The sequence below is a fragment of the Aedes albopictus genome, chromosome 3 (genome assembly GCF_035046485.1).
Source record: "Aedes albopictus strain Foshan chromosome 3, AalbF5, whole genome shotgun sequence".
Taxonomy (NCBI): Eukaryota; Metazoa; Arthropoda; class Insecta; order Diptera; family Culicidae; genus Aedes; species Aedes albopictus.
Window position 1 is genome coordinate 115,437,583 of NC_085138.1, and position 144,179 is coordinate 115,581,761.

A 144,179-nucleotide genomic window follows, 5' to 3' on the forward strand; every position below is an offset into this window, starting at 1 on the left:
AGTCAAAACCGCAGCACGAACGCCACGTTTAACCACATTTTCAACGTCTGTTAAGTGTGATGTTTTCAATTTCCTCCGGCTACTTCATTGCAATTATCTCATCAATTCCTGACTGACAGCTGGTTTCCGCATCCGCCGCTTGCCACTGAATGGCTGGCTGGCTGTGCTGCGGATTCTTATAGCGTGTAAATGTACAACATATAAAATAACTAATAATTTCAACTTGCACAAAAGATGCGGATCATCTCTCGAGTACCATCCATCCTAACGAACCTCGTTATCTTCTTTCTCTGACACATGCACGCACTCTCACATTCAAAATCGGACGTCGTCGTTTGGATCGAGCTGGGCACAGTGGTTCCGGAACAGGGCTGGGAAATGTCAAGAAATGTCATAATGAAAAAAATGTCATGACATTTTTCAATTTATATAATTTTCTATTCAAATTTTCATCCATGTTTCATGTAAGGCAGGTTAGTTATGGACAGTTATCGATCAACATTTTTTATTAGCGACATTGAAATTTGTAATAAGACTAATGACATTTTGCAGTTTCCATCCCTGTTCCGGAGACGTTATGTTTTCTTATTTTCAGGAAAAAAATGTCCTCTAATATACACCTCCAAAACCACTGTGGAATATCGTTCAATGGTTATGTAAACCTAATTTTTTGCTCAGTTCGGCTTGCATTTCGCATCAACCTTCGCTTACTCTACTCCGAGTCCGATCCGCGCGCGTATCCATCAACATCACGTGATCCCAAACTATCATATCATCGAGTTAAAAATGTTACTTCGCGCCGCGCGCGCTTATTCGGAAGTTGTTCGGCGGGCGTCTTCCTGGCCCAGCCTAGATGCCCATCGCTCGCACGCTCATCTTCCCGCGCTTGCATTTTTCATCGACTACTCGACATCGGAAAATAATTAAATTATCTAATTACTTAATAAGGCACATTATGTTTTCTTCGTACTCCTCGGTCTCGGAATGTTTTTTTTTTCTCTCTCATTTCTTATTTTTCCCCTAATTTTCTTTCGATTCAATTTGTCCTACTATTTAGGCGAATGCGTGGGTATCGCGCGCGCTTTCCCCATTACTGGTATTGAGTAAAAGTTTCTTTTCTTTAAAGGAAGTTGTAACTTCGGACGGATCAATGCTTGATTCAACTTTAAGCTAATTGGACAAGTATTAGTTTTTTTTTTCCGAATTTCTATCGAACAACCTGATCTACCTACCTAATGCATTTATGACTCCACCAATATAATATTTTTTTTTTTCTTCTGTGAGGAGTTAGAATTCGTTACACGTGTAAGGTTATATATTTCTTGGTGATCCATCATACACTACATACTGTTTTAAGGTTCTTAGACTACTACATTTTTCTTTCGTTTTTTTTTTAACAATAATGACAATTATAGCACACTTTGATCGATGTTTCTCGTTTCTTTTTCTTTAAAAACAGTAACAAAAATTATAATGCGTCGAAGGGTTTGATAGGGAAGTGGTTGGCTTCAGTAGTGGAATTGATGATTAATGATTCAAAAATTCAGAAAACGAAATCATATGGAACAAATCTTAAAAAACAAAAACAGGAACAGGCTGCTCTCGAACCAAGAGTCGTTTAGATAGCATACCTTGACCTCAATTACACGTCAGTATATGGGGCTTCACAGAACGTGATATCCTTGCAACAAATCCCGTATTTTTCATTATATTTTATGAAAATTTCAACAATATGGGGAATGTTTTTTTAAATTTAAAAAAGTGATATAACAAAAAAATTAATCTTATAAAAAGCAATGCCTTGGTGACGAAGAGCCATGCAGTCGATAGTTGAACATTTAAATCATACGTTTGTACAGAAATTTAAAAGGTGTTAAACATGTAAAAATTTAAAAAAAATGTAAAAATATGAAATAAAATATATATAAAAATGTAGTGAAACTGTTTTTGGAATACCTGGAAAGTAATACCAAGAATTCCATTGCAACTTGAGCCCGATCTTCTGTAAAAATCATTTCTTTTCAAAAGTAGGAATTCTTTTGTTTTTTTTTTTTTTTGAAAAGTAGTAATTTCTTCGAGCCATGCTTCGAGCTTTTATACAGCTTTTCAGTATTCCTTCAGACACGTTAGGATATATAGAAATATAACAAAAATTCTACATTGAAAATATATTCCATTAGCAGAAAATATATTTGTGATGATTGAAAGCTGAAAGAAGCACCTCAAAAAACTCTACAACTTTGTGTATTTGAGTATTTAATTAGAAAAAAATACGAAATATGAACATGGAAATCTCAGCGAATATCTTCTTAAAAATTTCAGTATAACTTTTTAAAAAGGTTCCATCAAAAATTTGAAAGCAATTCTGCAATCCGAATACGAAGTCGCACAGAGATTTTTCCAAGAATTCTCCAAAATTTATAAAGAAGAAGAGTAATGTGGGTTGACCTCAGATACCTCTTTCAAAAAAACTGGTGTAAAACCAATATTTTGTTGTTTTCATACTTTCAGGGATCGACTGAAATTCTTAACTTTGAACTTTTAGTGGCTACGCAGTCTTTATTCTTGAAACGAATTTATTATCTACCCAACGTTTCGGCACTTAGGCACCATCCCTAAGTGCCGAAACGTTGGGTAGATAATAAACCCGTTTCAAGAATAAAGACTGCGTAGCCACTAAAAGTTCAAAGTTGTTTTCATATTTTTATGAGAGAAAAACTCTTATTTGAAAAGGTTCCGAACAACCTTGACTTCCGCAAGAAACTATGGAGCTCTAAAACTTCAAAAAGTACTCTTGACCCACTTAAACTTTTGCCTTTTTCAGAAATTCCACTCAAATCATCCAGTGGAATTTCTCAAGGCAAAAAAAAAAAAGAAAAATATAAAAAACATAAAAATTCAAAAATGTTTAATTATCTATCTATATATTAAGACGAATTTCTGTCTGTCTGTCTGTCTGTCTGTCTGTCTGTCAGTCTGACTGACTCTGATGGGTACGGAAACTACTGGACCGATTGGCGCCATATATTGTATGCGTAAATTTTTGAGGCCGGGGAAGGTTCTTAGCATATTGTAAGACTTTTCCCATCTCTGGAAAGGGGAACACAATCGCAGTCAGACCAATCTAGAGTGCTGTGATGCAATGAGTTCATCAAATATCAATAATATGAAGCGGCAATACAATGTTTGCCAGGCCAGCTAGTAAAATATAAAAAAATTAAAAAATAATAATGTATAAATAAAACAAACTTAAAAATAAATATAACAACATAAAATATAAAAAAATAAACAAAAATAAAAAATACATGTAAAACTATAAAAGTATAAAAACAAAAAAAATGAAAACGTAAAAAAAACATGTCAAATATTCTTTTGAATTCTTCAGGAATTTTACCTCTATCTTGTACTTGCCGGAATTTTCATAAGGTACACCCAAACATGTAAGTAATAGGAATACGTATCACCAAAAATCTTTCATCGTAAACTTTCCAAGCAGTTCATTTTCTGGAAATACTTAAAAATTTCCGCAAACGAATTCGTCCAGGGATTCTTCTGGAAATCTCTTAGAATGCTATAAGAAACTAGCTGTACCCGGCGAACTTTGTCTTGCTTTACTGCGTTTTTTCACGTTTCAAGTTTCTAGCCAAGACCAAGCCCCCGGTCACAAAATGTATGGAAGATCGATTTTCAAAAACTCACAATTTTTCCATGTTTTTTTTCCTCATAAACCTTTTTCGCCTCATAAACCTTCCTTGGGTGAAAACTAAAAGAACAAAACTAAGACAATCAAAATCGGACCTTCCGTTCGCAAGTTATGCGTGGTCCCACGTATGCCGCTGCATTTATATATACATAGACTTTATCAAGAAGCGGTCTTTCAATTCTTCCGCGTCATCTGTGATGAATTTCTTTAGTTATTATTCAATCCCATTTGTTTTATTCACGAATATTTTATATTCTACCAGAAGTTCAAGCTGGTAATCCAGTAGAAAGAGAGGCAAGGAATTCTTCTTAAATTATTTATGATGATATCAATTATATATATGTTTTGTGCTATGCTCTAAAATCTCTTATTATGAAGCGTTTTTATAAAAAAAAAAATCAACTTTTTTATATTCTGCATAGAGAAGGGAGCACTATTTAGCAGCAGTATATTGCAGTAGTAGTAGCAGTAATTGCTCATGAGAAAATGTAGCAATGTCAGTAACTATGGCAACGGTAGGTAGGGAGCCGCTTAATTCTCGGATACCCAGCTCCACCTTTAGACGAGGTATGGTTCGAGCATTTTTTTTTAATTTTTTTTCTTTCCTGAGCAATCAAAACTTTCATATTTTTGACCAATATTTAGAACTGTCCCGTTTATTTCTTAATGGTTTTTGGTGTCTTTTGAAGCGATATTTTTTTTAATAACTGATAAGTCGAGATGGATCTACATAGGTCTTAGCCGAGTCGAAAGATACCAGCAAAGAAAAAAAATATCCGGTAAATTCATGTCTTGGTCACTTTTTGCTTTTTGATGTCACTTTTTTTCGTATTGAATCGTAAAAAACAATAGATATTATTAGTTATAAAGCTCAGGTGAGTTGAATACATAGTAAAAAAAACTCAGATGAGTTGAATACACTCTAAAATTATTTCAAATAGGCTTACTGGAAAAATATAAAAGTGAAAAAAAACAAAACTAAATTCACAAAACTTCCAATTGAACAGAATTACCTTCTGAAACGTCTTTGGATCGATTTTAGAAGACGAAAAATTATATTTAGATCCAAATAAAACAATGAGTGTTAGAGGATCAAGAGGGAGAGAAGAACTTCAGGGGCTCTACAGGGGGTTCTAAAGGGGTTTACATGGGATTTTCAGTGAAATCTAAGGAGGTTTCAGTAAGAGGCAGTTTTTTTTTGTATGTGAGGCTTCGCTAGTGCTGTCTTAAAGTTTTCTGAAGCATTCCGAGAGCGCTACTTTGGGTTAGGGGTGCTCCAGAGTATTTGGTAAGTTTTAGAAGCGTTACAGGAGATTGCATAAGGATTCCTTGGTGAAATAGTAAGTCTTTTGGAGCTCCAAGCCGGGGTTTTCGGAGGCATTTCAGGGGGTTTCAGAGGATTTTCAACGGGATCCTAAGGTGGTACCGGAGGTTTCATGGGCTAAGGCCCATGAGGGAATACATGAACATACCAAGAGGTCCAAGAACGTCCCTGATGCCGCCTTAAACCCTCTGCAAGGCCCCTGTAACCCACCAAAGCTTCCTGTTACGCTCCTGAAATCCGCTAAAAATCATCTGCGATACCGTGAAGTGCTTCTAGAAACCCATGAATCTCCTCTAGCTTCTCAGTGACAACCGTGAATCCGCTGAAACCGCCCAAAAGCCCCTGAAACCGCCTGTTACGTCACTGAAACCCGCTGAAAATCCTCCGAAACTCCCTGAAATACCTCCGGAAAACCCCTGACCCTCCTTGGACCACATGTTACGCACCTGCTCCAGAAACCCTCTGATCATTCTCGGACATCCCCTGAGATGCCTTCGAAAAACCTTTTTTAAACCACCCACAATGATAATGAAACCCTCCGAAGCATCCCTCAACGCTCCTGGGGCCCATATAGCCGAGGCGGTAAACGCACGGGTATTCAGCATGACCATGCTGAGGGTGACGGGTTCGATTCCCGGTCGGTCCAGGATCTTTTCGTAAAGGAAATTTCCTTGACTTCCTTGGGCATAGAGTATCTTCGTGCCTGCCACACGATATACACATGCAAAAATGGTCATTGGCAGAGGAAGCTCTCAGTTAATAACTGTGGAAGTGCTCATAGAACACTAAGCTGAGAAGCAGGCTTTGTCCCAGTGAGGACGTTACGCCAAGAAGAAGAAGAAGAAGAAGAACGCTCCTGAAAGGAGTCTGAAACCCACTAAAAATCTTTTGAGACTCTCTGAAATCTCTTTGAAAAACCCTTGAACGACTCGTTTTTACCCGCCTGCATATTTATTGGCATTCTGAATTACTCAGTCCTTCATCATCTCCTTACACCTTGAAGCATCTGTAATGTCCCTGAAACCTCCTGACACCCTCGGAATTTCACGAACCTTTCCAAAATCCCCAGGAATCATGAGAAACCTAGAGTTTTCAGGACTGTTTCAGAGGATTACATGAACTTTTCAGAGAAATTTACACTTTATCTCTACATCTTCCAGCAAACCTCCTTTGGTCTCACCTAAAACACCACAACCCAAGTAACATACTTGTCACCGAAGAGTCACGGGGCGCAGGTTTTCGTTGCGCAGAAGTCACTGTGACTTACTTTCAACAAGTAAGTATTTATTTGTTGGAAGTAAGTCACAGTAACTTCTGCGCAACAAAAACCTGCGCCGCCGTGACTGTTCGGTGACAAGTGTGGTTCTTGGGAAGTGTTTGAAGTAAATCTGTTCACGCTAACAAGGTTATTTGAAACTTAATTAATGCATGATCATAAAAAAATGTTTTCAGAAGATTCCTGTTTTAATTTCTCACTGCATAACATAATGTTGCCAAAGTTCAAGAAATTTATAATAATGAAAAAAAAAATCATAGAAAAAGTCGTATTCATATTTTTGTGGGTAGGCCCGTGCACAGAAAACACGACAAGGCTGGGGTTTTCCCCAATTTTGGCAAAGGGCGAAGGGGCGCCCAGTGTATGGGATATCGGAAATGGAAGCGTTTCAACCTCCAAAATCCAAACTTCAGCAGGACTTCTGGTGTGGTAGGCATTCCTACAAGAACTGATCAAAATGGCCGCCGCCAACGACATTTAAATTTGTATTTAAATATTTTGAATGCGTGATTGGATTTTGCGTTGATCCCTTATCATTTTCATTTAAACAATAATTCCACTTCTTCAGCCAAACCAAAACCCACCAAACACCACTCCACCAAAAAACCCTCCCCTAACCACCTCACTCAATCTAATTCACAAAATTCCGCGTAGACCTTCAACTTCCTCCACTTACCCGCAAAGGTCCCCAGAAACAATACGCAGACGTCCCGTCATCGTTCACTCACTCCTGGCACCCAACATCGATTTAAAACTGTACACCACCGGCAACAACGTCGACCGATCCACACCGCTCCGAACTTCATCTCCGAGGCTTCCCGAACGTTCCGGACGATCCGGCCATCACTTCGGATCGCCTCCGCTGCAGCGTCGATTCATCGGTCAGCTCCAGCCCGGCGACCATCTGGGCGATCTCCCGTTCCTTCTTCATGTCGGGCGGGTTGAACTGTAGACTAGCGAGCGAGCCGTGACTTCGGCTGCGGTGCTCCTGCCGGATCGAGTAGCTGAAGGCACGTTCGTTGAGGTGGCCCTTGCGGCGGTAGATCCCGGTGCCACCGGGGGACTCGGCACCGGAGTTGCCCGATTCGTCCAGACCGGCGGCTGCCGATTGGGCTAGCTTTCGGTTGCTCATCGAGAGCGGTCGGGGTTCCATCATCGAGCCGGGACCGGGCGGCGGCGGGTAGGCGAACATCGGCGGAACCACCGGAACGCCTATCGGAATACCGCCGTTCATTTTGTTCTTGTCTTTCTTCTTTTTACTGCTGCGTGGGTGTTGCAGGGTGGCGTACTGCGGGGGTACCATCATAGGCATTGGGGGCATTCCCGGGTGCATCGGGATCTGGTGAGGATGGTGCATCATCGGCGGCATGCCAGTTCCGTTGTGGCTCCGATGGCCGATGGTGTGGAACTGGCGGCCACCCAGAGGGGGAGGGGGCGGTGGTCCCATCGTGTACATCATCATGCCAGGATGACCTCCGGGGCCACCAGGGGGTGGTGGCCCGGGTCGACCTAGTGGATTCATGTGCATTGGACGGGGTCTTATAAGCGTACCGGATAGACTTTGACTTCCTACCTGTAGCTGATGTTTGGATTGCTTCTTCGCTTCTTTCTTCAGCTTTTTCAGCTCTTCCTTCGGTGGCGGTGGCACCGGCACCGGGGCGCTGATCTGCCGGGCCCGAGCCGGCCGGCCCAGGGTCGATCCGGTGCCGGAGTAAATGTCATAATGGCCACTGTCGCCGACGCCGATGCCGTCGAGCTGGTCGGTTGAACCGCTCCAGATTTTGTGATTCTCGTCACCGTTGTACAGCGAGCTACCGTCGCCGTCGTCCACCACCTCGAGGTCGGCACTGCTGGCGTACACTAGTGGGGAAAAATAAGAGAAAATAAAGACAATAAATTAGCTTAATGTGTATTTTCATAGCTTGTATTTTTGATTCAAGTGATCTAGAGTGAGGATTATAAAAACATTATCTTTCTGAAACCATACATGTCATGCGTATATAAATCATTTGAATAATTTGAGGATATACAGAGATGTTTACCGCTTCCAAATGATAAGCAAAAGGTGTACTAGGGTGCGGGCACCGGTATTGGCCAGTCTAAAGGAAAGAATTTTATAAAAAAAGCCAATAATCCTATGAAAACTACCAATGTTTCAAATGAAAGTTTTCAATCTACATTTTGTAGGAATAATGCAGAAATTAAGCTATTACAGGTCGGACTCGATTATCCGGAGTCAGGTTCCCATGCTTCTCAATCATATATATGGGGAACGGAACGCTCTATGTAGATGAAATTTTGAAGTTTTGTCAAATCATCTTTGATTAGTGATCAGTCAAAATTTCAGCTTCCCACAGCATTCCGTTTACGAAATATTGCAGGCTTTGCGGAGTGTGTGGCCCATTCAACCACGATTGAAGGGTCCGATCAAGAATCAATGCTGGAACATCGGAGATTACTGAGAACGTCATAATCCGCTACTCCATCATGTCGGAAGATGAACTCTGGCCGCTTCGAGAACCGTTTAGGCAAACTGCAACACTTATGGCCCAGTTACTAGATAGGTACTGTTTAACCCTTTGAAGCTGGAGGAGTCATATATGACCCCAACATAGGAACTGCTGTATACATTCACACATTCAATAAAACAAAATAATGCCTTCGGCAAAGTTGTTGCAAATTGAGTCCTCTAATAAGGAAAAAAGAGAATATTTGTATCTGAGAACTGACAACCTAGAACATTCTGAACATCATAAAGTTTAGAGAAACGAAATAATTGACATGCCAGTTATTCCAAAAGCTGAATTGTGATATGGGTTACGTTCCAATGCATTCATTTAAACTTTGTTAAGATTAAGAGTATCAGAATGTGTTTTATATTCTAGGATGTTCTAGGTGATTCAAACTGTCCTGTAGTAAAGTCCTTCAAATCGACAATAATAAATTTATGTGTATTCGCCATAAACAATAGCATTACATAATCTACTGAAATCCGTTCTTGAAATCTACAATGTCATTTATAGACACTATTGGGATATTCTAGGTCAGCCAAATTACCTTGGAGTTCAAAACTTCAGGTTTACACTCGTAGCAGAAGCCATATTTGTTATTCTGTGTATCGTTGCATAATCAACCGCAGTTACTGGACCAATCTGAAGTCTACTTCATATTATTATAAACCTTTGTCCAAACTTTCCTATATTAAAGTCCTTCAAATCTACAAGAATAACTTTATGTGTTTTTGCCATGAATAATGGCAATGCATAATCTGCTGGGTTCTGTGAAGCTCTTGAAATATGAAATGTGATTTAGAGATACTAAAAGTATATTCCAGGTTAATTAAACTATCTTGGGGTTCAGAACTTCAGGTCTACACTAGTAATAGTAGCCATATCTGACAAACTGAGTAACGATGCATAATCAATCACGGTTACTGGACCAACCTGAAGTCTACTTAACCCTAAAAGGGATACCTTCATGGCCTCAGTTTCGTCACCTCGCTGAGTGTGTTCCATCAAAGACGAGCTCTGAAAGACGCCTGGGGTCCAAATGGACCCCAGGTATCCCTTTTAGGGTTAATATTATTACTAAGCTTTGGTACATTACGGTTCGTCCATCTACCTGAAGTTTGACTCTTGAGAGTAACAATAGTTATTCTCACAGTAAACATCCAACTGTAATCTGTAATCCCCCTGGCATTACATGAGTCATTCCTAGATAGTTTTGAAATATTCCAGATCAACCAAACTACTTCGGAGACCATAGCTTCAGTTCTACACTTGTGATAATAGCTTTTGCCAGTACGTAAGTAAGTAAGTACACCAGTAAGTAGTGTTACATCCACTGTATTCACCAAAGTGATTAGAGGAACAATAAGCGTTTTTATATAGTTTTGGGATATTATGGGCCATCTTTACTGTTATGGAACTAAATTGATAAAAACAATCATGAGGAGATTTCAATTTAGATAGTAACATTACACAACCAAATAGGATCCAATAACAACTCTCAAGGGCCACTTCATGAAATAGGGTAATTTTCCAATTGTTGCACGGCTAAAAATTCATCAATTATTGCACACCTCATAAGAATAACATGGAGTGTGCACCAATAGGCGAGTTTTTAACCGTGCAGCAATTGGAAAATTACCCTGTGATAATATAGGTCATTCAATCTTTAATGAAGTACACAACTTTATATCTACACTTGCAATGCCTGTCTGCTACACTAAATAATGATACATAATGAACCATATTTACTAATATTCTTCACAGAATAGTTGGCATTGCTTTGTACCTTCGAAATATTTTTGCTACAAAAGATACGTTACCTAGTCTAACCCACCCAGATTCGTGAACTTCTGTAAAACTCAGAGCCATTCCAAAATAGCTTTAAGATATTTGGTTTAGGTTTACTAAACTTCCTTACAACCAAGAACTTCCAGGTAAGGTGAAACTATGACGAACCCGAGCAGAAGAGAATATCAACAGAATAATACAATATGTTATTATGACATAATAACTGTAAAATGGAATCATAGTTTTTATTAGTGAATTTCGACTGGAAATTGATTTATTCTTCGAACTGGCTTTCTCAGTCTAGAGAAATTCAAAATGTTAGTCGTTCGAAGTAGTAATTTTTATGTTATTAACATATCTTATTATGTAATAAACCGTTTTCGACGGCAAACTAACAAAAATCATAACAAAAAAATGTTCCTGGGAAAATTGATCTCCCAGGAACATTTTTTTTGTTATGAATAACACGTTTTGTTAGATTCAATAACAAATTAATAACAATAAATCTTGCACTGAATTAGAAAACTTGTTATTATTGTGGTATAGTTCACATACATTTTATATAGTACCCGAGCAGAGGAGAATAGCAAGTTTATAACTACGAAATCACATAACCTGTTTTTATATCTTGTTTTGTTATTATTAAATTATTAAGGCATAGCTTTTCCATAACAAATTTTGTTGGACAATCTCATTTTGTTATAATCAAGCTTTTGATATACATTAACTAAATTACATTTAAATAACATGATTTGTTGAAGTACATGTTTAGTTAGTGTTGTACTATTGATCAACTTATCAGCAATAGCACAACAGTAACAAGTTTTGAAATCACAGCAACAATTCGACAATTATGACCTGTCCCTTTGTGTTGTTCCATTTTTGTATTCATTTAAGAAGCAAATTTCTAAACGACTCCTCTTAAGAATTCCTTAAATAATTTTCGGATAAGCACTTGGAAGTTCTGGAGGAACCTTTCGATAAATCCCTGGAGAAGTCTTCAAGAGAACTACTGGCACAATTTTCTCAGAAATTTCGAATGTAATTCTTCTGAGCAATTATTAGAATTCTTGGCAAAATCTTTTGAAAAAATTCTGGAGAATCCTTCGGAAAATCTTCTGGTGAAATCATCAAAGAAATTTTCAGTGAGATCTTAAGATGAACTAATGATCACAGGAAATTCTGGAGAAACCCTTGATAGGATTCTATGCAGGATTCTGGAGGAGTCTTTGAAAATCCATGAAAGATTTCGTCAAAGAACTCTCGGTGAAATTTCTAGGAGATTTTTGGAGTCATTTATGGAAAAGTTTATGACTAAAACTGTCGACAAATTTCTGGAAGAATTTTAGAAAAAAAATATTGCCAAAATTTCTGGTGAAAGTCCTGTAGGAATCATCGGAGGAAGTTGAGAAGAAATTATAGCAATTTTTTTGGAGGAATCCTTGTAGAATCTAGGAGGAGTATTCGACATAATTTTTGAATCCAGGGAAAAATCGGAGGAATTAAAACAATCTTTCCAATATCCCAAAAATTTTCTGCAGAACTGTTGAGCATTCTAAAAAAATTGGTGTCTATGCTGAAAAAAAAAACAAAAATCACAAATTACTATCGACGATCAAACTTTTTCAAGTACACGTGCTGATTTCAAAACCGTGCTCCGAAAATTCGATTATCTTGCGACTTCAAATCTCTTAGAATGAATTAAAAGCTGAATACTGTATTTTTTGATCATTTGAAATGATTTCTCAAGTCAGAGTGATGAACCTCATGTTATTTTTGTGAGACAAAGCGAATAATTTTATATAATAAGTTTAATAACTTATTTAGTAACGAGTTTGATATCATAGCAAATTCTGCTCTCCGATTATTATCAATAACATATTAATATCAAAATTTGTTATCGAAATATTTTCCGCATTCACTGTTATTAAGTTGTTATTGACTCTAACAAAACAAGTTATTGAAATGGTTTTCCAGGAACATTTTTTTGTTATGGAATTTGTTATTTTGCCGCTTATGACAGACAAGTTCATAACACAATATGTTATGGTAATAACTTAAAAATAATCGATTTTATTATTCAGTTATTTTGTCAAAATAACACAGTTTCTTATGCTGTTGTTATGCCCTTCTGCTCGGGTACATTTTCAATAAAAGAATAATAACGAAACTTGGTCTACGACAAAGTATATTATTGAAATGTTATTTAGTGAATGAACCTTAATTACCTTAAACAAAAAAATTCAGATTGCCCAAAAACATATGTTATAAAAAGTAAAAGTATGATAAATTAATAATAACAAAATATGATATAAAAACAGGCTATGCGATTCTGTTGTTATGAATTTGATATTTTCCTCTGCTCGGGTAGACTTCTTGTTGCATGTTGTCTATATTGCTGGTTTTTTTTTCTTTTTTATTTAGGGATTTTCTACCGTAGGCAGGTTCATCCTGAGTCTCGATCAACAGGACGATCCAGAAGAGTTCGCCTGAAAAACTACACAAGTTCTTCCTAAAACTATTTCACAGAGTATCATTTACAGAGTATAACAAAAACAGTTCAAAAGTTACATAAGGATACAATCTAAGGACGTTTATACAACACTTGATCGGAGAAATCTTAAATCACAGAGCGAACGAAATCCGAAAATCTTACAAATAGATAATGCGACAAAAAGAGGAACGTTGCAATACGAGGAGAGAGCATATAACTACTTAAAAACGAGCAAATCTAAATCTTAAAATAGAGTCCAACGTCTTTCACGAAGCACAGAAGAGCCGCGAGTGCCGACGCATCGTCACCGAGGGCATCGCAAATACTTCCCGGAATCCCGTACAGCTGCCGTGGGCCCTCGTATGCTGGGCAGACACAGACGATGTGCTCAGCAGAGTTGTGAACTCCACAAATTTCACAGGTCCGGTGGAAAGGACCACCTCCGAAGTCATGGGACATCCTGGTGTGCCCCGTTCGCAGTCTAGATATGATGATCTGATCCTTCATGGATTTGAGGTCAGTTCACGGATCCACGCTTCTCTTTATTTTCTTCAAATACGCTCCGCTAGGTTGAGTCCATTCCCTCTGCCAAGCATCGTGTAATATTAAGCGAATCCAGTGTTAGGCGTCGATCGATGGTACTGTACGTGTGTAGCGACTGTCGGATGCACCTGTTCCTGCTAGGTGGTCTGCAGTTTCGTTTCCAGGAACACCGCAGTGCCCTGGGACCCAGAGAAATGTCACGCCAGGTGGGGCGCATTTAATTATTCGCTGAATCCATGGATGCCGAGGTCTTTCGAATTGTAAGGCTGAGATGCAGCTCGCTGAATCTGTTATGATGACGAGAATGGCCGCGGCCTCGGCAGAAAAAAACCGAGCATTGGTTAGGAAGGCTCCTGCTGATCGCTAAGTTTTCCCCAGCGACTCCCATTCCGACACCCTGTGAAGACAGCGAGCCATCGGTGTACCGCCGGTGATGGTTGTCGTACCTAGTACGGAGTAGTTCAGCTACGGATTGTCGTAGCTGGACAGAGTTGTCTCCGGCATTAAAATTGTTTTGCATCTTGCATTCAAATTTAAACTTAGACCCACGCCAATTGCGCTCTCCGGACCAGTGGGACTTGGCGATTGGTGGTAGTGCTGGGTGGTAGTGCTGGGCAGTATGTACGATTCCGAATATAAGAATATCCCGATGCAAGGTCAAAGTCTCTGATAGCTCCAGTAAGTATAATAGAAGTCTTCCAGAAGACTTACTGGACATGATAGATTACAAATCGTAGCTTTGTATAATGAAAGAAGATTATGGTTACACCCGTAGACTTCAGGATCTGAACTCAAGGACAGTTTGGATGACCTACGAAATCCCAACTGTTCTGATACTGTATTTTGAACTTCCAGAAAACTTACCGGACATAATAGATTACAAATCGTAGCTTTGTGTAATGAAATAAGTTACCGTAACATGCGTAGACTTGAGGATCTAAGCTCAAGAACAGTTTGGGTGACATAGGATGAATTTTCAGAAAACTTACTGGACATAATAAATCATAGCTTTGTATAATGAAAGAAGTTACCGTTACAATCGTAGACTTCAGGATCTGAACTCAAGAACAGTTTGGATGACCTAGAATATCCCAACTATTTTGATACCATTTTTTAAACTTCCAGAAGATTTGCTGGACATGATGGATTACAAATCGAAGCTTTTTATAACGAAAGAAGTTACCGCTACACCCGTAGACTTTAGGATCGAAACTCAATAACAATTTCAATGATCTAAGATATCCCGACTGATCTGATACTGTCTATTGAACTCTTAGAAGGTTTACTGGATATGATAGATTTCAAATCGTATTTTTGTATAATGAAAGAAGTTACCGTTACACGTGTTACACCGACTTGAAGATCTGAACTCAAGAACAGTTTGGATAACTTAGGATATCCAGAAAAATATTCTGCATCATATTCTACCTTTTCTAGGCTATTGAGCACCAAACCACAGAAATACGCAGAAAGAACTCTATAAAAACGCTTGGAAAAATTCCGGCTTCGAAGGGTTCTGGTGATCCCCGTAATATTTCACAACAAAGGCCGCCTATTCGCCTTCATGGATGGATGATCTTCCAAGTCGAGCTTGCAGATGAGACAGTACCGTTGAAGCAAATTTGAACCTCGAATGTTACGCGCATAGAGAAGACTTCGATGCCAGTAGATTTAATGATATCATTGCGAGGACAGAATAAACAGTCCAGACCCTAAGGAGTTCACACCGTGTGTGAGCTGAGTCTACCCATACAGAGCCTATCGGTGGAAGATTTAACTGAACGGTTAAATCATTTGCGAGACCTACCAGCGTTTCCGTATGGTTATACTGAACCGCTTGAAATTCGAGTAGGACGACCGGACGCTGTGCGAGGCGTACTCGGCTGGGCAATATATGGTCCATAGGGAATCGGCGACAATCTAACTCGTCGTGTTGGGGATAGATATGAAACCAAGCTTCTCTAGAGGACTGATGAATTCCATTTTCTAAACAGGTGAGGCCGATACAGCCCTTGCTAAGCTTAAAAGCAGACCATGACGTTACACCAAAAAGAAACAGTTTCCGTCAATCTAGCAAAATCACAAAATAAATCGTTTGACCTTCAATTTACCGCATCAACCAATCAGCTTCTGGATCGACCCAATTCGCTTTTCGCCTTCGCATTAATCAACCCGGAACGGGCCCGAGAGGTTCCGCATTCATTGCTTTTTACAGGTCCACAGCTGAAGTTATTGCAAACTCGTCATAACGGATCAAATCAAAAAACCTTATAACCACCCATATACAATTGGTGGTGCATTGTGTTGTTGTACATACAAACATTCGGCGTTCACATGGATGGTTCGCGCTCACGGTCAAAACCACCACCGACCGGCAGGCGCGCGGGCCGGCGATAGCAACTGTTGCAAAATTGACGAGCCGTTGAATTAAACAAAAGTAAGTTGATCAACAATCAAGGTCATATCAACTTCTTGTTTCGAGCCATCAACGCCAAGTTCGTGGAACACGTATACCTCTCGGGTCTCGGACTCGGATACACGGTTAATAAAAATCTTGATTAGTAGTCATGGCGGTGACGGCGGCAGCGAGGAAGAAAATCGGTACGCTACTACACTGCGATGCGGTAGATGACTTTACGCGGCTTGTTTGGCAGCTCAGCCAAACAACCTCGTTCACGTGCTTCTGTGGGGTTCATGCTGCTGTCGTCAAAACTGGCAATTAACGGAAATTATTGCACATTAGAGGGTTTGGCTGCGGCTTGTCAGGTGCCTAGTAGATAAAGGTTTATTAGTGGATGCAGGTTGATTGTGGTGCTACGAGGGGGGTGACGGTGTGAGGGAGGATCTAACAACTTCTCAATTACGGTAAGCTAAATGCTTAAAAATAATGATTAGAAGGTGTAGATTAGCAGGACTGAGTTTAAGTTGTGCCAGACAGTTGTTATGAACTAACTGCTTCGAAGCTCAAACAATGTACAACAGTATGTTTTTTAGAAATTAATGAATGGAACGACTAAGAATGGATTTCCAGCGATTGGTTCGCATCAATCGCCAATTCTGCTCACCAGATTCAAGGTGTCAATCAAGCAACACCTTTTCGACATTTTATTGCTGCTGGAAACAGGCCATAAAACCAAATTCAGGGGCATTCATCGATGCTTTACGGTTCGAGGAGTGGTTTACTCGCGCCGAAAGTGCCAAAGTCAACGCCTTCATGTTGTGTTACAAACCCGTAGAAATCTGGGCCAACAGCAGCAGCAGTAGCAGCAGACAGTACAGTAGTGGTCTCTAAATTGCCGCCGCATGTTTTCCGGCGTTTGCAACTTGTACTGGAGAAACGGATGGAGGCGTTTCCTTGCCCACACAATGTGTGATTATTCAAATGTTACGTCTGCTGCAGCAGTCTGCCCGATTGGCAGAAATCAGCGCCAATGGCCAATGTGCTTTGTTGATGATGATTAATCACTGGCTCTTGGATCCGGCGGCGGTGGTAGAGTCCATCCGTTGATGCGTTGTGGTGGTTATCCGTGGCCTTGTTCAAACCGATGTTTGTTTACGATTGGCTGCTGCTTCTTCGGTGAAACTCAAGTGTAGTGCTACAGATGTTTCATGGCGTTTCTTGAAGATGGCGATTCCTACTAATATGGAAGTTTCCCAAATTCGCAAGCATATATTGATATTGAGCTAACAGTCAGCTAACTCATCAGCCAATTCATTTCCAGCGATGGAAGTGCTTTAATAGCAGCCGGGCTATCTGAACAGAAGTATATTACTTTGCACATTATGTGCTGCTGAAGTGCTGATTACACTCCGCACATAAGAGCAAAAATTTCGGCCTTAAAAACGCTACAGTGTCTACCAAGTGAATAAGACTAATACAGCCTTAACTCACGAGAATAAACACCAGCACGTGCTCGACCTTCGAGAAGGGAGCCATCAGTGTAACATACAATGCCGTCTGAAATACTTCTTTCCAGATACAGTATTGTTCCGATTTTATCACGCCCCTTTTCAAAAATGCTTTAAAATATTCTACAAAATCTATGCGCGTTTTCAATATTTTTAACGTTTCAAAACGCGCCTTCGACATTCATCTTGTGGAAGAGGGGAAACACTTGCTCTCAAATGTAACAGCAAATAAATGAAAAATGAAGGACTAAAACGTGGAGGGCGTGATAAAATCGGAACATTACTGTATCCAGATGTCCACTCTACCCGGTGTTACCGAACGGTAACAATATAGCAATTGATTATTGGTGTGGAAGATTAGGGCATCATATTGTGAAGCTAGAATAACGTCTCACTTGAATCAAGCGAACACTCTTGGTAGCCAATCGTCGAACGCACATATCAATTTGGGTGGCGATAGCGGTGACTGCTATGAAGTGGGCTGCTATAGATGGGCGGAAAATGTGGATCGCAAAGAAATCGCAGGAGAAAGAAGGAATGGAAGGAAGGAATGAGAGGTGATTCGCGGTGTCGTGTGTGGTTTGTGGAAGAAGGCATGGGCATGTCCTGATTTGTGTCAAGAAGTGTCGGATCCTGTGAACCCCAAAGTGAAGATCCCCAAGTTTCGGATTACGGGTTCCCAGCCATCGTACATGGGCACTGCCCATTGAGAGAGTTAGAAGCCGACGTTTCATACGTAGTAAATCGCGCATGCCTGGAGTGCCACCGGCCAAGCAAACTCTTCGGCAGTAAGGCCTCTACAAATTCTTGGAGCACCGCCAAACCGTCGGCCGAATTCAAACGCAACCCCCCCCCCCCCCCTGGAAGAAGGGCGTTCTCCAACTAGTCATCGCTTGACACGATCCGGTCGACCCGTCATGTCGATGAAATCGAGGCAACCTCCGATCATCGCTTCATCGTGAAGGTTAGCCACGACGTACCGCACCATAATCACCATTCAACAACCCCCCCCCTTTATGGCCAAGAGAAGAGGCAGGGATCACGGGCGGCCACCGGACCTGTGACACTTCCATTGATCCCCGAACGCCGCAAGCAGCAACAGCGATCATCTGGCCTACAATCAACCCGTTCAGCGAGCGGCACCCGAGCCACCCACCACTAGATTAACCGTGTGCCGTTAGCTTATGATTCGTTTATATTATACACTTGAAAGGTAAATATTTAGTATAGGAATCTCCACCTTCCGAAAACTCCCCCTTGCTAAACGCCCTGGGACCCGGGAGTTAAAAGACGGCCTTGTGTGCCCACCCCGGAAGCGGCCGAGGCTCAGACCAGCTGCTTGGGGCTTAGGCCCGTCCCCCTCTGGGTCGGAGCGAGTGCTCCCGGGGTCATAAGATGTTTCACCGGGAAGGGAATTTCGTGGAAAATGTCCTATATGGAAAATTACAAGCAATTGTAAGATCACTTGGAGCAAGGACAATTTTGTCCCAATTCACCAAAAGTGGAAACAACGAGGTGAGTGTTGATGTGCGGTTCACAGGAGTTTCCTCTCGTATACCGTGTACCCGTAGACGGTAAGTGCAAGAAAGTGCTTCATGTTTGAGATGAATGTGTAGTGGAGCAACGTCAAACTTCTAGCGCTGCCGTGGGAGATGAAAAGAACGCTCCAGACATCGCCATTAAGCACATCCTTTAAAGATGGCCTAATTTTGATTGGACCGTTCTCACTTCGCCCTTTTGCCATCACATAAGACATCCATAGGCCAATGTTGGACGAACAACAGTTGTGTAAATCCATTTGTTATACTTGGATTTTAGACACCAAATTGTACCAAAGGTTCGCCGGCATTACCCGAAGGCCATACAAGCTTCTTTGATTCTGAACTCAATGTGAGGTGTCCAGGAAGGCTTGAAATCAAGAATAACTCTAATGTACTTTACCTGATCAGTCACATCGATTTCCGGATCTTAGAAACGCATTGGACGTTCGCCATTACGGTTTCGCCTTTCCGTACAAAGAACAAAAGATGTTTTACTCGGATTAACCGAAAGGCCATATTGGTGACACCAACCTTCAACTACCTGAAGGGCGCTTTGCATCAGGTCGAAAAGGTTGGTGATACACATACCAACTAACAATGTTAGGAAGTCGTCGGTAGGAAAACTACTAAAGCATTGTCCAGTTAGAATCCGGACGCAAAGGATAATTTATTGTGACGCTCTCAATGATCATAATCATATTTTTTTTACAGCAGTCTGATCATAAACAAGTCCTCCATTGATGGTGAAAATTTCATCGATTTTCTTGCTACGAGTGAAAAGTTATTTCAGATGGAAGATAAGTGAAGGAAAAAAATCTTGCACAAACACGCTGAAAATTAAGCGTGGTCAGGTACGACAGTCGCGAAAAATGGTAATGTCTCCATAACCATTATGTGTGATGTGCACAGATGTTGTTAACCATGCCATGAGGAAGTGCCCAAGGAAGATTGAAGTTTATGTTCATGGATAAATCTGCTTGGAATTCCAAGATTTGCCAGGAAGTTCGAGCTCTGGACATCGTTTTCTCACATCACGATTTTGACACCAAATGTGTACAAAGATGATAACCTCAGGAATCGCGTGCTGTTTTTCAAAAATGCACACAAGGGGTCTGTAGAGGTTTGAGCTAATTTGGTGAGCTATCACGACAGCCTGTCATCACTGTTGGATAGTGTTTATTAACGAAAGAACACTCTAATTTCGCTTCTTTGGAATTCACTGAATAGCCCTTAATTTCGCAAGAAGAGAAATATTTGGCAAAGTTTCTTTGGAATCCTGATCAGATTGGTAGAGGGTCTCAGGACACTACAGAGATGACCTGATTGTTAAACAAATCTGCCGAAGGGGTTGATGTTAAAATTTACTACCATTGTGCAGATTTTTAAGGAAGTAATCAATGAAAAATTGAGAAAATGTATTAAAAATTAAATTAAATAATTTTAATGATATTTTTCCATGAAACTACAGTAAATTATCTTTGTTTTGAGGGCTTCACCTTTTCTGTTTGTTATTCCACCTCTGAGATATAAGTGATTATCTGCGTCCGGATTCTAACTGGACAATGCTTTATTATTGAGTTGCCCCAATAGCGTATCTGCAACGAGATTCCACAAAAGCGGTGACAAGACTCCCCTTTGGGGGCATCCACAAACACTCAATTTCCTAATCCCTGCTAGACGCAATGTCGTATCGGTTTTTGAGCATTTGATGAATCCAATTGGAAATCATGGGAGATATACCATGACTCCGTGCGGCTTCCAATATGGCATCGAAAGGCACATTGTCAAAGGCACCCTCGATATCTAAGAAAACACCCAAACAAGGTTGCTTTTGAGCGAATGCTTTCTCGATATCGTAAACAACCTTGTGTAAAAGAGTCACAGTGGACTTACCAGATTGGTAGCCATGTTGGTTCACATGAAGAGGCACGTTGGCCAGATGAACATCACGAATGTGATGACCCACAATGCGTGCTAAGCAGAAGAAAAGAGGTCAAATTGATAGATCTGAAACTCTGCTTGATATGACGCACGACCCAGTTCAGGAATGAACTTTACAGTAATATTCCGTTGAGATATGGTTGTATACCCTGCATCTAAACTGCAAACCAGCAATTTTTTTACAAAACATGTTGGAAATAATCGAATTTCTTCTGAAGCAAAATAGAATAAATCCCATCTGCCCCAGAAGATTTGAAAGGAGCAAAGCTATTAAGTGCCCACTCAATCGATTCTATAGTTGCAATACTCCGAGTCGAAGTCAGGGAATCATAACTACAAGGAAAGAAATCAGGTGCATCCGAAGATGTAATATCCACTCATCCAAAGAAGTGTATGCTGAATAAGCATTCCAGAACATCTTCATCAGAGGAAGTCAGATCGCCATTTGGCAAACGAAGTTCGTTCACTCGGAAATCTTTCGATTTCGCAAGGATTTTGTTTAACCGACTGACTTCACTGAAAACATTTGTACAAAGAGACGAACCAGCCAAGGGCTGAAAGTCTCTATAATATAGCTTAATCACATTTGTACATAGGTTTTTCCAGCCGGATTGTTCAGGACAAAAGAGCTTTCTGGTAGGTCTTGCGAGCCGACCTGAAAGCCTCCGATCCAGCCGAGCGTCGTCTGTTCCAACTCTTTTTACATTGTTTCCTGATCTTCGCCATATCAGAGTTCCACCAAGGGGTTCCTCTTGTGATCTTCACAGATCGTAGAGGGAACGCTTCTTCAAATGCTTCCATGATGAAGTTGTAGTATCAACGGCATCATTTTAATCAGTTGGAGTGTCAATGGATGGTGAGTATCCATGAAATGTAGCCGCAACCAAATCAGTAAAAAGATCCCAGTTGGTTGACCGGGGATTCCAGAAACGCAATGTTTGCGAAGTAACATTTAAATGTTCAAAATATATGTAGCGATGGTCAGATAAAGATTCTTCATCTGACTCATGACGACTCTTTGGCGAGCGTTCGTGTGAGACAGTCGCAACTTTTCGTTCGTCCGGTTTGTCTCCAGATATTCCCAGTTCGGTAGCTAATTTCCAAAGCGCTAATTTTCCGAGTGATCAAGTGTTTAAGTGGTTATCCCTAGTGGGACGAGTGCGGTTGGCTAGGCCACTATTTTTGCCGCAAAAGTTCAGTTAGTTTGAGAAAATTTCACGTTTTTATTGTATCACGTGGCGGATTGACCGATTATCGAGCACAGCAGTGCAGCACCCCCCGCATACCACGCCGCTCGCGCGGCCGTGATCGGGTTCTTCCAGTGAGTACCCAAGCTCATCGTCGTCGACAGCAGCAGCCCACCGAGAGAAGAGCAGAGAGCGTGACGGGCGCTCAGCAGCAGCTCGCCTCTTCCCAGTGCGGGCGATCCGATCGCTGTCGTCGTCGAGCCTGTGGCTATACAGAGTGCACAAAGATAAGTACATAAAGTTACCCTTCGTTGTTCCCCCTCTCCACTGACTCTTTGATTAGATTTAATTTGGTATATAAGCATTTTTTTTCTCACTTTTCCTGTAGCGTTATTTTTGTCCCTTGTTTTTCGATTATTCCTCGTCCCCGTGATAGTGTTAATTTTTGAGTGCCCCGTGGTGGTAGTTAGCTACCACAATGGGCGATGATGAAGATGGCGGGGGTACGTCGTACCGCATTAACGAAGCTACATTTGGCATCGGATTGCTCGAGCCAACATGGCGATGTAAATGCTAATCCCTTTGTCTCCCTTCACCCTGACGCTTCTGCAATGGACACCAACAGTAAATCTGTTTCGACGTCCCCCCGCCTCAAGGCCTACCCTCCCGACTTTGGCGGGCCATATGTTGTTTTCTTCCGACCCAAAGGCAAACGTTTGAACACCGTTCAGATTAGCAAGGACTTGACAAAGCGGTTTTCTTCTGTTATCGCCATTGACATGGTTGGTACAGGAAAGCTTCGGGTTTCGGTTGGTGACCGAAAGCAGGCTAATGAGATTGTGGCCTATGAGCTCTTCACACTTGAATATTTCGTTTACATTCCAAGCCATCAGGTCGAGATCTCGGGGAAGGTCGCCGAAGGATCTTTGACCTGCGAAACGATCATGCAAGGCTGTGGTCGCTTCAAGAACCCTTCTCTTCCTCCTGTCCAGATACTGGACTGCCGGCAACTGCATTCGGTCTGCCAGGAGGGCGAGAAAAAGGTTTACACACCATCGGATGAGTTTTGTGTGGCCTTCTCCGGATCAGCATTACCAGACCTGCTGGTGATTGGCAAACTTCGGCTACCTGTGCGGCTGTATGTACCAAAGGTTATGAACTGCACCAATTGCAAGCAGCTGGGCCACACTGCCCAGTACTGCGGCAACAAACCTCGCTGTGCAACATGCGGGGAGAGACATGTGGACGGTGCGTGTAAAACGCCGCCCAAGTGTGTTTATTGTGGCAGTGACCGTCCACATGATCTCAATGTCTGCCCGAAGTACATACAGCAAAAACAACATCAAAAACGGTCGTTGCAGCAGCGTTCAAGGCGAAGCTACGCCGAGATGCTGAAGAAAGCTGCTCCGGTCGTTGAATCACGCAACATCTACTCGCCTTTGTCTCTCGATGATCAGGGCTCTGACTCTGAGGTTGGAGACGGGGTTCCCTTTGTTTTCAAGGGTGAAACGAGGAAACGGATGAGGCTCCAGAGACCAACCAAAAAACCTCGGAATCTGCCTAGCAGTGACCCCCAACCCACCGTGACAAATTCTAGGAGTGTTAAGAAAGGCACCAAACGTTCACCTCCTGGATTCAAAATCCAAGATGAACGGGACTTTCCTTCGCTCCCAGGAACATCAAAAATCCCAGATGTTCCAATTTTTTCGACTTCTCAGCCAGAGAGACAGCATTCAGAGAACCAGGAACAACCCCTTGGTGCTCCGATGTTTACGCTGTCTGGCATCGTAGACATCATTCTGAACTTCTTCAATGCTCCCGACTCAGTGAAGAACATTATTAAAGGACTTCTTCCTTGTGTGTCCCCTCTTTTGAAGCAGTTGGCTTCTAAAATGCCCCTCCTTGCGACATTCGTACCTTTCGATGGCTAATTTAATCACCGAGGTCGAAGATATGATTTCTGTGCTACACTGGAACTGTCGTAGTATCGTACCAAAATTAGACGCTTTCAAATTTTTAATTAACAATTTACAATGCGATGTTTTTGCGCTCTCCGAAACACGGCTGACACCTGATGTGACCCTACCTTTTACCGATTTCAATATCATCCGCCTTGATCGATCCGACTCGTATGGAGGGGTGCTTTTAGGGATCAAAAAGCAGCACTCATTTTATAGAGTCGATTTACACCCGATGACAGGCATTGAAGCCGTCGCATGTGCAGTGACTATCCGGGGGAGAAGCCTAAGTTTCGCCTCCATTTATCTTCCACCGAGAACTGCGATATCTCGCAGAGATCTCGCTCACATCTGCTCGGTTATGCCTGAGTCACGGCTGCTGATGGGAGATTTTAACTCCCATGGTACAGGCTGGGGGGAACTGTACGATGATAGCCGTTCATCTTTGATATATGACCTCTGCGACGACTTCAACATGACAATTTTGAACACTGGGGAAGTTACGCGAGTGGCACCTCCAGCTAAAGATGGCAGTCCTAGAGACAGCCGATTAGACCTCTCAATCTGTTCGAGCTCACTATCGCTGGAGTGCACATGGAGGGTTATCCAGGATCCCCATGGTAGTGATCATCTGCCGATCGTTGTTTCTATTTCCAATGGCCCACAGCAGCCTCCATCTATTGACATCACCTATGACCTCACGAAACACATTGCCTGGGGGAAGTACGCGGAAGCAATCATCGACGGTGTGCAATCTGTAGAAGTCCTTCCACCGCGGGAAGAGTATCAGTTTCTCTCAGAACTGATCATCGGTAGCGCGCTTCAGGCACAACGTCGGCCAGTACCAGGTCCGTCGGTTCGTAGGAAACCTCCCAATCCATGGTGGGACAGTGAGTGTACAGAAATCTATCGCGAGAAATCCGCGGCGTTTAAAGAGTTTCGTAAACGCGGTACGGTCGAAAACTTTGAGCGGTACGCTTCTCTTGGACGCAAGTTTAAGAACTTGATCAAGGCGAAGAAAAGCGGTTATTGGCGTCGCTTCGTCGAGGGCTTGTCGCGCGAGACTTCGATGAAAACTCTTTGGAACGTCGGGAGAAGAATGCGTAACGCGTCGTCGGTTAACGAGGATAGGGAAAGCTCTCCCCGGTGGATTCTCAAGTTCGCAAAAAAAGTTTGTCCAGATTCCGTACCCGTGGAGCGAATAATTCGTAACGTTTCCGAAGATAGGGATGACATGGATAGACCGTTTTCGATGGTGGAATTCTCACTTGCTCTCCTTTCGTGTAACAATTCTGCTCCAGGGATGGATCGCATCAAGTTCAACTTGCTTAAAAACCTCCCCGACGTCGCTAAGAGGCGCTTGTTGAACTTGTTCAATCAGTTCCTGGATAACAACATCGTTCCGGATGATTGAAGGCAAGTGAGAGTGATAGCTATTCAAAAACCAGGGAAGCCCGCGTCGGATCATAACTCGTACCGTCCAATCGCGATGTTGTCTTGCCTACGGAAGTTGTTGGAGAAGATGATTCTCTTTCGACTGGACAAATGGGTTGAATCGAAGGGCATGTTGTCAGATACACAATTTGGTTTCCGCAGAGGCAAAGGAACGAACGACTGTCTTGCGTTACTTTCTTCAGAAATTCAGCTTGCCTTTGCTCAAAAACAGCAAATGGGCTCAGTGTTTTTGGATATTAAGGGGGCTTTTGATTCAGTTTGTGTCGATGTTCTTTCCGACAAACTCCACGAAAGTGGCCTTTCACCAATTTTAAACAACTTTTTGTATAATTTGCTGTTTGAGAAGCAGATGAGATTTGCTCATGGTGACTTGACAGTTTCACGAATTAGTTACATGGGTCTCCCCCAGGGTTCATGTCTAAGCCCCCTTCTTTACAATTTTTATGTCAGAGACATAGATGATTGTCTCATGGAAAATTGCACGTTAAGACAGCTTGCGGATGACTGTGTTGTTTCTGTGACGGGATCAATAGCAGTTGATCTGCAAGGACCATTACAGGATACTTTGGACAATTTGTCCACTTGGGCTCTCAAGCTGGGTATCGAGTTCTCTCCGGAGAAAACTGAGATGGTTGTCTTTTCTAAAAAACACAAACCGGCTAAGTTTCCGCTCGTTCTGATGGGTAAGACAATCACTCATAGCATGTCTTCTCAATAGCTTGGTCTCTGGTTCGACTCTAAATGCACCTGGGGGAAGCACATTGTGTATCTGATACAAAAATGCCAAAAGCGAATCAATTTTATGCGAACTATTACCGGAACATGGTGGGGAGCACACCCGGAAGATCTGATCAGGCTGTACCAATCAACCATTCTGTCGGTTTTAGAATACGGTAGCTTCTGTTTTCAATCCGCGGCGAAAACACACTTACTGAAGATTCAACGGGTTCAGTACCGTTGCCTTCGGATCGCGTTAGGTTGCATGAACTCAACTTACACTATGAGCTTAGAGGTACTTGCTGGTGTACAGCCTCTGACAGACCGCTTTGCGGAGTTATCGTTCCGGTTCCTCATCCGATGCGAGGTTGTGAATCCATTGGTCATTGAAAACTTCGAAAAGCTGCTTGCACAGAACCCTCAAACTCGTTTTATGAGTGTATACTACTGGTACATGACGTTGGAGGTAAGCCCATCTCCGGTTAACACCAATCGTGATAACTTCTCAGACTTCGACAGTTCCTCTGTGGATTTTGATCTGTCCATGAAGGATGAGATCACCGGAATACCAGAATCTTTTCGTTCCGTGTGTATTCCACAAATTTTTGCAAGTAAGTTCGGGCATGTTAGCGGGGACAGACAGTTCTTCACAGATGGTTCGAAAACCGATGATTCGACTGGTTTCGGTGTCTACAACGAATTTCATAGCGCCACCTTCATGCTTCAAAAGCCATGCTCGGTATACATTGCTGAGCTAGCGGCTATATACTACACCTTAGAGTACATTCGCACTCTCCCACCTGAGCACTACTTCATTTTTACCGACAGTCTAAGTTCTCTGGAGGCTGTTCGGTCAATGAAACTGATGAAGCACTCAGCGTACTTCCTGAATGAAATTCGCCAAGTCTTGAGTGCTTTGTCCAAACGCTCATACACCATCACCATAGCTTGGGTCCCTTCACATTGCTCAATTCCGGGTAATGAGAAAGCGGACTCTCTGGCTAAGGTGGGCGCTAGCGAAGGCGATATTTACGAGCGTCAAATTGCCTTCGACGAATTTTTTGCATTAGCCCGTCAGGAGACCTTGATCAGCTGGCAACACAAATGGAGAGATGGAGAGATGGGTAGATGGTTGCACTCCATCATTCCGCAGGTATCGAAGAAGCCATGGTTCAAAGGGTTGGATTTAGGCCGCGATTTCATTCGTGTAATGTGTCGGCTGATGTCCAACCACTATTTGTTAAACGCACATACCTTCCGTATTGGGCTCTCGGAAAGCAATCTCTGTGTCTGCGGCGTGGCTTACCAGGATATCGAACATGTCGTGTGGGGATGCGATGAGCATCGTGAAGTCAGATCTGAGCTGTATGAAACTCTCCGGGTCCGAGGAAAACAACAGAAACCCGTTAGAGAAGTGTTGGCAAGCCTTGATTTGGAGTACATGGATCTTATTTACCAGTTTTTGAAACGTGTTGATGTCAGAATTTGATCTCGTACGTTCCTTGTTTTCGTTGCCCGAAATTTGGTTTTGTTGTTCGCTCCCTGTCTTTCGTTGCCCCCCTTTCCGTTTGTCCTCTTCTTGTCGTTGTCTTCCGATAAAGCCCTTTCTGTTTAGTCCCGTTACAGATCAGGACAGTCGGTCCCATCAAGGTTTTTAGTATAAGATAGCAAGTAATTTAGTATAAGTCCCTTAATTCCCTCCTTTCCAACTTTATATATTTGTTATCCCTAACCTCGAAACAGCCGCGAGTACTTCGGCTCCCAAAACTAACCTAGTATTAAGTCAGTATAAATTTAAAAAACAACATGTAAAATCAACATAAAAAAATGTAAAGATGATTTCGGCTCTGTTATGCCCAAGTGGCGCCCGAGCCTTCCAAATAAACGAATAAGTAAAAAAAAAATCTGACTCATGTCAATTGGTCAGCTCGTGACTAATTCTACTAGAGCAAAACCTTATATCTAACACTTCCTCTCTAGCAGATACCATATAAAGGTTGGGTGGTTGCCTATGTTAAGTAATGCAAGATCTGTACTACTTAAGTGCTCCATCAAACTGGAGCCTCTCAAGTTAATGTCTTAGCTGCCCCAGATGATATTGTGAGCATTAGCATCACTGCCAGCAATTAGCGAAAGGCCTTTTGAAGTGCAGTATGCGATGACTTGTTTGAAAGCATCCGTAGGGGATTGTTCATCTTGTGGTAAATACACCTAACAATAGACGTATTTCTTGTTGAGGTTTTCAACAGATACATCAATTGTGATTGAACATAGATCTCTGGTGATTAGTTCAGAGATGAGTGAATCAACTATTGCGTTGTTGACAAGCATACAGGCTCGAGGCATGACACGCGAAATTGCCATTTCATGTTTACTGAAGTGGACCAAGGCTACTTGGGCTGTACCATTTTGCATAAGTCTGCAAAGATTGATCGTTACTGTTCTTTTATGCTGAGGATTGATCTGAGCTATTCTAACCGTAGCCACTACCCAAACTAGGTAAGATTAAACTCTTCGCAATAACAGCACAACAATGAACAAAAGCAATAAAATCAGGTCGGTATCGATTGGAAAACGCCAAAGGCGAGGATACACAGAATACACTGTGTAAATCGCATAATGCGAAGCCATATAGGTGAAAATTTAAATTAATTAACAACATCTTTATAATCCGGCCCCTATTTAGCCTCAAGTGAGACTAAAGATGGGCAGCTGAAACACAAGGTCCTTCTCCTGTTTAGAAAAACATCCCCCTCAAAACAAAGTCGTTTTCTCATTAAAATTTGTCCATTCTGCTTTCGGCTACTGAATCCTCAATTTTATCCGGTTTTGTCAAAGATCACTGTTTACCATCCTGAATTCCATCACGCCCGTCGAACTTGGCCCTACGCGCCGTCGCCTGGTCCAAAACTTTAGTCGTAGTTCATCGCCCTCCGGACTTCAATTTTCACCCACGTTCAACTTTCGATTTCCACCAGAAGCACCAGCGCCAATGAATACCTCGAGAAACCCAACCGAAGTTGCTCCATTCATGGCCCTAGAAAACCCTTCCCCCATATTTTCAGCTAATTTTTGCTACCACATGGCTAGACCTCCACGTCGCGCCGATCGGATTGACCACGCCACCTTCTTGGTAGAGCCAGACCGAAACACTGGACCGCACTCAATGTGATTAATTTTCCATTGTGTCGTTGCTGCAACTTCGTCGATTTTATGGTTTTCTTCGTCAGGTAAAACTTTACACGCTCGATTGCTTCACGTCACCCCAACCAGCAAGCAGCAGCAGTAGATCAAGGAGGTGAGGTGACGCGACCAAGCCATTTGGGCGCTAGTAAGTAGAGTCAATTGTAATGCCATTATGGGTTTCCAATTTGCTTTCGCTGCTTGCTTGGTCGTTCAGAGTTGAGGGACACGTGCCTTTTGTTTGTAATGCCTATGCCACTGCTGCGTAGCGTTGTTGTTGCATTGTTGTTTGGTGGTATGTTTACAAATTTGAATTTCCTTTCAGCAGTGTAGCAAGCAGCACACGAAGTGCCAATCTGAATGCACAGCGACCACCAATGACCAATAATGACACCTGCCTGCTTGTGGTCAAAGTGTGTTGGGTAATTAGAGCAGTTGGAAACGGTTGTGATCGGGTAGGTAGTTAGCGATTCAGGAAGGTGACGATTTCACAAGAGAATGGGTGTAATTCGGTGTCGCACACGGATGCGGTACCGGAGGTACCGAATGCTGAATTAGAAGACGAATCGGTGTAACCAGTGGAATACAATATTTAACCCTTTGGAACCGGAGAGGCAATATATGACCCCAACATAGAATCGGCTGTATAAATTCACATATTCGACAAAACAGAATACTGTCTCCGGCAAAGTTGTTGCAAATTGAGTACTTTATTGCCAAAATAGAACACCATGAAGTTTGGAGAAATGAAATAATTGACATACCAGTTGCTCTAAAAGCTGATTATGGATATAGGTTTCGTTCATATGTATTCAGTTAACCTTCGTGAAGAATATCAAAAGGCGTTTTATATTCTTGGATGTTCTAGGTGTTCCAAGCTGTCCTATAGTGAAGTCTTTCAAATCTACAGGAATAATTTTACGCTTGATTTTTTGGCGTAAATAATAACATTTCATAATCTACTGGAATCCATGGAGCTCATAAAATCTACAATGTCATTGATAGACACTATGGGTATTTTTCAGGTCAGCCAAACTACCTTGGAGTTCAGAACTTCAGGTCTATACTCATAACAGTAGCCATATCTGTTCTACTGAGTAACATAATCAGCCGCGGTTACTGGATCATTGTGATGTGTACGTATTTTAAACCTTTGGGACATTCAGGGACGTCAAAACTGTCCTACAATGAAGTCTGTTAAATCTACAAGAACACTTCTATGTGTTTTTGCTATGAACAACAACATTGCATAATCTGCTGGTATACGTAAAGCTCTTAAAATCTACAATGTCACTTAGAGACACTATATGCATATTCCAGATTAGCCAAACTACCTTGGAGTTCACAACTTCAGGTCTACACTTGTAAAAGTAGCTATATATCTTATACTGAGTAACGTTGCATAAAAAGTCAGCCGCAGTTCCTAAACCAATCTGAAGTCTACTAGATAATATTTTAGACCTTTGGGACAAGCAGGGTCGTCCAAACTGTCTAAAAATGAAGCCTTTAAAATTTATAAGAATAACTTTGTCTTTTCGCCATAAATATAACCTGCTGGAATTTGTAAAGCTCTTGATATCTCAAATGTCATTTATAGACACTAGAGGGATATTAGGACTGCCAAGTTACCTAGGAGTTCAGAGCTTTAGATCTGCACTCGTGACAGTAGTCATATCTGCTATACTAAGAAACGTGGTTACTAGACCAACCTGAAGTCTACTAGAAATTATTATAAACTCGTCTGAACTGTCCCATGATGAAGTCCTTCAAATCTATAAGATCAATTCTACGTATTCTCGCCATAAATAACTGCAGTGCATTATCTGCTGGGATACGTAAAGCTCTTGAAATCTCAAATGTCATTAAGAGGTTCTATAGGAATATTTCAGGTCAGCCAAACTATCTCGATTGATTGATTGATTTGTCTTTATTTAAGAGACTTTCAGCCCTTGGCCCCAAACTATCTTGGAGTTTGGGGCTTCAGGTCGATACTCGTAACAACAGCCATATCCGCTATACTAAGTAACGTTGCATAATCAACCGCGGTAACTGGACCAACCTGAAGTCTACTAGATAGTATTTCAACCCTTTGGGAGATTTAGGGTGGTCCAAACTGTCATATGATTCATTTTTTAAAGGATTTTTTCAAGGGATTTCTTCAGTACATTCTTCTGAATTTGTTTTTCAAAAAATCCTCCTAGGATTCCTTTAGTAATTCCTGTAGAAATTCTTCCAGGGATTTCTTTTAAAATTCCTTCAGGAATTGCTCTAAGGATAACTCAAAAAATCCCTTCGGGAATTTCTCAAGATATTCCTTCCTCGAGTCCTCCAGGAATTCTTTCAGAGATTTTTCCAGGAATTCTTACAGGAATGTCTCCAGACATTTCTCAGGAGCTGCTTCCAAGAAATCTTCCAAAGATTTCTCCAGGAATTCTTCTACGGATTCCTCCAGGGCATTCTTCAGCGATGCCTATAGGAGCTCCCAAAGGAATACGTCCCAGAATTAATTAAATAATGCCACGAACTCCTCCAGGGATTCCACCAGAGATTGCTCCATAAATTTATTTATGGATTCCTCTAGAAATTCCTGCACGTATTCCTACAGGAATTCCTCCAGGCTTTCCTCCAGGACTTCCTTTAGGGATTCTTCCAGGAGTTCCTTTAAGGATTCTTCCAGAAAGAATTCCTCAAAGCGTTTCTCCAAGACTTTATCCACGGATTTCCCTTAAGACTCCTCCAGAAACTACATTACGAATCCCTTCAAAAAATCCTACAGCAATCCCTTACGCAATTTCTTCAGGAACTCTTTCAGGAACACCTTCAGGCATTCCTCCAGGATTTCTTCTAGGAATGCATCCAGGGACTCCTCCAAGAATTCCTCCAAGAACTCCTCCAGAAATTCCTACAAGAATTCCTTCAGGAATTCCTCCAGGCATACCTTATTGAATTTCTAGAGAAATTCATACAGCGATTTCTCCAGGAAATCCTCCGGGCATGCCTTCAGAAATTTATTCAGGAATTCCTCCAGGAGTTCCTCAACGAACTCTTCTTAGGATTCCTTCAGGAATTGTCCAAGAATTGCTTCTGCGATTTCTTCAGTACTTCCTCCAAGGATTCCTCCAGAAAATCCTGCATTCTCCAGAGATTCCTCCGGGACCTCCAGAGATTAATTTAGGAATCACTGTAGGGAATTCTCTAGGAATTTACCCATAAATTTCTCCAGGAATTCCTGCAGGGATTCCTCCAGGAATTCTTTCAGGGAATCCTCGAAGGATTCCTCCACAGATTTCCATTGAAACTCCTCCAGTGCTTTCGCCAATAATTTGTCCAGAAATGTCTCCAAAGATTCCTCCAGGCATTCCCTTAGGCATTCGTCCCGGGATTCCTTCAGGGCTTTCTCTAGTGATTCCTTCAGGAATTCCCCCAAGAATACGGCCCAGAATTTATTAGGGCTCAAATAATCATCATTCAATCATCAGCAATCATCAATCAAAATTGGTTTTTCACACAATTTCAAAAAGCTACTAATGAAAACTAGTTCACTGTTATCTAGATGGTAAATAGTGCAGGGATAGATTTTTATTACCATCGATTGAAAATTGAACGAAAAAACTGCCTTAGACTTTTTCAATACGGATGATGGTTTGTATCCTCTTAAATGATTCCTCCAGGCATTCCTCCAGAAATACTTATGCGTTTTTCTACGGCAATTCCCCTATTCCTCCAGGAGCTTCGCTAGGGATTCCTCCAGTAATTCCTCAAGAGATTTCTCTGGGGATCCGTCGAGGGATTCTTCCAAGAATTCCTCTAGGGATTTCTTCAACAAGGACTCCACCAGAAAATTCTCAAGGCTTTCCTTCAGGATTTTATCGAAAGACTCCATCGGGGGCATCTCCTGGAATTACTCCAAAAAATCCTCTAGGAATGTTAAATTTGAAATGGAGAACTTCTCTTCCAGGGATTCCTCTGGAGATTCCTTCAATGGTATCAGCAAATTCAGTAAATCCTCCAGGAATTCCTCTAGCGACTCTTCCAGAAATTTCTTCAGGACTCCTCCCAGGAATTCCCCCAAGTGATCCTCCAGGGATTCCTCTACGGATTCTTCCAGCATTTCCTCCAGGGTTTTTCCAGGAATTCCTTCAGGAATCCCTTCTAGTATTCCTCCAAGAACTCCTCCTAGGATTATTTCAGGAATTCCTCCAAGGATTGCTCCAACAATTCCTGCTGTGATTTCTTTAGAAGTTCTTCACGAAATCTCTACAAAAATTCATTCAGGTATTCGCTCAGATTTTTCAGTAATCCTTCTATCATCTTTTACAGGGAAGCATCCAAGAATGATATAGGAATATACCTGAAGACTTTTTTAAATAACTTCAAGGATTTGTAGAGGATTTGCTCCAGCAATTTGTATTGTAATTCTTCAAGATGATTCCATTCAGGATTTCATTCATTGGGATTATTTCACAATTTTCTCCGGGAATCCTTTAGGAGTTCATCCACAGATTTGCTCAAGAATCCATCTAAGGTTTCCTTCAAGAATGCCCCCTGCAGCTCCTGCAAAGGAATTCCTTCAGAAATTAGTCCTGCGATTCTGTCAGGAATATATCCTGAGATTCCTTTTGCTATCCAAGAGCTTTCATGTAGTTATTCATGGATTTTTTTTCAAGAAATCCTCCAGAGATTCTTCTAAAAGTCTTTTCAGGGATGTTTTGAGAATGTTCATTTTGAAAGCTCTCCAGGATTTCTTCCGAAAATTTGTCAATTGATGCCTTTACAAATTTCCACTGGAATGTCCAGCGATTGCTTTAGGACTTGTCCTAGGATTCCAGCGATTCTTTCGGGAATCCCTCCAGCAGTTTCCTCAGGAGTTTACTCAGGGATTCCATCTGAAATTCTTGCAATACCTCATCTAGGAGTTTTTTAGATATTTCTCCAGGGATTCCTTCAGGAATTCATCCAGGAAAGACTGTAGTGGAATTCTCCCAGGATTCTCTCCCAGAATTTATTTTGGGCATGTACCAGGAACTCCTCCAGGAATATCTTCCTAAATTCATCTGGACATTTCTTCTTTAATATATTCCAGCAAATCCTTCAGGTGAACTCAACGATTTTTTTTCAAGCTTTCCATTATTTGAAAGTTCTCCGGAAATACCTCCAGGAAATTCTTCAAGAATTACTCCTGCGATTCCCTTAGAGTTCTTAGAGACATACCTTGAGGATTTTGTCCAGTGATAGTTTCAAAGATTTTCCGGGAATACTTTCAAGAATTCATCCAAGGATCCTTCTATAGCTACACACATAGCTACAAAACAGTCACGACAGCGCAAGTAAGGGTTGCTCAGAAGTCATTGTGACTTACTGCGCAACCATTACGTGCGCTGCCGTGACTGTTTTGTGACCATGTGTGTTGCTTGGGTTCCAGGAATACGTCAAATAACATTTCTATAAGATTATTCTCTGAGATGAGTAAATGCAGCATATGCGAATATAAAAGTATCTTTGGGGAAATTACGGGTAGGATGCACTAGGAACAATACCATTGAAGGGTCCTTAATAGCTTAATAGAGGAATACAGATTCAGGACATTCCAAGATTATTGAAAAACATGGATAAACTGGATGAGAGAACATTATGAACACGTTTTCAAAAAAAAATCGGGTTTCCATTATGTAGGAGAAAATGTTGCAGGAAATGATGAGGTTAATCCTTGGTAAGTTCTAAAAAGAGTTCATTATTTCCAAAAAAGATCAGGTAACTACGGCAACTACGATGCCGTGTCATTAATTGGCTCGGTAGCTAAGTTGGTAAAGCACTTGTCTAGCGAATAAGGATCATGAGTTCAAATCTCACCTGAGCTGTTTTTTTTTTCAATTTAACCAATTATTAACCCATCTGTACATATTGACGTTGAGTTATTTGAAAATCAAAATTGACCACACGGATTGGTAAAAAAAGGAAAAATCCTTGATTTCCACGCTGAGTGATGTAGAACAGGTGAGCTTTTTTCAACGTATCGTACAAAATACAACAGCGTGACTGCTGAAGGGTCGCATAAATGCTTCTAAAATATAATGTCAGTATATTCATTTTCATCGTGTTGCGTTTAGTTATAAAAGCTGGTAGGTATAAATTTGCTAAGGGTGCTCGAACTATCCCCCCCCCCCTGATCAAAAAGCTGGCTACGCCCTTGTCCCGCAATGAACTGTAACATACACATCCAAATGTAACCTGCAACCCTCTGGCTAGAACTTCGTATTGATCGGGTCCTTGTTAACGGCAGAAAATAACGTTAGCCGTAAAATACGAAGGCGTATCATCAGTGGAAGTCGGGCTCCACAAGAACCTGCAGTCGAACAAGATTCACTCTCACACCAAATGCAATGAAAGAAGTTACCGTTACACCCGTAGACATTAGGATCTAAACTCAAGAACAGTATGGATGACCTAGGATATTCAGAACAAATATTCTGCATCATATTCTATCCTTTTATGCTGTTGAGCACAGAAATATGTAGATAAATTTCTATAATAATGCTTGGAAAAAATCCGGCTTCAAAGGGTTAATCGAGGGTTGGCTAAAAAGTGGCTAGTATAACTTGGCTCAATTGGCATTTGATCAATCGATCACGATCAAATCTGACTATACATGTCAATGGTTGCTCCTCCGTGATTGATCTGAGCTGGTACCAATTGCACTGAGATCCAAATGAATAAAGGGCTGGTACACTCCACTTATTCTCAAAGTGTAATTTTAGCAGCTCATATATTTTGGATCAATAACGGCGCCGACCACGTCCTTATAGTCAGTTGGGAAGGGAAAGGAATGTTAGTGTGCTGGTTGTTGCTACTAAAGACCGAGATCACCTCTGCATCCCCACAACCAGCACGGACTGGGGTATTTGTTAGACGGAAAGGATGAGAGATTTGGGAGTCACCGTTGGGTCGGTGATGCGATCCATGGATAGGGGGTTATTTATAGTGTTCGTAAGGTGATAGATTGTGTGGTGAATAAGGTGAATACGCTCAAGCGGCACAGCACGCTTTGGTTGCATAACTTATAGGCGTTATATACACTGTGCTGTGAGTGGAAGTTGGAAGGGAGGGAAACGACTTTTATTTCAATTCGTTCCTGGTTCTAGCGATGGCTATGAATATACATGCCCAAGTAACACACTTGTCACCGAAGAGTCACGGCGGCGCAGGTTTATGTTGCGCAAAAGTCACTGTGACTTACTTCTAGCAAGTGAGTGTTTATTTGTTAGAAGTAAGTCACAGTGACTTCTGCGCAACAAATACCTGCGCCGCCGTGACTCTTCGGTGACAAGTGTGTTACTTGGGTGAGTTGTATATGTAGAGAAAAGAGAGAGGGAGAGAGAGAGAAAGTGGATAGAAAGGTACAAAGTAGGATGAAAGGGACGGGCCAGGGATTGAACCCATGACCTTCTGCATACGAATCAGAAGCGGTAGCCACTAGACCATCAAGCCCGTGTATAATTTGGCTCCATTGGCATTCCACCACAAAAAGGTTTTAAAATTTACTTATAAACTAACTTATTAAAAAACAGCCCTTCTGTTTTTTAGCCGATTGAAAACAGCTAAAGATCGTGTATAATCCCGACCCACATAACCGTGGAAGTTATTTCATCGAAGTCCGTTCAACAGTCTATTTTGACACTAACTGGTGGTGATCATGGTGGTTCAGATCATAAACCGGAGTAGTTCCCACACCATCTTCTCCACCATCAATTCAACTGACTACTACTTCAGGCTGCCAGACTAGCGATCAAGGTCTTACATCTTTGGTATTTTGTAGTGATGCTGCGCCACGTCGCAGCCTAAACCATTGAAAAAAAAAAACACCTGCATCTCTTCCTCCCCAACCAGACGGTGCGGCGGTGGGTCATGTGTTGTAAAACATGATGATTAATTTCTCCAGTCGAGATGCTCCTCTGGAGAGTGATCTCCAAACGAAGTCACCTCTTGTGTTCACGATGTGCCCTAAAAACCAGCCCAGATGAGAGAAAGATGTTCAACGAACAACCTGCCAGCCATCCAGCTGCAGTGCCAGATCGTCGTAAAAAAGGCGTGCAAGGTGAGAAAAGCAGCGCCACATCAAGTGGCATTCATTCATCCCATTCTTCTCCCCATTCAAAGTGGAAGTGGAAAGTGTACCGTGAGAGTTCGACTGGCGGCGTGGCATTTGGAACCGCTAGCTCACGATTGCATACCTAGATGACTAGACCTAACGAGAAAGGGTTCAGCAGGTGAAGATGCGTTCGGTTACTCTCCAACCGATCCGCCCCCCGTTCCTATCAAGTCGGGCGAATTTATTTATGCAAAAGGGGAAAATTGCAACAAAAGAAAGACACCGTTTCTCCCTCATTTAGGGAATTGATAGTTAGAGAAGTTTGTAATTGCACTTCCTGTGTGCGCGGTGCATACTTTGAAACAGAAATCAACTCGTCCGTATTGCACCTCATGCAAAGCAGCGAAGATGACAGAGTCAAGGCAGTTGATGTGATTGGCATTGGTAATTGCAATTTGGCTGATTGGAAGTTTTACTCGCAGGGTTATGACGTGGATGAATAGGAAGTTGGTTATTTGCTTTCATGGTGGATAATTATTTGCGCCAATGTTGCGATAAAGTTAGTGGCCATCTCGTGCCGGATTGGTTTGAGCTTGATCAACAAATAGTACCATATACCACAAAAAGTTTTACTGATACTTTCATTTTTGCATAACAAGTCATTGACGTCCTATAAGCAGTGTTGGTAAAAACTCAAATTCTCAAATCTCATGCTTGAGTTGTTTCACGCGCGATTCTTGACTCGCCAAACTCACCGCCGCAAAAATCATGCATGAGTTGACTCGTGATTTCACTCATTGCGTTATTTCTTGGTGTCCTTATTATTTACATCGAAGTTTTTAGGATTATATGATAAAACAAAAGCAAACCTATCGTACAACAACATTGGATTTCGTTCAAATTGATTTGGATTCGTTTTACAAGCGAACGAGATTTCGGCGCTTGACTCGTGAGAGCGAGATTTTGCATGAAAATCTCGCGCGTGAGAAAATGATTCAGAATCGCGCGCGAGTTTGCTCACGCAGGAGCGGTTTATGAGTGTGCTTTGAGTGTGATTTTACCAACACTGCCTATAAGTACATGGAGAAAATTTTAACCTTTAACCCTAAAAGGGATACCTTCATGGCCTCAGTTTCGTCACCTCGCTGAGTGTGTTCCATCAAAGACGAGCTCTGAAAGGCGCCTGCGGTCCAATGGACCCCAGGTATCCCTTTTAGGGTTAACCTAGATTCGAATGAGTGTAATCAGTTTCGTACCTTTTAATTCCGCCCTATGTTGCTTATCCTTTGACAGATACGCGTATTTCGACTACCACTTGTAATCTTCCTCAGTGTCAGTTATCCAATTTTCAGTTATGGATAACTGACACTGAGGAATATTACAAGTGGTAGTCGAAATACGCGTATCTGTCAAAGGATAAGCAACATAGGGCGGAATTAAAAGGTACGAAACTGATTACACTCATTCGAAGAGGGTATTCTGCTTAGAGGGTTAGAAAAGTCGGTACAAGACTTTAACCTAGAGGTAGTTTTTTAGATTAGTTTAGAAGAGGATTGTTAGGGAGAAGTGGTCGAAGAAAGTCTGTGAATCTTGAAGGTATGTTTTAGGTTTTTTGGAAAAGTTTATTCGCATGAGAAGGCATTTTAGGGGATAGCAGATGGTTTTACGGCGTTTAAGGAAGGTATGGAAGTGGTTTCAAGAAGCTTTCAAGGAGATTTCTTATACCATCTGAAACACTCTGAAACACCTTGAAAATCCTTGGAACACTTCCGAAAGTGCTTGGTACCCTTTGGAACGTCTTTGAACTTTCTTAAACCAAGGAACATCTCCGAAATATCTTGAAAATCACTGTACCGCACCTGATATCCACAAAAACACCCCTGGAAACTTCTAGAAAACTCCTTAAACGTTCTTAAAATCCTCCGGAACAACCTTCAAATCACTTCAAAACCGCTGGAACACTCCTGAAACCCTTTGAAAATGGCCTGTTCATAAACAACGTAGACTCTTAGGGGGAAGGAGTGGGGGAGGGGGGGGTTCGTATGAGGTCTATGGAGTCTATGCTCCATACAAATCTCGAAAATTGTGTGTGGATAACAGTCTACGAGGGGCAAGTGGGGAGGAGTCTAAGGTGGCCAAACATGAGTCTACGTAGTTAATAGACAGCGCCAGTGCTTGAAATCGAGTGAATATGAATCGTACGATCAGTCATCAGCGCCAACCATCACTACGAACGAACACGCACAGGGAGCAAAGAGAAACCGAACCAACCGCGACCACTATTCCTCATCGGTCGGTTGGCTGGTGAAGCATATTGATTGGTAACGATTATTTCTCACTTGCTGTGGTGAGGCTGAAGATGCCTAAATGATGCAGTGGATTTATTTTTTGCTTAAAACTTGTAAAAACAATCAATTTGTCTATAAGAGAATGATGGACGTGGCTATTATAATCGATTTAATTCGAGTTTATGTCATTTGCACTATAATAACGAGATAAAAATCAAGTATATTCATTGCCGTATACACCGGCGAAGAGAGAGATTCAGAGAGCAGCACGGCGCTGAATCGTCGTTCCTCACTCTCACTCATATTTTTTATTGTTCCCGCTCCCACTTGCTTCAGAAGCATGTTAGCCAATGAAGGCATATCGCTACCGCTTTGAGTTGAAAAGTGCCGGTCAAAGAAGAGCAAATTTTGATTCGTCTGAGGTAAAACGCTTCAATTTTCAAGCGCTGGACAGCGCCGAATCGTTAAAACACCCCTTAAAACCCCTTAAAAGTCCTAGAATGCCTCAAGAACTACACGGAAAGATCGATGTACACAGGGCAAGGAGTAACTTTCACGCAGCGATCGAAAAGACAAAAGATTTCATGCAAACTTGTGTGAAAATTCACGCGAATTTGTGTAACACCGGATCAGCACATTTTTTGTGCTGATCCAGTCGTACGCAAATATGAGTGAAAAATTCTTTGTCTTTTCGCAAGTTACTCATTCGCTGTGTACTTTCGTTTTAGGGTGTACCTAGAGCGCCCATGAAAGCCCTTTAAACACTCCTGAAACGCTCTTAAAACCTGTGGAACGCCACTCAAACCGCTGGAACGCCCTTGAAACACCATGAACAATCCGGAAACCCTCTGAAACGCCCTGAAACCACTTCAACGCCCCTGAAACTTCCTGGAAACCCCTGGAACACCCCAGAAACCTTCTGATTGAAAATCCTTGGAACGCCCATGAAACCTCCTGGAACGTCCCTGAAGCCAATTGAAAACCACCTTAATATCCCTTAGAATCACTTGAAAAGCCCTTGAATGTTGCGGAAATTACCTAGAATGACCCTGAAAGTCTTTGAAACACCCTGGAACGCCCCTGAAATATCTAGAAAACCTCTGGAACGTTCCTGAAACTCCCTGGGATACCTTTGAAACTCCTAGTATACCATTGAAACCTCCCTAACACTTCAGAATCCCCTTGAAACCCCTAGAGTGCCTTGAATCTCCTGGAACACTACTGAAATCCATTTTAACATCCCCGAAACCCCCTGGAAATCCCAGGACCGCCACTGAAACCTCATAATACCCCTTGAAAATCCATAAACACCCCTGAAATCCGCTGGACCGCCACTGAAACCCCTTGAAAACCCCTGGAATGCTTCTGAAACCACTAAAACCTTCTTCAACCCTCTGGCACGCTCCTGAAGCTCCTTGAAGTTTCCTGGAACGTCCAAAGAAACCCTTTTTATTTCTTCTAAACCATAGGGGGGATAATCTGCTCAACAGACACCATAACAGGAAGGTTAGGGTAGTGTGGGGCTGAGGCCGTCTTCTACAACAAAAGTAAAAAAGCCAGGACTACTCTCTCCTCGTACCCACTAAACCATTCCTATGGTCACCAAACCCTATGTGTACATGCTGGCGCTTAGCCAGTTTCCCGAGTGGTCCTCGCCACTCCCTTTGTCCTCGGAAGGCGGGCATGGTCAACCCCACCCGCGCCCAACTGCTTTGCAGACATCAAGAACTGATGCCCACGTGCAACCCGATCTGACCTGCTGAAGGCAAGGGTATCACTACCCTCCAGGCCCTATAAGCTGCACCAGAAGGTTGCTGACAGCAGGGTCTCCACCTGCCCCGACCCTTGCCGGGGACCCCTTTCCAACCGCGGGCTCGGATCCAACCCAGTAGACCGATGTCACGACAGCACCGCTACCGGGACTTCCTCTCCGCGGCCACTTAATCGCTGTAAGGGTCGATCTCGACCGCAGGGCACCGGTATGACCTACGAAGCCGACTCCGAACTCCTGGACCACCTCTTGTACTGCATCTGGACTAGCCATTCTCCGAGTCGACGCGCCACCTCCTCTGTAGCTCCCAGACGATATGGGTAATAGCCGTTGAAACGGCGTTCCAGCCAAACTCATCCCTACACATCCTCTGGACCAAATTGTCCGGAGTTGTGTCCTCCCCGCATGTGGCAAGCATGCGGTCACGCATTGTGCGAAAACGCGGACACACGAACAAAACCATTGCACACTGGGCATTTGGGAGAATCCGCATGCCCGAAACGGTGTAGATACTGTCGGAAGCAACCATGACCTGTAAGGACCTGTGTCTGGTGGAACGTAACTTCCCCATGGCGCCTATTAATCCAACTATCTACCCTCGGTAACCAAAGAAACCCTTAGTAACAGCTGACAGCCACGTTATCTAGATGACCATAAATGAACACTTTATGAACCATGTTATGTTGTCTTGAATTCGCATAATTTAGAAATTATTTGTTTAATTAAGTTCCCATGTATGAGAAAACATAAAAATAAGGATTCAAAATTATTTTTAAATGCACACTCAGATGAGAGGTATCCCTGAGAAAGGTATAGTCTCCTGGAAGATGTAGAGAATAAGGGATCACAAAGAATTTCTAAAGCAAATTCAGAAGGAGTTACTGAAATAAATTCAATTTCAATTTTTATCTATATTTCAGTATCTGTATTCTGAGAACATGTGCACAAATCAATGTTTCGTACATAGTGGAAAGTTAGCTTTAAAACTGGCTCACTGTAGATAGTACAAACGTTACTGAAAACATTACATATGGCCTCGGTTATGTGGTTGAGTTCTCGAGAGATTTTTTTTTCAATATTGCGCAGTGTTATTTATTGATGGATTTCTTAAGAAACTGCAGAATAAATTCAAAGAGAAATCCCACTTAATCTTGAGAGTATTTTTTTGAAGAGCTTCGGGGAAAAAATCTGGAAAACATCGGCCATAGCTTATGCCGAGATTGTCATTGAAAAGTTTTCAGAATCTTCACCGAAAATACGATCTAAAATGAAGCCAGAAATTTCATAGAATTCCCACCACTGTGCATTGACCGCCAAAAGTTATCTTAGGTTTTCTGTAGGATACAAGGATTGTTCTCAGAACTTCTCCTGAGAATCCTCTTGAGATTCATTCCAGAAAATTCTGGGAATTCTTCCCGAAACTCTGCTCAGGTTTCATCGTGGCAGCCTTTTTAGTATTCTACTACCGGGATTATTTCAAAGATTCCTCTCAAAGGGATTCCTCCTGGAATAGCTTCTGAATACTTACCGAAAGCTCTTCGGGGTTTCGTTCAAAGATTTCCCACGAGATTATCCCTGAAATTCTTTTCGGGATCTCCAGAGATTCTTTCATTAGTTAATCGCTGGATTTCTCCCGGGTTTTGAACTTGAGCTTGAGCTTGATTGACCACCCGTAGATGCTACTCCAGTATCACCAGACCAGCTACACTCACACAAGGAACCAATGAGATTATCTGCCGGGGACTAGTAGGCATCTTCAGTGTGTGAGCGATGGTGATTTTCTATTTTTAGGCGACAATGACGCCTGCTACGTCAGGATGCAGGTCAATGTGGGAAAAGGGAGTAATCGTTTGTATCCACATCAGACCGAATATATATCTGCGTCTGCACAAACTCATGCAGGTGTCGGAGTGTTGGTGGGATATGGTTGGTAGAGGGCTCACACATTGATGCGTGGCTGCCAGGCGTAAAGTGATAGGTTAGTGCGATTATTACTATGAAGCTAAAGCGGCACAGTTCGCTTGATTGCATAACTTGCAGGCGTTGTCTGATAGATTGACACTGTGCTGTGAAAGTTTGAAGGAAGGGGCATGGCTTTTCAGCCGTTTCTGGTTCTAGCTATGGCTATGAATATATGAATATACATGAGTTGTACATATGGCGAGGAGCATATAGAGAAAGTGGGTAAAAAGATACAAAGTGGAAGGAAAGTGACGGGCCAGGGATTTAACCCAGGAACCTCTGCATATGAAACAGAAGCGGTAGCCAATAGACCACCAAGCCCGTTTACATTCCCGCTTAGGGATTTCTCCCGGGTTTTGTTTATAAATTCAAGGGGTTGATTAACAGATTCCTTCCGGGATTACGTCTTTGATGCCCCCGTGATTCTTTTTGAGATTTCTTTCAGGATCTTTCTGAGATTCCTTCAGAGATTCTTCCCGAGAGCCTTTAAGATTTTTTTCTGAAATTCCTCCTGGGAATCCTTAATTGGTTCTACTTTGGTGTCTATTAGGAATTTCTCCTGGGATTCTTTCTGGCATTCCTCCTGAATCCGTTTTGGGATTTCACCCCGGATTTCTAAATGGATGCCTCCTGGGATTTCTAAAGAAATTTCTCATGGGATTGTTTCAGGATACTTTCCGAAGCTCTTCCAAGGATTCTTATCGAGATTCTTATGGGGATTCAGTTTTTTTTTTGTTCTGAGATTTCTACAGAGATTACTATGTGGAGCGGACCTTGTGTGATGGTTAGAACACTTGACTATCACTCCGAGGACCTGGGATCGAATGCCACTCCCGACAAACTCGCAAAATGTAAGTTCTTCCTTCGGAAGGGAAGTGAAGCGTGGGTCCCGAGATGAACTAGCCTAGGGCTAAACATCTCGTTAATACAGATAAAAAAAAGAGATTACTATATCACCTTGAAGGGATATGTTCCAAGATTTGCCACCGTGTTTCTCCCGGAATTCCCTCATTCATACCGCTTGAGAATCCTCCTGGTATTTCTTTGATCGATGTGCACGAGATTCTTCCGAGATTTCTTCTCGGCATTCCTTCAAGGATTTTCCTGTGATTGTGCCAGGAATTTTTCAGTGATTTCTCCTAAAATTGATCCATTAACTTTTCTCGGGAATCCTCTTGGTATTCTCTCTGATTCGTCTCAGAGATATCTCCAGAACTCTTTCCGGAACACTTTCAGGGATTTCTTCCTAGATACCTCCAGGATTGTTTAAGGGATTACTTTCAGGATTCTTTTATTGATTCCTCATGAGATTTCTCATGAGTGCATATATCAGTGTACCCTAGCTTGTGTCTCATCGGCGCAGTTGGTCGTCCAGCGTACGACCGCGCCGAGCCCTCGACGCATACTAAATTAGACACCAGCAAACAGACTGCTTGATGGCTAGGTATGCGGATTGCGAGAATAAGTCTCGGCTTCACATAAAAACAATTCGCTCTCACTTGTGGCTATTAGGCACAAACGTGGGTGTGTTGTGGATTGGGATCTAAGCCAAAAGAGAGATGGTTTGCGAAAAAAGAATGTTCATGGTGTGGGCTCGGGTTCAGTTTTGCTTTCTATTATTCCGTTCTGTGGATTAGTTGGTTAATGCGCCGGTCTAACGAATCCGGAGTCGTGGGTTCGAATCCCACCAGAACGCGTTTTTTTTTCACAAATTAATTTCTCAATTTGTCAATTAGCAACATTCTGTGCCTCTAACTATAAGTTTTTCTGTATGTCCATGGCATACCAGCAAATCTGGTAAATGCCAGTAAATAACAACATATATCAGTGGTTATTGATAGTCTACATCTTTTTGCATCCATCGTAATAGCAATTTGCAATATATGGCGCAATTAATGCATATGACGAAGTAGATTTCCACCCTAGATAAACGACAGTGTTCATACTGCGAGGAGGAAATGTGAAAGGAAACGGTTTCATCACCCCTTCCCATTTGTAGCGATGGCTATGACCATCTACGATGTCTATGAAGAAATCAAGCGGCGGATATTGAACCATCAAGCCAGAATCACACATTGGTTTGTCTTAGTCACAAAAGATTTTCAGTGTAAACAATTTTGCTACTTGAATTTGTAGCTCATTCGATTTCTCTTCGGACATCGAATATATCTCTATTATAAGAGAAGGAATGTTCCTCTTATCTCAAAGAACAGGTCTTCCCAGTGTTGCCCACCGCTCAAAACTGGGACATCATTTCAATCCTGATAACCCAAATCCATCGCCCATAAGAACCATCTCAATCTCGATTCTGAACCTCGTCGTTTCAGTCCACTTCTCGCAAGCAACAAGTTTCGCTCCAACCAGTTCTGTAGTCCAGTCCAGTTCGACCAGTCGCTATCTTGTAGGTAGATAGGTAGGTAGGCAGATACGAATTAGCTTGTATCTACCTAACGAGCAACACACGCATTTATCGCATCAACTTAAACCCACCGACCGACCGACTAACGGCCCCAACATGATGGGATGGGGATGGAATCGAGTGCAAGTAGCTTGGTACCTACATTTAAATCCATCCAACATCGTGGGTAGCGTGGTGGTCAGCGTAGCGGCTGTGGTGCTGACTCCATTAACTGTTGGTTGATTCTGCTCGCGCACTGACTCTAAAGTCTAAGGTTCCGTCGAAACCGTGTCATAATTGCGATTTCGTTTAACCAGAGCATTCGCTAAACTTTTCGCCACGTTTTCATTGCGCCTCTGAGTCGATCGCAGCCCCAGGTCTCCCCACCGGGACCGGTTGGAGCGCGGGGAGTTCACACCGAAAAGGGGAACAGTTAATTAAATTAGCCTCTATTCTTCGAGGCGATGATGATGATGCGATGGGATGGACGACACGGCAGATTGAAGACGACTCGGTCGGTGTGGTCTCTCGCTCGCGTGAAGCCGATGGGTACGGTTAATCTGATCCGGTGGAAATGGGTTGGGATGGTTGTTGGATGTTTTGGTTGATTTGTTTAATTTTCATGACTTTCAACCGTTGACTGGTTCTGTCAAATTTAAATGGAAACGGAACGACAATTCTTGAAACTGGTTAGGAAGTAGGAAAACTTGCGATTAGTGTTATCAACATAGAGTAAAGTGGAATGAGAACCAGGTCACGTTTCCATTATGGGGTTAGTTTAGGGGCTCTATTATTCGTAGCCGACTAGAAACCAAAAATAGATATATACACAAAGCAATGTGAGAAAAGCTGATTACTGTTTATTCAGGGTGCAGTAGAACGCTAGCAACAAAGTAACATTTTTATACCTGAACAAGGTGAGGGTACGGTATACAAGCGCAAAGTGTAATAAAACATGACGAGGGCTATAAATACTGAGAAGAATGGCTTTGGAAAGAATTTGAGCTTTCATTGATGATACGGAACGCTGGTGTATAGCACAGAGGAAATGCGAATTGGTTATTATTGACACAAAGAGTGCGGTTTTGTGTTCAGGGTTTAAGTAGCTTTCTTTGGAATTACATAGTTCATCCAATTGTTCTAATATTAACCCTTCCGTTACCAACCCTCCCTAACGAGAGTGTGAAAAAACGCTCTTCTAGTAATAACTGTTTTGTTTTTCAATATTTTTCAACCAAATTTTGACACAAGAAGTACATCTCATTCTAATTTAGGGTTCCTAACCTGATTCCGAAGTTATTTTGGAATCAAAATCGGTCATTGGAATTGGCCATTTTGGGAAAAGTGAGTTTTCGATATGAGAACCAAATTTAGTTTTCAGACCTAAGTGAACTGGAATGAGAGAAAAATAAGTCTGAAAGTCCATCCCGGTCACTGACTGCCTTGGAACTAGTTTTACGGATGTTTTGGGGTCAATTTTTGAATAAGTTGTTTTATGATTTTGAAAGTTATAGCATATTATCACGTTGATTAATCACTTAGAATGCATTTGGACATTTTGGAATTAGTTTACCGATTTCCCGAAATCCAGTTCCGAAGCCAAGTTTTGGAAATAGTTCAATCTTGTCATACGGCATTTCAAAAATCGCGGTTTTCGAAATGCATCATTCTATGCTAGTTTTATGTTGTCTGAAATACTTTTGGCCATTTGCATGGAATCCGGTATACGAATTTCCCGGGAAACCGATTCCGGTGGTTCAGCAAGAATTCCAGGTAGATAATCCCAGTAAGAAAGCCAGTATAAAGGTCTAGAAGAGTCCCTAGCAGTATTTTTATAGTACTGCAGTTTGAATATCTTAAAAGACACGACACCGTCTTCAACCAGAGGTTGCACAGACTGAACATTCACTAACATTAGGCAACGGCCAACACGGAACACCCAGTAGACCAGTGGAGGATTTTTCGTTTGACGAAAAGTTTCCTCCGGCTGGAGCGGGAATCGAACACTCACTCCGTGGCACTCACAATACGCCTAAACGACTGACGCCGCTAACCGCACGGCCACGAAGCTCACAATCTAGAGGAGTTTTAGCAAGAATAGATGGAAGAACCGCAGGACGAATTGCTTGAGGAATCTCAGCCGAAATTTCTGGAGGAAGGCCACGAGGAGCTCCTGGAGGAATCCCATGAGACATTGCTGGTGGAATCCCTAGAGGAATCATCGGAGGGATAACTTGAGAAATCCATAGAAGAATTCATAGAGCTATTCCTAGAGGGATTCTTGGAGGAGTCCCAGAATGACCCACAGGACAAATATTTCGGACAACTCAAAAACGGCTCAGAATGATGTATCTTGAAAAAAAAAAAATACGAAATTTAAGGTGTCGCTTGACGGTATCTGTTTACTTTCGAAAAAAAAAATGATCCGGGAACCACCAGAACCGGTTTCCCGGGGAATCTATATATCTATTTAGTTGTTCACTATCTTCGTCATGGACGCACAGATTGTTTGATTAATCGAGTCCCAAATGGCCAAAAGTATTTCAGACAAACCGCAATGTTTGAAATGCTGCATGACAATATTGAGCTATTTTCAAAACTTGACTCCGGAACTGGATTTAGGGAAATCGGTAAAATAATTCCAAAATGTCCAAATGTATTCTAAGTGAACAATCAACGTGATGGTATGCTATAACTTTCAAAATCATGAAGTTTGATATGTCGCATGATGGTGTTTGTTCATCTTCGAAAAATGAGCCCCGAAACCACCGGAACCGATTCCCGTGAAATGCGCATATCGGTTCCAAAATTGCCGAAAGTATTTCAGATAACACAAAAACACCTCAGAATGAAATAGGTATCTTAAAAAATCATGAAGTTCAAGGTGTCGCATGATGGTATTGAAACATATATTCAAAAATTGACCCCGGAACATCCGTAAAACTAGTTCCAAGGCACTTAGTGACCGGGATGGACTTGCAGACATATTTTTCTATCATTTCTGTTCAATTAGGTATGAAAACTTAAATATCGGAAACTCACTTTTCCCAAAACGGCCAATTCCAAAGACCCATTTTGATTCCGGAATAACTCCGGAATCAGATGCCTATTACAAAAATCCCCAAAGAATCTCTAAATTAGAATAAGATGTGCTTCTTGTGTCAAAATTTGGTTGGAAAATATTGAAAAACAAAACAGTTATAACGAGAAGAGCGTTTTTCGCACTCTCGTTAGGGAGGGTTGGTAACGGAAGGGTTAGTATTAGAACAATTGGATAAACCATGTAATTCCAAAGAAAGCTACTACTAAATCCTGAACACAAAACCATTTTTTTCTGAGATTTTAAGAAGGAATACCTGAAAAATGGAATCCCGAATGAAACTTCATAGAGAAATTCATAGAGAAATTCTTCATAGAAATTCCTTAAGAGATTGTTGTAGTAATCGTTCAACGAACTCATGTAGAAAGTTCAAGGAGTTCCTTCTTAAATAGTTCTATAAGGAGTGCCACAAAAAAAATCCTGGAGGATTATCATCTCAAGAAAATTTGAGAGAATTCCAGAATCCTTAAGGAATTCCAGAAGGGATTTTTGAACAAAATCCACAGAAGAATTCATAATAAAGCCTGTATCCGCAATAATCGGGACACAGAAACATGGCTGAAACTCTGCAATAGATACATTGAAATTGCTTAAATGCTGCCTGATAATATCTTAAGTAGTGTTCATTTCACCTGCAAAATTTCATGTGAATCGGTCAAGTACCTTTTGTTGTAGCAATGAAACAGTAGAACGCGAGCAATTGAATTTTGTACAGCCCCTGGTTTAGCTTGTCAGCGCTGTAACTTTTGAATTTGATAAACGAATTAGCTGAAATTTTGAACACAAACCTCTCAATCTACTGTACTTGCATAGGCAAAATTAAAAAAAAAAATCGATGCACTACCAACAATTTTATAGTCGAAACATACATTGGGGCTCACCGTGATTTTAGCCCTTCAGACAACAATTAGTGAGCACCCCTTACTGCTTCGATTGTATTGTTGAAAGTACTGCACCAATAATCATCAAATTTTGCTGGCATATGTACAAACTAGCTTCTGTGAAAATTTCATGAAAATTGGTCGAGACATTCAAAAGTTATGAATAGGCAAACATCGCACATAAAAAACATGAAATATTTTCACTAACACTATCCTCCATCAACATCAGTAACTTTCAATCCAATTGATAAAAGTTTGCAAGAAAGCATCTTTAAAAGTATCATAACTGCTCACGAAGTTTCATAATTATCCTCACAGAACTTTGAATTATAGCGGAAAAGAACCATCTAGTATGGGAATGAAAATTGGTGATAATTGAACAAAATCTTAAAAAACCACGTATGTTTGTATCTCATTCACAGTTAAAAGTAATGCATCGATTTTTATGAAATTTTGCATAAATAATAAACATACGTCAAAGAGTTCTCAGTTAACTTTTGGTCAATTTTTATTGATTCAGTACAGAGTTACTGCCGTACTTCTGTGTCCCGATTATTGCGGATACAGGCTCTAGAATACTGAATAAAGTTTCTGAAAAAATCCGGGAGCCGTTCCTGAAATAATCCCGCAAAGAGTTCCCGAAGGAGTCCCAGAATGAATTCCCGAGAGAATCCCGTAAGAAGTTCCAGGAGGTTTTTCGGAAGATGATCTTGGAGGATTTCTGCAGGGAGCTCTGAAAGGATTCTTGGAAGGAGATCCCGAAAGAGTCCTGAAAGAAGCTCCTAGAAGAAGTTTCTGGAAGAAATTCCTGGAGGAATTCCGGAAGAGGTTGTTGGTGGAATCTTGGAGTATCTTGGAAGAATTTCAGAACGAATTCCCAAAAAAAAATAAGGAGCTCTTGAAGCGATTCAGGAAGTTGTTCCTGAAAGAATCCTGGAAGAAGTTCCTGGAGGGATCCCAGAACATGTTATTGAAAAAATACCGATAGAAGCTTTTCAGGATTCCCGGAATTTCGGAAGAAGTTTTCAAAGGAATCCCAGAAGGAATGCCTAAAGGAATCCAGGAGGGAGTTCATGAATAAGGAGGAAGCCAGGAAGCAGATCCTGAAATAATCCCGGAAGAAATTTCTGATGGAGTCCCAGAAGGAGTCTCTGAACAAATCCGGGAAGTAGATCGTGTAAGATGTTCCTGGAAAAAGCTCGGAAGAGGTTCTTAGAGGACTTTCGGAAGTAGTTCGTGGAGCAATCCCAGAAGGAATCCAGGAACGAATTCCTAAAGCAGTCGTGGAAATTGTTCCAAAAAGACTCCAGGAAGAAGTTGCTGGAGCAATCCCGGAAAATGTTTTTAGAACAAACCGAGAGAAGTTTTTCTGGATTCTCGGAAAAAGTTCCTAAAGAAATCCCAGAAGAAGTACCTGAAGAAATCCAGGAGGGAGTTCATGAATAAGGAGGAGCCCAAGAAGCAGATCCTGGAATAATTCCGGAAGAAGTTTCTGAAAGAATCCCGTAAAATGGTTCAGGAGGAATCCTGGAAGAATTTCTTGATGGATTCTGGGAAGGAGTACCGAAAAAATAGTATTCTGTCGTTATTCTGCAAAAAAACAATTTCAGTACATTTCGGGTTATTATTAATCAAAATCTTGATCGTTTGCTTTGTTTTTTTTTTTTTTCATACATGTTAGATTACCAGTATATCTTGCATCCTTATAAAGCAAACATACTGTAATGTTATTATTTCACCAGATATACGAAAAGACGTCGAAATTTGGAATGGCACTTACGTCACTTTGGAGATGAACGAAAGTATTGAACCATATTATTATTTGAATAAATAAAATGTCCATTCTTTGTCTAGCTCCCTGTTGTTAATCCTCAGAAATCATACTTTTTTTTTAATTGCCCTTAGCCTAGGCCTCAGTTGCACTACTCTGTCATGTTGTGGGTTCAGAAAAGAACCACTAGGAGAAAGTGTATTGTCTGCATGAAAACCTTTCGGAGCTCAACAAATCCACACACTACCGTAATTCTGCAAAGTGACGTAAGCGCCATTCAAAATGTCGATATTTTTTGGTATATTATATATAATATCTGGTGTAAAAATAACACTGTGGTATGCCTGCTGTATTATAATGCAAGATCTAGTCGTAATCTATCATCTATGGAAAGAAACTTAGAGGATGAGCAAGAGTTTCATGCATAATAACCAAAAAATGGGCCAAAACTATCAATGTCGCTTACGTCACTTTGCAGAATTTCGGCAGCACAGCACTAATGATCATCGATCATCGTCAACTTCACCAGGATGCACGCTTGCGGTCCAGAACTCTCAGCATCAGGAGGGGATACTTTTGGTCTGCTATGGCTCTGCCTTACGATGAACCCCCTCAGCAGAGCCCTCAACCAATGCAACTATGGCTACCAACTGAAAAGTGGGGGAAGGAGCACAAGAATAACCCACACCTTCCTTATGCATGACCTGAAGCTGTTTGCGGATCAGTACAGAGGTTGCGTCAACTGTTGCAGCGTGTGTCGGTGCTCAGCAACGACATCCGGATGGAGTTTCAAATTGACAAATGTCCGTCAATTCATTTTCGCCAAGGTCAAGTAGTGGACGCCAGCAGTTTCCGCGATTCGGAATATGGTTGACGGCGAAGCGTTCAAATACCTCGGCTTCCTGTAACTTAGAGGTATTCGCCACTCAGCGATCAAGAAGGAACTGCAGGACAAGCTCTTGTATCTTGACAATTGTATTCTGAGGAGCTTTCTGACAGCCAGCCGGCAACAAGGGGAAGGCGATCAACACGTTTACTCTGCCCCTGTTGATCTACAGCTTTGAGGTGGTAAAGTGGACCAAGCCTGACCTCGAGGCGTTAGAACGAGCAGTACGAGTGGCGTTCATTGAGCACCGCATGCGCCATCCAAGGTCGTCCAGCGGCAAAATCACCTTACCACAGGCAGTAGGAGGAAGAAGCGTCACCAATATCCAGGTTGCTGGCGCAGGAGGATTACCAGCTGAACTGAGACATCAAGACCGTTGACGAGGTGATCGAAGCGTGGAAGCAGAAGGAGTTGCATAGGACGCACCCCCATCCGCTGGAGCTCGAGCACATCGATAAGGCGGCGTCGAACGAATAATTCATGGCAGCCATCCAGGACCAGGTAATTGCGATGAAGTACTATCGGCGTCGGTACTTATTGCACGAAGACTTGGAGGACCGCTGTAGGAATTGCAATCCAGTAGGGAAATGATCGAGCAAGTCGTTGCAGGCTATGTTCAGTGTTAGCTGGTTCTGCCTACCTCGATCGACACAACGAAGTTGCCAAGATTGTGCACCAACAGCTTGCTTCAAAGTACCTACAACTTGGTCGACAGATTTGTACCCTATTGCAAGTACTAGCCGGACCCGGTTCTGGAAAATAGTTGTAAAAGGCTGTACTAGGATTGCGATCATTCGTGCCAACCAGCTCGGCATTATGGTTTACGACAAAAGAATGAAGCGGGTAACACTCCGATGTACCGTTAGACCATAATGTCCAATCAACGTTTTCCGGCAAGATAACCAAGTACCACGACCTAGCGGAAGAGTTGAAGCAGATGTAGCACCTGGAGGACGTCCGTATAGTTCCGGTTGTCCTCTCGGCAATAGCTACTTTTTACATGTAGAAATGCAAATATCAAAATCAGAATATTCCCAAGTAACCACAAGCATTATATTGCATTGCACGAATTAGACTGAATATCAACCTTTGCAATGTGATCGTTAAATATCACTATGTGACAAAATTGATGCACTTGTATACGGCCTCGTGGTTACTCGGGGTATGCGAACTTTACGAAGGGCTACAGGAGGATTCTTACATATTCGTCAGCCATACAAAAAAAAATCCAAAACGTTTCCCGATAGAACTGTCGATGGTCGTCATAGATCTCTCATAAAACTAAAATAAATCCGGTAAGATCTTGAAATATCATTCTTTCTGATGAAAGTCATTAAAACATTCATCAAGAAACCTCGACCACTTCAGTGCTTTAACATGTTTCCAAATCTCTGCTAAATCAAGCAGTAAATCATTCTCAGTCCCGACTAATTAACGACCGAAAATTTCACTCTCCACCATTCAGCAACCCAACGTTCGTTAACGATAGTGTGTCGCAAATCAACCCCTTGCTCCAACCACATCCGTTGATCCCCCATCGCCACCGTTTCAAAAGATTAGCTCCCGGCCCCGGTATGACGACGCGCGCAGGTTCAACAAACTTTAAAGCACGGCCAAAAATTTTAAACGCCTCAGCTCAATTCAATTGATAGGTATGTGGTAAGCAAATCTTAAGCCCCTGCGCGCTATTCGCGAGCGACGACGACAATGTCGATGACGACTTCGGACCTTAAGAGATCCGCGTCTTTTTTTTTTTTTGGCAGAGCCAAACTTTTTTCTCTTCTTCACGTTCGTTGCCAGTTTCCTGCTTTGCGCGAAATGCTTTCTCTTTCGTCGTTCGTCGTCGTTGGGTTGGGGATTAATTGATCTTCACCGGGTGGCCCGGGCGTTTGTCGAGGGGCGCTTACATACCTAGGGTCTCTCTGTCTGTGCATACATGGCATCACGACGCGACGGCATCATTGTTTCGGGGGGATTTTGGCTTTGCCTTTTGCTCTCGGCGGCGGGTCCCTCTTCACACGCCTCGTCGCGTTGTTGTCGATGGGTTCGTGAAACCAACAACGTACCCTTCAACAGTCAACTGCAAATTCCACCATGAGGTGGTGGGTTTTTGTCTAGCGCCAACCCAGTAGTGTGGGTAAACTTTCATCTTCTGATTCGAGGTGCAAATCCATTCAGATGAATGAGATGGTACATAGAGAGGTTGGTCTTTTGACTGACTCTGTTCCAAGGGTGCCATTCGTGTGAATCTTTGAGGAAGAAAGGTTCAAAGTGTATCGAATGACGCTACGTGAGCGCATGTTGAACTTTGGAAGATGACATTTTTATAACGAAGTGGCATCTCGAATGATGATACCTTTCTTCGTTTTAGTGCACATGTTCATCTCATTTTGTCATTTGTAGATTACTACAGAGATGTGAGTCTATTGTTGTCTACCAGCGATCATGTAAGTACTTCGTCTTACTGGTGTTGGTTGTAAAACCAGTTCTTCCTGTCTTTTTTCAAAAGGTACGAATGCCTTTTCTACGGCTCACGGCTCGATGGTTATTCCCAATGATATCAATAGCATCCGCAAAACCTGGAAGCATGTGAGACGATGGTACCACCCCTTTGCATGCCATGGCCCTACAAGAGCAATATTGAACAATAAACTGGAAAGCGCATCTCCCTGCGTCAAATCATCTAAGGTTACCAAGGCAACGAAATCTTTTCAAATGTTGCTCTTCGGGGCTGTTCATAAGCCACGAGGACATTTTTTTTCAGAACTTTAGAATAATCTCTAGAGTAATAAACAGACTAATACTTAACCTTACGCTTGGCATCCAGGCACCAATGTGTGAACCCTCTGCCAACCATATCCCACGAACACTCCGACATCCGCATGAATTTGTGCAGACGCAGAGGTATATTCGGTCTGCTGTGGTTACAAACGATTGCAATCATCACTTCCTTCCCCATCTCCACATTGATCTGCAATCTGACGTGGCAGGCGCCATATAGCCTAAAAATAGAAAATCATCAACACCCATACACTGAAGATGCCTGCTAGTCGCCGGCAGATATCCCATTGGTTTCTTGTTTGAGCGTTGCTGGTTCGGTGTTACTGGAGCAACATGTGCAGCAGCATGAACAATCATGCTCAATTTCACCAAAGATTCCTCCAGGAATTTCTTCGAATAATATATTAGTTTCCATGTATCTCTTAAAAAAAAACTCGCCACCTGCAAGGTGGAATGGTCCTGGATTTTGTCATCAGAAATTATTCGTACGATCTCAGTAAGAAATACTCCACATAGGGTCTGGGCCCATTTGGACTGGGAGCACCTATTTTGCGCACTTGCTGCTATAACCTATGCAGTTTTGAACCGATTGACTTGTTTTTCAAAACACGATCAGATACTCACTGTATCTATCCATGTGCAAAAAAATCAAAGCAATCGGTTTGAAATTGACTGAGTTAAAGCAGCAAGTGCCCAAATGGTCTCAGACCCTACCTCTTAAAAAATCTACACGGATTTTCGAGCGATTATTTCAGTAGTTTCTTTTGGGATGTCATGTGGAGTTTTCCAAAAAAAATCTCAAAAGATTCACCTTGGAACTAGTTCATGGGTTTATTCAGGGATAGCTTCAAGAATTCCTTCAGAGATATATGTGCAGTATTTGAAAAAAAAAAACGGGAAGTTATTCCTGGAAATATTTCTGATGGATTCACCGAAGAATTTTGAAAATAAAACCCTTGTAGACAGTCTGTATGCATTTCTGAAGGAATGGTTTGAAGACTTTCCGTAGAAATATTAAGTTATTTTTTAACCAAAAAATTATAGAAAAGTCTCTGATAAAATGATGGTAGCTCTTCTGAAGAAATCCCTTGCTGAAATTTCTAAATTAATCCTTCAAATTCTGAAGGATTCTTTGGAAATATTTCTTAAGGAATCCCAGAAAAAAAACTTTCAGAAGAAAACCATAAAGAAATGTTTAAAACACTTTCTGAAGGATTTTTTGAAAAAAATCTCCAGTTTTTTTTTTTTGTTAAAATACCTATCGATACACTTCAAAAAATCTTGGAAAATATCTCAAAGATTTCCAAAAAATCTGGAATAAGAGGACATTATTGAATAGAAACTCCTATTGGGAAACCATTGGTGGAGTTCATAGAAAAAAAATATTGAGACATTTTGGAAATATTCCTGGATTCCGATCGATAAAATTCCTAGAGCAATTTCTAAAAGTAATACTGGAGGAATCCAGAGGAACTCCAGAAGTAAAATCCGAGGAAACACTTAAACACCTGAATTATGGGAATTTTCTTTAGTTCCAGTAGTGGAAATATTTCTGTACAATTTTTGAATGGAACTCTTAAGGCAAAACTGGAAGCATTTCCTCATTTTTTTTTGGTTTTTGAAAAAGTTTCCGGAATAATGTTTGGAATAATCCCTGGCGAAGAAATTATTCTAATGGATTTGTTGAAGACATTTTTTAGGAAATTTTCAAGTGAATAGCTAAAGGAAGTATTGAGTAAATTTCTTAAAGAATTCTTGAAAGTTTTTTTAAGAAACCGTTCGTGGAATTTCTGAAAGAATCCTTGGTAGAAATAGTTAACTGATTTCTGTGGTATTTTTTGAAGAAATCCATGGGGCAATTTTAAAGAAATCGCCTTAATATTTTCTAAAGGATTCCTAGAAGACATTTATGGAGGAACCAAAGAATTTCCGAATGAATATTCGTACAAATTTATAAAATAATCCCTGGAAGAACTCCTGAAGGAAACATTGGAGTTGAAGGTAACCTGGGCGTGTTAGTGGAAACCTGTAAGTAAAAAAAATTGACTGTCGAGTCAAGTACAAGACACTGATGACGACCTTACAGTTAAGGTCAAAATTCGTATCTGTCAAAGGATGCAAATTCTTAGTGGAATCAAAAGGAACAGTGCTTAATCCGATTTTCTTTTTACTCACATTAGAGCTAGTTTTTATGAATCTCTGAAGCATCATTTTGAGAAATACCTGATTGAAACTTTGGAGGTATTTCTGAAGGAATCTTTAAATTACTTTCAAAAGAAATCATCGAAAAAAAAAATTGAAGCATGATTTATTTTTTTTTTTTAAAGCCATACGAGTGATAAACATTCTCTAAGAAATCCATGTAGGAACTTCTGAAGAATCTCATGTATGGTTAAGAGAAATATCTAGGACTACCTGAAAGCTCTGGACGAATTTCTTAAGCAATTCTTGCAAGAACTTCTAGAGCGATCAATCAAAGATTTTTTAAAAGAATATATCGAAACCCTTCGAAATGAATTAGTGGAAGATTACTGAAAATCTTCCCTAGATGATTGTCTGAAGGAAAATTTCGAAAGAATCCTTGGAAAATATGATAAATGAATTTATGAAAATATTCCTTCAGTAATCTCCGGTAAACTTTGGATAAATTTTTGAAGAAACCAATTTGTGAAATTTGTGAGGCAATTTTTGGAAAAAGTAATGAAAAACCAATTAAACAATTAAACAAATCAATATATACATACAATTTGGTATTTTCCATGCTTATTGTAAGGAACGACCTTCCAACCTAGAGAATGAACGTTTTACTTAAGATTTCTTCTTTTATTCAGTGTTCCCATTTTCACTGGCAATATTACCACAACAATCACAGAGATGTTTACACGCAAGAAGGAACACGTAACGAAAAACAAAAACTCTCAAAAGTATCTTTGTATTGTTCACAAACATATCGTAATATTCGTAAAGGCGGTGTTTTATTGTATTTGGAAGATATTTCCATTAGGTTTTGTTTGGCCTGAAGAGCTAGTTACTTCGTTTTTGCCGGGAGACGGAAACGTATGAGTGAGACCTTTCGTAAATGTGCGAGAGACAAATCGCAGCACTAGCTCTTTTTTTTAACAACGCCAGAGACAGCTTGACATTGTGCTTGTCACAGTTCATTTGTTTGGTGCTTTCAACATACAGAGAGAAAAACCTAATAAATTTGTTATAATATTCTACCTTGTATTCAAAACCCTTGTTTTTCTTTACCAGTCCATTATGCTCATATGTCATTGATACCATGATACACAATAATAAACTGGCATTCATTTGTTGTCGTTGCTGTGATCAACACGCGTTCTTACTCTGTGCGACTATCCGAAAATACAACAGTTGGCGAGCGAGTTCGGGATCAGCGCTACTGACAGGTTCGGAAGGGTCTCGAGATTCTGTTGGATCAACCAGTACCTCAGATGTACATTCTTGTGGCGGTGGCAAAGGAATGGACGGCCGAACAACACTCCTAACAACAGGAAGTTCTGACTGAGACTGTTGACTCACTGGACCTGGTCTGATTTGGTCAATATGACGTTTCCACAACCTACCATCATCAAGTTCGATCATATAATGCAACTTCCCAACCTTTTCCGAAACAATACCAAACCTCCATCTATCCGAATGCGAAAGAAAGTCTCTGGCAGCTACTCTGTCATTTATCTCAAACGAACGAACTGTCACCTCTTCTCCCCTGGAACCGAAATGCTTGTCGTCACGGTCGCTTTTGGGCACTAGTAGGTCTATACGAGATCTCATCTGCCTCCCGAAAACCATCATCGAAGGACTCTTCCCAGTAGCGGGGTGGATGGTTCTTCTGTAGGCCATGACTATATTGAGCAGTTCCTTCTGAACTTCTGATCGTGGACACTGTAGAGCCTTTATTTTGTCCTTAAACGTTTGAACATATCGTTCAGCTTGGCCGTTTGTGGCTGGATGATAAGGCGCTCCCATTTTGTGGATGATTCCATTTTTCTTCAAAAAATCTTGAAATTGTGCAGATGTGAACTGCGTACCTCGGTCCGTGACCAACACCGTTGGCAAACCAAACGTGGCGAAAAACTCGCGCATTCGCTCAATTGTAGTATCGGTTGACATGTCAGGGATAACCTTAACCTCAGGCCATTTACTATAAGCATCCACAATTATAAGGAAGTAGAGCCCCATAAACGGCCCCGCGAAGTCCGCATGTATACGCTGGAATGGTTCCACTGGCCTCTCCCAACAGTGTGTTTGTACCTTTGGAGGATCATTCCTGGTTCTTGCACAGCTGACGCAATCACGTGAAAGTTCGGTTATATCGCGGTCAATAGATTCCCACCAGCAGTATGATCTCGCTAGAGATTTCATCCGAGAGATCCCGAAATGTCCTGCATGCAGTTCTTCAAGAACTCTTAGACGCAAAGGTTCCGGGATATACACTCTAATGCCTTTCATCAGACATCCGCTTTGCAGACTGAACTCGCTTTGGTCAACTCCGAATCGATCACGGCCTTCTACTGATCGCCCTGTCTTCAAACCTTGGATTAAGTTGCGAACGGAAGCATCTTGCTTTGTATTCTCTTCGAGTTCCTCCACGGATACGGGCAGCGTACGGATCTGATCCAACTCGATGACGTCAACTTCTTCGATGCGTTTCTTGTAGGCTCTATCTGAAACAGGTAAACGGGACATTCCGTCTGCATTGGCGTGGTCTTTTGAGGGTCGATATCGGACATCAAATTGGAAAGACTCTAAAAAGACAGCGTAGTGTTGCATACGCAGAGCAGAAAGCGTGGGCAGACCTTTTTCCGGCGAGAAAATTTGCGCCACAGGTTTGTTGTCTGTGACAAGAACGAATTTCCTGCCAAACAGATACTGATGAAACCTCTTGACACCATAGACAATAGCATACGCTTCTTTGTCGACTTGGCTGTAATTTTGCTGAGTTGTGTTCAGAGTTTGCGATGCGTATTGGATCGGGCGTTCGCTTCCGTCCGGGTATACGTGACTCAACACCGCCCCAACACCATACGGTGAGGCATCCACGGCAAGAACCAGCGGTAAACTCGAATCATAATGGACTAATACGCGATCGGACTGTATCTCAGATTTCAACCATTCAAACGCCCTTTCACAATCGTTGTTCCATTCAAAAGGAGTATGGTCTTTCAAGAGATTGTTGATTGGATAGATTTTCGTGCTGAGATCAGGCATGAATCTTCCATAGTAATTAACAAGCCCAAGGAACGCCCTGACCTGCTCACGGTTCTCTGGTCTAGGCATTTTCTGTATAGCGAAAATTTTTTCTTCCATCTTGTGGATACCTTCGGAATCAATGACATAACCACAGTACTCAATAGAGTCCGCGAAAAATTCGCATTTAGCTACATTCACTCTCATACCATGCTCTGCAAATCTCCTCAAAACTTCTTGTAGTCGCTTCAAGTGTGTCTCGTAATCCGGCCCTGTAACTTTGACATCATCTAAGAAGACAGATACCCCAGGAATGTCACGAAGAATCTGCGAAATCTCTCTCTGGAATATGGCGGGCGCAGAGGCAACACCATACATCAGTCTTGTCGGTTGAAATAATCCCAAATGAGTGTTCAATGTGAGCATTCCCTGATCTTCTGGTCGCACACTCATCTGCAAGTACGCCTGTGCCAAATCCAGTTTTGAAAACTTCTGCCCACCTGCCATATTCGCAAAAAGCTCATCAACCGTTGGTAATGGGTGCTCATCAACCAACAAATGCTTGTTCACCGTTAACTTGTAATCTCCGCACAACCGGACCTTATTAGCGGACTTCATCACCGGTACGACAGGAGTACCCCATTCGCTATTATTGACCTTCACCAGAATCCCATTGTCAACCATTTCGTTGATTTCTCGTTCAACAGTATCACGGATAGCGAAAGGTAAAGTACGAGATTTTAGAAACACTGGTCTGGCGTTCGGTTTGAGAGTAAGACTAGCCTGTATTTTAGTCATCTTGCCGACGGAATTATCGAACACGGAAGGAAATTGATCAATGAGAGACTTTACGGAATCTGACAATGGTGGACGAATAGTGATTTTATCGACAGAAGTAACCGAGGCTGCCATAATTTCATTCCAATTGAGTTGCAATGCACGCATCCATTCTCTTCCCAGAAGGGGATGCCGGTTCGAATCCACCACAAACAGGCGTAAGGTTTCCACTTTGCCTTTGTATACCACATCAGCATCGACGGTACCATGAACTTTTATTTGACCACCACAATAACTACGCAATTTTGTATTTGTCTGAACAAGCGGAAGGTTTGTGAGATATTTCGCCTGTCAGTAGCACTTACCAGCGACACAGGTGACCCACTATCCACCTCAAACCTCATCAGTGATTGATTTACCTTAAGCTGTATGTAGATTTTCGACAACGGTTTATTCTCATGACTTACATTGCAATTACAAACATCAATGACACAGATCTCATCGATCGTTTCGTCCCCAGAATCGCTATCATTTTCACCCCCCTCCTCGACCAGATGAGTTTTCAATTTCTTATTATCATCTTTCTTGAATTTACTGTCCGGTGGCGTACTGAGACAAACACGTTGCAAATGTCCCTTCTTTCGGCAAAATCCACAAACAGTATCTTTGTGTCGGCAGACGTTTGCAAGGTGCGTCTCACTACCACATCGGTAACACGTTTTGTTAGTATTGTTAGTTACCTTGCTCGTCGACGATCGTTGGTGGTGAGCGGAATTGTCAATCAGATTCAGCTCATGCAACTTCCGGTTGAGAACTTCAGCACCTTCACCGGACGCCTCCATCGCAAGTGAAATGTCCTTCGCCTTGTCGAACGTCAACGCCTTTTCCTCGATTAGACGCGACCGGATACGCTGGTTGCGAAGCCCGAACACCAGCTGATTTCGCAGCGCATTCTGCAGATAGTCGCCGAATTTGCAGTATTTCGCTTCACGTTGCAGCGCCGTGATGAACTCCGCAATCGATTCCCCTTCCATTTGTGTCCGGGATCTGAACTTCCACAGTTCTACCATCTCGAGAGGTTCCGGATCGTAATAGTTCCCAAGCACGTCCACGATTTGTTGATATGTCTGGTTCTCCGGCTCGTCGGGAGACACATTATCCGCAAGGATGTTGTATGTCTCCGAGCCCATGTAGTGCAGTAGTACACTTTGCATGACGTTGTTGTTCACACCAAACAGTCGCATTGCACCTTCCAGCCGTTTCACCCAACGGCCCCACTTTGTTTTCGTTCTATCGAAGGGTTCGAAATTAAACGTCGGTGGAATCCCCGCTCCGGCGGCATTTCCGGCAGCAGCAGCAGCAACATTCGTCGGATTAGCCATCACTCACATCAAGCGCAATCATCAGTAGCAGCAATAGAACAGGGTCCAACCTGGCAGCATCAAAACACTCAACAGCGCAGCAGCAGAACGGCAATGTACAGCCCGCGTCGTAGCAGAAAGCAATTAGCAGCAACCAACACCTCAGCAAACACGTAACCTCAACTTCGTATGTCCAAATTCTTTTCCGGCGATCGGCCCCGCTACGTAGCACCAGCCAAACGGCTGCAATCGGCCGAATCTTCGTAGGTTCTTCTTCTTCTTTCGTCGCCAGTGACAGTTCGTTCGTTTGGTATTGTTTCGGAAAAGGTTGGGAAGTTGCATTATATGATCGAACTTGATGATGGTAGGTTGTGGAAACGTCATATTGACCAAATCAGACCAGGTCCAGTGAGTCAACAGTCTCAGTCAGAACTTCCTGTTGTTAGGAGTGTTGTTCGGCCGTCCATTCCTTTGCCACCGCCACAAGAATGTACATCTGAGGTACTGGTTGATCCAACAGAATCTCGAGACCCTTCCGAACCTGTCAGTAGCGCTGATCCCGAACTCGCTCGCAATCATTATCCAAGTCAAAGTCAAAGAGCGACGCAAGCACACTGTATTCAACCAACGAAAGCCTCGGGGACTGGAGATACGGACCTCAGAAGGTCTAACAGAGTTAGGAAAGCACCGAATAGACTCGATCTCTGAATTTGTGTTTACTAACAATACTAACTCTCAATGTATCAAGCAATCATCGTTAGGGAGAAAGAAATGTTATAATATTCTACCTTGTATTCAAAACCCTTGTTTTTCTTTACCAGTCCATTATGCTCATATGTCATTGATACCATGATACACAATAATAAACTGGCATTCATTTGTTGTCGTTGCTGTGATCAACACGCGTTCTTACTCTGTGCGACTATCCGAAAATACAACAAAATTAAATAGAGAGTTCATGTTTTCGGCAAAGTTGTCAAGCTTGACAAGAACTTACAAAAGATGAATCGTTTGATTCGAAATTTCACCAATCTTACCAAATCAAGCACAGTGCCAAGCACAGTGTCAAGCAAAGTGCCAAGCACAGTGACAAGCGCCGAGAGAGTGCATACGACAGAGCGCGAGAGACAGGAGACCTCCAGCGTTCTGCAAAGTAAGCGTACAACACACAACCGATTGCACGTACTCGCCTCCTTCTAATTTGTTGTACTGTTTCGTAGCAGCGTGTGCAAAGAGTTTTGAGTCACACCCTATCCCTGATGACACCACTGACACGATCGTATCGTTTTTAGCGATGGGTCGACGGGGGCTCGAGTGAATGATTGATGATCGGTGAGCTTGTTCCTTGTTTTTCTTTGAAAAACGTAGTAAACGTATCAATTAGTTTATAATCTTCCTTCAAATATTTACTCAACAAGAACTGATAAGTTCGTCACCGTCGAGCTAACATTCCTTCCCTTCCACGGTTAACCATAAAAAGGTGCTTGCGTGCGCAGCCTTTTCTTTTTTCTCGCTCGTTCTTTTTGTTGAACGCAAGAAAGAGCGAGATAAAAGAGGGGGCAAAATGCCCCCTCTATTATCTGTTTCTTTCGCATGTTTGTTTACGAGAGTGAGTGAGAAAAAAGAAAAAGCTGCGCACGCTAGAGCCGTAAGGATGTGGTCAGCGCCGTTATTGAGCAAAGCAAAGCAAAGCAAAGCAAAGATAACCGTACACATGGTAGTTGCTACTCCGTGATTGACCAGAACAATCGAAGTTGCACAGAGAGCCAATGAATGTGAAAGCTTGGGACTAGCTAACCATTCTCATGTGCACAACTCGAGAGTTCAGCTATTTAAAGTCAATAACGGCGCTGGCCACGTCCTTACGGTCATCAGGAAAGGGAAGGAATATTAGTTCGACAACCGTTGCTACTAGAAACCGTGGAATCCACAGCATCCCCACAGTTGTCACGGGAAGGAATGGTGGTTAGTAGGGTAGGGTAAGGTGTGGATCTAGGAGCCACCTCTGTTAGGTGATATGATCCACTAGTTATATGGAAATACACGTCGCGGTCTTCATCACGATTATGATTTATTTGATCACGATGACCACTGATCCCGGATTTCGTGCTCGCGTTTCCATCGCCCTACCGTGGAAACCGACTGATCTACGGTTATTGTAGCGCGATTCTGATCCCGGATTTTTCACTTGCACTTCCATCGCCCTACCGTGGAAACCGACTCGATGTGGTCAGCGCCGTTATTGACCCAATAAAGTTTGAGCTCTCGAAAGTGTACATTGAGGATGGTGGCAAATCCCAAGCCCCAAGCCTATTGGTTCTCTGTGCGATTTCGCTAGTCCAGGTCAATCACGGAGTTGCAACTACATACGAAGCTACGAAGTGTATGGTCACCAATGCTCACGCTCGTGCTATCCCTGATGGCACCACTGAACCTCACTATTATACACGATGGTCTACAAACTCTCGAACTCTGGTAGCATTTTTCATCTAGGTAGGGTGACCATGGGGAATATCGGCAGGTTTGTTCTATTCGTCGTGGGGGGTTTTTGTCGGCCAAATTTCCTGAAACTTGGTCGTACAATTCAGCTTGATTGGGAAAGATTTGAGGTCAACTTTGAGTTCAACAGGTTTTAAAAAAAATCCCCATGACGAAGAGAATAAAACAGCCGAAAATAGACAATTTCCCCTAAATGGTCGGCAACGATGAAAAAAAAATGCTACCTGGATACACGTAATGCCAACAAATCGATCGATCTCATCCGAGTTGAATGGAAATATGCGGCGGTAAGGACGGGAACCTCTTGACAGACAAACGTGAAGTGATCGAAAAGTGGAAGCAGAACGTCGACGAACAACTGAATAGGAACGCGAGCTTTGAGGAATAGCATAAGAAGTTTTCTGTATGAACAAAGCCTTTCATAATATTTACCAATAAATCAGTTTTTTGTAGTTACAAATGTGTAGCTTTGGCTGCGAGTATTGTAGCTAAATCGATCAATGGGCCCTTAAAAGCTCGAATACCTTTAGATCTCCAGGGTTTCTACTGTTTTGCTACAGAGGTATTTGAGATTTTCAAACATGTTTTAAATAACTACTCTTTTGTAGTTTTAGTACTGTGTGTTTCCCAGATCCTGACGGGAAATTAATCTACAGTGTATCCATGATGCTTGTTCTTTTTTGGATTACCCTAATGAGAAAAGCGAATTCTCAAAACAGGCAATTACATTTTTGCAACAGCTTGTAATTATTTTTTTTATTCAATACAATGAAGAAAAAAGACAAAGTTGTACATCAATTATTGTTCTTTTACGCAATTTCTACTATCTACTCACATTTAATAGTTTTCTTAAATTATCCTGCTTTTCCTACAGGCTCACACTCTGGTCAAATGGGCTCTCGTGTAGTTTCAACTGTTTAAACGGAACACTATTAATTGCAAATCTTTAGTTTATCTACATTGCCCTTACCTGAATATGTGTTTCCAACCACGAAGGCACTATTTTAGTTCGCAAGAAAAAAAGCCGGAACCGCCAAACTACCCAAAATTGAGTTCTTGTGACGCAATTCCATAGTTCGGCCCAATAAGCCAAAATTTGAGTAAATCGATTAAATTCACGCTAGGTAGATTGCATTTACCCCCAGCTAATGTATACTTAAGAGTAGATAAATTCAACCTAAACCCCCCCCCCCCCTCATTCAACTCAGTTTTGAGTAAACCGAAAGTTACCCAAAGTTGGCTTATTGGGGTCAAGGACCCCGCTTGGGTCTCCAGTTAGCCTAGTGGTTAAGGCTATGGATCGCCAATCCGGAGACGGCTGGTTCGATTCCCGTTCCGGTCGGGAAAATTTTCTCGACTCCCTGCACATAGTGTATCATTGTACTTGCCTCACAATATACATATTCATGCAATGGCAGGCAAAGAAACCCTTTCAATTAATAACTGTGGAAGTGCTCATAGAACACTAAGTTGAAGCGAGGCAGGCCAAGTCCCAGTGGGGACGTGGAGCCATTTAGAAGAAGAAGAACCCCGCTTGGGTAGATGCATCTCTGTTTTTGACAACATCGGTTAGGCAGAGAGGGAAAACAACCTAATTTTGGGTAAGGAGTTTATTCGATATACTCAATTTTGAGTAAAATCGACCCAAATATTAGGTAGTTTGGATTTTCTGTGCACCCTGTATGCGCTGCCGAAGAGTGGTACAGAGCTGTGTTAACAATGCTCATCTGGTTAACTTGTTTACCAATTTGGGATATCCACAGTGAATTTCACACAACATTGGTGTACGTTTTTAATAAGCCACTCGCTCAAGCGTAGTTCATATCAAATAGGTGGTGTCTTGGATTTTAAGAATTCACACGACAACATGCTCTTCAATCTCACTGTAAGTTGAACGCCATCACGAGCCACCTCCAATATGCTCTATATGCTCCCTTTACGCTTCTGCGTGAACATTTTGTGGTTTCGACTGACAGCAATAGTAATCCCTTTATGGCTAATTTCCACTTCGTACGTACTGCGCAAAAAGATAGGACAAGTAATGATCTAGTAATGATTCCGCTTCAAAATTACTTGAACGGTTCGCAGATGCCAAGTAAGGAAAAAAGTGTAACGCCAGTAACGCTTGCCATGTAAATCAAATGAAGCTGTCACTTTTCCGCGCGGAGAAATAGTCCGTGTTATTATTCCGTACATGGAGAGACGAAACTACCCAAAAGTGAGTTCTTTCCACCCAACTTCGGGGTTGCGTGCGTCAAGCCAATTTTGAGTTGTTGGAATCGATGTTTTTGTTGGGTTGTTCCCGCTTGCTTCCATGTGAAAAAAATACCTAATTTCAAGTTTTTCACCCAACTGAATTTTTGACTATAGGTTGTATTCACTCAAGTTTGAGTACTGTGCTAGAAACTCAGTGTTGCGTTGACGCACTCAACTGCAAAAGTTGAGTTGCTTCTCTCTTTACTCTCTGACAACAATAGAAAGAGCGTATGAAAAGGGAGATGAACAATAACTCAAAATTGAGTTTAAAAGTAATTAATTTCGAGTTTTTCAGTTTCTCCGTGTAAGGAAAAGTGATATTTCTCCCCATATAGATTAGTTGTCAAAATTACTTGTGGAAAAAGTAGGAATTTTACTTGAATGCTCTACGTGGGATCTGGAAACTTAGCTTTACATGGCAATGGCACAAATTATAAGCAACACACCTCGTTTCAAAAGGATTGCACAGAAGTGACTGTGATTTACTGCGCAACCCTTATGAAGGAAAACGTGCCTCTAGAGCCGACCTGCTGATCCTAAATTCTAGAAGCCCTGCCCATCGTATCCTCCTGGATAGAGCGTACCGAGCTCTAGTGTGTTGGACGTTCGCGAAGTTGGAGAAGAAATAGCGAACCGAAATACTCGGTATAGAATTTTTGACTCAGTCTTAAGTTAGTAAAGATTCCATAACTGCATAAACTAATCAATGGGATACACATTGAATCAGCGACAAACGACTAAACAATTTCCGAGACGGCTGTTCAACCAACCTCCTAACCCCTTTAGGGGTAACATCTAAATTTATGGGTCTAGACACATGCACCGTGCTTCCTCCGTAACTACAACTTCATCTGCACCGCTTCCAGCTGTAACCGCGGAGTACACTCCGATTTGCATACGCGGTTGCTCCACCTCGACGCCACACGAAGTTCACCTTAATACCCAAAACCAGTTTCCTCGCAGTGCACCTCCTGCATGCTCGACACCCATATACACCTTCCAAGTTTTTGATCTCAAACCACATGAGGTTTTAACTTAATATTGGTCGGCTCGGTAGCTGCCCTGGCATGCAACGAGATGACATTGAAAAAGTGCAACCTGGTGCGCAACAGCGCAGCAAACGGTGGAACGAGTTGTTATCCTTCGATTTATCTTCGTGCATCGTTCATTCGTAGCACGTCCCAAAAGGTGGTAATTTTCAAGCGCGGAGGTTCTGACAAGTTGGTTGGAATTTCGCAGTTTTTGCCAAAAATTGATCGCCTCGACAGGGGCTTTGCTTCGTGCATGCTGGTTGGTGAGATCGCTGCAAGCAGCTTACTGCACTGCAGAGGATTAGGAATGCACGGTTGTCGGTCGGAGATTTAAGAGGATTTATGAGTGGTGCCCGGTCGGAGACCGGTCGACAGGATGGTTTGCTGAATTCAAGGTTAAATGGCAAGCGTGATTTCGGCGAGTTTTTTTTTGTGTCGAGCCGGGTGTCATCAGTGCAGAATAAATGGATTTGTTTTTGTCGTAAACATGTTATTTCGAACGAAATCGATTTTGCTTTGCAATTAAGAAGTCATTGTTCATCCGGCTGAGTGGAATTAAAATTAGTGAGCTTTTAGTGAAGGTTGCCTAATGGAAGGTGCTAATCTTCTCAATGGCGAACACATTTTCTGTGGGGAACAAATTGCTACAACAACACTAACGATCATCACGTACTTTGTCGTCTATCTGATGAGCTGGTGACGATGTGATAATTAATGTAAGTTACAGACGTGACTACCGTCGTTGGGGGTGACAATGGGTCAGAGAGACGAGATTGGGTCAAAACATTATCTGAAATATCGGAAATATCTCATCAAATATTACGAATATCGAATCAAAAATGTTATGGTATCATCCTCGTAGATGCCAGCAGTCCTGTCAAAAAAAAAAATAGGTTTCTAGAGCAATTAATTAATTTTTGATAAATCATCGAAAAAAGTTTGAAAATAAGGTTTCATCGATACTTTATATAATCTCAAACTCATATACATCATATAATATATTATTGGTAAGTAGTATCAACCTTGAACAGAACTTTATTAACTTGCTTTGTTGTCAATGCAGAACAAATTCGGTTCCCTTGACCCATTCTCACCCGCTCGAAGTATTTCATTCGTGCAGGGCTCCGACATGTTCGTACGAAAAAATAATTGGGAAAATCGACCGGGAACGCACCGAAAACGAGAAAATTTGAAATTCCATTTTGCGAACCTTACTTTCGTAAGGGGAATTTCTATCTAGGAAACCTTGTGAATCCGGTGTTTGCTACTTTCGGTAAAAATGAAATGGCAAACTCACGTGCCATACCTCGAGCCTGTGTGCTTGTCAACAACGCAATCGTTGCTACACTCATTTCTGAACTAACTACTAGAGATGTATGTGCTATCACAATCGATGTATCCATTGGAAACCTCAACAGGAAATTCGTTTATTGTTCGGTTTATTTACCGCATAATGAATTATCCCCTACGGATGCTTTTAAGCAAGTCATTGCATACTGCACTTCAAAAGGCCTTCCGCTAATTATTGGCAGTGATGCTAATGCTCACCATATAATCTGGGGCAGCTCAGACATCAATTTGAGAGGCTCCAGTTAATGGAATACATAAGTAGTACAGATTTTGGATTACTTAACATAGGCAACCGCCCAACCTTCATATATAACGCTTTTCTCTAGCAGAATTAGTCACGAGCTGACCAATTGGCTTGTGTCAGATGAAGAATCTTTATCTGACCATCGCTACATCTTATTTAAACATGTGAATGTTACTTCGCAAACTTTGCGTTTAGGAACCCCCGGTCAATCAACCGGGATCTCTTTACCGATTGGCTGCAGCCAAATTTCATGGATATTCACCATCCATTGACAATCCAAGTGATGTAGATGATGCCGTTGATACTACAACGGCCTTCATCATGGAAGCTTTTGAAGAAGCTTGCCGGTCCGTGAGGACCACAAGAGGAACTTCTTGGCGGAACTCTGATCTGGCGAAGCTCAGGAAACAATGTAGAAAGAGTTGGAACAGACGACGTTCTGCTGGATCGGAGGATTTCAGGTCGGCTCGCAAGGCCTACCAGAAAGCTCTTCGGTCTGCTGAACGATCCGGCTGGAAAAACCTTTGTACAAATGTTTCCAGTCTGATTGAAGCCAGTCGGTTGAACAAAATCCTTGCAAAATCTAAGGATTTTCAAGTGAACGAACTTCGTTTGCCAAATGGTGATTTCACTTACTCTGATGAATTTGGAATGTTTATTCAGTACACACTTCCCCGGATGTGTGGATATTACATCTTCGGATGAACCTGATGTCATTTCTTGTAGTTATGATTCTTTAGCTTCGGCTCGGAGTATCATAACTTTAGAATCGATTGAATGGGCACTTAATAGCTTTGCTCCTTTCAAATTTCCTGGGGCAGATGGGATTTATCCTATTTTGCTTCAGAAGGGATTTGATCATTTCAAACATGTTTTGAAACAACTACTTGTTTGCAGTTTTGCTACAGGGTATATTCCCAAATCCTGATGGGATATTACTGTAAACGTGCCGGGGTCATGGTATATCTCCAATGATTTCCAATAGGACAGATCGGTGAAGTACTAGATTTGTAGTAATGAGCTGAATTTTAGTATGGTGAGAAGGTCAATTCTCCGTTTCTGCAGTGAAATGGTACAAAAAGCGTGGATATTGTGATTCCTTGCCTAGTGTGATGCTGTTTAAGCACAACTTTGTTGTTTTCTCCATTTTTTGCAAAATAAACAACATAGTTATGCAAAGTTTTGGTCAAACAGCATTAAATTAGGCAAGGAATCATAATACCCACGCTATTTGTACCGAACGTACCCCATTGTATTCACCAAATGCTCAAAAACCGATATCTCTTCGTGACATTGCGTCAAGCGGCGTTTAGGAAATTGAGTGTTTGTGGATGCCTCCAAGGGGGAGTCTTATCACCACTTTTGTGGAATCTCGTAGCAGACACGCTATTGAGGCAACTCAATAATAGTGGTTTTCCTACTTATACTTTTGCCGACGACTACCTAACATTGTTAGTCGGTATGAGCATCAGCACCCTTTTCGACCAGATGCAAAACGCTCTTCAGGTAGTAGAGGGTTGGTGTCGCTAATATGGCCTTTCGGTAAATCCGAGTAAAACATCTATTGTTATTTTTACGGAAAGGCGAAACCGCAATGGTGTTCGACCTTTGCGTCTCTTTGATTCTGAAATCAATGTGACTGAACAGGTAAAGTACGTTGGAGTCATTCTTGATTCCACGCTTTCCTGGACACCTCATGCTGAGTTCAGAAACAAAAAAGCTTGTATGGCCTTCGGGCAATGCCGGCGAACCTTTGGTACAATTTGGGCTCTAAAACTCAAGTATGTCAGACGGATTTACACAATTGTTGTTCGTCCAATATTGGCCGATGGATGTCTCGGGTGGTGGCAGTGGGCGGAGTGAGAACGGTCCAATTAAAGTTAGGTCATCTTCAAAGGATGTGCTTAATGGCGATGTCTGGAGCGTTCTCTTCAACTCCTACGGCAGCTCTCGAAGTTCTCTTTGACGTTGCCCCACTACACATTCTTCTCAAACAAGAAGCACTTTCTTGCACTTACCGCCTATGGGTACTCGGTTTACTAGAGGAAACTCCTGTGAACCGCACATCAACACACACCTCGTTGTTTTCACTTTTGGTGAATTGTGACAAAGTTGTCCTTGCTCCAAGTGATCTTACAATTGCTTGTAATTTTCCATATAGGACATTTTCCACAAAATTCCCTTCCCGGGAAGAGTGGACATCTGGTTATCTGGAGAGAAGTATTTCAGACGGCATCGTATGTTACACTAATGGCTCCCTTCTCGAAGGTCGAGCAGGTGCTGGTGTTTGCTCTCGTGAGCTGAGGCTGCGCTTACGGTGCTTTACGGTTTGTAAGATCTGTCATATCGAATTTTGATCTAGCTATTTATCAGCGTTACATGAGCTTTTCAGGACTTTAAATTTTCAAATATAAGAACATGGTTGATTTTCAATATTTTATTTTAATTGAAGATGTTTTGTTTTGCATTATTTTTATAAATTCACGATGAAAATATCTGTTTCTCGTTTGCGAATGCGGTTTATTATGGGTTTGTATTATTTGTAGTTATACACTCCTAGTAGATCCTGATTTTTTACTGGCAGATCCTGGTAATAATACAGGTGAAAACCATAGATTTTGTTCAAAAAATGGAAGAAATATTAATAGTCAAAAATTAACTCCCATACATATTTTTGTGTCAGGATACTTCTAATGTGGCCACTCCCGTAAAAATACACGCGATTCGCCAATTTTTATTTTTATATTCATGAATTTTAACTTTGAGCTAATTCTTCACACATTGGCTACAATTGTTGAGAATATGGCCAAAATTGGCGCCGTATATCAATGTTGGCCAGTGCTTCTTTACATCTAAAAAATAAGTATTCGCACATTTACTTATTTTTTTCCAGAATATAAGGATTGCAAACTGTAATTTGAAGTATTGCTAACTCACATAAGCTAGCTGATATTGCTTGCAAAAAGAATTCCCTTTAGTCTGGCCAAAACCGGTACTCGTATCCTACTAAATTTGTGTTCTTCAGTTTCGTTCCGAGTATACATTCTTCAATTTTATCATATTTTTTTTTTAAGTAATTACGGCGGTAGCAACACTGTGCTTATGTTCTACACCGCACCCTTTCCCTACATTTGCTTCTAGGAGCCTCTATTTTTGTTTCAACACACAGAAGTATGTAGGCGTGTGTGGCCCAAGTCGACATTGTTTTGGCCTGCGTTGAACAAAAATAGTTTCAATAAAAGTTTTTTTTTCTTTTTGTCAATTGGTTTTTTGTAGTATGGTCCATGCATTTAGTTAGGTTCTTGTCAATTTGTCAGTTATTCGAAGTAGATCTCTAAGGTAATATTCAATTCAGTCATTCTGATCTGTTCTATCATGGCAGCTTTAGTTTTTGCTTTATTGAAGTGTAGTTTTATTGGAAATATGCTGAATTTCGTAATTAAAAAGAGACGTCTGGAACTGTGTCCTGCTAGCTGTCCCGTCATGCACATTAGAGCCAGTCTAGTTAGAGTCTGGCGGACTGTCACCTTCGATCGGAGCCAATCGAGCATGACATCACTGTGTAGCATTTATCGGTGAGGACACTATGACGTCATGCTCGATTGGCTCCGGTCGAAAGTGACAGTCCGCCGTTCAAGTCAAGTAAGAGCTATATTTTTTGAGAATTTTTAGTTTTGAAACACCTTGATTTTTTGGATCACTCTATTTGAGAATTCGTCAATATGTCAATTTTCTATGGAATGGCTGTTAAGGTTTTGACGTAGGACTACGTCTCTCTTTTCTATACCGGGTGTCATTCTAAATTTTCAGAAATCAGCCGCGTTACGTTTAAAGTGGAGATTTTGAGCGTTAATAGCTCAGCCATTTCTTGTTGAATTTTCAAAATTTTGGCACCAATCGATTGCAAATCTTTACACCAATTATGTCCAATAATAATATTTGCTGTTTTTCAATAACAAACTATTGAAAAATTGGGAAAAGTGAACCCATGTTTATTCCAGCCAATCACGATCGAGCACATTTTGGAGCACATTTTGGATGCTCCCGTCGAATATAAAAGCTACTGCTTCTTCGCATCTTCCCTCATTTGCCTTTGTCGTCTCGAGGTGAACGCATCGAACGAGAGCTGCGTGCCCACTTTCTTCGTTTGCGTTTTCGCTCATTATTCTTTGACGGCCGTGTTGGCTCGGCGTCGGTGGTTGTCGGCAAGGGTGCTGTTGCACATTCGCCTTCTAACCGTCTAACGCGGCAGACGAAGGAAAGAATACGTTTCATCGATTGCTCGGCGGTGGTGGCAGAGGCAGCAAAATCCACAGAAAGATCAGCGACATACGAATTTGCGAGTTGCGTCGCTGTCCTCGGGGCTCGGTCCTTTCGCCGATTGATTGGCGGTGGCGCATTGATGATAGCATCAGGAACATCCAGGGCAACAAGCGGCGGGCCAATTTTCGACGGCGTTCAGCATTCAGCACGGAGGAATCCAACACGCATTGCGTGGCATGATAAATTCATGTCATTTTTTGTCTAAAATCTTTCAATATTCAATCGGTTCTTTTCAGGACCATAGAAAATTATTCATCAAGAGTTGTGAATCAGATAATTATTTCATTCCATCATGGATCGGTAAAAGTGTGGTGCAACCGAAAAGTGAAAGATTGAATGCTTGGTGGCCCCGCAAGAATGATGATGCCGGCCACTAATGGTTCCATCCGGAATTTATCAACCCTATCCGAACCATTTTTCGTGAAACATCGATAAATTATAACGTTGTTCGAGTTAAAATGATCTTAACCTTACAATATTTTGATTACTTTATTCGTTAAATGGAAATTTTCTTATTTCTCGGTTGATTAACCGTTTCAAGCGTCTGGTGCATGCGGGGCGGGTCATGCAAATAAAATATACTGAAAAGCCAGCCGAATGGGAGGAGCTTCATCTGCTAATCTAGGGCATAAAAGCTGCTCCCTCTGATTTCTTTCGTCATTTTCGTTGGATCAGTCAAGCAGGGTGGATGTCACCTCCACACCTGAGCACTACCCATCGGCGACTCTCGGCTATCGTGCTGATAGCGTCATGAATCTTATCCACGGCAGAAAGCGGCCTACCAATTTTCGGTGGCATCCTGCAGGATTAGCACGGAGAAAACCAACACGCATTGCGTGGCAAGGCGGTTTCATGCCATTTTCTTCCTGAAATCGTTACTTTATCAAACGTTCCTTATCAGGATCACCAAAAAATGATTCTTCAAGAGTTGTAAATCAGATAATTTTACTCCATCAATCGAGAAAAGTGTGGTTCACCCGAAAAATGAATGATTGAATTCCGGCCACTAATGGTTCCACCCAGAATTCAGCAACGCATTACCCTATCAGAACTATTTTCCGTAAAACATTGTTTAACTCTAACAATTTTCGAATTAAAATGATCTAAATCATCCAATATTTTGTTTACTTTAACGCTTAATGAATTTTTTTTCCATTTCTGGGTTGATTAATCGTTTGAAGCGTCTGAAGCAGGCGGGGCGGGCCATGCAAATGAAATATTCTGGAAAGCCAGCCGAATGGGAGGAGCTGCATCTGCTAATCTAGGGGCATAAAAGCTGTTCCCTCTGATTTCTTTCTGGATTCCGCCAGACTGAAAAAATGTCGAATGTCGGGTTAAAGTCGGGTCAATTTTTATCGAATGTTGGGCCACTGTTGGACCAACATCGATCAACTATTGGGTCTATGTTAGGTTTGGTGGCTAAAATCAAAATAGGTGAATGATAGGTTGATGTCGGGTTTGACGTCATCAACTATGGTAAAAGCTTTAAACCTACAACACCACAAATTTATGCTTCCTAGCTGGGGCTCAATTGAATGATGTACCTTGACTGAGGCTGGAGCTGAAAATTAGTAAAAGCTCGAGATCAGTCTTACCCAACCAATCACAATCAAGCATAGTTCTGTGAGGCGACACGACGAAACTTATATAAGTGGTGCACACACTCATTTCGATCATTTCATCGGCACACACAGCAGCGGACGGACAGCACCGAGCGGCAGCAAGATCCCAAAAAAGATCCGCTTCAACGGATGAGCAAGCGGGTGGCACCGCCCTCTGTCCAATGAAGCCTCGATTCTTTTCGGATCCATCGGCAGTGGAGGCAGCAGCGGAAGCAACATCCAAAGAAAAATCCGCCTCGGCAAACGAAAATTCGATTGGCGTCACTTTTTGTTTGCCGGGGCCCCGATTCTTTCATGGATTGTCGGTGGCAGCAGCAGCAAGATCCCAAAAAAGATCCGCTTCAACGGATGAGCAAGCGGGTGGCACCGCCCTCTGTCCAATGAAGCCTCGATTCTTTTCGGATCCATCGGCAGTGGAGGCAGTAGCGGAAGCAACATCCAAAGAAAAATCCGCCTCGGCAAACGAAAATTCGATTGGCGTCACTTTTTGTTTGCCGGGGCCCCGATTCTTTCATGGATTGTCGGTGGCAGCAGCAGCAAAATCCCAAAAAAGATCCGCTTCAACGGATGAGCAAGCGGGTGGCACCGCCCTCTGTCCAATGAAGCCTCGATTCTTTTCGGATCCATCGGCAGTGGAGGCAGCAGCGGAAGCAACATCCAAAGAAAAATCCGCCTCGGCAAACGAAAATTCGATTGGCGTCACTTTTCGTTTGCCGGGGCCCCGATTCTTTCATGGATTGCCGGCGGCAGCAGCAGCGAGATCCCAAAAAAGATCCGCTTCAACGGATGAGCAAGCGGGTGGCACCGCCCTCTGTCCAATGAAGCCTCGATTCTTTTCGGATCCATCGGCAGTGGAGGCAGCAGCGGAAGCAACATCCAAAGAAAAATCCGCCTCGGCAAACGAAAATTCGATTGGCGTCACTTTTTGTTTGCCGGGGCCCCGATTCTTTCATGGATTGTCGGTGGCAGCAGCAGCAAGATCCCAAAAAAAGATCCGCTTCAACGGATGAGCAAGCGGGTGGCACCGCCCTCTGTCCAATGAAGCCTCGATTCTTTTCGGATCCATCGGCAGTGGAGGCAGTAGCGGAAGCAACATCCAAAGAAAAATCCGCCTCGGCAAACGAAAATTCGATTGGCGTCACTTTTTGTTTGCCGGGGCCCCGATTCTTTCATGGATTGTCGGTGGCAGCAGCAGCAAGATCCCAAAAAAGATCCGCTTCAACGGATGAGCAAGCGGGTGGCACCGCCCTCTGTCCAATGGAGCCTCGATTCTTTTCGGATCCATCGGCAGTGGAGGCAGCAGCGGAAGCAACATCCAAAGAAAAATCCGCCTCGGCAAACGAAAATTCGATTGGCGTCACTTTTTGTTTGCCGGGGCCCCGATTCTTTCATGGATTGTCGGTGGCAGCAGCAGCAAGATCCCAAAAAAGATCCGCTTCAACGGATGAGCAAGCGGGTGGCACCGCCCTCTGTCCAATGAAGCCTCGATTCTTTTCGGATCCATCGGCAGTGGAGGCAGCAGCGGAAGCAACATCCAAAGAAAAATCCGCCTCGGCAAACGAAAATTCGATTGGCGTCACTTTTTGTTTGCCGGGGCCCCGATTCTTTCATGGATTGTCGGTGGCAGCAGCAGCAAGATCCCAAAAAAGATCCGCTTCAACGGATGAGCAAGCGGGTGGCACCGCCCTCTGTCCAATGAAGCCTCGATTCTTTTCGGATCCATCGGCAGTGGAGGCAGCAGCGGAAGCAACATCCAAAGAAAAATCCGCCTCGGCAAACGAAAATTCGATTGACGTCACTTTTTGTTTGCCGGGGCCCCGATTCTTTCATGGATTGTCGGTGGCAGCAGCAGCAAGATCCCAAAAAAGATCCGCTTCAACGGATGAGCAAGCGGGTGGCACCGCCCTCTGTCCAATGAAGCCTCGATTCTTTTCGGATCCATCGGCAGTGGAGGCAGCAGCGGAAGCAACATCCAAAGAAAAATCCGCCTCGGCAAACGAAAATTCGATTGGCGTCACTTTTTGTTTGCCGGGGCCCCGATTCTTTCATGGATTGTCGGTGGCAGCAGCAGCAAGATCCCAAAAAAGATCCGCTTCAACGGATGAGCAAGCGGGTGGCACCGCCCTCTGTCCAATGAAGCCTCGATTCTTTTCGGATCCATCGGCAGTGGAGGCAGCAGCGGAAGCAACATCCAAAGAAAAATCCGCCTCGGCAAACGAAAATTCGATTGACGTCACTTTTCGTTTGCCGGGGCCCCGATTCTTTCATGGATTGTAAGCGACAGCAGCAGCAAGATCCCAAAAAAGATCCGCTTCAACGGATGAGCAAGCGGGTGGCACCGCCCTCTGTCCAATGAAGCCTCGATTCTTTTCGGATCAATCGGTGGTGGCGGCATGGGTGGCAATGAATTATACCAAAATGGTTCTTTTAAGGGCCCCAAAGCTTCCGAAAGAGTTATTTGGAGCATTATTCAATTATTTCTAAAAATTCAACTAATTCTAATTTTTATAGTTTAGTTTATCGATAAAGTTTAATTTTTATACTAAATATACACCGCTGTATATTTGGTATTTGAAATTCCAAATTTACTGTCAATGTCATTCCAATCGAGTAGGATACCTGTCAAATGCGCTTTAAGGTTGAAGGATTCGTCATTGACATAATCGTCATCATTGAAAGTTCGAAAGCAGTTTTCTCATTCTAAACTGAAATTTCTGCAGTGAAAATAAGTTCACTGTACTCCAATCTTCAGCCGCAATACAGTGAATACATTTTCACTGCGGAAATTTCAGCTTTGTACGAGAAAACTGCTTTCGAATTTTCAATGATGACGATTATTTCAATGACGAATCCTTCAACTTTAAAGGCATTGCTCGGCAGCATCATCGTCATGATACGGGAATCATCATTACCAGCAACAATCGCCAGATTTCGAGTCTTTAGCATATAGCGATTTTACTCTGGCCGTTATTTTTGCTGAATAGATACACGTTTACTTCATCTGTGAGCCCCAAATTCTTTATTATGCGTTAAAAATTAGTCCTACGTCAACATTGCGGTTATGTCTCAGACATTACACACTCCTAGTTTTTTTTAACATTTTACATGCATGAAACACCAAAACTTGCATGGTATATCATAACGATCATAACCATCTTGATGGAGGTGGGCTTCATTCTCGGCCGGTACAGGATCTTTTAGTTATGGGAAGTCCTCGATTTCCCAGAACATAGATAATTCTCGTGCCTGCCACACGATATACACAAGCAAAACGGCCATTGGCAGAGGAAGCTCTTACTTAACCCTAAAAGGGATACCTTCATGGCCTTAGTTTCGTCACCTCACTGAGTGTGTTCCATCAAAGACGAGCTCTGAAAGGCGCCTGGGGTCCAATGGACCCCAGGTATCCCTTTTAGGGTTAATAACTGCGGAAGCAGCTTTGTCTTAATTCGTTCATAAACTACGTTGATTTTTTTTATAATGACTACGAGGAGATCTGAGATTTTCGTGGCATAAATGCATATTTCTTTATTTAGAAGGCGATCAATGACAGCAAACCGTTGGATATATGCATTGGCTTTTACATCCACGCAAATCTAAAACATGTAATCAACTATTTGCAATTTGACCTTTTCCCCGAAATGGCTCGCATTCCATTACCATAAATTAAATTCGTTGACAAGCCTTGCGCTAGCGGATGGCGATGCCATTTGCCATTCCTTACAAAAACCAACTGCAATCACTGTGAGTTGTTGCAATCCCTCACAATCCAACAAACTCGTCACCCCATTCTCGGAACGTGACCGACCAAATTCGCTACCGACTTCGAGCTCTGTTTCGATAGACTGAAGACGTGCTCCATCGAAAATGTCATAACATTTGATTTGTCCAATGTCCACGTCCCAGCATGGCGAACTGTTGTCATTGCTTTGCGTGGCGTGCTAGAAAAGTAGGTTGCTTTCTTAGCCGACAGGGGGGAAGCAAAATTGCGGCTAATTTACTGGTTCCGCTGATCCCCACTGCAGAAAACTGTATGCTAATGTCACACCGCACCGCCGCAGCACGGCAACCGGATAATTGCTTCGCTGCGAGGGGCTTCTTCGCGGACGACAAGGCGGAAACCCGTCATCAGTCCATTAGCACCGTTCTAATTTGTCCCTCACTCGCTCGTTTTAATTAGATTCGATCCCCTGCCGATACGCCCCACTGGGATCGATCGAACTTCCTAGATCACACGGGTTTGAAAATACGCAGAATACTTACGATTTTTCACTGTGTACGCTTCGCCAACGCCGTTAATTGCCTGTCGACTGTTGACGCCAACGCTGTTCAACGTGGTCGTACTACCGGCACGTGATCGCCAAGCGCCTTCAGCCGTTCCGTTGGATTTACCGCCGATCGTTCCGTAGACGCTGTTGGAGCTGCCGCTACCGGATCCTTCCAGCTGACGAGCGTAGGAATTATCCGCGTAGGCATGGAAGCAACAGCGTACCAACGCATTGGCCGCTGCTTCCCGTTTGCAGATGAAGGTGTGACACTCGAGGACTTTGATACCGGTGGTACGTCGAAGGATCGCCGCGAAGATCGGTGGATGCTGGGCACGGGGAGTGCGTGCGAAGGGCGAGTCCAGAGGTAGGAACTTGGGTTCCGGATTGTTGTTACCCCGCTCCGGGATCAAAACCTGCCGAACCGCTGCACAGTAGTGCAGGGAGTCGATCGGGAAGAACCGAGTCACCTGTTTACGGTTCTCATCTACGTTCTCCAGTAGAATCCCATTGGACCACACGCTAAGCCAGGAGTCAATCCCTTTGGCACCGATGGCACCCTCTGAGGGGTAAAGGCTTCGGAGAGGCTCCTGAATACCTTGAAGCCCATCCTTGCTTTGTCGGGGTACGGCACTTCCGAGATAAAGTACCCGACAGCGACAGATTGGCGTCGAATCGCCCATTTTTCGTTCTTTCATATGAGCGGCCAAGGTTCTTCTTCGAGCAGACACACTACACTCTTCTTCTACGGGGGCAGCCTAATAAAAAACTCGTTCTACTTTTTTTCGGGACAGAACGTGTTTGTCCAGGTTACAGAAAAGGGAAAATATCCGAAAAAGAATCCACTCCAAGAACGTTCGGGAACACCAAGAGGAAGAAATCACATCATCACGACTCCGGCGAAGGGTTCAGGTCACACATTCGTCGTAATCCATGCACTTTGAGCAGCACAACACCAACACTAGCGCATATCCGCTTCGTGGACATAAACACACTCACTTGGTCATGGCAAGCCTCAAAGGCACCACATTCCGATCGCGGTATCTTTCGCGCTCTTTCGCACCTCCGGTCGACCCACTGGGAAACCAACACTGGAAACCTCTTGCGAGAGAAAGACACAACTCAGGCGAAAAAGTTAAGCAACTTAAATATGGCTGAACGACTTTTTCCTCGGTCTTGGAATCTCTTTTCTCACACTTTTATGACTTTTTTCGCCTTTTGATTCACCAATGATTGATTCAGATCCCACATTCAGACAATCGCCCACTTCACACGGTTATCTCTGTTATCTTTCTTTTCTTCACACGACACTCGATCACACGTCGAATAACTCGATCCGACCTGGCACTTGAGTGTTTTCCCTTCACTTCACCGCAACGGAACTGGTCAGATTTGGCACTTGATTTCCTTTCCTCACACTACGGCGGAGCGATCACCTCACGATCAACGTCGCACACCGAAATATTCTTGAGCCGTATCGACACGTCGACAGTTTTCTCACTCGCCAGAATCCTCTTGCATTCAAATTCCTACGATCACCCTCAAAATCCGGTTCCAATCTCGGAAACAATCAACATTGCATTGATCGATCCTCTGCCTATACCGCTCACTTCCTCCTCTTCCCTGTCGTTTCTTCCTCTGTTATCCGTCACTGTTCAAAGCGCAGCAACAACCCGATACGCGCGATCGCGACTTCAAGGCGTCTAACCACGGTGCAAGTTCACTCTGGAATGACTGGCGGCTGCCGACGTGTATTTTTTCCTCAGCGGAATTCCTTTGCCAACATACCCCAAACACACACATCAAGACGTTTTCTCACCTGCGCGGAGAGCGAGAGAAACTCTGAAAGACGACGACGACAACGAATGAGGTGTAGAAGAGCAAACCGCCGCCGCCGCACCGCAAGGCACCTGTGTTGTGCTGTACGGGAAGCCAAGTGGCATGTGATGTGGTGACGATCGTGTAACTATAGCCAGCTACGGCTACCGGCATGGGAACACGGGACCGGTGCGATCAACTGTGGTACATATTTCTTGGAATTGATCGTCGTCTCAGAGGTAGTTGGTCGTCTGACACATTTGAGGTGGTAGTGATCGTGCTCTCCGCTCGGGGAGTAGTTGATCTTCTCTCTGTTGCGGTTTGCTTGTAGTAAGACGATATTGGTGCGGTTGGGCAGGTGAACCAGGTGAATATTTGCGGCGAGTTGATTTGTGTGATGGTGCTAGATCTAAAGATTTGTGCGGCGGTAAGCGATGAACCTTTTGCTGAAGATGTACCGTCAAGGCACCATTCACCGTGGATTTAAGAGGATTCGGGGCAAATAAGGGCTGTCATTTGACACCAGTCTTATAAACATTGTTGGTGCCGCTTTTAATTGCCTTCATTATAGGTTAAAATTAAAGCAATATCCACAGAAGTAGAAAATTTTTCATAAAATTTGGTGATATAGTACAATTAGTAAAGGGTAGTAGGGTCGCCTAATTCCGTGGTAGGTCACCATTCACCGTGGTAGTAGGGACCCATTCACCGTGTATGAGAAATTTTATTCTACTTTGTTTAAAAATGATCAAAACAACCCAGCCAAGGGAATTTTCTTCGTTTAAATTCATTTCAAGTAATAACTTGCAAGATTTTATTTGAAAAACGAATGTTCAAATTTTCGATTTTTTCTAGATATATGGGACAATATGGGGCACGGTGAATGGGGACCATTGATTTTTAGGGTACCCATTTACCGTGCTTTTTTGTTTCAATTAAAAAGTACGAGTAATCGTACTTTCTTGTTCAACTCACTTCGGTAATGCAAAATACATACCTGATATGTGAATTTAATTGCTTCTTGGTGAAATAAAAACGTTACTACATTTAGTTTATCGCTTAAATCACCTTAGCGCAGTTTTCGTTTTTTCATTATGAATGCAGTGAACGAGCAGAAACCCGCTTCATGTAAACACACTTTAGTGTCAAAATGATACTTTTAAATGTTTCTAATGAGCGTTTTGACATGGTAACAATGCATTAGTGTTGTATTGGTGAAATTGAATGGATATTGTCATATAATTCAATCATAATATGGAAATAATGAAAAAATATTCGAAGGCACACGGTGAATGGAGCCCCCACGGTGAATGGCGCCTTGACGGTACTTTCTTGCACAAGCTTACTTGAAAAGGCCTTTATATTAGAAGCTTTGGATCTTTTAGTCGAAGCATGAATATAAAGCTTTAAATAAAAGAAAAGCGTAGATCAGCTCAAGTTAAAGTGGTGCTGGTGAGAATTTGTATTAAATACGATGAGATAAGCTGGTGCCTAAATTTTATGCAACGGAGTTCTTCCAGGAAGCTGCATTAAGTTTGATTATTTTTTTTTCCATAGGGTACTGGTTCCCTTATTAAGCATGTGGCTCCCATTTTCATCCTACGAAAAACAAAGGATTGAAGCGTTGTTTGTTTTGTTTCTTATTTTTGTATTTTTTGTCAGGAGTGAGCACGCACGAAAACAAAAAGAACGGAATCAATCGATGCCGTAATCGCTTGTTTTCGAATAGGATTAAAATGGGAGCGTGAGATTACTGATGGAACACATACCCTATGAGATAACAATGTAATATGTTATCGGAACAATGTTTAAAGATTGCTGAAATCAATAATACAATGAAATTATCTCAATAATGAATTGGATTAAAGATAAGATATACACTTTAAACCCTTTCGTAACACTGCGCAATCATCATTTTTGAGTTGACATTTGAAATTTATGGAATAAGAAATTTAGATTCTAATAGAGAAAACATGGACTGGATGTATGATACCTTTCAAATAGAATTGGTCTAGGCGAGACAGCACTGTGTAGTCGTAATCCTTATCTCGGCATTTATGTAACCACTAACGGAACAACCTCTTGAGAAGGCGCTTTTTCAGCCTTTTCACAGTTGTTAAATAATAGTTATACGGCATCCCCAAATTAATCGATTAAATATAATTAGGTTATGGATACTGTGACGCAATACTTGTAAAACTGGAATTAATGCTTTTAAAATTTAATGTTTAAAGTACTTGCCGCTACTTGGAATCGAACTCCCGATCTCCGTATCCACTGGTTCCGATGATGTCCTCGTTGCCACACTGCTATATATAAATAGCATAGAAAATAGCCCGTTTAGTTTTACTCCAGACAAGGCTTCACAATTGTGCCTCAAGAAAGCTTACCCAACTTCATCTTGTTGCAAAAGCTTGTGAAACGTCAAAAGCAATGTTTACATTGAAGAAGCTGTGTGGTTGCGCCAACAGGTTTTCTGTCACCGCTTCTAGCTGAAAGAGTGTTCTTTAAACGACTACTAAGCGCTGCTGTTTTGTGTATTTGGCAACATTACAAAATGTACTGTATAAAAGCAGCTGTTTTGTTGGCTGGGACTCTTACTCGATTCGTTCAAGTTCTCACAGCTTCTGGGAAATCTCCCGGAGTTGGAATAGAGTGCAGTAAAGGCAGCCCCAGTGACAAAAGAGTGATATCCGAAAACCGAGTTTGGTAGTAGTATGATGCTTTTAGCAGCCGCGTATTAGCTTATGGTTTATATTTGACTACCTTTCCTTTTATTCAGCGTTGACTGCTTCAATCCGATTGTTACACAACAGAAAGCAAATGACTGAGCTTATAGCGCTGAAAATGTTAGTTGGGTTGTTTCCATCGTTGTGGTAATGGCAATTGAGCACTTTTTCGACTGAAATGTTATCAAAAGGTATTTTTAATAGATGTATGTAAATTATGTAAATTATGAGATTGCACCATTTGTTTGCTTAAGATTTGCCCAAAAACCTATTTGAAAAAAAAAAAATATTTTCCTTAATGTGTTTGCTGCAGTGTTTCTATTATTGTGGTAGTGTTTCTAATGTTGCGGTATCCCATATGATTTCAATGGGATACCGCAACAATAAGAACAAATACCGCAACAATAGGAACACATTGTTCTTTCAGATAAAATCGAATAAAATACTCATAACAACATCAAAGTGGCAATATTTCGTTATTTTCCCGTAGGTTAAGGATTGATTTTATTATTTTCAACTCCATCCATGAAAAAAGTTTGCTTTTAGGCGATACAGTTATGGTTTAAACATGAATCCAGTGCTTGACTCCTCCATGATCGGATCAATTACCCTATTAATTCGTTCGATGTAATCCTTGTTAGAACATTTCTAAAAAAAAAATTCTTCGGAATAATTACGAGAGGATTTTTTAAAGAATTACTGAAGAAATCCTTGCAAAAACATTTCGGAGAAATTCTGGAAAAAATCTTAGAGCACTTCGCAACGGGATCCAAGGAGAAATTTCTCAGTGAGTCTTTGGATAAATTCCCAGATCAATGGAAAATTCCTGAAGAAATCCTTCGAGTAATTCTTGACCGAACTTTTAAAAAAAGAAGAAGAGAAAATTTAAAGGAAATTGTTTAGGAATTTCTTAGTAAAACATTGAAGAATTTTCTAGATGAATCCATATCAAAAACCTTGAAAGGACCGAATGTCAATTTCTTGATATTGCTTTGGCTGACCAAGTCATGTGGGAAATTACGCTGTTAAAAATGCTTTCACATCCATGACACAACAGAAACATGTGCTCGATGAACAAATTGAGATTTGAATTATGAAAAGAAATCCACGTACTCCGATGAGACTCGAACTCACGACTCCCAATTCGCTAGACGGGCACTTCTATTCCTTCAAGCTACGGAGTCATTCGACTATCTCCGTCGCCAGTAGGCATAGAACTGAACTCGGTTCCACAGTCGCGCATGGTTATCTGCTTTTCACAATCCAAACCTCCTTGGGATGGGATTAGATGAACATCTAACACATACACTGTCCCTCTCAGCGGCAGCCTCCCTCATCGTTACACCTGGGAATCACCACAGCAGACGGAATCTATAATCCACCACGTTCTGTTTGACGGACGGCACTTCTCCGACATTATCGACGTCAGGACCTATCGTGGCGCCAACATCGACTCTGATCACTATCTGGTGATGGTCAAACTGCGCCCAAAACTCTCCGTCATCAATAATGTACGGCACCGGCGTCCGCCACGTTAAAACCTAGAGCATCAGTACACGAGCAGAATCTCGAGGCCGCGTTGCCAGACGAGGGCGAGCTCGATGTGGCCCCTCTAGAGGACTGCAGGAGTACTGTGAAAGCAGCCATCAACGACGCAGCCGAGAGCACCATCGGGTACGTGGAACGGAATCGACGGAACGAATGGTTTGACGAAGAGTGCAGAACGGTTTTGGAGGAGAAGAACGCAGCGAGAGCGGTAATGCTGCAGCAAGGGACCCGACAGAACGTGGAACTTAACAAACAGAAGCGGACCCGCCTCTTTCGGGAGAGAAAGCGCCACCTGGAAGAAGCGCAGTGCGCGGAAATGGAACTGCTGTGCCGTTCCCAAGAAACACGGCAGTTCTATCAGATGCTCAACGCATCCCGCAATGGCGTCGTGCAACGAGCCGAAATATGCAGGGATAAAGACGAAGGAATCTTGATGGACGAACGTGAGGTGATCGAAATGTGGAAGCAGCACTTCGATCAGCACCTGAATGGCGTGGAGAACGTAGGCACGGGAGACCACGGCAACGGAAATGCTGCCTACAAAATGCTATCCCAGATCCTCTTCCGTCACCTGTCACCTAAAACGAATGAATTTGTGGTAAGTTATCAAGCCGACTTCAGCGACGGCCGGTCGACAACGGACCAGATCTTCACCGTACGGCAAATCCTCCAGAAATGCCGTGAATACCAGGTTCCCACGCATCACCTGTTCATTGACTTCAAAGTGGCATACAACAGTATCGACCGCGCAGAGCTATGGAGAATTATGGACGAAAACGGCTTTCCCTTGAAACCTGACTAGTCCGATTAAAGCAACGATGGACGGTGTGCAAAACTGCGTATGGGGATTCGGATGAACTATTCAGTTCATTCAAATCTCGCCGGGGACTGCGACAAGGTGACGGACTTTCATGCCTACTCTTCAACATCGCTTTGGAAGGTGTGATGCGACGAGCCGGAGCTCAACAGCCGGGGAACGATTTTCACAAAATCCGGTCAATTTGTGTGCTGCTTTGCGGACGACATGAACATTATTGCCAGAATATTTGGAACGATGGCAGAGCTGTACACCCGCCTGAAACGCGAAGCTGCAAAGGTCGGAGTGGTGGTGAATGCCTCAAAAACAACGTACATGCTGGACACGACTGGATCCGTCTGGGTAGTAATGTTACGATAGACGGGGATACTTTCGAGGTGGTGAAGGAATTCGTCTACCTCGGATCCTTACTGACGGCTGACAACAACGTGAGTCGTGAAATTCGGAGGCGCATCATCAGCGGAAGTCGTGGCTACTACTACTACTAACACACCCAGTTGATGCTCTTTCAGTTTATACATTTGTTCTTACCAGTATATAACTCTTTCCTAAAAAGCTCTTGATGACATTTCTAGAGGATCGGTCAGAGGAATTTCTGTTCGAGAGATTCCCGAAAGAAACTCTAGAGGGGTAGAGCTATAACGTCCGGGCCGTACAGTGACCCCACACCGATAAATCACCTTAATTTTGTACACTATTTATGAATCGCCATATTGATCAAATGAGTGATTCATAAACTGTGGTCATTTTCGACGATTTATAAATTGTGGGGTCACTGCAATGCCCCTGTTCGTATACAAAATAACACCCAAAAGCGTGGATGTGTCATCAAATCCTTAGTGCCTTTCCTTTAACTTTGTGACACATCCGCATGTTTCGATGCCATGAGAAAATACATTATAACGACCTGTAAAATTATGGCCTCGGACATTCTGTATATTGCGCCCGGACTTCCCGATGAAACTTTGAGCTTCTACTAGAGGAATCCTCGATGAAATGATTGGGAACATCTGCGGGAATTTGCGGCGGAACCTTAACTCTAGAGAAATTTCCGGTGGCAATCCTAGGGGAACTCTCGGTAGAACTTTAAAATAAATTCTCAGAGAAACATCTACAGAAATTGCGTTTGAAATATCTACGTCTATAACTGGAGGAACTCATGTGAAAATTTGTAATGGAGCTCTCACTGGAATTCATAGTAAATCTCCTGCGGGAATTTACGGTGGAGCTCTGGGAGGAATTTCTGGTAGAACTTCTGCAGAATTCCTTTTGGGACTCATAAAGAAATTTTTGGTGGTACATCTACGGGATTCCTGGTCGAACATTTGCGCAAGTTCTCGGTAGAGTTCCTACGAGTTTTCCTAGTTGCACTCCCAGAGAATTTTCATAGAGGAGATCTCGGGGAAACTCTTGTGGTAATTCTTGGTGAATCTTCTAGAGAAGTTACCGATGGAAATTCTATAAAAATGTCCAAATAAACTTCTGAAGGAATTTTCGCGGCTTCTTTTGTCTCTCTTCTTTTATCATCTTCCTTCGTCTGTCACTTAAAACTAATGAGTTTGTGGGAAGTTATGCCGGCTTCATCGACGGCCGGTCGAAAATGGATCAGATATTCACCGTACGCTAAATTCTCCCAACGCATCACCTGTTCATGGGCTTCAAAGCGGCTTACACACTTAAAACTGATTCTTGAGCTCGGCAGAAATATTTGCTGGTTCATAACGGCAATTCATAATTTTGCTGACATTTCGGCAAACAAAATATTTTTGCCGAGATTGTTCAAAATATTTTACCGAAATAACAGCAAACTGCTTGAAAAATTGCAAAAGTGACAGCATTTTTGGCTGATTCTGGCAGTGATCACGGATTTTGCCGAAATCAGTAAACGAGATTACCGAGATATCAGCAATCAAGTCATCCTTTGCTGAGTTTCAGTAATACAACTGTCATTTTTGCAGCCGCCATGTTTTGGCAAAAAAATAATCAGCGGTGATGTGTGGTGCTGGAGGCATATTTATAATGTGCATTTTTTTAACGGAGTCCAAATGTGTAAGAATTAAAGACACTCTGTAAGTAAACTATTGCTAATTTGCTTCATATTCAATGTATTCTAGATTCGCAGTAACGCCTATGTGTAGCTGTTTGTCAAGGAGCCGTCTTCGAGGAGTATTTCAACATATGAACCAATCTCGAAATGAAGAGAGGCACCCGGATAGGAATGAATACTTGCGGCAACAAATTCTAAATTTTTCTTAATTTTATGGACCAATGTAAAAATAAATGTTTGAGAATACAATTTCTTTATTGTGGTTTCATATGGAATAAGACTTGGGCTCAAAACTCTGAATTTTATTTTTTATTTTTTTATATATGCCGAGATTTAGCAAATCCATTTATGCTAGCAAATGATTTTGCCGAGCTTCAGCAAATGTATTTGCTGAGAATCTCGGTAAAATATCACTAGCTGTCAATTTTGTGATTGCCGAAGTCCCGGCAAATCCAATTTTTGCCGAGCTGTTTGCCGAGCAGTCGGCGGTGCCAATCTCGGCAATTAGTTTGCCGAGTACTCGGCGAAAAAAACTTAGTGTGTACGACATTATCGACTGCACAGAGCTATAGAAAATCTCTGACGAGAACGGCTTACCTGGCAAGCTGATTAGACTGATTAGCAACACGGCAAAACCGATCAGCACTACAAAGTGTAAGATTTACTCATAAGTGCATAATTTCCAGATCAGACATATAGCCCATATACTGATCGGGATTGATCACCGTGGAATTTTACTAATTTATGTGGGTTGGCTCTTTTCGGTGACATAAGAAAAAGCAGCATAATTCGCGTTACGCGTTTCGGCTTACTACTCTTCAGCCCTCTTCAGACGCCTAAAACATTTATTGAGACATTACAATTTTCTTAATTAACACATACAAAAAGTTTATACAATACACTTACAACATGCTGAATGTGACCATTTTCTTATATCACCGAAAAGAGCCAACCCACATAAATTAGTAATATAGCCCATATAGCCGAGGCGGTAAACGCACGGGTATTCAGCATGACCATGCTGAGGGTGACGGGTTCGATTCCCGGTCGGTCCAGGATCTTTTCGTAAAGGAAATTTCCTTGACTTCCTTGGGCATAGAGTATCTTCGTGCCTGCCACACGATATACACATGCACAATGGTCATTGGCAGAGGAAGCTCTTAGTTAATAACTGTGGAAGTGCTCATAGAACACTAAGCTGAGAAGCAGGATTTGTCCCAATGAGGACGTTACGCCAAGAAGAGAGAGAGAGAGAGAGAGAGAGAGAGAGAGAGAGAGACAAGAAACATGCAATAGTAACACATTCACAAATCAGGCCGAACACTCTCCTGTCCTGATGCAAAATGTTTACATTTCTGGTTCACCAATGTCGCTTGTAAACCTAGCTAGCTAGCTAGCTATAAAAGCATGTGCTATGTGGACACAGGAGTTAATTTTTAAAATGTGTAACTGTTACACATTTTTTGAATGGTCTGAATTCATGCACTTATGAGTAAGTCTTACATATTTTATTGCTGGGAGGTTTTAGCGTGAACGTTTAATGATGAGCAAAACTGCTTTAAGGTTCAGGTAAACTATCCAGATTATTTGAATCTTGACGGGAACTGGTCCAAGGTGATGGACTCTCACCATGCGCATAGCTAGAGTGTATTTGACACCCCCTAGTCCAATGCCATGCGCGCTTGTTATGCTCTACAACATTTACAAGAATGTTTCGATATGCTCAGCTCAAAATCGACAAAATGGTCACTTACACCGCTTTGTACCCCTCAATTCTTCTTGCATTACCAATAGAAATTTCTTGATGAGACTCCTCCAGTAATTCCTGCTGTAATTTATTCATGGATTTCTCCAGAAATAAGTAATTCCTACTGGGAATCCTTTTGAGAATATATTATGAACTACTGCTGGAATTGCACCAGGATTGCTACTGTTTTTTTTTCTATTTCAAGCAGGTATCATCCTGATTTTTTTCTGGGATTCCCATGCAATATCTACAGAGAATCCACCAGTAATTCCTGCAGGACTTTTAAGAGCAATATTTATATTTATTGGAGATATTCCATGCAAATCTCAGCAAGAATTCCCTAAGAAATTCCAGAAGGTATTTTTGGAATCCCTGTTTTTTTACTGGATGTATTGCAAGAGGAATTCCTAGAGGAACCCTTGGAGAATAATTGCAGGGAGAAATCCCGGAGGGATCTTTGAAAGGAACCCCAGCAGTAGACCTGTTCACTTTTTTTGACCTACCCGTGTCACACCAAATTATCAAACCACATGCTAAAACAAGGCTTCAGTCTAAAATTGAGCCAAATTGATAAAGGTTTAGAGGTGTATCAAATCGATTTTGTGTTTTTTCGAACATTTTCACGAAAATATACTTCAATATCCAGAAAATTGCACCAAAAAGGTACCGAAAATACCGTTAAAATATAGTTAGAACAATACTCTACAACTTTGCCGAAAACACTACGGTGTTTAAATTGCGTATTTCAAAGTTATTCAACAATTTTCGTTAAAAAATCATCAAAAAATACAATATTTTTACGATTTTACATGTAAAAGTAATGTAATTTTACATTGTTTTAGGTGACTAATTTCATGAGCTATTGCTCCTATGTGTTACGAACATTTCGTCCATACATCATTTTAGTGTAGAAATTCGTTTTCATTGACTAATTATCAAAAGTTTGTCACGTTGATACTAAAAATTGTACAGAGTTGCCAGCATAAAATATAACAAAGTTACCCATGATTTAAACGTCATTACACTTCTTTGTCTCATCTGCATCAGTTTAAATTTGGCGCAGTTGGTTAAGCATGAGATTGTGGATTCGAAGATTCAAGGTTCGAGTCCTGGAATAGCATTTTTTTGCGTCTCGATCCTGCTATAAGTTGATGAAACTACGCACTGCATCTCATTGCAATTTGGCATCATAGAATTGTTTCGGAACCGTAGAGTGCATAGTAAGAATGAAGTTTCCCTTCATCGCGTAGTTGTGCTGATTTGTGGGTAGATAGATAACAAGTAAGCTACACCCACAGTTGTCTGTAAAATGTTGCATCCAGAAGCAGTTCCATCATCGTATTTAGCTAAATTGATCATTATCAAACAGATGCTCAATATTTCGCCCAGCTGATATCGTCGACACGATTTATTGTCAACAAGTATAAACTAAATATCTAGCTAGTCCTGGAATGGGCTTAATTGGCAGGTCCCGATCATTATTCTATGGTAGATCACGTGTAAGTCATGGCAGATTCATCATCCTAACTGCTACAAAGAAAGAAAAAAAAAGTTTATCATGTATTTGAGCTTGAACCTGGGACCTTCTGATCCGCAAGCTCGAGCCTTACCATCTGCACCATTTCTGATACTTAAATCAAAAGACATTAGAATACGATGGCATGACGTCTTAATCATGGGTAACTTTGTTTTAATTCGTGCTGGCAACTCTGTGCGATTTTTAGTATCAACGTGACATACTTTTGATAATTAGTCAATGAAAACGAATTCCTACACAAAAACGATGTATGTACGAAATAATCGTTACACAAAGGAGTAATCGCTAATTAATTTAGTCACTAAAAACAATGTAAAATTACATGACTTTTATATGTAAAATCGTAAAAATATCGTGTTTTTTCGTGACTTTTTAACTAAAAGTGTTGAATAACTTCGAAATACGCAATTTAAACACCGTAGTGTCTTCGGCAAAGTTGTAGAGTATTGTTCTAACTATATCTTAACGGTATCTCCGGCATCTTTTCGGAGCAATTTTGTGAATTTCTGAGTAAACTTCTGTGAAAACGGCTAAAAAAACACAAACTCGATTTGATACACCACTAAATCTTCATCAATTTGGCTCAATTTTGGACTGAAGACTTGGTTTTACATGTGGATTGATAATTTGATGTGTCACGGAGAATCGGAGAAAAAAAGTTTCAAAGTGAACAGGTCTACCCAGCAGTCATCCCTACAAAAATTACTGGTGATATCTCCTTAGAATTCCTCCAGAAATGCCTGATGTGATTGTGCTAGAAATTTCGGCCGAGATATTTTAACAATGTCCCTATAACAAACATTCTACAGTTTATCAAAATCCTTTCGGAATATCTCCATGAATTCTTGCTGTGATTCCTAAAGGAACTCCTACCAGGATTTCTCCAAGCATTTTTTCTAGGATTTCACAAACATTTCCAGATGGTATTATTTGCAGTAAATCGCTGAATAATTTTCGCCATTAATGGCTTGAGGAATCCCAGCAAGACATTCTTAAAAGAAGCGCAAGAGAAATTCTGAAGGAAGTGACAGCAGAGAAGTTACAGTAGTGGTTGCTGGATGAATCCAATCAAGAATAATTCAATGAATCCCAACAAAAATGTCTAGAAGTAATCTCAGAAGAATTCTTGAATCAATTCCAAGAGGTATTGTGATACCTATCGTGGAGCGTAAGTATGGTAACCCTATGTGTTTATATTAGTATTGGTTAATGGTTCATTGATTGCGGTTGAGCGATACAGTGAATGAATACCAAGCCTCATTCTTTGGTACAATCTAGCGTGCGTCGGTCACCACATATTGGCGTCGAGGTGAAAAGTTTTAAGAAAATCGCGGTAAAGCCGGAAAAATAAGTGCGACTTCGTCGGAAATTTGTGAAATTAAATTGTCAGAAACAATTGGGGTAAATATTTGTGTATCCTGAGAAAAAAATATGCATTCTCAACCGATTGGCATTTTTTTTTTCTTGTCGATAGTGAATGGAGCGTGGGTTTGCAGTAGAATAAAAATGAAAAAAGAAAAAAGCCGAAACCGACAGTGAAAAAAGTTTATTGCGGAAAAAAAATCAATTCTCCATTACTGTGAATATTAAGAAGCAAAAGGAAAATGCACCAGTGAAAATAAAGTGAATGAAAATGGATGAAAGTGATTTTCTGATTCAGATAGCGTGGGTTGAAAAAGAAGGAAGAAAGAGACGCGGTTGAAAATGAGTGGGATTTGTGGTAGTGGGAACGCGTCGGTCGATGAGCAAGTGTGAGTGTGCAACCGTAATGAATCGATCTGGTGATTTAGAAAATTTGTATTTAACGAAGACACGTGTATGAATGGCGGAAAAAAAATGCGTGCAATAATGGGTGATGTGTAAGTATGGGCGCGAAGATCGACTCTAGCAGCCTAGCAGTGTGAATGATCGTCTGCCGGACGCCTGACATGAAATGCGCTGCGCATGCATGCATGCTTCTGCCGTCCCCGTTACTAAGGTATGTACGTAAAATTTCCATTTCACAAAAATGTTGCTGCTGAACAGGTAAATTCCTAATTCGTTCAGAAAATTACGATGTATTTCGTCAATTGAAAATAGCAAAAGTTTTGTGCTCTAGTGTGGTTGAACATGAGCTGATCAGCATATACCTTCTAAGGTTCATGCATTCTAATATGAAAATATATTACTCACATTTATAACAAACACATGAATGAATCCTAGTATGATGAGATTCGTGTATTAGTATGAATGAATCGCAGCGAAATTGAATGGTGTTTGCACACAGATGTGCAGCTCCGTAGAATGGAGGAAATGAGACAGCAGAAAGCTAACCTCTAAACTTCCAGCATTTGCAATAGGCCACGTGCCCATTGAATGTTTAATTGCTTCGCCTTGTCACATGCTCGAATGTTTTATTTTTTTTTCTAGTGCTGCCAGAGATAAAACGGGTGCTCGAGAGGGAAGCAAAAGAGCGCATAGAACATGATTTTAGCACACAATTTCGAAATTGTTAGTATCGTTTTTTTTTTGTCATTCCGTTTACCAGCTGAACTGAAGTAAGCAGCAAAAATCACCACATGCAGCAGCCGACGGTTCAATATCGCTCTGCAGAGCATTGCGTGAGCGTGTATGAGTGATCAGTTATTGGGATTTTCGCTAGAAACCACTAAAACATTTGCGTACGCGTGTTGTCGAATTTGATAGCTGTTTTTAGTATGTTTTAGTGGTGGAACCGAGGAAAATGAATGCGTTAGGTAGAAGTGTGATTCAACTCAATGAACGGCAAGTTTTGGCATGAATGGATGTGACCAAATTCACCGACACACAAGTTCGTTCGATCAGTGCGCCCAGTATTGCTGAAATTGCGTAATGTGATTAAATTCACTGGAAATAGGAAAGGATTGCAATGTAAAAATGTGATGTGATTAAATTCACTGTTGAAACGCGCTTGTGTATTGTGATTGAATTCACTGTTTTTGATAGAGATTGCGAGTGCGAAATGTGATTAAATTCACTAATGAGGAGAACAGCTTGTAATTTGAATATGTGATGTGATTAAATTCACTGTTGATATGTGCTTGTACGATGTGATTGAATTCACTGTTTATGAATGAGAGCACGAGTGCGATATGTGATTAAATTCACTGGTAATAGAGAAAGTATGTAATTTGAATGTGTTGTGATTAAATTCACTGTTGGGGTTCACACGGCAGGGAATGTGATTAAATTCACTGTTTATGGAAGAGATTGCGAATGCGAAATGTGATTAAATTCACTGGTAATGAGAAAGGATTGTAATGTAAATGTAGCAAATGTGAAATGTTAATAATGCTGTAATGGATCTTCGGAAAAAAATGCTGATTGGTTTAGAATTTTCCAAAATACAAGAAATATTACGAAAAAAAAAAAATGTTCACAGGCAAAATGGTAGACGTTGAACAGGAAGTCGTCCAGCCGGTTTCGTTTTTCAGTCCTGCGTCGTACAATTTACCGCAGTTCAAGTTTTCCCATCTGCCGTCATCTGAAGTCAGGAACGCGTGGATCGGATGGATTCGATGGTTTGAAAATGTCATGGCTGCGACAAACATAACAGACGGCAAATGTCGAAAAGCACAGCTATTGGCAATGGGTGGCTTTGAACTACAGGGGGTATTTTATGGAATACCTGGAGCGGACGTTGATGGTCAAGACGGTGAAGATCCATATGTCGTGGCAAAGGAAAGACTCACAGAACATTTCTCCCCCAAACAACATGAAAGCTTCGAGAGGTTCCAATTTTGGTCAATGTCTATGGACAAAGACGAACCAATTGAAAAATTCTTACTGAGAGTTCAGCAGAAGGCAGAGAAATGTGCGTTTGGTCGAAATGAACAGGAATCCCGTCAAATCGCCGTGATTGATAAGGTCATACAAAATGCTCCGGAAGATCTACGTCGAAAGTTACTCGAAAAAGAACAACTTAGGCTTGACGACGTATCGAAAATGATCAATGCCCATCAATCAATCAAACATCAAGCGTCTCAAATGTCTACTCGACCAAACCCTGTCGATGTTAATCGTTTGGTTATAAAGAAACCTGGAGTTCCATTTTACAAAGACTCTGGCGTACCTGCATACAAAGCGAGATGTTCACGGTGTGGAAGATTACAACACCAGGAGTTCGAGAAATGTCCTGCGCTGGATCGAACTTGCCATAGATGCAGGAGACTTGGCCATTTTCAAACGATGTGCAAGGCAAAAGTGGAAAAAGATGTAAGTTGAATATGAGACGAATTAAACTTTTTTTTTTATTTTAATCTATGATTTTCTATTAGCCTGCTAGTGCGAGAAAAAGGAGATACTCGCCGATGCGAGGAGGTCAGGCAAAACGATACAAATCTGTACGAAATGTTGAATCACGCGAAGAAGACGGCGTAAAATCGGAAGATCTTTCAGTGTACAAAATCACTGATGAAGATGATGAATTTATTTCTTGTCGTGTAGGAGGGGTTGACATTGACATGCTGATAGATTCGGGCTCAACCTACAATCTAATCGACGATACCACGTGGGAACTACTAAAACTCAAAGAAGTTGAGTGTCACTCTCAAAGATATGATACCTCTAAACGGTTTCTTGCATATGGGCGAGTACCATTGAAGCTACTCACAGTATTCGATGCGGAGATCGAAATTAGAGATGGACCTGACGTTATCTCGACTAACACGACTTTTTATGTGATTAAGGGAGGCCAACAATCACTTTTAGGAAAAGTCACGGCCCGGAAGTTAGGAGTGCTTCGAGTTGGACTACCCAGTACCTTCAAAGAAATCGTTGGTCGCGTCGAAGAAAGTAAAGTCTTCCCAAAAGTAAAAGGCTTCAAGTTGGTGCTTCCTATTGATCGAACCATTCCACCTGTCATCCAGCCGCTTCGACGATGCCCAATTCCGATTCTCGATCAAGTCAAGATAAAGTTAGATGAACTGTTGGAAAAGGGCATCATTGAACGGGTTACTAAACCCTCGTCATGGGTATCCCCTCTAGTGCCTATTATGAAAGACAACGGCGAACTAAGATTGTGTGTGGACATGCGGCGGGCTAATCAGGCAATCCAGAGGTTGAACCACCCTTTGCCGGTATTTGAGGACCTCCTGGCCAAGTTTACAGGAGCGAAATATTTCACCACGTTGGACATTCAGCAAGCTTTTCATCATGTGGAACTAGCCGAAGAAAGCAGAGACATAACCACATTCATAACGAATTGGGGTTTGTTTCGATACACACGTCTATTGTTTGGAGTCAATTACGCACCAGAATTTTTTCAAAACCTTATGGAAAGCATCCTTGCTGAATGCAAGAATACGGTGGTGTTCATCGATGATATTTTTATGTGGGGTGCTACTGAAGCGGAGCATGATGAAGCAGTAAAGAAAACGCTGTCTGTGTTAGCCTCTCATGGTTTAACGCTGAACCTCCAGAAGTGCAAATTCAAGAGGAGGGAAACTGAATTCCTCGGTCATAAACTGTCTAAAGATGGAGTACTACCTGCTGATTCTAAGGTGAAATCCCTGCTACTGTGTCGAGCCCCACGTACGAAAGAAGAACTGCGTAGCTTTCTCGGCCTTGTGACCTACGTCTCCAGGTTTCTTCCGAATCTCGCAACTTTGAGCCATCCGTTGAGGGCACTTCTGAAAAATTCAAATCAGTTTTGTTGGCTTTCGGAACATCAGAAATCATTCGATTCCCTTAAACATCTGATTGGAAATATTGACTGCCTAGGCTATTTCGATCCAACCGATCACACCATCCTAGTAACCGACGCTTCTGGAGTTGGTCTCGGTGCAGTTCTAGTACAAATCCATCAAGGCAGAACTCGCATAATCAGTTACGCATCACGCAGCTTATCAGAGACAGAACAACGGTACCCACCAATCGAAAAGGAAGCCCTTGCGATTGTGTGGGGGGTTGAACGATTCAAGGTGTACTTGCTGGGTATATCGTTTGTACTGGAAACGGATCATCGTCCATTGGAAGTACTGTTTACGGTAAATTCGCGTCCGACAGCGCGAATCGAACGATGGATGCTTAGATTGCAAGCCTTTAGATTCAAGGTTGTCTACAAAAAAGGATCGTCGAACATTGCTGATACTCTCTCGCGTCTTGGCTCTCACGTTAAAGATCCCTCTTGGCAAGAAGAATCGGAGGTGTACATCCGGAGAATTGCTGCAAACGCATTGGCAATTTTACAACAAGAACAATCGAGTGCGGATTATAACAACGAAACTGAAATTGCAATTCGGACTGTTCAAGAAACTGCAGCGATAGATATTTCAGAAGTAATCGAGGCAACAAAGAATGACGCAGAGCTTCAAGCGGTACTGTCTTCTATCATGAAAGAAGATTGGACTTCTCCTATCGTCAAGCAATATTCTGCGTTTCGTTGTGAACTTTCTTTCGCTAATGGTTTGGTTATGCGTGGATCGAAACTAGTCGTACCTTCTATTCTTCGGGAGAGAATGCTTTTGCTAGCTCACGAAGGTCATCCTGGCCAGTCATGTATGAAGCGACGTCTCCGCGACCGTTGCTGGTGGCCAAACATGGACCAAGAGGTAGTCAAAGTCTGCGAGAAATGTGAAGGATGCCGCCTTGTACAAATACCCGATCCTCCGGAACCGATGGAGCGTAGACCGTTGCCCGACAAGCCATGGGTTGACATTGCAATTGATTTCCTTGGACCATTGCCGACAGGGGAATACATTTTGGTAGTGGTGGATTATTTTAGCAGACACGTGGATTTGGAAATCATGACTTCAATAACAGCCAAAGAAACTATTAAGCGAATGGCAAGAATTTTCGGACTTTGGGGCGTACCACGTACAATCACCCTGGATAATGGGAAGCAGTTTGTCGCTACAGAATTTGACGATTTCTGCAAAGTAAAGGGAATTCATCTGAATCATACTACCCCGTACTGGCCCCAGGCCAACGGCGAGGTAGAGCGTCAGAACCGATCTTTGCTCAAGCGGCTAAAGATAGCAAATGCTTTGTATGGCGACTGGAGATCCGAGATGTCACATTATTTAGAAATGTACAATAATACACCTCATTCCACAACCGGAAGATCTCCAAATGAGCTACTCCAAAATCGACGGCTTCGTTTCAAGTTTCCAGAGGTTGAAGATTTGTCAACGGCGATACTTTCATCAGAACACAGAGATAAGGACACTGTACAGAAGTCTTTGGGAAAGGAGAGAGAAGATGCTAAGCGCAGGGCAAAGCCGAGTGCGATTGGCACTGACGATGTGGTACTCATGCGCAACCTACACCCAACCAACAAGCTCTCGACCAACTTCTTAAAGGAGAAGTTTACGGTGGTAGAGCGGAATGGATCAAATGTAAGAGTACGATCAATGGATACAGGTAAATCGTTTAATTCATGTTGAATCCAAAACGAAGACGTTAATTATTATTTTTACAGGCAAAGAGTACGACAGGAATGTTTCCCACTTGAAAAAGATTTCAGGTACGGTAACTGGACAGGAAGATAATCATTCTTCAGAAGAAGAACGCATAGAACCTGCAGTTCTACGTCGTTCTCAGCGTAAACGTAAGTCACTAGTTTCGTAATACTGGTCTTAAGTGTTAATATACCAGAAATGAAAATAATTATCAAGCTCTAAGTAAAATACATCTAGTTCCATAACAAAAGTATTTAAACAATAATTTATTTTATTTATAGAAAGGGGGATGTGATACCTATCGTGGAGCGTAAGTATGGTAACCCTATGTGTTTATATTAGTATTGGTTAATGGTTCATTGATTGCGGTTGAGCGATACAGTGAATGAATACCAAGCCTCATTCTTTGGTACAATCTAGCGTGCGTCGGTCACCACAGGTATTACTAGAGGAACAACTTGAGGAATTCGTGGATTATACTAGCAGGCATTTTGGAGAAAATTAAAGAGAAATTTGTAGGGTATTTTTTTTTTTAAATAAAAACCTGTGAAAATCACAAAAGGAGCTTCTGTAGATATTCAAAAGTCTTTTGAGAAAACCTCTTGGAATTCCTTCATAAATTAATGATGAGATTTCTCTCGAAATTATTGCTGAGATTGCCCCAGAGGCTTCTCCAAAGTTTCCTTTACATATGCTGCCTGCAATTTCTCCAAGTCTTCCTACAGGAATTTCATTTGTGATTTCTCCAGAAATTTTTCAACGATACCTTTAGGAATTTCTTTTCCAACATCACCTGAAGCCGGGGCCCGTGGCGTAGTTGGTCACACGTTCGCTTCATATGCGGATGGTCATGGGTTTGATTCCCAGCCCCGGCACTTGCAATTTTTCGTCAGTTGCTTTTCCCCAGAGAGCAACTGACACTGACCCTCTTCTGAGCACCATGGCTCAAACGGACCTGGATACCTGGACATCGGCGAACTGCTACTCATAATGGACCCCCAATCGGACTGGAAAGGAACAACGGCCATCCATCATCATCCTTGTGCTCATCATTCTACTAGGTATAAAGTAGAAAAAGTGAAAGCAGCAGAAAGGCAACCAGTTCGATAAAGTAGAATAGAATCTAGGCGCTGTACAAAAAATGTAAGTGCAGCTGTCAATTGAAATTGCTCACGTAGTGCCCCAGTGGACAATAGAGCTGTAAATTAGGTTAAGTGATTAAGAATAAAAAAAAAACATCACCTGAAATTCTAGCTAGGATTCCTTCAAATATTCCTAATATTTTTTTCAGAAATTTTTGCTGGAATTTCTCAAACAATATCAGCTGAGATTTCTTCAGTATTGTGTTCTTAGGAGTCCACCAAGAATTCCTGGTAGATTACCAGCAGTGATTGGCTGAGGAACTCCAACAAGACTTCCTGGCGGATTCTTGAAAAAATTCCTTAATAAATGCCTGAAGCATTCCTTGAGTAATCCTATCAAAAGTTCCTAATGGAATTTTAAGTGGATATCCTGCATGAATAACTGGGTAAATACTAAGACAATTTTCTGTAGAAATCCTCGTAGAAATCACTGAAGGAACCACAGCATGAAATAAAAAAAAATGCCTAGAAAAATCACAGCAATTTTTTTTGTACGTAGGAATCTCAGCTGTTATTGCATGAGATATTACTGTAATAATTTCTGGAGGATCATTCCAGAAATTCCTCTAAAATAAAGAGAATTTCCCCAAAAAAATCTCCAGGGAGTCTTTTTGAAATTTTGGGAAGTTGAGATCCAGGCGCTGTTTTACTTCGAGGGTCATTCCTGTACGAAGAAAAAAGCAGAAGGAGGTGTATTCTCACGCGCGCATCTCGCGTGCATGCGAGTCCCAACCCAAGTAACATTTTAAGTTTTGTTCGGCTCTATAAGAGGTTTTTATGATCAATTTAATACTACTTGCAATAAAACTAATTCATACATCAAAACCTTTTGATAACCTCTTTAAGAGCATCTTCCGGCTAAGTGAACCACTCTCGGAGAGGTTCTGCAAACCACATTGAAAGTAGCAATAATAATTAACGAATTTTGTTGTTGTAGGAAAATGACCGTTTTAGCTCACAAATGATCATGTCAAAATTTGAAGTCTGTATCTCAAGTCAAAGGGCCTGAAGTTGTCAAAAACTATATGGGACTAAAAACACGAGATTTTTTTTTGACGAAAAAATAACGTATTCTTCTAAAACCGATGATTAAAGGGCCAAAGATGTGCCTAGAATTGCTTGAAATTTTGACACGACCGTTTTTTTAGCTAAAACGATCATTTTCCAACAACGAACTTATAACATTTCCAATTTTTACAAAATGAAGGACGGCCTAATGCACACATAAATATTTGAATGTTTTGAAAGCTTAGACTCTCTGCTTTTTAATGATGATGAGTGGAATAATCATTGAGTTTCCCAATTCAAAAATGGCTCGTATGGTTTTTTTTTTCAAAATCAAGTATTACCATGATTCAAGAACACTTCCGTCTACGTCTATGGAGATATCGTGAATACTTATTTGACGAGTTTTTAATCTGTTTTTTTTTTTGGAAAGGATCAATTTTATTTCGTATTTCAAATATTCGAAAATTTTAAACCGACACAAAATTCACTGGGTTTGTGAATACTTCCAACCACGCCATGTTTCTAGCTATTTCCGGAACAAGACTCGACCGCTTCCAAGTGCTCCTCATTCCGTAGCATCACTTCAACAACTTGTGCGTACAAGCATGCACCAATAGTGACCTGGTTCAACGACATCCCATCGATCACGTAGTTATATATCTCAATAGATTTATCCACAATGAATTCTTGGGTTTGATTTAGCAAGTCATGCATCTGAAACAAAGAAATTGAGCGTTAATCTTCATCTGAGTTCAGTGCCAGTATCCAAAATAAGTTTTACTTCCATCAAGCATTCCTCCAATGGTAGGTTATCCTCAAATGTTTGCACAAAAGTTCCACAGTTTATGTAGGTCTCCATGATAAACCCGATGGCTTTGTCTGCTGAATCCAGAACTGAGTCTATGCGACGGAATGCTTTGCTCATTTCATCAGCATAATCGATGCAGCGATAATAATTTTTCACGGAATAAAGAACTCGTTCATCGAAACCCTGGAAATATCTTGCAACACAGTCGAAGTTTGTCTTTCCGTTGAGGAACATTTCCAAAGGATACTCCCGTAGAAAACCATCTGTCTCGATCGTCGAATTTGTAACCCCCTCTAGAGCTTCTTCCACAAGTTCCATCCAATAATCCATCAGCTCATGCATTTCCCCATGTAGAACCGTTGTTTCATTGTCCAGAAAATCGAAGAAATCGTACACCATTGCAACCGTTGGATACTCATCCAAAGTCATGACGACTTGTTCTGGTATCACCTCCGTCAATTTCCTGTAGAGCTCTGCCCATTTCGAAAGATATTTAGTGAAGGTTTCATCCAGCTCTGCCATAAGCGTCGTATTCACACGTTCTAAAACGTAGAGAATATTTTTCCCCTCCAATCGAGACCGCTCTTCAAATATATCACTTTCCAATCGACTGGACACGATCGCAATATTCTTCAAGGTGGCGTCCAATCTCTGCCTGTAGACAGACGCCTCGATCTGTACTGCTTCCAAACTATTTTCCACTTGCTCAACGGCATTCGAAGAAATCAACCCACAAAGCTCTCGCACTCTCACCAGTAACGGTTTTGTAACCCAATCAAAAATCACATTTCCACTGTCCAGCGAAGGCAAATCGGCAACCCGTTCGCAATCGTGAATCGCATTGGACAAATCATGGTCGATCAGCATTAGCACCCGCAGAATGGCATCGATGCTGTTCTGGTTCAACGCCAGGAACTCATCCATGACGCTTTGCACCTGGTGGTCGGTTCGGCGATCGACTGGGTGGTGGCCTGGGATCACGCGTTGAAGCGTTTGCATTTCGTGCATGAGGGAGTCTTTCAGTTCCATCATTTGCGGCGGTAGATTGGCCCATGATGTTGCCTGGAATGTGAAAATAAAAACGAAAATAAACTGAAGCTTCCTAGATTATGGGAAGTTTTACCAAGAAAAGACAGCATAATGAAACTCCGTATCGCCAGTTGATCATTTCGTGAAGTTACACAGCAACGGATCAGATTGAAATGCAGCTGTGAAGAGATATTCACCAGTGTCGCATATTGCAACTGTCATCTTCCGCGTGTCACTACTCTGAGGTATCAATTATGGAACGGCTGATTATGGCTTTTCATCACAAGTGACACGCCCACATATGGAGCTAAGGAAAAACTGTGTGGTCATCGTTTATTGTTTTCTGTAGTAACATGGAGCAGTTTGTAAAAGTACCAACGGAATTTTCTTCGCGATGCGCAATTAACAACATTGTTTGTTTATGAGTCATTTTAGTTTTGGGGATTTTTTTATTAGCGTACAAATTGGTACGAAGGTTCTCAGAATTTATTGAAATTTTTTTCACAGGTAGGGTTTACATGTATATGAACAAAAACAAAATTGAAAAAAAATCAGAGGGTCGCCTAATTATCCGGAAAACTCCAGTGGTAAACAATCATTTTCCACAGACATCACCTACTTTGAAAAATCGTAACTCAAGAACGAATCATCGTAGACACAATTTTGAAATAATAAGCAAATTTTCTCAGCAAAAAAAAAGGCAAAATAAAAGTTGTATTCCACAAAATTTTCCACTGTTGAAGAAAATAGGTCGGAAAAACTATTTTCGAAGTGCGGAAAAATTCCCAAAAAAAAACTGAAAGGAAACTTTATAAGCTATATTCTGTAAAATTTTCAAGATGTGGATTTTCGCCGTTCCTGAGTAATGACCAATTTTGTGGAAATTGTCCAGATGCTGGTAGATTTTCAACCGTCTCTCTTATTAATTTGCACAAAATTGATCATAACTCACGAACGAAGAAAAACCTCTCTCTCTCTCTCTCTCTCTCTCTCTCTCTCTCTCTCTCTCTCTCTCTCTCTCTCTCTCTCTCTCTCTCTCTCTCTCTCTCTCTCTCTCTCTCTCTCTCTCTCTCTCTCTCTCTCTCTCTCTCTCTCTCTCTCTCTCTCTCTCTCTCTCTCTCTCTCTCTCTCTCTCTCTCTCTCTCTCTCTCTCTCTCTCTCTCTCTCTCTCTCTCTCTCTCTCTCTCTCTTCTTGGAGGAACGTCCTCATTGGGACAAAGCCTGCATCTCAGCTTGGTGTTCTATGAGCACTTCCACAGTTATTAACTGAGAGCTTCCTCTGCCAATGATCATTTTGCATGCGTATATCGTGTGGCAGGCACGAAGATACTTTATGCCCAAGGAAGTCAAGGAAATTTCCTTTTCGAAAAGATGCTGGACCGACCGGGAATCGAAACCGTCACCCCCAGCATGGTCATGCTGAATACCCGTGCGTTTACCACCTCGGCTATATGGGCCGAAAAACCACAACTTGAAAATTTTACAGAATATATCTTATCGAAAATATTTTTTCCGAGTTTCTTAACGGATTTTCCTCAACAGTGGAAAATTTTGTGGAAATCAATTTTTATTTTGTATTTTTTTTTCCAATTGCTGAGAAAATTTGCTTACGATTTCACAAAAAAAAACATTGTGTACGATGCTTCGTTCTTGAGTTATGGTTTTTCAAAGTGGGTGGTGTCTGTGGAAAATTATTGTTTACCACTGGAGTTTTCCGGAAAATTAGGCGACCCTGTTTTTTTGTTAATTTAGTTTTTGTTCGTATACATGTATATATGAACACTACCTGTGAAACAAATTTCATCTGATTCTGAGAACCTTCTTTCCAATTTGTACTATAATAAAAAACCCTCTTTTCCTTGGTTCAACGCTGTAGAGAGGCTATGAAATTTACTTAATTCTGTCATGATCTGCGGTAGAATAATTGTTTAGCTATAGGGCTTGGGGCCATTTATGCAGGACGACCTATTTTGGGCACTGTGGAGCATACATGGCGTGGTGGTTAAAGTACGTGACTTTCAGGCTGAGGGCCTGGGATCAAATCCCACTCCCGACAAACTCAGAACGTGTGAGTTCTTCCTTCGGAAGGGAAGTAAAGCGTGGGTCTCGAGATGAACTAGCCTAGGGCTAAAAATCTCGTTAATACAGATAAAAAAAATATGTTGGCACTTGCTGCAATGACCCAGTTGATTTTAAACTTGATGTTTGGGATACGGTGAGATACACAGAGTGTCTAGCCATGTAAGAAAAAGTATATTACTATATATTATTTTGATATTCAACAACTTCACTTTTTGATTTTTTTATTATTTTCTTTGCAAAGCTGACTTGTAGTCCAGCATTTAAATGTGTTTGCTAGAATTTTTATTTCTCGTCAACTATTAAAAGAAGTAGAATTTATATGTAATACCGAAAAAGTATTCTGCATACATTTTCCAATTGAAAAAAACGTGGTAGATCAGGAAGGATCAGGCTTCCCAAAAGTACCGCATCATGATAGCATTTTGATGGCTGTCACACTCTTATTCCCATGACAGCCTTGTGAAAGCATGGTTCATGACAGCCCACAGAATAAAACTCATGTGACGTACAACATCACTGTCGGGAATTGCTCGCATTGTCTGCTTTCGCTATGCGTTCGTTCACCTATGACAACCTCGGCTCTCACCCAAACCTTCTCTCGTTGGTTGTACACGAAGTGACGAAAATCGCTGCGCTCGGCCCGAGCATTTTACTTCTGTTGAACGAGTCGAGTATCGTGGTATATCCCACGCTCAAAATTTTTGACGCATTTAATGTATTATGTATTTTTTTCAAATAGAGAATATGTACTTGTAAGTCTTGTTCTAGTAGAGTATTTTGCATAGCATTATTTTTTATTGGCATGTGAAATGCACTGCCATGTTTTCAATATAAAAGAGAGTTTAATCTCACATCAGTGGTTTATTTTATCCAGATAACAATTTTGAAAAACGCTGGCACAAACTTCTTCCCTCCCCTGGGGCATCTTGTGAAAGGCATATCATGTTTGTAAAAAAATATTTATTGAGCACATATTTTGTGAATAACTTTTAGCGTTAAGCCATGTGCTCCCGTGACAGCCTAAAATATTATAACCCAAAGAATAAGTTTTAGAAACTCAAATTTGGCTAAACTGCTTAAAGATTTAACTCAAAGTTGGGTTGTTTTCTCCCTCGCCCCACCGCAATGTTGTCGAAAACAAAGAGAGAAGCACCGACGCACCGCATCAATATCAATGACTCTAATCTTTGCTATTGTGGCGTATCATATGAGGACATAGACCACATTGTTTTGAATTGTTCAAGGTTTAATTTACCAAGACAGATATTTTTTGATCGAATATCCAATTTGGGTTCAACTATCCCTATATCTATTCGTGATGTTTTAGCTCAGAAAAATGTTCCAATTTTGAAACTCATTTATAAATACTTAATGGATATTTCTTATTCGGTTTGAAACTTTCTGCTGTTTTTTTTGTCTTTTCATTTTCAGATACAGTCAGGTCTTTTTTTACGCGGTTTTCATTTACGCGGCCGCGTAAATGAAAACTCCATACAAAAAAAAATTTCATCGTCTTATTTTTGCATGATTCGTCGAGAAATGGTGAGACTTTTTTTACGCGGTTTTTCGAATTTTGAACTGAGTTTTTTTTTTTACGCGGTGCGTATCCCCCGCGTAAAAAAAACCTGATACCTTGTTTTTTGAATGTTTTTCTTTGCCCGCACTGATGCTTCAAGCTTCGCCTTCGGTTACGTGATGCCATATGGATTCCCTGAATGATCTCGGCTCCGACATGGAATTCCTCCGGATGAGCCTAATTTTAATATTTAATATTATAACGTTAATTTGAAAAGATATAGAGGTTTTGCGCCCTTTTGAGGAAGATTTCAAATGGAAATCACTCAAGGGGGCTTTTCCCTCTTCCAAAATTTACAGTTAAAAATAAATAAATAAATAAATATATAAGCACCGACGCATCCGCTGCTCTTCCGTGGAAGAAGCCAAATTTGGGTTTTCTTGAGTTAACCCAAATTTGCGTCATTTGAGGCCTCCGTTGGGTGAGAATAACTTACCACTGGGTTAATTTTTTTGCCGCTCTCAAACGAGAACTACTCACTCACCACTTTCGCTGTTTAACGCAAATTTGAGTAATTCCACGGAAGACCGGGATTGCGTCAAAACAACTTAAATTTGGGTCATCACGGAACTAGATGACACGCTTTATGCGACAGCCGGCTTGGTTAGTCGAAGATTGTCATCGCCATGCGGCCAACAATACTCGCGACGTTTCCCACTCGGCACGATACGACTCGAGTATGCAACTGTCAGACAAGCAGCCGAAGCAGTGGCTGTTTCAATACATCTTTCGCTCATGCGTGTGCGTGCTGTTGGCGATACATTTCTCACTGATGGTGTTGCTCACGGTAACGAGAGATGGTCTGCACACATAAGAGAGTGTCGATCCAGCCTTGCGCGGGCTGTTGCAAGAAGGCTGTACATTTGGAAAGCCTGGGAAGGATGAGTAACAGCTAATTAAAAAACCCCTAATTAATCCACCTAGCGGTGATGGTGCCTTTCTCGTGCTTTAAAATATCCTTTTAACAAAATTCAAGCGACATGTTGCTGACATTGACATAAATACAAAACAAAAACTGCTTGCTAAAACTACTCAATATGGATACATTTTATATTAGAATAACATCCAATATTCAGAAAATATTAGACAACGATCTGAAATTCAAACCAAACAAGTGTCATAAAGCCGCAAAATTTTGAACCGTCATTAAGATTTTCAGGTCATCATTTTTTGGCTCCGTATATATACCCCAACTAAACTAACCGTCATCTTGAGCATTTTCTGGTACGCATTTTTGGACTCTGCACCTAAAATTACATAAAATAGTTGCCGTATTGAATTTTGACATGTCGTTTAGGATTTTCTGGTTTCCAGTTTTGGACAAAGACCGGCATTCTTCCCCATTCAAATTATAATCATATTGCAGACCTTGCGAAACAGCGCACAGCTTGGGTTTTCTGATTACAAATTTTGAATTCTGGACATTTTTCCATACCAAATATGCCCATAATGCAAGAATTGAAAATCCTATAAAATAGGCGCTAACATGAATACTGGGCCATAATCCTGGATTTTGGACCGCTATCTTGGATACTCTGGTGGACTCCGAACATATTTCCCATACCAAACACACTTTTTTTTACATAGTTTTAGAGCTCAAAATCAAAACAGCCGCCATCTTCTGTTCAGGGTTGACGCGATCAAATTCTCATTTTTTCATTCAACGTTGATCCATCCTGTTATAAATTTACACCTCCGGAATCTAAAATGGTAGGATTTGATGAGATCGCTTTAGTTTTGTCTATATTTTGTTCTCTTTCATATATGAGAACTTAGACCTTTTCGTCACTGTTGTTCATATCTAACGTTTATCAGGCCATTAAACAAAGCCACGATTTGATTTTCACTTAAACGTTGGACACAACAGCTAGTCTTTAATGTGATCTAAGGCTATTTTCTTGCTAACCGTTCATTAGGTTATCAAAAAATCTGCGATCTGATGTGCCGTATTTATGCACAGTTAAAAATGTTACATCGTATCACCTGTAACAGAAGGACCCCGTCATATCTCACACATTTTTCCATCAATTTTTAAATTTACAGCTTTGTCTCAGTATGAAGCTTGCGTGCAACATTCCATACAAGAAATTGTTTAATGTTAAATTCAGTGATATTGAATGGAGATTTATATGTTAAATTTGTCTACGGCGGGTATGATTTTCAGATTTTTTTGCGGTGTGGGTTTGATTCATTTTTATATTTGGTAACTTCCGGTGGGATACCCAGAACTGATTCCATGACACTACCGGTTGTCCCAAATATGGTCTGAGATTATTTAATTGCTAATTCTTCACCTTTGCCTAATCGCCGCGATTTGATATATCGCATGTATGGGTATGATTAACTTTTATTTCCAACCACTTTCGAAGCCACAGCTGAACCCGCAACACTACCGGGAATCTAATGTGGTCTGACTCTATTTTTCCATCAGGTTGTCGATAAGTCGAAGTTTGGACCTTTTCGTCTATATTCGGCCTCCTTTGTCTCCGACATTCGCAACACAAGCAATCAAATTACTGTCCAAAACAAAAATGTCAAACGAATGCACTTCACGACGATAGCGGCTTCGGGAGACGGTTCGGCTTTTGTCTTCTTCCATAATAAGAGCTATGTTGCCCATCTGTGTGTCGTATTCAATGCAACATGCAAGAATAAATTAATATTTACATTCATAATCGGAATCGGCTGAAAATCTGTGCGTTAAGCTAGAATTAGACAAATGTCATGACATTAATTTGACCCTTTCTTATGTTTATTGATCTTCGTTCTACTGCTCGTGTTGTGTGCCGACTGCGGCAGCGAAATGAAGGTAGTAAAAAGTGTCGAATGTTTACAAGACTGGTCGTGATTTGATGTACCGCACTCAGACAACCAGTCATCGTATAAGATGCTGCATAAGATGATAAAGTGGAGGCCATATGCGTGCATGCCTCCATTCAGGCGTATGTAAAATGTACGCATATCGCCTCCACTTTAACATCCTATGCCACATCTTATACGATGACTGGTTGACTGGGCATCCATGGGTTTGGTTAAATTTTACATTTTACTACCCGGCTCTGATTCCGGGTAACTACCGGCTGAACCAAATATGGTCTGACACTATTGTCTTGTTAACTGCTCATCGGTTAACCAAAAACGCTGCAAATTAACATGACATTGACATTGACAATTGGTGTCACATGCAGGGTTTGACAATTTCGACGGGACTCTCGGAACCAATTCCGAAACACTACCAGTTATCTCTAGTGTGATCTAAGGCTATTTTCTTGCTAACTGTTCATCAGGTTATCGCAAAAGCCACGATTTTATGTGTCACATGCCTGGATTTGGATTACTTTTCATTTAGCCTCTTCCGGCCACTCAAAACCGATTCCGAAACACTTGCTTTCCGTTCATTAGGTAATCTATAAAGTCGCTATTTGATGTGACGCATGCACGGGTTTGTTTCTCTTTCAGATTTGACCACTTCGGCAAGAACCCCGGAACCGGTTCCGGAACATTACTGGTTCAAATATGGTCTGAGATGATTTTCCTGCTCATTGTCCATCAGGTAATCGAAAATGCCTTGGTTTGATGTGTCGCATGCATGGGTTTGGTTCAATTGTATATTTGGCCACTTCCAGCGGGACGCCTAGAACCGGTTCCAGAACACTACCGGTTCAGATATGGTCCGAGACTATTTTCCTGCTTATAGCTCATCAGGTTATCGAAAATGCCGTTGTTTAATGTGTCGCATGCATGGGTTTGGTTCAATTGTATATTTTGCCACCTACAGCGGGACGCCCAGAACCGGTTCCGGAACATTACCGGTTTAGATATGCTCTGAGATGGTTTTCCTACTCATTGTCCATCAGGTCATCGAAAATGCCTTTATGGGTATAGTTCAATTCAAGGATCGGTATATTCGCCTCACTCCATTCATATTCACTCCTCTTTGCTGAAGCGAATCGAGAAAGATGCAGCAAACGGATAGCCATGATCAAACATGCAACCCCATCACCAGTGGGAAGCGATGCGCTAATTGTTTGACATGGATATTCGTCACCGTTCGTCGCAGTTTGGATCGCACGCGAATGAATGAATGGCGAATGGTGAAGAATGCTGGTGAGCGATCGAAGCGGCTATTATCATAACTAGAAGAGAATTTTTGCATGTAATGCATACATTTTTAGTGCATTGTTGTTGAAATGCTAGATTAGCAAAGAAAATGATAAACATTTTTTGGAAACATCAAAAATTCGTATGCACAATATCATTCACGAATCGCATCACCGCTCGATCGCTTGCGATGCGAATGTGGACGAATGAGTAATTTCCAAGAATAGCTTCCCACCGTTCGCCGGTGTGTGCTCTCGTCGCTGACAAGCAAGCACACAAAATAAAGCGTCAACCGTTCGCTGCTGACTGTCTTCGCATGTGGAAGAAGATGAAAAGTGGAAATCAGGAACCCTGGTTCAATTGTATATTTGTTCAATTGTATATTTGGCCACTTCCAGCGGGACGCCTAGAACCGGTTCCGGAACACTACCGGTTCAGATATGGTCTGCGACTATTTTCCTGCTTACCGCTCATCAGGTTATCGAAAATGCCGTGGTTTGATGTGTCACATAGCATGCATGGGTTTGGTTAAATTGTATATTTGGCAACTTCCAGCGGGACACCCAGAACCGGTTCGGGAACACAACCAGTTCAGATATGGTCTGAGACTATTTTCCTGCTTACCGCTCATCAGGTTATCGAAAATGCCGTGGTTTGATATGTCACATGCATGGGTTTGGTTCACTTTGATATTTGGCCACTTCCGGCGGGACACCCGGAACCGGTTCCGGAACACTACCGGTTCAGATATGGTCTTAGACTATTTTTCTGCTTACCGCTCATCAGGTTATCGAAAATGCCATGGTTTGATGTGTCGCATGGAGAGGTTTGATGCATTTTCATATCTGGTCCCTTCCTGGGGTACCGTTCCGGAACACCTAAATGGCCATATCTCCGGAACGGCTGGACCGATCCGAACCGTTTTCAATAGGAAACAATGGGACCAGATTCCGCGTCGAATGAACCGTCGGTCATTGAAATCGGTTGAGGTTTACTGCCAAAAAGTGATGTGAGTTTTTTTGTACACACTCACACATTACACACACACACGCACACACATACACACACACACACATACACACACACAGACATCACCTCAATTCGTCGAGCTGAGTTGATTGGTATATATGACTCGACCCTTCCGGGCTTCTATCAAAAAGTCATTTTTGGAGTGAACATATAGCCTTTCCAGTACACTTAGTGTACGAGAAAGGCAAAAAAATGAGAAAATTGGGTCTTGTAAAATGTTGTTCGATACGGTCTGAAAATGTCTCATATCTGTAAAATATATGATTATTTTCTTCTCAAACAGTACAACATTAAAACAATCTAAGCGATTTACAAAAATAAATAAAATAAAAAATGTTAAGGACGTATAATATTATGCAATGGGACATTTCTTTTAAATATATTTTTATTTCATTCGTTATAACTTAAGCACGGATAGATGTAAGACAAAATATGATTTTTTTTTCATTGGAAAGTGTATGCATAAAAAATATAAGAAATGCCTCCATTTGCTTGTTTTGGATATCGATCGATGGACAATCAAATTGAGGAAAAAATAGACCATCCAAGGCTACTTGGCAAACTTTGAAGCCGGAAGACAGCCTGTTAAATGCCCCAAATATATGAAAATGAATTTCTCGGAGTGGATTCAAAGTAAACCCTAGCTGTAGTTGTGCCTAAATTGACTCACGGTCAGTAAAACAAAAAGTTTCTCTGGCCTTAAAAATGTTGATTCTATTGTAAAAATCTCTATATACTACTCTATATTCTATCCTAACACTAAATTAGGCTTGATCACTAAAACTAGAATACTCTACCCTGTAACCTGCCGTTCTACGGCCGATGCGTAAAACGGCAGTAAAACCCGAACCCCATCCATGAATAAAGTTCAGTTTTGTTAAAACTATCACCCGAGTACGACGAAAGGGAATTTCCATAAATGACGTCGCATTTGTTTGCCAATTTATAACACTCCCTTCCTCCTTGTAGCATATTTACCTAATATTAGGGTGTTAGGTTCCTGAGTGCAAACTTTTTAAAGGGTGATAGAGGACCATGAATGGAGAAAAAAATTGTTCTACGCATATGGTCAAATCTCAATTGTTACGTAGTTATTGAACTTCCCATGTTTATGACTCTTAGGCGCCGTCCACAAATTACGTAACGCTCTAGGGGGAGGGGGGAGTATGACCAAGCGTTACGGTCCATACAAAAATTTTAGTATTTTCATACAAAAAAGCGTTACGGAGGGGGGAGGGGGGGTCGAAAAATGTCGATTTTAGCGTTACGTAATAAATGGATGCTGCCTTATTGCCTTAACTGGCAATAACTTGAAAATGGTCAAACTTATCGAAGTTTTTTTACCCTTATTCGAAAGATTATTGAATTTTCTAACAAATGGCATCTTTGAATCGATTAGTTTAGTTAAATAACTAAGTTTTCTAGAGCAAAACAGCTAAAAATAGTGAATTTTTATTGGTTTTCGTCAATTATCTTTGAAACATGCGTAATAAATTAAAATTCTTTCTTTGGCAAAGTTGTGGCTCCTGTTACACTCTACAATTTGTTCTTTGACTGCAAACTTCTATCTCTTATCGTTTTGTTGCAATTTCGATTTTAACATCGAATTTAAGATCATAAATTTGCAACTGTCATGGAAAGCACTTTTTTGCGCATTGTGCCGCACATTGAAATCAAAATTGCAAGAAAACGATAAGAGCTAGAAGTTTAGTGTCAAAGCACGAATTGTAAAGTGTAACAGGAGCCAAAACTTTGCCAAAGAAAGAATTTTATTTTATTACGCATGTTTCGAAGAAAATTGGCAAAAACTAATAAAAATACACTATTTTCAGCTGTTTTGCTCTAGAAAACTTAGTTATTTAACTGAACCAATCGATTCAAAGATGCCATTTGTTAGAAAATTCAATAATCTTTCGAATAAGGGTAAAAAAACTTCGATAAGTTTGACCATTTTCAAGTTATTGTCAGTTGAGGCAAAAAGAGTCATAAACATGGGAAGTTCAATAACTACGAAACGGTTGAGATTTGACCATATGCGTAGAACAATTTTTGTCTCCATTTATGGTCCTCTATCACCCTTTAAAAAGTTTGCACTCAGGAACCTAACACCCTGTATGGCTTGTCACACTTTCACAGACTTCCCCCTTTGCCCTGAAATGCTACGTCGTTTATGGACGGTATCAAAGTCTAGTGAGCATCCCCCAGTGAACGCGTGTGAGCCCCGGTCGGTCCGCGAATCTCCAGCCTTTTCCTGAAAAATTAATGAAAAAAAATGAAGGATAAAGTTTTTGGAACATTTGAATTATATGACAAATTTCTTCAAGGATTTCTCCAGAACTTTCGTCTGCGATTCCTGCAGGAAATCCTTCTGAATGTTTCAATGTGGAATCCGTCAGAAGCTCCTGCTGGATTTGCTCAAATGTGTCTTTTTGAAATCTCTGCTGTACTTTTCGCTCCCTCACGACTTCGGTATGCGAGTGCGACCACTACTCTGTTCGGCAAAATTAAAGACAAGACCACAAGGCAAAAGTCGTCCATACATCGTTTTTTTTTACTGCACGCTTCTGAGCTGAGGAAATAGCAAGTGAGTGTAACTCTTTGCAAGTGAGTGATACCATCCTTGATGGGGATCTCGATCAGGTTGGATTGTTCGGCGGAAAAAGCAAAAAGTGACGCGTGTTTGGGGCAGGTGCACATTGTCCTTTCTCGTAAAGTGATGAAAATGGATGCACACTTGGTAGCCAACAGTATTGCAGGAAATTGAGGTATGCGCGGAGTTGTTGCGGTCATTCGCAAGGATGGAAAAAAATCATTCATTTATTGCGTATCCCTCACTCACAAAACCACGCACAATCTGAAGCGAGTGTGCTTCTCCCCCAGCCAAGACCGCTAAGACCGCTCAGCACTAAAGTGCAGACTACACCAAAAATGTGTTACACTTACACATTCACAAAAACAGAGTGTACGAGATGTTTATTTGAATGTGTAGCTGTTACACATTTTTAGTGTAGTCTGGAAATTATGCATTTATAAGCAGAGCCGTAGCGTGCGGTTGCCCAGGTTAGCCCTGCCAAGGGCGCCAGCCTCAGAGGGGCGCCGAAAAGGCCTAAGGCTAGAGGAAACCAGGATGATGATAATGTTTTCTTGAATATTATCAAGATTTCACGATTTTCAGCATTTGATAATACATTAAAACATATTCTAACAAAATCAGATTTCTCAAGTTTTTTTTTTGCATTTACCATGATGTTTCCTGGGAATTTATCTACTATTTTATTTACAAGGAAATCTTCAAAAATTTCTCCACAGATTCCTTCAAAAATTCTTCATGCTTCTATTTCTCAATACTTTTATTTTGCAATTTTTCCTGTGTTTCTTCTGAAAAATCTTCAATAAATTTCTTTACAAATTTAAAGCCTGTATCCGCAATAATCGGGACACAGAAGTACATCAGTAGCTCTGTAATGAATCGGTAAAATTGGCCAAACAATTGACTGAGAACTCTTTGGTGTATGTTTATTATTTGTGCCAAATTTCATAAAAGTCGATGCATTACCTTTAACTGTGGATGAAAAACAAACAGACGTGTTTTTAAGCATTTTGTACAATCATGTACAATTTTCATTCGCATACTAGATGGTATTTTTACGCTACAGTTCAAAGTTCTGTGATGATAATTATGAAATTTCGTTAGCAGTTAAGATACTTATAGAGACACTTTCTTGCAAAATTTCATCAACTTTGATCAATTGGTTTGAAAGCTACTGGTGTTGATAGGGGTGGGTGTTGGTGAAATTTTTTCGCCTAAACATAACATTTGAATTTTTCTGCCAATTTTCATGAAATTTTCACAGAAGCTAGTTGATTATGTGTATATCATGCCTGCAAAATTTGATGATTATTGGTATAGTACATTCAATTATACAATAGAAACAATGAAGGATGCTGACTAATTGCTGTCTGAGAGGCTAAAATCACGTTCAGTCCCAATACATGTTTCGACTATAAAATTGTTGATAGTGCATCGATTTTTTTGAAATTTTGCTCATGCAACAAATGTAGATTGAGAGGTTTGTGTTGAAAATTTCAGCCATTTCCTTTGCCAAATTCAAAAGTTACAGCGCTGACAAGCAAAACTAGGGGCTGTACAAAATTCAATGGCGCACATTTTACTCTTTCGTTGCTACAACAAAAAGTACTGCACCGATTCACATGAAATTTTGTAGATGAACTGAACACATCTTAAGATGTTATTAGACGAAATTTGTGCAATTTTAATGTTTTTATTTCAGAGTTACTGCTGCATTTCTGTGTCCCGATTATTGCGGATACAGGCTTTACCAGCGTTTCCTTCACAAATTCTCATTCCAACTACAATACTTTTATGGATTTCTTAGAAACCCTTTAATAGATTTCCTTGGTAATTTTCCATGGATTCCAATAGGAAATCCTACAGAGATTCCCTTAGACATCTTTCCAGGGATTCCTGTAGAAAAATATTTATACCCGTAACAAAGCCTCTGAGAATTCCTTCAGGAATGCTTAAAGATATTTTTTAGATAGTCGTCAAGAGATTTCTTTTGTAATTTGATAAAAAAAAACCTTCATGAAGTTTTCTATAGATTCCTTTAGGACGCTCGAATATTGATCTAATATTGCCGTAAACCCTTCCATAGAATCCTTCCGCAATTGTTGCATGTTCACTAGAAACCGCGTCCTAAATTGGTGTTTTGGATTCCTTCAGCAATTTTTTAGAGATTTCTTCATAAACTTTCTAGGGATGTTTTTTTAAATCCTCAAGAGATTTCTTAAGAAACTTTTGCAGGTTTTTCTTCAAAAATTCTTTTAGTGGTTCTCTTTAGGCATTTTTTCTTCATCTACTCCAGGAATTCCGGCAAGAATTATCACATGAATTCCATAGGAAATTATTGTAGAAATATCTCCCAGATTCTCATAGGACCGGATATGCCAACGTAATTTCATTCAGTAATTTCAATAGGAATTTTCCCAGAGATTCCAACAAAAACTCATAAAGAAATTTATTCTGGTATTTCTTCTGGTATTTACCCATTTTCATGGTTTGTCTAATGATTACTGAAAATTTTCTTACAGATCTTCAGGGAAATGTTTTGATTATACTACAGAAAAAACCTTTCGTCAAGTTATTGAATAAAACCATTTTCGATAAAACCATTTGAACAACTCTTCGAAAAAAGATCGTTTGAAGTTTCCTGAAAACCCCAGAAATTCAATTGAGAATTTTTTAAAACAAAATTTAGTTGAACAAAAAATCAAGAAAAGAAAAGAAAAATAAAAAATACTGTAAGGTGACTTGAAGGAATTTTTACATCATTTGTAAAGGGAATCTGATATGCCATTTCTAATTTTTGAGCTGATCTAAGTGGCATTCTTGAAATACAAAATGTGTTCGTACTTATATTCGTATAATAGATGTAAATTTAAAATATATTTGGGTGACTTCCATTGAAAATTAAAAAGAATGCACAAATCAAAAACACTAGAAGAAAATAAAAAAAATTGGGTGGAATTTATTCCTTCGAAACACCAAAATCCATCTTTCGGAAAAACTTGAAAAAAAATTCTACGAACTTAACAATGTCTAATTGTCGTGGGGCGCCAATCTGTACGCTTGCCAAGGGCTTTATGGGACCACGCTACGTCTCTACTTGTGAGTAGGTCTTAGCGTGAAATCTTTCCACTTTCATTGCCCATTCTTTCTAATCGCCGAGCTTCGGGCGACGCATAAAACGATGGCCGAATGAATCGCTACGGAATATGTGTGCCGAGGACGAACGAAACAATATTGAACGAATGCTTGCATTCTGTGTCGGGTACGAGAGAATTCATTTTGGAACGTTCAATTAGCGTTCAGTGGAAGCATTCAGTAACTGGGAATGAAATCAATGAATGTATTTTGATTCAATAGACGAGTGCACCGATGAACGGAATTCATCGCGGTCCGAGAATTTTGACACTACACAGGGAAAAATTTCTACTCAGTGACTGAGTTTGTCTTACTCAGAAATCGAAAAATCCTTTGTTTTCTTACTCAGTTTCCGTTAAAAGTGGGACAACCCATTGCCAATGGGTTGTCCCACTTTTAGCCGAAACTGAGTAAGAAAACAAAGGATTTTTCGATTTCTGAGTAAGGCCAACTCAGTCATTGAGTAGAAATTTTTCTCGGTGTAGAGCGGGGTCGCTTCCAATCAGAAGTGAAAGATTTCCAATCAGAATTGAACAATTCTGATTGGGAACGACCCCGCTGTAGTATCAAAATTCTCGGACAGCGATGAATTCAGTTCATCGGTGCACTCGTCTATCAGCTGAATGCCACTCGGTAGTTGAGAGAGCGATTCATTCCACACTGTATTTGTTTCTCTCCTGATTCGCTTCGGTGGCGTCGGTGGCGAGCCATTCGTGTTGCGTTCGTTTTTGGTGCGCCGTGCTCTCACTCAGTATTGAATTCTAGATTAAGTTTAAATAAGGGCGAAAGTACATAACAATATCATGATCGAATTCTCTTCATCGACTCTCTCTTCTGCAAATTAAAGTGACAAGATGCAAGTTCAGTGGAACTTTTTTACACTTAGACGCTAGATTGCATCGGAACCTAGCGATTTAAGACCAAAAAGTGCAACCATACTTGCATTTTGTCACTTTAATTTGAAGAAGAGAGAGTCGATGAAGAGAACTCGCTCATGTTACTCATGTTGCATCGCCGGCATTCGGGTTAGCGAATGAGTTTTCCCATGTTTGATCTTCCGACGACATGAAACTGGATGAGATCATTCCGATTTTTTTTTCTTTACATTCTAGAAGAAGTTGGGGTAATTTCGCCAATGCGTTTTCAAAAGGACTCTTGAAATCTGGTAATATCTGCAAATTAGTCTTGTAGCTCTGGTGCTGACCTTATATTGAAACGATAAAAATGTTAGAAGAAAATAATTGCAGCTCACAACAATCATTGATCAAATCAAAAACAATTGGCTAGATTACCTCAACGACCGTCGATCACAGGTTACAAATGCGACTACACTTAGGGTCTGTTTCGGTTGGCGAATTGAAATTGTTTTTTGCTTGAATTTGACAGTTCTTCTAAAGAAAAAAAAATCGAACTGTCAAGTTTAAGTGAAGATTGGTTTTGGTTCTCCAGTTTTAACAGACCCTTAGTAAAATACAGCTATCTAATGCCGTTTTTCTTTTTTAACCTGGGTTGGAACTGGATTGGCGGAAAATGTGTAAACAAACAACGTCAAACAAACTTTAGTACAGGCGAAACTGGAGTTGGGTTGGGGTTGAAACTGTGATCTCATCCAGTTCCAACCCAGGTTGGAACTGGATCAAAAAGAAAAACGGCATAAGCTTGAAAGTTTATTCTCCGTATACTCAAAGTTCAATACTGTGAGAAGTGCGCGATAACTTTCGTGGGAAAGTCGGTTTTTACCGTTAACCCTCGAGCAGTTGCGTCTTTGGCTACCTGCAACGGCGCCACGCTCACGCTGTGGACCACAAGCGTGTATTTGTCATGGTGCGTGTACTCAGTACACGACGCGAGTAAACGATCAATGCGTGGACGCGTTTAATATTGAACTGCGATTGAACGATCGTTGACGTATGTGCATTACCGTCTACCCCCGTTGGTTTGACCTCATCTAATTTGAACACCTTTCAGTTTGACCCCCTCTAATCTGTACATCGTTCAAACTAAAAATGGTTCAAACGTCATTCTGCTCATGGAACGGGGTGAAACGGAACGGAGAATCAAAACAAAACAGCAAAAAGGGTCACCATCAGTGTGTTTTTCGATGCTCACAGGGTTACTAGCTGTTCAAATAAAAAAATGAACCCCATTGGTTCGCATGATGTGTCGTTCACACCAACGGGGGTAGACGGTACCCTTATAAGCGACCAAATAAATCATAATCGGGATGAAGACCGTGTCGTGTATTTTCATATAAATAGTGGATCATTATCATCATGTCCAAACACTGCACTGCACGAGGAGTCGATGTTCAAACACACCACCGTGGGTGCCAAACCACCACCTAGCTCTCGTGTTTCATAACGAACACGCAGCGTGCCTGGCTCAACACCGGTGTCGGTGCCGGTGCTCAGGCACTGGCACGGTGTTTTGCGCTTCGGGTAACACGGAGCCCGAGTGTTTCCGATTATGCAAAACACTCGTGCGAGTTCAAACGCTCGGTGCCGTTCATTCTCCAGCACCAGTTGCAAATGCTGATGGTCGATGACGAGAGTGAAGTACTTGGCGGCTCCTTTTGTGTCTTTCTCGTCCCTTTAGACTCAGTGGCTCTGATGCAGCCAACCTAACACGCACTGTGGCCGAGCTCACTGCTTTGGTGTTTCATACAATCGGAAACACTCGGCCTCCGTGTCCAACCAAAACTGAAACACGGAGCCGAAACTGGGGCTCGGGCTATAGCACCGACACGAGTGTTTCGCCAGTCGCACTGCGTGTTCATCAGTGGAAGCTGAACGAAGGTGGTGATATGAACACACACGGTGGTGTGTTTACGGGCAAACACGACACGTAAGGACGTAACGATGACCGTAAGGACGTGGCCGGCGCCGTTATTGACTTTTAAATATTGAACTCTTGAATTGCGCACATTGAGAGTGTGTAGCTAGTCCTAAGCACCATTCATTCTCTCTGTAACTTCAATTGTTCTGGTCAGTCACGGAGTAGCAACTACGATGTGTACGGTTATCTTTGCTTTGCTTTAAGGTTTTAAGTATGTACTACGCGCCCGTAAGGGAGCGAGGCGCAAAACGCTATATATTTGCTTCTACTGCTTGGATTTCAATGAAAATTTTACATAGCATTCTTCTCTTGAATGTAATATGTCAAATATTTGGCCTCGTCTACCAGTGTTGGTATATGCACACTCAAATCTTATTCAAGAACCTCAATAACGTGAGCAAACTCGCACACGATTCATAATAATCACTCACGAGCAAAGCCCTCAAATCTCTTTCGCTTGTGAAAGTGATTTTAATCCATTCAGTGTTTTTATAAGCAAGATTGAATATTATTTTATAATAAATCATAAATAGTTTATTCTGCAAAACAAGCACAACAAGAAATGAGAATTGCTTCTTTTTAAGATTTATTTATTTATTTTTGAAATCCATTTTTTTGAGGAAATCTCCATATTTTTTCAAAGAACATTAAAATAATAACTAAAATCAAGCTTGAAGATAACTTAGTAACCTAGTAAACGATTACAATGCCGATGTCTTGGAAAAGGACATCAGGCCAAATCCTGAAACGTGAAATTCAGATTAATGATTTAGTAGGATATGTCCTGATTTACATGAAAATGCATGAAATGTTCATATTTTTGTTAATGTATAGATGATAGCTACTGAATTGTCTCTGAAAATCCATCAAAGAATGGGTTAAATCATGACTAAACTTATGCATGATTATTTGGTTGATAAGTTTGGCGAACTATAAACTGCGCATGAAAAAAAAAAAATCAAATAATCACCAGATTTAAGGACTTAAGTTTTTACAAGCACACTGCCTTACCTGAGAAATAGGTGTGATGCTGATTTAAGCCAATGGGGCACGTTCGGTGTAGTACTAGATTTGTAGTAATGAGCTGAATTTTTATATGGTGAGAAGGTCAATTCTCCGTTTCTGCAAAGAAATGGTGCAAAAAGCGTGAGTATTATGATTCCTTGCCTAATTTGATGCTGTTTGAGCAAAACTTTGTATAACTATGTTGATTATGTTGCAAGAAATGAAGAAAACAACAACAGTATTGCCCAAAGTTTTGCTCAAACAGCATCAAATTAGGCAAGGAATCATAATACCCACGCTTCTTGCACCATTTCATTGCCGAAACGGAGAACTGACCTTCTCACCATACTAAAATTCAGCTCATTACTACAAATCTAGTACTACACCGATCTGTCCTATTAGGTATATTCATAATATCGTTATTCAGTTTGTGGTTTTTTGCGATTGTAGAAGTGGTATACATCGCGATGGTGAATCATCCTATCAATATGCAACCATCGTTACACGATCATTTGGACCTGTATTATTTATTTTAAGTATCGTGCAAATCGTGCAAGAGTAGGTATCATGCAAACGTAGACATCATAATCGGTTTATCTTGGTTAACTAATGTGCATAACTTTATAAGAAAGACTAGCTGTCCCGGCAAACTCTGTCTTGCCAATCTTGTGGTGGTTTGACAGCTTTTGAGCTAATTTAAGCACCGCACTCTAGATTGGTTTGATTTCGATCATGTTTCTGCCCAGTTCTTAAAAATCAGTACTTTATCAATTTTCTAACTTTTCTAGTTGATTTTCGTAACTTTTTGTACATATAAACACAGCCACCACGAATACGAATCGAACCATGCAAGACTCATGCTGATCGGTCCACCCGTTCTTGAGTTTTGTTGCCTCAAAGGAACTTCAAACTAATTTTTATATATATAGATCAGGCATGGGAACACTCACTTGCACAGAGTTACACTCACTTGCTGTTTTCTCAGCTCAGAAGCTTGCAATCAAGAAATGGTATATGGACGAATTTTGCCTTGTGGTTTTGTCTAAAAGTTTGCCGAATAGTGTAAGGGTCGCACACGCATACTAAAGTCGGGACAGAGCTGTAAAAGCGACTCTCCACGAGATGAGTGTAATTTACATTCACCTCGTTGAGAGTTGCCTTCGCAGCTCCCTCGCGACTTTGGTATGCGTTTGCGACCCCTACTCTATTCGGAAAACTTTTAGACAAAATCACAAGGCAAAAGTCGTCCATACATCGTTTCTTGATTTCAAGCTTCTGAGCTGAGAAAACAGCAAGTGAATGTAACTCTTTGCAAGTGAGTGTTCCCATCCTTGATATAGATTAGGAGATTTCGGATTTTTTTGCAAACATAACATTGCTGTGTTACTACCTATACTGCCGGTGGAAGCATAATTGTCCCATGTTGGCAAAATTGAGATTTTTTAGTCTATGACCATGTATCATGATGTACATGGGAAAATAAAATCGGGTATGTAGTTAGTTCCGGAAATTGTTGAAAAAATGCAACGCCGATTTGTCACATTCTAAAAAGTGGACGCATAAGAGTCACGTTTCTTTGCAAATCCTATGGAACTTTAAAATCGCTCCTAAACAAAAATTAATGGTCAAATTCAAAATTGGTTGATGTTAGAATACGATTTAGCACTTATACTTCAAAGCTGCGACAATTTACTTTTTTGAACTTTGGACGCGATTTTCTCGATTGTCTGTGCAAGGACATTTATGCGTCCACCGGCTGTATAGGTGAAAATTTCACAAGTGCTACATTGTATGTGAATGATACTTTGATACTTTTTATTTTTGATATACAGTAGACGTTCGATCGGTGCAAACGGTTAGTGCAACAAATTTGCAGTTATCGCACCGCAAAACGTCAAAATGGTGCCCCATGTTAGCTTGAACAGTCGGATCACGTTCACGGTTATTTATTGTCGTTTGACAACTTGTTGACATCTGTCAGTCGTTGCAGTTACCGAATTTCGTTCGCTAAGTGAAACGTAAACATGTTGCAGTTATCGAACGTCTACTGTATATCAATAATAATCCATTAACGTTTAGTTAACGTACAATTCTACAATGATAAACACAATAAATATTTGAGGTCAATCAATTTCTATCACAATGGTTCTCGTTTTTTGAATAGAACCAAACACTCGCTCGAAAGTTCCAACATCATCCCGAACTTGAATCGTAGATCCTCGTAGCGCAGCGGCGTTTCAATTTTGTAACTTCTCACCAAATGTACAAGCATCACTTTGAGGCTTATCGTAGCGTACCGTTGACCTGGAAAATATAAGAAAAAAATTCCATTAAGTAGGTTTGTATTATTTCGAAATTTTGCAGCAGGTTCAACCGTTACCGATACAATTTCGCTGGCCAGCACTGAACGGCAGATATCCGAACGTGCTCCGCTCCGGGTATCGTTCATCCAGAAACCGTTCTGGATGGAAGCGATCGCTTTCAGGACCCCAAATGGCATCGTTTCGATGAAGAACAAAGAAGTTGAATACGAAAACCGATCCTTTTGGAAAGGTTACGCCGTCGAGTTCCAGGGAATCTGTGGATTCCCGTGCAATGTAGGGTGCCACCGGGTACAGTCGATGACATTCTTTCAGGAATGCGTCCAAGTATGTGAGTTCGGCCAATGTATCTATTGTAAGGGGTTGAGTGCAATCCGAACACTTTCCAATGATTTCAGTGTAGACCTTTTTCTGGATGTCCGGGAATACGGCCAGGATGAGACAAGCGTAGGCAACAGATCGTCCAGTTGTTTCACTTCCCTGTAAAGTGGGAATTTTCTAAAGAAGTGCATTGTGCGAAAAACATCATCTTACTGCAGTCAACATAGTGTACACATTCTGGACAATTTCAGTATCCGAGAAGGGTCGCCCAGTTTCGCTTTCCTCCAGAAGCTGATCAATGAACACCTTGTGCAGTGCAGGTTGCTCCGAGTTGGTCTTCTGTTTCCTCTTATCTAAAATCTAAAAAAGTAGCAAAAAATGTGAATTGAGTGGTTCGTTATTTCTCTAATGATCATACCTTCATCGTATAATCACTGCACTCCTGTCGCATTTCAATTTCCCTTTTGTACGATGGCGTCATCCGATATATTTGTTCCGAATGCAGACGAACCGAAAGGAATCGCTTCGAGACTATTTCTGTAATCCTGGGCATCAGAAAAAGTCACCCAAAAATCATTTTTGAAAAGTTCTAAATTTATAACATACTTATCCATGTTGGAAACGAACTTAACGATATCCGATTCATCGCTTGCATCAACGCCCATTGTGGTGTTGCCGATCATCCTCAGTGTACAGGCCAATGTTATTGGAAGTAAATCGATTGGCCGGCCATCATGTTGCGATAGATCTTGGACTAGCTGTTTCGAAAAGGCTTCAAATATTGGAACGAAGTTTTTCAACACCGCTGGTGAAAACGTTGCATTCAAAGCTTTCCGTTGATGGCGCCAAAGTGATGCTGTAACGGTAAAATAGAGGAAAACGGGGTATCTTTGATAATGCGGGTAACTTTGATAGTTCGGCTGGCATTGTGTAATTTATCTTATAACTATGATTCCTTCAACCAGTTAAGAAAAAGGTAAATGTAAATCAATTCTATACATATGAAAGTTCATCCTAGACGTATTTTCATTAAAATCTAGTTTATATACAACTTTTTGGACAAAAAATAAAAATTGTTGATATTTTTGTCATTTATCAACCCCTTCAAACAATCTGCTATACGATTTCGTTACAACTATTTTTTCAATGAATGGACTCTTATTCTCGATAGATGCATCATAGAAGATTCCAAAGCTGGCCTTGAATCTCTTAACGAAGTGTGTTTTTACGAATTGGAAGCACTTTTGTAAATTGGGATAATTATCTCCATACATTGATAAACGCCTAAAAGTATGCAATGCCCTTGTAATTTCATGTAGATAAATCTGTGTTGTTCAAAATTTGTTAATAAAACATTGAAAAACTATCCAAAAAGAGAAAACTAACGATGGATAGCAAGTAATCATATGCTGATGTACCGTTAAGCATTTATTATTACAAAGATAAAGATTTTTAGTAGCTAAATTTATTGTGTTTTGCACTCAATACTCTACAAACTCATTTTTATATGTAGAATTTAGTAAAATTCAATGTTTTGACAAAAATTCTATCTAATATATTCCTTAAGACTTCTCTCATCATGTTCATACTCCTAAGATTTGAATCTGTGATTACTTTTTGAGATTTGATGTGTTTTTAGGGCATTATCAAAGTTACCCCAAAATGAAAATCTGATTTTCGGTTCTTTGAAAAACTAAAAGTTATCCAAAATATTTGGATTGTCGAATCTTTTAATTACAATAGATAACTGATACCCCAGTACTTGTTTTAAAAATATAAAACTCGAGGAAATACTGTTACATGTAAAAATATTGAGAAAATTCGCTGAAAAACTATCAAAGTTACCCCATTTTACGGTACTGTAAAATGAGATAACTTCGATAGTGTGAGATTATAATAAGTTTTAAGAGCCGTATCTAGCTAAAGAAACGCACAAATTATTAGTTTTAGCTAAACGATGTTTTCAGGGTAGTTTCTTCATATTACGATTGTAAAATAAGGGTGGTCACGATCACAATACTAGCTCTTCAGTTATTCCATATAACTGTTGAAAAGCAATTATTTCTGAATCACTTCTCCTATGGCTTAAAAGATGTTATTTTCGAAAAAAAAAATGTTTACTCCCAAAAATCGTTTTATTCCAATAACTTTTTGTACACTGATTTCTAAAAAGCATTTTTCCAGGGACTTTATTATGCAACTTTTTTTTTTTTGAAGACAGCAAAACTCTAGATCATCTATTTGAAAAGTTGCTCATTGATTTCTTCTTAAAATGATTTATCTGACATTAAATTACTGAGAATGGTCAAACTTATGAAAAATTGACCTAATGAATATTTGGTGTTATTGCGTCTTCTTAACAATTGAAAACTTCCTTTTTGAACAAGGATTTTGTGTGAGGAGAGTGGTATTGGATCCCAGGTCGTCGGCGTGGTAAGCATTAGCTCTTACAATCTCACCAGGTCCACTACTTTACGGATTCAAAAAATACAGCCAAGGATTAATTCCAAAGTCGCCGACTGTGAATGCTTAAGCAACTCGTCCAGGGTTTTTTCAGAAATTTCACAAGGAGTTCACTTAGAAAATCATGCATAGATTAAACAATTTTCCATGGATTCTTCCTGAAATTCGATCTGGGATGCCTTAAAAAGTATCTCTATTTATTTATTCAGCAATTTCTCGTGAAAATCCTTCAAAAGTTTGTTATGAATTTCATATAGGTGTTTATTGAGAAACCTTACGAAAAGTCCAGGTATTTCTTCGATATATTCTTGAAGGACTCCTCCAGTAAAGCATACCAAAATTCCTGCACAAGTTATTCAAAAAATATTCAACAGCATCACTTTGAATTTTTTTTCAGTGAATGCTTGGCAAATCCTTCAGTGATTATTTTGAAAATTCCTTCAAAAATTTCTTTGGAAATTCGTCCAAATATCTATTTTGAAATTTCGCTAAAAACTTCTTTTACAAAATCATTAATAGATTTTTTTTGGAAATTCTTCCGGGGGATTTTCAGATTATGCTCCAGAAATTCCTTTTCTTAAAAATTGCTTCAAATGAGATCGGAGGCGAATGAGTTTTTGTTAAAACCTCTTTAATAAATAAATAATAAATAATAATAACTTCAAATGAGATTCCTTAAATAAATTTCCGAAAACTAATTCAGAAATTTTCTGCACACCCCAAACATCGATTAAGGTTTTCAGCAAATTCTGCTGAATTTGGCCTAGCTGAAGGTTTCAGCAATTATTTTTCTGAAATTCAGCAAAATTTGCCGATTTGTTCAGTTAACTGTGCTTATCACCAGTAACGTTTTGCTTAAATTCAGCAGACTTTGATTAAAGTTCAGCAGAAAAAAAATGCTGAACCCTTCAGCTCGGCGAATATTGCTGAAAGCATTTGGTGTGCAGAGATGCTCTCAGAAACTCTATTGGGTATTCATCCAGAAATGTTATCAAAAAATGTTTGAGGGAATCACGCATAATTCTTTCAAGGACTCTTTAAGAAACTCACCCAAGAATTTTGTAGAAAATTTTCTCCAATATTCCTTCAGACAATGCTTCAGAAATTCCTTCAGAAATACATCCATGTGGTTTTCAAAAAAAATCTCCCAAAAACATCTTCTGAAATTTAGTCAGAAATTTCGTTTAAAATTCATCAAGATTTAGGAAAAAAGGCTTCTTTGATGCCTTCAGAAAGTCTTTAGAGGGGTAAAACTTGAAAATAATCTATTGAAAATTTTCTCAAGATTTTGACTAGGAGTTCCTCCATGTATCCTTCTAAAGAATCTCCAAGAAATCGGAAGTTCGGAAATTTTCTACAGGGTTTCTTTTAGAAAATCTTATTTCAATTGCTAGGATAAGCTTCTTCAGACATTCCTCTGGGGATTTATTTTCAAATTGTTCCAGGGATTCGAACAGAAATTCCTCAAGTTATAATTTACACATTTCCGCATGGGTTCCTTAAGAATTTCCTTCAGAGATTTCTTTTGAAATTCATCTAGAGGTTTTTCAGAAAATCGTTTAATAACTTCTTCAGAAAATGGTCAAGGTACATAGTATCTGTAAACTCTGTAGGTCCAACAAGGTTCCTTTGTTTTTTTTTTCATTTATTCCTCCAGTAATCCTATGATGCGAAAAAATAGCAGGTTTCTCAACATATCCTCTAAAGATTAATTTGTATACTTATTTCCCTGTTTAAAACATTTGATCGAGGGCATACCTAATCACTTCCCAGGAATCTTACTAGAAATCCTTTCAGAAAGCATGGATTCTCTAGAAATTCTAAAATTAGATTCTTCTGAAATTGCATCAGCGATCCATCCAAATATTATTTTAAGAATTTCCTCAGAACAAATTTTTTCACAAATTTCTTCAGAGATTGCTTCAAAAGATTTACATTAATTTATTTACACAGACAATCTTTCAACAAATCTTTTAAAAAGTCCTACAAGCTTCCATTTCGTATTCCTTTAAGAATTCCTCCCGAAATTTATTCACAAATTCTTTCAAAAAAGGTTTTAAGAATTCACTTGAATCCTCTGAAAATTTCTCAAAGGTTTTTTTTTTTTTGAAAGTCTCGCATGCATTGAGATACACAAATAATTTCCGAAAAAGGTCTTTTGAAGATTCTTTCAAAAATTGTTCCAAAGGTTTTTCCAGAAATTTCCTTTGATCCTATAAAAACCTTCCATGGATTAATGCAGAAAATCTTCAATGGATTCTAGGAATCCTACATAAATGTTACGGATTCCATCAGAAATTTATCCGAGACTTCTACAGAAATGTCTCAAATAGTCTACTGGAAAATTTAGCAAGAATTCCTTCAGAAATTTTTCTAATTATTGATTCAAATATTCAGAAATTTTTCTTTCAAAAAATCTACAGTGTTTCCTTCATAAATTCCTACAGATTCCTAGAGAAATCGTTTGTTTCTCCTTCCATAAAATTCCATCAGTGATTCTTTTTCATGTATGCTTTGAAACATCTTCTGGGAATTTTAAAGATAAGCGTCCAGAGATTACTTTAAACATTTCTCCTAGAATTATTTCATTCTTCTTATTTTTATGGCTCTACGTCCCCACTGGGATTTGACCAGTCTCGCTTCAACTTAGTGTTCTACGAGCACTTCCACAGTTACTAATTGCAGGGGTTCTTCTGCCTGCCATTGCATAAATTTGTGTATTGAAAGGCGAGTATAATATGATACACTATGCACAGGGAGTCGAGAAACATTTCCCTACCGGAACGGGAATCGATTTCGCCGTCTCCGGATTGGCGAATTATAGCCTTAACCACAAGGCTTACTGGAGATACCTAAAATTTTTCATAAAACCTTCCAAGCTTTCCTTGGTGAAATCTTTCAAATTCCATCAGAGTTTGCAACAAAAGATTCCTCAAGAAAATCGCCCAGAGATTTGTTAAGAAATTTCTTCAAGGATTCTTCTACAAAATATTCTATGGATTCCTCCAGGATTTTTCTCCAGTGATTCTTTCGGAAATTCCTTCAGAGATTCCTTTTTAATTAATCAAAAGGGTTTTCGTCCGAGAACTTGTTAAGAAATAGGTCAAGGTATACTTTCGGAATTTTTTCAAATGATTCTATTGGTTATTTCTTGAGAAATTATTTCACAGATTCCTGATAAAAGCTATCTTAAGATTTATTTCAATATATCAGGGATTGTTCCAATAAAATTCTCTAAGGATTCCTCAAAAGCTTTCAATTGGGAATCCCTAAAAAAAATAATTAGGAATCCGTTTAGAATGTCTTACATGGATTGTTAAAGAATTGCAGCTATGCGATTATTCAGAAACTACTCTGGCGATTCATTCTAATATTATTTCAAGATTCCTTCAAAAATTCCTCTTGGTAATAAATACCTCATTAAGTTTAAAGTCATTAAATACCTTATTAAGTACCTCAAATCAATCTCCAGTTTTCATTTAACATTTCTTCAACGATTGCCCCTCTTATTTTCCACAGAAGTTCGATCACAGATTTGTCCAAAAAATTCTTCAAGGATTTATTTGAAAAATTCACAAGGGAATCCTCCGTAAATTTTAAGAAGATTTTTTCTGTTGAAATTCCTCTAATAGTTTCTAAAGAAATTCTTCAAAGGATTACTTCAGAAATTGTTGTAGATTTCTCCAAAAATTTGGCAAAGGTTTCCAATGAAAAACCCTGTTTTTCCTTTATGATTCTTTGACGATTTCATTCAGAAATTAATTCAGAAACTCCTTCGGAAAATCTTCCAAAATCTTTCGAAACCTCCTCCTTTTTTTTCGTTCAAAAAAATTCTCCAGGGATTTCTTAAGAATCGATTCAGATTCTAAAGATGATTTCGGAAATTCCTCCAAAAATTCTTTCTGGGATTAATTAAGGCATTTCTCCTGTGATTTTATTGGAGATTCTCAAGGAAATTAGTACAGTTTCTTACTTTAGCGACATACTCAGAAATTCCTTCAGAAGTTCCTGGGTCAAGAGTTTCTGCCGAGATTCTACCTCACAGAATCTCTTCAGAAATTCTTCAAGTGTTCATATTCTCAGATAATACTCCAAAAAAAATTTCTACGGTTTCCGTTGAGTATCCTCTATTCTCAAAAATTTCTTTTTAAAAATCTTGTTTGGATTACTTAAGGAGTTCTTAAAATAATTTGTAAGGAAATCCTTCCAAGGATTCTCACAAAAATTATTCCAAAGATTTTTATGAAAAATTCTGGAAGGTTTCCTATAAAACCTATAAACTTTCACGGATTAATTGAGGAATTCTCCAATAGATTTCTACAGAGAATCATACGCTTATGTCTTCAGATATCCCATCGAAATGATATTTTTTATTCAGAAATTTATCTAACAGTTTTATAGAATTGTTTCACGTTAACTGTTGCAATATCTTCGAGGAATACTTGAGAAATCATCTCAACAGAAAATCATCTATTATAGTTCTTCCCAAAATTTCCAAATTTATTTATGAACTCTGCCTTGAATTCCTTAATAAATAACTCCTTATCCTAAGAGATGAACCGGTTTCAGGCCATTTTGCTGAATACCGCTCGAGCGAAAAATAAATGATCAGCTTGTGTGGTCGTGCCATTGTTCTCCACATCAGTACAACTCGAAAGAACAGCCTATTATTTAAAGAAAGAGAAATCACAGATAAAAAAATGACAGATTGAACGCCAATTAATCCCTGAATTGAAAAAAAAAAAACAAAAAGAATAATCGATGATTAAGTGAATTTAGTGACGATTGTATTGGCAGTGAGAATGCCAACATGTTCCTCTGAATTCTTTTGAACATAATTAGGCCAAACAGCATTCGGCCAAAACACCCGTTCGGCCAGATGACATTCGGCAAATAATCGTTGTGCTAAACAACATTTGGCCAAACGGTATTCGACTAAACGTCATTTGACCAAATTGTCGGACACCCGATGAAAAAAATACAGATGAACAGCCTCGGGCTGCTGCATATCCTTCTAATAAAAATACCTAACCCATCCAGCAGTTAAAAAGCATCTCCAGGGTTTTTTTTTTCCTAGGGATTCCTTAAGAAACACTTCTTTTCTATTCCAATGATTATTTCCAAAATTCCTCCAGCAGTTTCTCCATAAAATATTCTAGGATTATTTTTTTTTAAAAGAGGGTTGTTTACCTATCCATTCCAGGGATTATTTCAGGATTTTTTTCTGAGATTCCGTTGAAAATTTCAGTAAGAACTCCTACATGGTTTCCTTAAAAAATAAAAATGCCGAAATTTATACCGAGATTCCTAAAGTAATTTTTCCGGGTATAAAGATGCTTTTTATTAGAAAATCTTCCAGAATTACACCCTTGGGGTTCATTCAAATATTACGTAACGCAATATTTGTCAATTTTAGACCCCCTCCCTCCCCCACGTAACAACTTTTGTATGGAAAATTTTGGAATTTTGTAGGAGGCGTAACACAGCGCTAGATCCCCTCCCTCCCCCCTTAGCGTTACGTAATATTTGAACGAACCCTTGGATACCTCTAAAACTATCTCCACTGATTGTTTCAAGATGTTATTCTAAAATTAGTCCAGAAAATTTTTCTACACCCGAGCAGAGGAGAATATCAAAATAATAACAACGGAATCATACAACCTGTTTTTATATCTTGGTTTGTTATTATTAACTTATTGAGGTATTACCGTTTCGTAACATGTTTTGTTAGACAATCTTATTTTGTTATGATCGTGCTATTGGTATATTTTCATTACATTACATTTCAATAACATATTTTGTAGTAGCATAAGTTCAGTTACTATTGTGTTACTGAGACTGTAAAAATATTTGATATTTATTTAATAACACAACAATAACAAGCTTCGCAATCAAAACTACACCATTCGAGATTAACGTTGTTCACAGTATTCCGTGAGGAACTGATGAGAACATATTATTTTCTCAGCCTTTTGTTGTACAAGCACTGTGATAAATATACCTGTTTTTTCAGTTTCAGTCGGGTACGAGTATGTATATAGAAATTGCAACAAAGTGTTAGCCGTTTTACGTCTTGGATCAGCTGATGGAATTCCAGGATGAACTACACATTTCGGACAAAAATGTCAAAAACAAAAATGTCAAAATGAAGCCAGTCACCAAGAAAAAGAGCTTGATTATTTTTAGACATTCTATTTATATTGCTTTTTCTGCATCGAGGCCACTCTGATTTTGATATAATAACTCATACTGTTTTCTGATTGTTTTCAATAACTTATTTATTTCAAAATTTGTTATTGAATATTCTATAAATTCGCTATTATTAAGTTGTTATTGAAACTAACAAAACGTGTTATTTAACTGGTCTTCCAGGAACATTTTTTTTGTTATGATTTTTGTTATTTTGCCGCTTATGACAGTCAAGTTTATAACATGATATGTTATGTTAATAACATAAAAATAAATCTTTCCGTTACTCAGTTATTTTGCCAAAATAATATATTTTATTATACTCTTGCCATTCCCTTCTGCTCGGGGATATATTTGCACAGGTTTTTTCATTTGTTTTTGCCCCTTATAAAGCACGTTCTGGGTCTTTATAAATGGCTACTTCGTAAATTTCCGTTGAAGCCTATTTTGTGAATTATATCAGGGAGTTCTTCCAAGTATTTTTTCAGGAATTTCATCAAAAAATCTTTTTTTCCGATATCTTCAGCTTTTTTTGAATTCATTATTATTGGCTTATTTCAAGAATTCCTCTGAATTCATATAGAAATTTGACTATCGATTTCTTAAAAAACAAATCTTTCAGAAATCCGGGCAGAAATTTCTCTAGAGAAATTTCTCTCTGACGCTTCTCTATGGATTCGTTCCGAAATATCTCCAGAGACATATTCAGTAGTCCAAGAGTTTTTGCAGGAATTTCTTCCAGAATTTCTTCAGAAATTATTCATTGATTTGTTAAGAAATAGTAATATTGTATGAACATCTTTAAGATTTCCTTTACGGTTTTTTTTTTCAAAGATTTCTTCTCAATTCTTACAAAGTTTGCTTCAGAAATTGCTCAAGCAGTTCCTCAACAAACCTCTCCTGTAATCCTCCAGGAATGTTTTACTGTATTTCTTCAAGGATTGTTAAAGTTCTTCCAATTTCTTCTGATGACGAATCGATTGGAGTTCTCTTTCGCAAGAACTTCCTGACCATACTCACTTTTGGCAGCCCACAATCCTTGATCGGTGCGAGAGAACCGATAGAAGAACGGCTTTTCCAAGCACGTTCCACTGGTCAACACTTTACGGATCAAATCCGGGTGGCAAACTCCAACGACTGGACGTATTCCGAACCACAGCAAAAACAGCCGATCATGTCGCGCAAAGACCGAATTCATCATAACGAACAACTGTTCACCGGTTTTCCCGAGAAAAAGAAACACATTTCCTACAAGAGGATACCACGGTCGTACAGATGGTACGTTGCGTAACTGTATCAAGGGCTCTATGAATTTTATGAACAGTAGAACTATCAACAATGTGATAAAAATAGCGATCAGCAACATTTTGCTAAGCGATGAATAGGTTGTTTCGATACTCTCCCGGAAAAGTTCTGTTGCGTACTGCCCGTATACTGTTTGAGGAAGAATAACCTGGATGCAAACATTTTGTTCAGAATCATTGCGTGTTTGATAGATGATCGCGTTTTCCTGGACAATAATCTGATTTTACTGCTTCAATCTGTATATTAGCATGACGTGCATTACACATATACAGATCAACACCACATCAAATTTTCTTTCACCGCAATTAATCATACCGATTCTGGCTTGAGTAGCCCATCATTGTTCACTTTGTTGTGCATGGAATGTCCCCGTCCACGTGTATTTCCCTGCAAGCAAACATACGCGCCCTAACACAGCACAACAGCTGCAGTCTCTAGTGAGTGAGCACCAATCTGATTTGTAAGTCGTAAGCCCTTATTAGCACCTCGCTTTGCTAAATAAGTGCTCGCCGTGTTCATCGAAGGGTGGTGGTTGAATTTCAATTCCCACCGGGGTTGGTTGTGGCTTATCGATCGAAATGGTTGGAAAATCAAATTAGCTACAGCCACGATCCGAAGTGGCTTAGCACGGATTACTCGACGGATTAAGTGGTGCTCGCATTTCCGCACATACGTTGGAACGTGGCAAACATTTTATCAAAAAGGCTTTAATCTTTTGTGATAAATTTTACCGATCAGGTTCAGCGACCTTCACGCTGAGTTCTACAGAAGTAAGTGCTAGAGTGCAACCATACCTAAATCATATCGTTCACCTTGATCAACGGTTCAAAACGTTCTAGAAAAACACTTCACTCGTCCTTATGCGCTCTCCCCCCATTCAGGGGCATTGATCTAATCGCGCAGTTCAGATCGTTGTTGATGGTGAAAATTCCGCAACCAAACTGGAAAAACCACTCAACGGACGGCTCAAGACGCGGGGGAAATTGCGCAATCTCAAGTACCGCAGCAATACTCCAACGCCGCGTCGTCACAGTCGCAGTTGTTCAAAAGACTCCGGAATGGCTTTGGCGTACTCTGTAATCAAATTTATGGGTGGTCATAATTTTTGCTCACAGAACTGATTGATCCGTCCGAAGTCCATTTCGTAGTACATAGCAGTGGCGTTGCTGGTTGGCGCACTTTACCGACTGGAATACCCAAGGGTTCAATAATCATCAGTGGGAATGCTGAAATGCGTTCATATGTTTGCATGGGGGACACTCACTGCTGCTGGCTGCAGCAGTGGAGCATAAATTGTTGCTCGCGGCGGGTAATGATAATTAACAATTATGGATGTTCGTTCGACGGGCAGGACAGGTTAGTTGCGAGCAGTTACAAGTGTCATTCGTCAAATTACAGATGGACGGTTTCGTTTTCAGTGTACACGATAGTTAACTATTTTTGTCGCAAAACCTGGCTGGAAATAGGTAAATAAATGGTAACAACCCTATAAGTGATAGCGGAATACCTGTAAATATATATTTGAAAGCGATTTAAATACTATTTCAATAATCCCAAGTTTTTGTTTGTTTAGTGTGAAAGATACATAAACTTGAAATACGCAGAGCGCAGCAATTTCTTTTGCCCTTTTTATTGACATGGAAAGCCTTCTTTTGTTTACCAAAGATAATGGTCAGAGGCCGATCGACGCAAGAATTTGCAAGTTGAGGATCAACGGCCGATTTTTCAACTTCAGCATAACAAACGAGCACAGCTCTCCCTTTCCAACACAGCCTCTCCTATCGTTACACTTGAAGATCAGCGCAGCAGACGGAATCTTAAATCGACCACGTTCTGATTGATGGACGGCACTTTTCCGACATTATCGACGTCAGGACCTATCGTGGTGCTAGCATCGACTCCGACCAACACTATACGGTACCGACGGCCGCCACGGTACAACCTTGAACGTATGAAGCAACCGGATGTCGCCTCATCATATGCGCCGAATCGGCAGCATTGCCAGACGAGGGCGAGCTCGATGTGGCCCCTCTAGAGGACTCCTGGAGAACAGTAAAAACAGCCATCAACGACGCAGCCTGGAGCACCATTGCGTACGTGGAAAGGAGTCGACGGAACGAATGGTTCGACGAGGAGTTCGGAGCGATTTTGGAGAAGAAGAACGCAGTACGGCGGCATCAATGCTGCAGTATGAAACTTGGCAGAATGTGATAAGATGCGAACAAAAGCGGAAACAACAGATAGGTCTCTTTAGAGTGGAAATAAAACGCCACCAGGAAGAAGTGCAGTGCGAGGAAATAAAACTGTTACTGATACTGTATACTCAAACCTCAATTTAGGTCGAATACATTTAGGTAAAATCCCTTTAGGTCCCTCCATTTATGGAACGTTACCTAAATGGAATCTGATTGTGGTCATAGCAGTTGGATTGTTTTAGATAAAGGATAAGGTTGGTTTAAGGGAATTAAGTTGCAAGTGGAGTTAAGGGGAGTTTATCGAGCGCTCAGGGGGGAGCAATGAGAGAGAATGGGGTTCTTTTGGGACTTTTTAAGGATTCCTATGAACTTTCTTGAGCATAAGTCATCGAATCTACATGCATAAATTGTGTGCTTAAATTTCCCTGAAGCTTACTTAAGAGCTGTGATCCGAAATGTATTTTCAGAATATGTATGTTGGCCTCCTTAACACCTCTCAAAATCCCTTGTAACACCCCTGAGACCCTCAGAAACCCCCAAAAACGCCTGCGTAACGCTTGAGTAACACCTCTGAATTTTGCCAAAAATGATCTGAAGCTGTCTGAAATGCATTCGAAATCCCCCTAACACCCCCTCGGACCCCATGTAACTCCTTCGAAACTCCCCGAAAATACCCCTGAAGCCAACGTGCAACGCCTCTGACACCCCTGGGCAATAAGCAATTAGGTACATATTGATGAATTTGATGCAACTTACAACATATTTACAGTTGGAGTTACATAAGGAATATAAGGGAATAAATTTGTTGGTAATAGTCAGGGAGTAGGATCAAACCAGTAGTGGGAGTACTGTTGATAGTGTTATAATAATCATCACTTATCCCTAAATATATACAGCTTTTAGCGTTCTGGATTCTACGTCTTGTTTGGTTCCTTGCTCAAAAGAGTTCCGACAACTCCCGCCCCAACACTGGGACAAGGACGCGAGACCCTTAAAGGACGGACTTGGGGTGATCGAATTATGGAAGCAGCACTTAAACAGCGTGGAAAACTTAGGTCCGGAAGACCACGGCAACGGAGGACACAACCACGTCAATGCAGCAGAGGAGCAACGAGCCAGCTCCCACGCTGAGGGATTTCAAGGATGCCATCCACTAGCTCAAAACCAACAAAGCAGCTGGTAAGGATAGCATCGCAGCAGAACTCATCAAGATGGCTTCGGAGAAGTTGGCCACCTTTCTGCACCGGTTATTAGTCAGGATCTAGGAAACCGAACAGCTACCAGAAAGATGGAAGAAAGGTTGATGTGTAAGAACTTTCGAGCAATAGCCATTCTGAATGCCGTCTACAAAGTGTTATCACAAATCATTTTCAGTCGTCTTTCACCTAAAGTAAATGACTACGAGGGTTCACTACGAGAATTTTATATACTGAAGTAAATTTGTTCGTGGGAAGCTATCAAGCCAGTTTCATCGACGGTTAGTCGGCAATGGACGAGATAATTACCGTACAGAAAATCCTCCAGAAATTCAATGAATGCCAACCTGTTCATCGACTTCAAGGCGAATTACGACAGTATCTACCTCCCAGAACTATGGACGAGAACAACTTTCCCCGGAAATTTACCAGACCAATAAAAGCAACGATGGACGGTGCGTTAGGATTCCATGGCAGAACTGTACACCTGAAGCAGCAAAACGTAAAGCTTGAAATATGGAGCAGCAAAAGTCGGGTGAATGCGGCTAATAGAAAGTACACACATGTAGGCGGATAAATGAGCCAGACAGGACAAACCATGGCAGCAACGATACTATAGCCTCTCCCAGCAACTCCTATCCCTACCTCCACGCGGTACCGGCCGGAAACTATGAGCAACCTTAGGGAAGACGGGGTAACCAACCCCGGTGGGAACTTTGGTCGTAGGCTGACAGGGAAGGGGGGGGGTTTGCTTCGGTAAACCAGAGCGTCTGTTCTCCAGGAGGAGCGGCTCACAACAGCGTCTGATCCCCATGTTAGGGGCGGCTGATCGACGTCCGAGTGCCAGGGAAGGACTCTAAGCTCAACTGTGCACTATGGTCCTCCGGAAACTAGGGGGTTGGTGTCAGGCCCTACGAGCCAGCCGTAAAAAACCATTGTAACGGAAAATCAGCAACAGAATAATACGAACCGAGACCAACGGCAATGATCCCAGCGAACAAAAAGGACTTGCGATTGGAAACTCGGTACGTGGAACTGCCGATCTCTCAATTTCATTGGGAGCACCCGCATACTCGCCGATCTACTAAAGGACCGCGGGTTCGGCATCGTAGCGCTGCAGGAGGTGTGTTGGACAGGATCCATGGTGCGAACGTTTAGAGGTAATCATACCATCTACCAGAGCTGCGGCAATACACGCGAGCTGGGAACAGCTTTTATCGTGATGGGTGATATGCAGAGGCGCGTGATCGGTTGGTGGCCGATCGACGAAAGAATGTGCAGGTTGAGGATCAAAGGCTGATTCTTCAACTCCAGCATAATAAACGTGCACAGCCCACTCTCCGGAAGTACTGATGATGACAAGGACGCATTTTACGCGCAGCTCGAACGCGAGTACGATTGCTGCCCAAGCCACGACGTCAAGATCATCATAGGAGATTTGAACGCTCAGGTAGGCCAGGAGGAGGAATTCAGACCGACGATTGGTAAGTTCAGCGCCCACCAGCAGACGAACGAAAACGGCCTACGACTCATTGATTTCGCCGCCTCCAAAAATATGGCCATACGTAGCACCTTTTCCAACACAGCTTCTCTTTTCGTTACACCTGGAGATCACCTCAGCAGACGGAATCGCAAATCGACCACGTTCTGATTGACGGAAGGCACTTCTCCGACATTATCAACGTCAGGACTTATCGTGGCGTTAACATTGACTCTGACCACCATATGGTGATGGTCAAACTGCGCCCAGAACTTTCCGTCATCAATAATGTACGGTACCGGCGACTGCCACGGTACAACCTTGAGCGACTGAAGCAACCGAATGTCGCCTCAGTATGCGCGCAGAATCTCGAGGCCGCGTTGACAGACGAGAGCGAGCTCGGTGAGGCCCCTCTAGAAGACTGCTGGAGTGCAGTGAAAGCAGCCATCAGCAACGCAGCCGAGAGCACCATCGGGTACTTGGAAAGGAGTTGACGAAATGAATGGTTCGACAAGGAGTGCGAATGCCGGGGCCCGTGGCGTAGTTGGTCACACGTTCGCTTCATATGCGGATGATCATGGGTTTGATTCCCAGCCCCGGCACTTGCAGTTTTTCGTCAGTTGGTTTTCCCCCGAGAGCAACGGACACTGACCCTCTTCTGAGCCCAAGGCTCCAACGGACCTGGACACCTGGACATCGGCGAACTGCTACTCATACTGGACCCCCAATCGGACAACGGCCATCCACCATCATCCTTGTGCTCATCATTCTACCAGGTATAAAGTAGAAAAGTGAAAGCAGCAGAAAGGCAACCAGTTCGATAAAGTAGAATAAGAATCTAGGCGCTGTACAAAATGTAAGTGCAGCTGTCAATTGAAATTGCTCACGTAGTGCCCCAGTGGACAATAGAGCTGTAAATTAGGATAAGTGATTAAGAATAAAAAAAAAGGAGTGCGAAGTGATTTTGAAGGAGAAGGAGAAGAATGCAACACAGACGGTAATGCTGCAGCAAGGGACCCTACAGAACGTGGAACGTTATAAACAGAAGCGGAAACATCAGACCCGCCTCTTTCGGGAGAGAAAGCACCGCCTGGAAGAAGCGGAGTGTGAAGAAATGGAACTGCTGTGCCGTTCCCAAGAAACACGGATGTTCTATCAGAAGCTCAACGCATCCCGCAAGGGCTTCGTGCCACGAGCCGAAATATGCAGGGATAAAGACGGAGGCCCTTTGACGGACGGACGTGAGGTGATCGAAAGGTGGAAGCAGCACTTCGATCAGCACCTGAACGGCGTGAAGAACGTAGGCAAGGGAGCCCACGGCAACGTAAGAAACGACGACGCCAGTGCAGCGGAGGACGGAAATGAACCAACTCCCATGCTAAACGAAGTTAAGGATGCCAATCGCCAGCTCAAAACCAACAAAGCAGCTGGTAAGGATGGTATCTCTGGAGCATTGCGGTATTGGCATAAAATAATAAATAAATAAATAAATTCTTTTTTGAAATGGTAATAAAACTGGGAAAATGATCCAAAACAATATAAAATAAAAACCATGGACGACTTTCTCGTAAAATTTTCATTGAAAGTTTATGGATCAGCTCCTAAATATCATGGATAATTTCCCAAATTTTATGGATCATGTTCAAACTGGTATGGATCGTTTCCAAAATTTTATGGATCATTTGCTTGGTTTTATGGATCGTTCTATGATTTTTTATGAATCATTTTTCATATTTTTGGATCGTTTTCATATTTTCTATGGATCGTTTTCCTAAATTACATACAACATATGTACATTTATTTGTTCAACATCAGCTTTTTAATTTTGTCTGACGTTTCAGTCTCATTTAGGACCTTCCTCGGTGACTCAATTATTGCCGATTTTTCGTAGAGTGTTGTTTTATCGAACAATGATTGTCGGACGGATGGAGTTTTCCCGCCCAGCAGTTAACGGTAAAGCAATGGTGATCGACCAAGTGCAAGGTGTCAAGTTCCAGAGCGGTAAAATTCCGGAAGGGCTTTTCCACAGTTACCGAATCTTAACCGTTAACTGCTGAGCGGGAAAACTCCATCCGTCCGACAATCATTGTTCGATAAAACAACACTCTACGAAAAATCGGCAATTATTGAGTCTCTGAGGAAGGTCCTAAATGAGACTGAAACGTCGGACAAGATTAAATAACTGTATTTGAATTTTGTCAAGACTGGAAGAGCCATTTTCAAGTTAATGATGTTGAACAAATAAATGTATGTATGTGATTTAGGAAGACAATCCATAGAAAATATGAAAACGATCCAAAAATATGAAAAATGATTCATAAAAAATTGGAGAACGATCCATAAAACCAAGCAAAAGATCCATAAAATTTTGGAAACGATCCATAACAGTTTGAACATGATCAATAAAATTTGGGAAATTACCCATGATATTTAGGAGCTGATCCATAAACATTCAGTGAAAATTTTACGAAAAAGTCGTCCATGGTTTTTATTTTATTAGATCATTTTCCCAGTCTTATGTACTATTTAAAAAAAGAATTTGTTTATTTATTTATGCCAATACCGCAATGCTCCAGGGATTCCTCTGGAAATTGTACCAAGGACAATTATTAAGATCTCTTCAGGCAAATTTTTGGGAGGCCCTTGAGAAAATCATTGGAAATTCCTCCAAGGCTTCCTTCGCAAATTTTCCATGGGGTTTTATGATGTAACGTTTTGACGTTTTTTTTTATCTTTTTAAGTAAAATAAAGCTAGAATTCAGATAGATAAAATTATAATTTTATCGAATATATCGATTTTTATTTTTCTATACAACTTATTATAGTTTTCATGATTGTCTTAATGAATTTGAATTTTTTATCTTTTCAAGTAAAATCCTATTGGAATTTCATTAGAATAAGAATTTTCTTCAGATTCATTCATTACATTATTTCTCTCGGAATGCCATCAAAATTTCCTGCATCGAAAATCCCATCTGGAACTTCTTTACGGATTCTTCGAGGAATCTGCTCAGAGTTATTGGAAAACTTTTGCGAAGGTTTTTTTTTTGCAGAATGCTTCCAAAGCACCCTTCAGGAATTAATCCAAAGTTTCATCGGGATCATTTTTAGGAATTTCAACGAGAATTACTCCTGCAGTTGATTGAGCAATTTCTCAAGAGAACTCTTTAGGAAATTCCTCCAAGAATTTCTTGAAGATTTTCTCCAAATATTTGATTGGAACTTCTTTGCAATTTTTTCCCAAAGATTTTTTAAGGAAACATACCCAATGATTCCCCGAAAAAAATCTTAAGGTATTCGGGAATTCTCGTGGAACTTCATCGGGAATTTCTTCAGGTATTTTTTAAAACCTTGAAAAATTTCTCGAAAAAATATATTACAAATACTGCACGAACTCTTTCGGGATTTCCTCTTAGTATTCGATCGAAAATTCATTTTTGGACTCCATTGGAAACGTCTTCAAGTCTTCCACCGAGAATTATTCCTGGGATTGTATCGAAAATTTCTCCGGAGATTATTCCACGCAATCCTTTGAGAATCCTTCTAGTTATTCATTCAGAATCTTTCCAGGTATTCTTTCATGAGTCCTGAAATTTCCTAGAGAATTCACCCAAGGGTTGCATCAAGATTACCTCCATGGGATCTTCCCCAACTCTTCAGGACGCGCGCCGTTTTAAAAAGGACAACACCAACGAAAAAAAAACCTTGCTCGTCGTATGCAGCGTGGGCGCGGTGCAGAAAGGTTAAACTTGATAGCATTAAAAGTGGAAACATTTAAACAGTTTGTAATTTGTTTCTGGTGCATTTTAGGCATATTGTTTGAAGTTCGTTTTGTGAATCTTCTGCTATATTTTTTATGACTTCTTACTGCAATAACTTATTTTTTAGGTACTACGCGAGTCTCTTTTGTAAACTTTAATGGATTGTCAACATAATTCTAAGCGGCATTCGTATGAGGTCCACAAACACATTCTCTCACATATTCTCGGCATATCTCATTGGAATATTTTAATGACAACTTACGAACCCTTACAGCCTTATATTTTTGGAAAATCAAAAATTCAGAATTGTTTCAGAAATATCTCTGGGGCTTTCTTTAAAAAAAAACGAATGTTTCTTCAGAAATATATTTTTGGAATGCTTTAAGAGCCTCCATAAATTTTCCAAAAAAAAAAGTCTATAGAAAGCCTCCTAAAATGGCTCCATTAATTCCTTAGAAATTCCAAAAGTTATGTCACACAAAAAATGTCCATGTAAAACCTCCTCCCCATGCCAGACTTTTTGTAAACCTCCTCTGAAATTTGTTTGTGGATTAT

The 144,179-nt window shown here is 41.0% G+C and overlaps 3 protein-coding genes across 3 annotated transcripts; all 3 read right to left on the reverse strand.

Annotated features, from left to right (window-relative positions):
- Positions 1-6,897: 6,897 nt before the first annotated feature.
- On the reverse strand, positions 6,898-82,477 carry LOC109405768 (uncharacterized). Its single transcript, XM_029876819.2, has 2 exons — positions 80,391-82,477; positions 6,898-8,163 (listed from the first exon to the last, which is right to left on the reverse strand). The coding sequence occupies exons 1-2, from the start codon at positions 81,088-81,090 to the stop codon at positions 7,106-7,108; spliced, it is 1,758 nt and encodes a 585-aa protein (XP_029732679.1). The 5' UTR covers positions 81,091-82,477; the 3' UTR covers positions 6,898-7,105.
- Positions 82,478-102,652: 20,175 nt separating this feature from the next.
- Positions 102,653-104,273, reverse strand: LOC109430419 (uncharacterized). Its single transcript, XM_019706482.3, has 3 exons — positions 104,135-104,273; positions 102,985-104,073; positions 102,653-102,917 (listed from the first exon to the last, which is right to left on the reverse strand). Exons 1-3 carry the CDS (start codon positions 104,177-104,179, stop codon positions 102,726-102,728), a joined length of 1,326 nt encoding a protein of 441 aa, XP_019562027.2. The 5' UTR covers positions 104,180-104,273; the 3' UTR covers positions 102,653-102,725.
- Positions 104,274-124,520: 20,247 nt separating this feature from the next.
- On the reverse strand, positions 124,521-135,845 carry LOC109430420 (cytochrome P450 4c21-like). Its single transcript, XM_019706483.3, has 6 exons — positions 134,708-135,845; positions 125,642-125,891; positions 125,454-125,580; positions 125,249-125,395; positions 124,774-125,194; positions 124,521-124,697 (listed from the first exon to the last, which is right to left on the reverse strand). Exons 1-6 carry the CDS (start codon positions 135,051-135,053, stop codon positions 124,531-124,533), a joined length of 1,458 nt encoding a protein of 485 aa, XP_019562028.3. The 5' UTR covers positions 135,054-135,845; the 3' UTR covers positions 124,521-124,530.
- Positions 135,846-144,179: the final 8,334 nt, after the last annotated feature.

Excerpts from the sequence above, each read along its gene's own strand:
- LOC109405768 (XM_029876819.2), bottom strand. The coding sequence starts at position 81,090 with ATGAAAGAACGAAAAATGGGCGATTCGACGCCAATCTGTCGCTGTCGG. Across the intron at positions 8,164-80,390 it reads AGCGTACACAGTGAAAAATC|TGTACGCCAGCAGTGCCGAC; the intron begins GTAAGTATTCTG and ends TTTCCCCACTAG.
- LOC109430419 (XM_019706482.3), bottom strand. The coding sequence starts at position 104,179 with ATGATCAACTGGCGATACGGAGTTTCATTATGCTGTCTTTTCTTG. Across the intron at positions 104,074-104,134 it reads CATTATGCTGTCTTTTCTTG|GCAACATCATGGGCCAATCT; the intron begins GTAAAACTTCCC and ends TTCACATTCCAG. Across the intron at positions 102,918-102,984 it reads TGGAGGAATGCTTGATGGAA|ATGCATGACTTGCTAAATCA; the intron begins GTAAAACTTATT and ends TCTTTGTTTCAG.
- LOC109430420 (XM_019706483.3), bottom strand. The coding sequence starts at position 135,053 with ATGTTGCTGATCGCTATTTTTATCACATTGTTGATAGTTCTACTGTTC. Across the intron at positions 125,195-125,248 it reads TGTACACTATGTTGACTGCA|GGAAGTGAAACAACTGGACG; the intron begins GTAAGATGATGT and ends CCCACTTTACAG. Across the intron at positions 124,698-124,773 it reads TGGCCAGCGAAATTGTATCG|GTCAACGGTACGCTACGATA; the intron begins GTAACGGTTGAA and ends TATATTTTCCAG.